General features: G+C 42.3%; 12 protein-coding genes and 1 non-coding gene across 18 annotated transcripts in view; 7 read left to right on the top strand and 6 right to left on the bottom strand.

Moving 5' to 3' along the window:
• si:rp71-1g18.1 (uncharacterized protein LOC559922 homolog) overlaps positions 1–2,859 on the top strand; it is a 3,790-nt gene extending 931 nt beyond the window's left edge. The window contains exons 3-4 of the mRNA XM_063886799.1: positions 74–170; positions 849–2,859. Coding sequence (XP_063742869.1) covers positions 74–170; positions 849–1,783 — 1,032 coding nt within the window. The 3' untranslated portion in view covers positions 1,784–2,859. The remainder of the gene's footprint in view (positions 1–73; positions 171–848) is intronic.
• Positions 2,860–5,127: 2,268 nt separating this feature from the next.
• On the top strand, positions 5,128–9,060 carry LOC134866328 (E3 ubiquitin/ISG15 ligase TRIM25-like). Its single transcript, XM_063886438.1, has 7 exons — positions 5,128–5,234; positions 5,376–5,642; positions 5,753–6,070; positions 7,279–7,362; positions 7,471–7,549; positions 7,632–7,721; positions 8,580–9,060. The coding sequence occupies exons 2-7, from the start codon at positions 5,385–5,387 to the stop codon at positions 8,678–8,680; spliced, it is 930 nt and encodes a 309-aa protein (XP_063742508.1). The 5' UTR covers positions 5,128–5,234; positions 5,376–5,384; the 3' UTR covers positions 8,681–9,060.
• Positions 9,061–10,972: 1,912 nt separating this feature from the next.
• On the bottom strand, positions 10,973–19,769 carry tox4a (TOX high mobility group box family member 4 a). The gene is made up of 9 exons (XM_063886437.1): positions 19,261–19,769; positions 19,103–19,168; positions 18,705–18,998; positions 18,371–18,616; positions 17,920–18,249; positions 17,577–17,657; positions 16,014–16,715; positions 14,460–14,602; positions 10,973–14,372 (listed from the first exon to the last, which is right to left on the bottom strand). Exons 1-9 carry the CDS (start codon positions 19,357–19,359, stop codon positions 14,321–14,323), a joined length of 2,013 nt encoding a protein of 670 aa, XP_063742507.1. The 5' UTR covers positions 19,360–19,769; the 3' UTR covers positions 10,973–14,320.
• LOC134866005 (piggyBac transposable element-derived protein 4-like) lies at positions 11,376–13,553 on the top strand. Its single transcript, XM_063885888.1, has one exon. It carries the CDS (start codon positions 11,790–11,792, stop codon positions 13,551–13,553), a length of 1,764 nt encoding a protein of 587 aa, XP_063741958.1. The 5' UTR covers positions 11,376–11,789.
• Positions 19,770–20,938: 1,169 nt separating the features above from the next.
• On the bottom strand, positions 20,939–45,840 carry chd8 (chromodomain helicase DNA binding protein 8). Of its 5 annotated transcripts, none has more exons than XM_063886155.1 (39): positions 45,759–45,840; positions 43,719–44,745; positions 43,295–43,585; positions 42,108–42,221; positions 41,215–41,717; positions 40,022–40,133; positions 38,583–38,789; positions 38,346–38,414; positions 38,214–38,269; positions 38,009–38,126; positions 37,839–37,922; positions 37,616–37,753; positions 37,333–37,454; positions 36,098–36,341; positions 35,592–35,768; positions 35,121–35,264; positions 34,930–35,028; positions 34,693–34,852; positions 33,724–33,934; positions 33,427–33,622; positions 33,084–33,254; positions 32,672–32,965; positions 31,906–32,123; positions 31,606–31,808; positions 30,520–30,676; positions 30,345–30,434; positions 29,938–30,041; positions 27,128–27,251; positions 26,654–26,729; positions 26,266–26,537; positions 25,770–26,023; positions 25,027–25,683; positions 24,835–24,941; positions 24,434–24,655; positions 24,052–24,147; positions 23,824–23,937; positions 22,877–22,978; positions 22,682–22,786; positions 20,939–22,070 (listed from the first exon to the last, which is right to left on the bottom strand). In XM_063886155.1, the coding sequence occupies exons 2-39, from the start codon at positions 44,643–44,645 to the stop codon at positions 21,705–21,707; spliced, it is 7,704 nt and encodes a 2,567-aa protein (XP_063742225.1). In that variant the 5' UTR covers positions 44,646–44,745; positions 45,759–45,840; the 3' UTR covers positions 20,939–21,704. The 5 variants fall into 5 exon arrangements, with proteins under 5 accessions (XP_063742225.1, XP_063742227.1, XP_063742226.1 ...); XM_063886157.1 differs by having other exon boundaries at positions 25,770–25,999; XM_063886156.1 differs by having other exon boundaries at positions 38,583–38,786.
• Positions 45,841–48,055: 2,215 nt separating this feature from the next.
• On the bottom strand, positions 48,056–51,946 carry cbln12 (cerebellin 12). Its single transcript, XM_063886917.1, has 4 exons — positions 51,742–51,946; positions 50,336–51,033; positions 48,857–48,976; positions 48,056–48,778 (listed from the first exon to the last, which is right to left on the bottom strand). Exons 2-4 carry the CDS (start codon positions 50,615–50,617, stop codon positions 48,581–48,583), a joined length of 600 nt encoding a protein of 199 aa, XP_063742987.1. The 5' UTR covers positions 50,618–51,033; positions 51,742–51,946; the 3' UTR covers positions 48,056–48,580.
• A 1,824-nt stretch (positions 51,947–53,770) lies between these two features.
• trim110 (tripartite motif containing 110) lies at positions 53,771–58,171 on the bottom strand. Its single transcript, XM_063886916.1, has 6 exons — positions 57,710–58,171; positions 56,631–57,135; positions 56,451–56,546; positions 56,131–56,364; positions 54,796–54,941; positions 53,771–53,972 (listed from the first exon to the last, which is right to left on the bottom strand). Exons 1-5 carry the CDS (start codon positions 57,742–57,744, stop codon positions 54,903–54,905), a joined length of 909 nt encoding a protein of 302 aa, XP_063742986.1. The 5' UTR covers positions 57,745–58,171; the 3' UTR covers positions 53,771–53,972; positions 54,796–54,902.
• A 1,863-nt stretch (positions 58,172–60,034) lies between these two features.
• sall2 (spalt-like transcription factor 2) lies at positions 60,035–69,355 on the top strand. The gene is made up of 4 exons (XM_063886751.1): positions 60,035–60,544; positions 62,205–62,351; positions 64,019–67,854; positions 67,998–69,355. Exons 2-4 carry the CDS (start codon positions 62,276–62,278, stop codon positions 68,307–68,309), a joined length of 4,224 nt encoding a protein of 1,407 aa, XP_063742821.1. The 5' UTR covers positions 60,035–60,544; positions 62,205–62,275; the 3' UTR covers positions 68,310–69,355.
• A 1,130-nt stretch (positions 69,356–70,485) lies between these two features.
• Positions 70,486–82,373, top strand: mmp14b (matrix metallopeptidase 14b (membrane-inserted)). Its single transcript, XM_063885868.1, has 10 exons — positions 70,486–71,096; positions 77,213–77,361; positions 77,474–77,596; positions 77,743–78,050; positions 78,520–78,681; positions 78,954–79,114; positions 79,196–79,334; positions 79,464–79,614; positions 80,553–80,668; positions 80,778–82,373. Exons 1-10 carry the CDS (start codon positions 70,998–71,000, stop codon positions 81,257–81,259), a joined length of 1,890 nt encoding a protein of 629 aa, XP_063741938.1. The 5' UTR covers positions 70,486–70,997; the 3' UTR covers positions 81,260–82,373.
• A 2,408-nt stretch (positions 82,374–84,781) lies between these two features.
• Positions 84,782–84,854, top strand: trnaq-uug (transfer RNA glutamine (anticodon UUG)). Its single transcript has one exon. It is a non-coding gene; the product is annotated as a tRNA-Gln (tRNA).
• Positions 84,855–89,444: 4,590 nt separating this feature from the next.
• acin1a (apoptotic chromatin condensation inducer 1a) lies at positions 89,445–103,734 on the bottom strand. Its single transcript, XM_063885958.1, has 18 exons — positions 103,571–103,734; positions 102,221–102,286; positions 101,920–102,031; positions 101,756–101,811; positions 98,707–101,403; positions 98,467–98,598; positions 98,152–98,237; positions 96,244–96,301; positions 94,265–94,304; positions 93,391–93,533; positions 92,793–92,936; positions 92,503–92,686; positions 92,212–92,357; positions 91,659–91,766; positions 91,462–91,569; positions 91,087–91,381; positions 90,857–90,957; positions 89,445–90,734 (listed from the first exon to the last, which is right to left on the bottom strand). Exons 1-18 carry the CDS (start codon positions 103,706–103,708, stop codon positions 90,399–90,401), a joined length of 4,950 nt encoding a protein of 1,649 aa, XP_063742028.1. The 5' UTR covers positions 103,709–103,734; the 3' UTR covers positions 89,445–90,398.
• Positions 103,735–103,947: 213 nt separating this feature from the next.
• Positions 103,948–106,309, top strand: c6h14orf119 (chromosome 6 C14orf119 homolog). The gene is made up of 2 exons (XM_063885957.1): positions 103,948–104,694; positions 105,371–106,309. The coding sequence occupies exons 1-2, from the start codon at positions 104,275–104,277 to the stop codon at positions 105,542–105,544; spliced, it is 594 nt and encodes a 197-aa protein (XP_063742027.1). The 5' UTR covers positions 103,948–104,274; the 3' UTR covers positions 105,545–106,309.
• Positions 106,307–123,416, bottom strand: si:ch211-14a17.10 (putative leucine-rich repeat-containing protein DDB_G0290503). 2 transcript variants are annotated; one of them, XM_063885954.1, is made up of 44 exons: positions 123,191–123,416; positions 122,900–122,949; positions 122,761–122,805; positions 122,645–122,669; positions 121,835–121,903; positions 121,664–121,753; positions 121,504–121,572; positions 121,306–121,398; positions 120,986–121,072; positions 120,676–120,774; positions 119,850–119,915; positions 119,669–119,758; positions 119,071–119,157; positions 118,887–118,976; positions 118,696–118,785; positions 117,350–117,436; positions 117,178–117,240; positions 117,039–117,101; positions 116,893–116,961; positions 116,538–116,621; positions 116,334–116,420; positions 114,828–114,911; positions 114,193–114,255; positions 114,008–114,097; positions 112,984–113,073; positions 112,807–112,896; positions 112,695–112,736; positions 112,553–112,615; positions 111,536–111,604; positions 111,330–111,413; positions 110,039–110,125; positions 109,884–109,967; positions 109,702–109,770; positions 109,508–109,597; positions 109,326–109,415; positions 109,159–109,248; positions 108,979–109,068; positions 108,813–108,893; positions 108,604–108,666; positions 107,672–107,737; positions 107,431–107,577; positions 107,276–107,317; positions 107,140–107,187; positions 106,307–106,991 (listed from the first exon to the last, which is right to left on the bottom strand). In XM_063885954.1, the coding sequence occupies exons 1-44, from the start codon at positions 123,264–123,266 to the stop codon at positions 106,438–106,440; spliced, it is 3,855 nt and encodes a 1,284-aa protein (XP_063742024.1). In that variant the 5' UTR covers positions 123,267–123,416; the 3' UTR covers positions 106,307–106,437. The 2 variants fall into 2 exon arrangements, with proteins under 2 accessions (XP_063742024.1, XP_063742026.1); XM_063885956.1 differs by lacking the exons at positions 122,645–122,669; positions 122,761–122,805; positions 122,900–122,949; positions 123,191–123,416 and having other exon boundaries at positions 121,306–121,373; positions 121,835–121,880.
• Between the last annotated feature and the right edge of the window lie 1,670 nt (positions 123,417–125,086).

The raw sequence follows: 125,086 nt of genomic DNA, 5'->3' as shown, positions 1-125,086 counted from the left end.
ACGCTCTTCATTGTTCCCGTAACATATACTGTAGCACAGACATACAAATCTGGTTTGTTTCTTCTTTAAACAGGTTGCGGCAGAGACTGTAGATATGGTGGAGGTGAGCAGTATCATTAAAGAAGAGTCTCCAACTGAGAGTGATCCACACACAGAAGTTGTTTTACAAGGTAAGGAATAGGGGTGGGGAATAGTTACCCTGTCATAAATCAGCAGGCTCCACCATGAACAGGATAAGCACTTAAGAAAAAGAAGGTATGGATGATTTAACATGATATTACACCATCCATACATACAAATGTAGTCTCTGCACATACACCTGAGTAACACAATGTCCGACTTTAAGGCTCTACCAGGAAAATTTGTCTTAGTATTTTACCACACAGCAGTAACTTCACACAACTCCTGTACAGCTTAAAAGTGAAACTATAAATTAAGGCAAATGTCTGAAAGGAAAATAGCAATTAGAATTACTAAATTACATTTGCCTCTCCTAATAATAAAACACCTTAACCATGTACCGCAGATTTTGGCATATCCAAACAAAAAAAAGTTTTGTCTGAAATCTCAACAGTGGATATCGTGGTAGCTATACCCTGGGGCACTACTTTTACTTTCTCCTCACCACTAGACCAGTGATTAAAAACTTCAGCCCTGCTTGTTACCATTTACCCATGGACCCCTTTACACTCATTTAATGGCAATTCAATATGTTGGTTTCATGTTTGATTAAGCACTCTGGTCACTCTACATTTACAACAAATGTATGCCGGTGAAGTGAAGCTAGATGAAATAGATGTGGTGGGAATGAACAATATAATTAAAAGGTGCATCTGAATCTTTTTCAGTCTCTGCAGCGACATGGAATGAGGAATCAAGACACGAGTCTCCTCACAGTTCTCCAGAAAAACTGATGCCCCTCATTATCCATCCAGATATCATTTCTCGGAAGAAGGTTACGTTTGTGTGCCCGTTGATTCTCAGGCCTGGTTCTCAGGCCCCCAAACCGGACAGTCCACAGAAGCCAATCAAAACAGAGCCTCAACAAGTCTGCGTCAGCACCGCCTTCAGCCTGGACTCGTCTGATGAAGCTGCGACTCCTGCTCAGGTCAGGGTTGGGCCAAAGTCAAGGAAGAACAACCTCCACATTAAACAGAAACTGTCTTCTCCAGACCAACAGCTGAAGCATAGCTGTGTAGTGCAACTGGTGGACGTGTTGAGGGTGCCAGCATCAGAGATGATGCTTCAGGATGCTGTGGCCAAAGGTAATGATAATAACCGTACAAGCGATTATCCTCTGCCCAAAGACCTCCGCCGCCACCAAGGTCTTCACACCGGCCGACGCCTCTGTTGCTTCAACCCCTGCGAAGACGGTGTCTGGCGGCTTCAGGAGGTGGTCGCCCACTCCCGCGATGGATACCCTTGCAGCAGCTGTGGGAAGACGTTCAAGCAAAGGAAGATTCTCAGGCGGCACGAGCGCTTTCACACCGGGGAGAAACCATATGCGTGCCAGAAGTGCTCAAAGTCGTTTGCACTGAGAAAGAGCCTGCGGCGCCACTTGAGGTTCCACACCGGGCAAAGGCCACACAACTGCATAAAGTGCTGCAAAAGCTTCCGTTTGCGAGAGAACCTGAAAGCACACCTGAGGTTTCACACTGGGGAGAAACCGTTTAACTGCGCCATTTGTGGTAAGAGGTTCAGGATCCTCAAGAATCTGGAGAAACACAAACGGGGCATTTGTGGAGTCTTTGTACCTTCATTCCGAAAAATTGCTGGCCTGTAGGAAATAGATGTCAGTGGCTGTTTGTGGGAGTTGCATCACTTTCTACCTCAGACAGAAACACTATCACCTTTCTAGATGTAAAGTTTAGACAAAGAAGTTAAGCTATGAGAAGATTTGAAACCATAATTCATTCCAGGTAGAATCGAACAACCAACATGAGGAGAGGGATTGTCATGGGGCTGTTTTATGTTTACCTTTACTACTGATGATATTTCTTACACTATTTGTGTGTGATTATACCTTGCCATATTTTTCCTCTTGTGATTTTTGGATCAATAGTGAGCTGAATGGTGAAAGTTGTTCTGCAACATGACACTTTTTTTTTGTTCAAACCCCTACCCTACTGGTGTACAGTAGTGAACGACAAAAAAATGGTTTGATCCTGTTTAAATGTTGTCTTGATTAACACATAATGTTCATCAATTTGAAAGATAACGTTTCAGAATTCAAGAACATGGTTTTTGCTCATTTGAGAACTTCCTGGAACTAAACACAGGATATTTGCTTCATCGGGAGAACAAGAAAAATTATTTGGTTGGCAAAAAAACATCCTCACCTGGTAACCTGTCTGTGCCATGATTCATATATAAAGTTTTGTCACTGGTGTTTGTTATTTGTTGTCTATACTTAAAAATATGTTTATACTATTATTTTTCAAACTTTAAACTCACGTCTTTTACCCCAAATGTTTAGCTTTGTATTTGTGTTATGTTTACTGAATGTATGTAGATGTCCTTAGCTTAATGTTCTAGATATCAAAGCCTATCCATGCTGACTTTATAAGAAATCTAGTTTTACTTTTGTCATTCCAAAGGGTTTTAATCTATGTTAAAACCCTTTGGAATGACAACAGTACTAGGACAAAGTGTACTTATAGCCAAACAAATGTGATCACATGTTCCCCTTTTTTATAAAGATGTTTAAGATTTGTTTTATTCCTCATTCGTGTCTGATTTTTTGAAGTTCTGATACTAAATAAAATTGTGTATCAATAAAATGCAATGGTGAATTTGTTGTCTGCCCCTTTGAGCAGCTCTCTCTTAAATCACCCAATATTAAAGGTTTATATGTTGTAACTAATGTATTCATTGATAGGTTAATTGACGAGTTACTAAAGCATTATAGTTCTGTTATGAAGCCCTTTTAAACTTATGGTAAAATGTCTTAAACACTAGACAATGTGTCATTTTTAGTGGTGGGAATTGTTAGTAATGTTATATTGTCAGAAGGAAAAGAGGAATACATAGGGAAGTCATGGTTTTATGAGGCACATTTCTAATATACAGTAAAATATCATGATTTGTGAGCAATTGTTTGCTTTTTTTATAACCTCAATCTGCAAAGAAACTAGAAATTAAGGCTTTAACTTAAACATAGTGGAGCAAAAGAAATAAACAATCTTCCAAAATGGAGAGGACACAAGTGTGAAAGGATAAAATACATTTTTAGTTGTCACCAGAATTACCACCATGCTTTGGGTGATGTAAACAGGAAGTAGTCAGTTAGCTCCGCGCTACGGGAAAATATTTACTACGGTGATTGATACAGAACATAAGTAATATAAAATACATGCAAAGTTATTCATGTGCTGCACTTTTTCAACCCAATATATACATTACCTGTTAATTTACACCATGAAAAGTAATGCTGTATTACCATGTACTTTTCTTTTTAAGTTGCAGCATACATGTTGTTTCGGTAAAGCTCTGACTCTGAGAAGATCATATTTGTAAGTGTTTCAGTTCATTTGGAATGTTGGACTAACCCACAGCACAGGAACCAATATGATGAATGACAGCTCTGTGTTATGTAACGTTAGTCGAGCCATGACGGTCTGGACTTTGAACACTTTTATTGAACTGTAATTCGTGTTTATAGTTAGTCAGAACACACTTAGTGGGAGAGGGACTATTCAATGACTTCAACAAACATTCTTAAACTAGCATTCTATAACACCTAGATTTGAGCAAGCTCTCTGATTGGTCAATAGGCGTGTTTGATTCCACGGTCAAACAATGATCAAATAGAAATTGCCTAATCATATTCATAAAGTATCCAGTGGCCTACCTAAACTACTTCCATGAGCCGACATCATGTGGTTTCCATCGCGACGTTTAGCGACACACAGCCACACATTTTTATACAGTCTCTCGTTGGAAATTGGTAGCTACAAAATGTGGATAAAAAAGAAATCATGTCCGTTAGCAGACATACAAACGAGTCATCGTTTTGCAGCTACTGGGATCCGTCTCTAGACAACAGAAAGAGGTGGAGCAACGCGCTTTTTGCCGGTCGGTGACGCGCCATGAAACAGCCACTGGAGGAAAGCTCTCCCTATAACGTAGTCCTTCCCGTAAACACCACAGCACCACCTGCAAAAGAAAGTCTGGCATGGAGTTCATGGAGAGCTATTTCAAGAATTGCACTTTTAGTGGCAGCTTGAACATCAACCTTCATTCTGAACCAAAATGTTTCAGCACCATGGACAGCCTGATTTGATTTGTTCCGCTAATCCCACGCAGTGATTACTCAGATATTTAAATAGCCTAATTCAAGAATTGTTTTCAATAAATTGGTTAATAATATATTATTTATTATAATTATATCAATAACTGTAAATAGCCTACTGTAAATAAATGTGAATAATATTTGACAACTGTGTTCTTTATTGGTCTCAGGAAGTGGAAAAATGTAGGCTAACATTAGGTCATGACTCATGACAATGTCAAGCAAGTTGGTTGGTTGCTAAATTGTTATTGCTAGCTATGCGAGTGGATTTGGAATCCAAGCCCCCAAAAGAGGATTCTGCCACCGGGTGATCAGCTATCGTTACCATGGGAACTACTTTCTAGGAACTACTTTCTGATGGAGATTAACTCAAGCAGAAAGTGTAGGTTTGGGAGCAAATTAGCCCACATTATGAAATTATTTTACGATATTGTTGATTACAATGATAGTTTGTGTAATAGAATTGCAATCATACACGAGAGGCCGTTCTTGAACGTCATTATTATAGCCGCAGTACTGTCGTACCAGTAATGACGTTCAAGAACGGCCTCTCGTGTATGATTGCTTAAACAAGTTACGTCAGCCTAGTAGAGTTCAGTTCATTTGCTGTGAATTATTTTAACAATAATCATCTTAATGAGTGGTTTAGCAATTGCTTAACCACTCAGTAGGGTTAATAACTCATTAACATCAAAATAACAAATAAAGTATTTTATTTGTTATTTTTGTTCACTATAATATTGACATTTTGGTGATGTTTTCTGTGTTCAACGTTGAAACTGATATTATTTATTAGAAGCAAAGTGACGCTTTCATTAGGCCACGCCCACCAGGAAGTACATTTATAAACATGCAGCAGTGCTTTCGCTTTAAGAAATGTTTGTACGGAAGGTTGCAGACAAGTTTTACTGAGGTTATTATTCACGTTTAACTTTAAAAACAGGTAGGAACTCTTTTGCTATTTAACTGCCAAGTTTTTTCGCTATGGTTCACTGGTTATTCAAAAACAAACAAGTTTTACAAGGCAGCAGCTGAGTGCTGGGCAAACTCTGCAGTTACTGGCATTCTCTCTTTGAACAAATAGGGATCAAGAATGGAAGACATGGAGCGAACAAAGCTTGAGGAGATGCTGATGTGCCCGGTATGTCAGGACACGTTTAAGGATCCCCGACAGCTGTCCTGTGGTCACACCATTTGTATGGTCTGTCTGGAAAACATGATGGATCACTCCTCAGATGGCCCTTTCCGCTGCCCAGACTGTAGGGAATCTTTTGGACCCATCATAGAGGTGCAGAAGAGCTACGCACTGGCCAATATTGTAGAACATTTCAAAGTGATCAAGAGGAGGAGGGTATGTGCTATAATCACTTTTTTCTCCTCATGCAATCTTTTTGGTCCTGACATTATTGAGAATAAACGTGAACACATTTCTCACTCACGTTTTCCCATCTTTGTAATCAGGAGGAGCAGGCAAAAAGTGTGTACTGTGACTGCTGCCCGGAGGAAAAAACCCTAGCCTTCAAAACGTGTGTGAAGTGTGAGGTGTCAATGTGCAAAGAACATGTGAAGGACCACCTGGAGCTCGCTGTGTTTACTGGACACCCTTTGGTTAGCCCTCTGGGGGACCTCCTGGAGAGGAAATGCCCGCATCACGAGGACAAGGTGCTGAGGTACTACTGCAACGCGTCCATGCGCTACATCTGCAACGTCTGCACACTGGAGAGCAAGCAGCACAACCTTGCAACCGAGGCCTCCTCTGTCCTACGGAGACAGCTGACTGTGAGCTTCAAAAAACACACTTTTACACAAGAAACATCTTGGCATCATTAAGTCATTAGGAAAACTGTTGGATTTACAAAGGAATTCTGTGGTGTCTACACTAGTTTGTTGACAATGTATTGTGGGAGTAGCACACGGGTCCTGTTAATGCATGCGGTGCAGAGAAACTGTATTTTCTGGTTCCTCAGAATCTCAAAGTCTGACTCTCACGTTATAAATTAATACTGTGCTGAACATCTTTTTGAAATCTATAGGACTTCCTAGTGAGGATCCCATAGTATCCAAAGATGCAAATATGTAGCTTGTAAATATTTTCCTCAATGAAACTTATTGTCACGAGGAGGGAAAGGATGCGGGACCCAAACGCAGTACAAAAACCGGGGATGCAGATATAAAACAAAAAGCGAGCTTTATTAAATTAGCTGGTACAAAACTAATAAAAACTGCAGGAGCAGGCAAGGCTGAATAAAAATAGAAAAGTAGCAAACAAAACATTAACACTTAGAAGACAGAGAAGGGCAGACGAGGGACATCCAGAACATGTAGTCGATAGATCAGGAACCATCCAAGGGAAAAAACAACTGAGAACTCACAGAGAACCCTAGGGGAAGCAAGACAAAATACACACAAGGTTAATCACAAGACACAGCTGGGGAGGATAGGTGGAACACAGGGGCAGCAGGTGAACACAATAACACAATCAGGCACAGGAGGGAAAACACAGGAAGTAAAACACCAGGTGAAAAGAGTGTCAAAATAAAACAGGAAACTAAACACAAAACTAAGATCGTGACACATATTGCTTTCATGAAAACATAGAAAAAGCAGGTACATTACATACTGTATACATAACTGTCAGATTACAGATTACATTAAGATGAATTATTTTCAACCACTTATTCCAAGACGCTACAGGCAAAAACATAATTTTCAAAAAAGATCATTTTAATAAATTATTTTCATAATATCTGTTTCAAACCAATGTGTTTTGTTAAGTCTGTAAATTAAGTTGTGTCTTTGCAGCTCCACAGTACTTTATTCAAATGGTATTTTGTAACACATGATATATCGTTTAACAAATATTGTGCTTCTGGTGATTTTAATATTTCACTTTGCGACTTCCGTGCCATTTAAATGAATTGTGCCGACCTAATTTAGACAATTGGATTTTCAGGGGTTTCAATTAGGACTGTGATTGTATTTAACAGGAGTACATGGAACAACGCTTCGAAACACTAAAGGCTCAAATTGCAGAATCCAGAGACAATGTGCAAAAAGAAATCCTACGTAAAGTAAGCTTTGTTTGCTTCTGAAGTTCTCAATATCTGTTATTTTTAAGTGTGTAAACTCTGTCTTCTACACTTTTCAGATGTAATATTTATTTCCCTCCTGACAAACAGAGAGTGATCCCCGCTGCCTCGCCACTCAACAGTGTCACAGTGGTGCTGCTCTTTCTGTGGTTCATCGTTCTGTATTACGGTAAGAGAAGCTAAACCTTAGTACTTTTTGACTTGTGTGTGTGAACGTATACCCACTAATGTCTGTCCTTGTTTCCCACCAGCCTACAACTACTCTGTGGAAAACCAGATGCTCACAGAAGCGCTGGATAAGCAGCAGAACCATGTGCATCACATTTACTCCACCATTGCAGGTAACAAGAGAGGCTGTCGCATGCAGATAGCAGTTTGTAGCTTAACATTACATTATATTTCACTTAGCTGATGCTTTTATCTTAAGTGAGTTACAATAAGTGCATTCAACCATATAGAAACAAATCAAAAGCAAGAATCCTGCAAGTACATGAGCTTTTAATAAGCCAAAACACTTTAAGTGCTACTGCATTAGCTTTAAAAAAAGAAAACGTTCTAAATGCTATGTACAGAAGTAACATTTATTTTTTAATGGCCTTCTACATTCTTATAATACATGCATGGTCGACACAGGTTGGTTTTTCAGTGGACTTTCTGCTGTCCTGATATCAATAATGAGCTTGTTCCACCATTTTGGAGCCAGGATAGCAGAGAGGTTTTTGGTTGAGGGGTGTCTGGTTCCCCTCAACTTCTTAGTTTTTCCTTATTAACAAAAAAGCACATTGTAGATTTAACCACTATAAACAAAATAATGTGTGGGAAATAAGTTGGACTTTTTCTTTGCCAAACACAGTTAGCTTCTGTAGTCTTGGCTAATTGCTAGGCTAGCTGTTTTCCTGTGCTTTCAGTCTTTATGCTAAGCTAACTGGCTGCTAGCTCTATCTTCATATTTACAGTATTGTACACTAAGAGTATATTTCCCAACATCTCTTAATATTCCTTTATTGGCCTGATAATAGTACATACAGTTATCTCCCCATTTTAATCCTAGTGAAAAACCTAATTGTGGAAAGGAAAAAACGAATAATTGTGTGACATTTTCTCTGAGTAACAAGTTGAAGCCACTTTCTGTCTGGTGCTGCTCCACCAATATGGACACCTCCTTAAGAAATCAGCTAACTTTGTTTTTCCCTTCATAGAACTCTTGGTTGAACATCCAATGAAAAGACACAAACCTCGGGAGGCAGAAGAAGCCACGGGAGACGATCTGTTAGAACACTGGAATGGAAATGTTAGCTGAAGACAATAGAATAGAACAATGTGTTCGTGTTGGAATACATTTACTATCCTGATGGAGGTGCTATAATCTGCCTATGTAGAAAGCCATTGTGTGCCTAAAAGAGAGATAATCAGCCAATGATTGTGTTAACATGCATTTTAATCCTGGTTTTAGTCATATACGTATGATATATGATATTGACATAATTATTCTCCTCACTGTTGTCATGATTGTAAAACTACGCCAGTTGAGACTGGTCTGGATCGTTTCTGTGAAGACGTGAGTTGCTTCAATATTTGAAGATGACCTTTTTGATTTCTGCTGCCTTTATTGTGCCTCATTTACCACTCTGGGTTTAGCTTTTTCAAATCAGAGCAACAATAAAATGAGCTTTTGCATCACTTTTTTAGAATTTCACTTTTAATATTAGCATGTACACCATCCATATAATGGACACACCTAGCAGTAGCAAGTAAAAGCACACAAGTATTCGCATCTAAATTTACTTAAAGTACCCAAAGTACTTTTCAGGCGTTACGGCCCATTTCAGAATCATATCAAATTACTGGTTTATGATAACTGGGTTTATCCCAACTGGTAAGTGTTGGGCTATTTTTCTATGTTTATTGCTGGGCATTTTAACCTTTAATTATATGTCATTGTATATTTATTAGTTGATTTGTAATTTGTATAAGTTTATAATATGAATCTGCAAACAAAAGTGGTCGGATAAATGTAGGGAAGTAAAAGGTACATAACGGCTTCCAAAAAGTAGTGGAGTATAATTATAAATGAGCATGTAATGAAAATACTCAGGTGAAGTACAAGTGGATCAAAATTCTACTCAAGTACAGGAATTATGGAATCTGTCTGCTGAGAACAGACATATAATCTTGTTTAAGAACAGGGCAGGTGTTCTACAGACGGTGCTAGTTCAAAAGAAAAAGGGGGTTGGCCCAAAAGTAGGCACCATTATGCTATTTATGGCATCCTGTGAAAATGAGCAGCACAATGTGAGGGACAGAGGACAGGTACAATAAAAATAGGGACGAGATCATTTACTGGATATATAAAGCTGGCACAGATGGCACAAGCTGCAGAGTGATTCAGGAACCAGTCATATAGTGATTGAAGAGCCAAAATAAATAACATTTTACCTTTATGAAATACTATAGAGTACAATAAACTGAATATTTATACAATTGAATAAGAGGCAGCGGCAAACAGAAAACTCATCCACTTGATTTAAAGTGAGAGATGCAGCGGGCCTTCAGCTCTTTTATACTTTAGTTCAGATATATGGTGTAAAAAAGCTAAATGCTTATTCTCCATGTTTAGTTTTGACAGAAAGCAGACCTGAACCTGACAAACTGAGGTTCTGAAGGGTTCAAAATGTAGCAGAAATCAGACAGGAATTTTATCCCTATAACGTGCTCTGTAAACCAGCCGTAGTATTTATTTTAAAATGATGTATTTAGCAGACAGGACGTCAGTGCAAAGACCTTAAAACTGGAGTGAGGTTATCCACATTCTTGGTGTTTGTCAGGACTAGATCTGCTGTTTTCTGAGAGACCTGTGAAGAGAGAATTACAGCCGCCATGTCGATAAATGAATGGACAAGCTTTTCCAAATCCCGCTGGGATATAGGTCCTTCAATCATTAATACTGTATGTTCTAAAGGTCATAATAGGCTGACATCTTTGGTCTCTTATTTGGTGGTTGAAATTAATGTCCTGTTTCAATGTGCATGATACATTGCGGAAGTGATGACAATAATCTTAATGGCAAAAGAAAAATATATTATTCATTCGTTTTAAAGCAAAGTGGAAAAGAGCATATTAGTGCATGTTGAAAATATGACAAAAAACAACATAGGACAGTATGTCAAAAAAATATCAGATAAAACAGCCCAGTTTAGCATGTTGAAAATATCCGATAATTGACATAATAGCGAATGTTGAAAATATCAGAAATACAACGTAGTATAGTTTGAGAAATGAGCAAAAACGACGAAGTATAGTATGTCCAAAATATCAGAAAAACTATAGCAGTCATAAATATTATAAAGCTGAACACATCTTAATCTATTTAAAATCTGCTGAACACCAGCAATTTTGAAGTACAGCATTAAACACAAACCTATAGTAACAGAAGTAAGAAGCGCTCAGCAAACTACAGAACAACAAAACACAATTAGCTTAAGGATGCTAAAACTAGCCACTAACGAGCTATTGATTTCCTTTGAGCAAAGTCCTGTTTTCGTTACTAAAGTTACACAGCTTTAAGAGACGATGTAAATAGAGAAAACACTGATTTGAGCAAACATGCTGATTTATTAAGAAAACATTTAAGTCGAGCACTTTTTTAACAACAGTGAAGAGAATGTTTTACAAAAAAAAGAAGGCAGTATCAAACCTAGAAAGGCCCCCGTTCTCAGTCCTAACCAAGGTATACACAGTGGAACACATTTTCACCTTAGTCTTAGTAAAGAAAGAATTGAAATTGTTAGTTTAGAGACATAGAACAACATTTTGAAACAGTGAGAACTGTACAATCAAGTCTTAAACTGCTGGAGAAAGGTTGAAATGGTCGTCCAATGTTAAATAACTATAAAATGATCGGTATGGGCTTCATATGAAGTAAAAAACTAAGAATACCAGACTAACTTTGATGATTTATAGTGATGATCTTTTCTTTAGCTGCCTTAAAGTCTCTCAACTTAACCCTTGTATTATGTTAAGGGTCAATTTGACCCATTTCAGTTTTTGTGTTGACCAAAGTACTGGTTATCCTTTCTTTTTCTTGATGAAATTTGGTGACTTTTCATCATCTAGGGTCATGAACTGGTGTGTAAAATCTGGACACTTTGATGTGTAGTGGAATGTCTGTGCAGAGTTTGTATACAAAGATGATGTTGCGGGTCATTTTGACCCAGACCCTTTAATATGGATAAATAGCTGTTCAGATCCAAAATAAACTTGTCTCTTTGATGTACTTTTTACTTTGATGTACAATTGTTTGTATATTGATTGCCTCTGAGACCCAGAGCCAGGTGTGTGAAGAGAGGGAACTTTCTCACACTTGTCCTTGTCACTGTTCTCATGTCATCTCTTTGACAAACTCACCAAAAATGAGCTCCAGAAGGACGGCAGCTGAGGAGGCTTTATCACAGATTTTGAACTGGGATAGTGATGTAGAGGAAGATATTTCAGAACCAGAGGATCTTTCAGAGACAGAGGACAATGTTATTGCTGATCCAGATTGTCAATTTTCCTACGATGAGGAGGATTCAGAGGACGAGTCTGCCGTTGTTCCTCCAACAGATGAAAACCAAAGAATGCAGCAATCATCATCCACAGAGGGGACATGGGCATCTAAGGACGGTAATATAAAATGGTCAACATCACCACACCCAAGCCGAGGCAGACTGTCATCTTCCAATGTGGTCAAAATGACTCCCGGTCCTACAAGATTTGCTGTCACACGAGTTGATGAGATTCAATCAGCATTTCAGCTCTTCATATCCTCACCAATAGAGAGGATTATACTGGAAATGACCAACTTGGAGGGGAGACGTGTGTTTCAAGAGAAATGGAAACCACTGGATCCGACTGACTTGCATGCTTACATTGGAGTTCTGTTATTAGCTGGAGTGTACAGGTCAAAGGGAGAAACAACTGCAAGTCTATGGAATGAAGAGAATGGAAGGCCAATCTTTCATGCAACAATGTCTCTGGAGACATTCCACATGATATCTCGTGTGATCGGCTTTGACAACCGCGACACCAGAGCTGGTCGACGTGAAAGAGACAAACTAGCTGCGATCAGAGATGTGTGGGATAAATGGGTTGAAATTTTACCTTTGTTGTACAATCCTGGTCCCCATGTTACTGTAGATGAGCGCCTTGTTCCATTCAGGGGGCGCTGTCCTTTCCGACAGTACATGCCCAACAAGCCCGCCAAGTATGGCATCAAAATATGGGCAGCCTGTGATGCAAAATCCAGCTATGCATGGAATATGCAAGTATACACTGGAAAGCTACCTGGAGGAACATCTGAGAAGAATCAGGGGATGCGTGTGGTGCTGGAAATGAGTGAAGGGCTGCAAGGTCATAACATCACATGTGACAACTTCTTTACATCCTACCGCCTTGGAGATGAACTTCAGAAGAGAAAGCTGACCATGTTGGGAACAGTCAGAAGAAATAAGCCAGAACTTCCCACTGAAATTCTGAAGATGCAGGGCAGACCTCTGCATTCCTCAATATTTGCTTTCACTGAGAAAGCAACAGTTGTTTCATACTGCCCAAAGAGAAACAAGAATGTTCTTGTAATGAGTACAATTGCATCCCTGAGCACAAGAGAAGACATGAAGCCACAAATGATCCTGGATTATAACTCCACCAAAGGAGGAGTTGACAATCTGGACAAAGTCACAGCAACATACAGCTGCCAGCGCAAGACAGCCCGTTGGCCTTTGGTGATTTTCTACAACATTGTGGACATGTCTGCTTACAATGCCTATGTCCTGTGGACTGCAATCAACCAGAAATGGAATGCCGGCAAATTGTACAGACGTCGGCTTTTCCTGGAAGAACTCGGCAAAGCACTTATCACTCCCAAGATCCAGACGCGAGCCAGGCCAGCTCGATCCCCAGCAGCTGCAGCTGTCATTGAAAAGGTCAAGCTCAGGTCACCCGACCAACCTGCAGCCTCACCCAACCCAACCTCACCCAACCAACATCCAGTGGACACAGGTGGAAAGAAAAGGAAAAGATGCCAGGTCTGTCCCTCCCGAGAGGACAGTAAAACAAGTACCTCTTGTGTGAAATGCAAGAATTACATCTGCAGGAAGCACACAGTAACATTCTGTCCATCATGTCGAGAACATTGAAAAGTTGAAGTTTGCTGGGATGAAGTTACAGTTGAAGTCAAAGTTAAAAAGAAATGTGTTCATGAAGAGGGAAAAACGTAGCCCTTGTGCTTTCTTTGGTCAAGGAAGGAGGAAGGGAGGAAGGAAAGAAGGTAGGAAGGAAAGAAGGGAGAAAGGAAGGAAGGAAGAGAAGAAGGAAGGAAGGAGGAAAGAATGAAGGAAGGAAGGAAGGAAGGAAGGGAGAAAAGAAGGGAATAGAGGAGGATGAACAGAGAGAAGGAAAACAGGATGAGAAGAAGGAAGGAGAGAGCATGGCAGGAGGAAAGAAGCAGGGAAGAATTATCATTTTGACCCGGGAGGAGGACAAGAGGATTAGACTAAATAGTTCTTAAATATAGTGTTGGAATTAGAAATGTATTGTATGTCACTTTTCTAAATGTTTGTGTAATCTAAAATAAAGTTGTTATTGGTTTAACCTGTTTTCTTGACTGTTTTGAGTGCATTTACACAGTATGGGTCAAAATGACCCGCAACATAATCAATGTAATTTTTTTTCAACATAATACAAGGGTTAAAGCTGTACAAATAATCAAGACATAACACTACATTTTTTTCCTGGCAAAATATTAATATCGAATCCTTGTTTAGTGCAATACTACTTGTAACTGTCAGACTTGTAGTACAAATCAGACAAATGTTTCTGGGCTGCATTAGTACTGCAATGGTCCTTCCACTGTTAACACTGTCTCCTGTTTCAAAAGGTTTTGGATGTATGCCGCAGCTGCTATCTATTTCACCATGGTCTGATTCCGGATCGAGCACCACGCCTTGAATATGTTCCTGGAAAACAGAAAATATACAGGTTATTCTCTGACACTGTATGTGCTGAAACCGAAATGAAAAGCATGTGTATAGACGAGTACACACCTGCAGTGAGTGGCCACACATTCGTTGCTGCAGTATTCTTTGTCCCAGTCGTCGCTCTCCACCGCGGGGTTCCTGCAGCCCGTCCTCACACACACACTCCCAATAGTCGCCGCATCGCCGGACCCATTCACCTCCATGTCCTCCTGAGAGAAAGAGGGAAATATTTAGGAGACTCAATAATATGGGAACCTTCATTTAGGCTATCTCAGTTGGTGAATTATCATCTAGAGCAGGGGTGTCCAAACTTTTTTCACCGAGGGCCACATACAGAAAAATATACGAAGAGCGGGGCCACTTACAGAGGTGAATATCGCCTCATAAATGAAGCTATAAGTTAGCAAAATCAATCAAATGTAGGTGAATAATGCGCAATACTTGAAAATGCTTTAAGAAAAAAAACAGCCCACATCCCGTCTCCCTTTAGGGTTTCATTTATTTTGTTAGCAGCTCATTCCTTACAACAGAAGCCTCAGATTGCTGATAATAAGAGTAAATATGAAGGTTCAATTTCAAGCTCGTTATAGAAATAAGTTATTGGGCTTTTTTTTTTATCAACTAAGATTTGTTAGAAAATGTTTTACATTTTAAATCTGAATTTATTTGAAAATTGGGCTCATCAATATATTTTAACATACCGGTATATATTTGAGAAGCACAATATGAAACAAGCAAAAGTTTAATTTGTGGGGCATATTCCATTATACTTTTAGAATTTGCAGAGGGCCGATTCAAAATGGCCGGCCCGCATTTGGCCCCCACGCCGTAGTTTGGACACCCTTAATCTAGAGTAAACTCCTCTACAGAGCCCTGTAAAAATAAATATGCCTTTGTTTCCAGCGTTCCTGATTCTTGTACGCATTTACTTATGAACATAAGTTGTATGTATTTATCCGGTCAATCTTTCTTGAGAATAATGTTGTCATAATTAAACAATTGAATCATAAACTTATAAAATAGATATATATGCTAGGTGATTCATGGGAAACACAGCTATGTAAATATGAACTCTTCTGGACTTTTTACATTTAGGTTAGCTTTTTGAATTTTATTGGGACAGTTCTCCCCAAAAATCAGTCATGCTATTTGTGAAGAAAAACATTTCGGCATTGATTTTAACTATTCAAATTACTAAAAACATTTGGATACTTTACTGTCTTCATAGTAAGAAGTTAAAGTGAATACCGGTAAGATAATTTAAACTGGGCTTTGAATGTGCAATAGTTTGGATTAAATTCTGTATTGCTTTATAATTTAATATTAAAACAGGTGGCTGTGAACAAAAAACAAGATTTCTGGGCGCTATGGGACAGTATGTAGAGGTATAAAACTTTGACCGGGTTGAAACTAAATAATAGCCAGCACTTCTTTTCTTTCTATTCATCTTTTTAGCACTTTATGCCGCAACAACCTGCCTGCTTCCATTTATTGAAATGATAAGATAGCTTCTAAGAACTGAAACAGCTTAAATTGCGAAACAGTCACTCAAATCAAAGAGTTACTTCAGGATAGATAAGCTGCCAGCCTCACACACAGAACCATGGCAACAGCATGTACCTCCTCTGAGTGCAGCACCTCTGTGACCTCGTCGTCGTCCGCACTGCCCGACGTGTCTGCAGAGTTCACCTGCAGCGACACGACGGGCGCCTGGGCGGATGCAGTGGGGTTGGATGACACGGCCATGGTGTTGGGGACCATAATGGGCAGGGTCTCTTTGCCCTGCAAGGACGAGGGCACTATTTTTATCTGGAGTGGGGGTGGAGATGTAGCCGCCACGCTCACAGGGAAACCCGCCGTGGAGTTCCCCCCCTGCGGCTTGGCCTGTAAAGGTGGAGGTGCGGGGGCCATCTGCTGGAGCCGTGGCGGCGGCGGCGCGTTCTGCATCTGCTGCAGCGGGGGCGGCTGACGGGAGGCCACCAGTGAGGGCTGCAGAGAGCGGACCCCACCGGACAGCATGGTCACCACATGCCCCCCCGCCTGCAGCATGTGCTTGGGGATGACAATCTTGGTGACAGTCTGGGTGTGCGGGAGTGCAGCTGCTGGAGCCGGGGATTTGTTCGCCCCCGTGCGGGAACGTGTGGCCCTCTCCGGGACGTCCAGGATGATGTTGGAGGCGCAGATGTTGGTGATGGTGTTCTCCTCCAGGCTGGTGGCAGTCGGGCGGATGGCCTGGTGACCGGCACAATGAAGGGCTGCAGGGGTCGGATGGGACACGGGTGGAGGAGGTAGAGGGGAGGTGTCCATCTCCTCAGGGGCGGGCTGTTGGGGAGAAAATTAATTCTGAGGACATGCTTCAAAGAAGGACATTTTATTTGAGGCATCCGTTTCGTGAACTTCTTCGAAGTCGTAGTTAGGGTTAAACTATGGAGCTCGTCACCAAGCGGTTTAAAGAGCTGTATGAACGTCTTTAAATGTAAGAACATTAATAAAATAAGAATAATTAAGGCCGCCGTATAGCTCAGTTGGTAGACCTGGCGGCCCATGTCCTTTGGCTTGGTCCCCATGGGGTGGACCCAGGTTTCAACACTGTCGGTAAAATAAAAAGGCAATGTTCTTTTTCAAATAATAATAATAATAATAATAATAACAATAATAATAATAACAATAATAATAGTTACGTAATTTGATTTGCTTCTTGTAGATTGTATTGACTCTGATTGTTTTTAAGTTACTTCCAAAGTTGACTTCCAGCTGTGCTGACAAACCAGATCATCTTGATGGATGGCGGGTAAAGAGATAAGAGTTTCCTCCCCCGGCTCCTTTCCATGATGGTCTAATGTGTACATGTGTTGTATGAATTATGTACCATGAGTGGAAAAAATAAATGAACAGAAAGTTTAAAAACCATATGAATTAAATCCGCATTTAAGGGGGTTTCCTCTTGTTGTTTTTTAGTGGCACTCCATCTTAGTGTTATTTGGATTGATGTTGTGATTTTATTCTCTTTTTTATTACCCACAACATCTATTGCATCCATCCTGGGAGAGGGATTTCTCTGTTGTGCTTTCTAACATGATTCCCCCATTAAGTGTGGGGCTTTCTGTACACACTGTAAGAGACACATGTGTAATTTGTCTTATTGGGCTACCTAAGTAAAATTTGAATTTGACATGGTCTTACCCGTGTGAGCTGGTTGGCTCTATACGCTGCCAGAGCTTTCAAATACTCCTTCTTGGCTGCTTCAGTCTTCCTCTTGTACACCTAGTGGAGAAAAGCACATCACATGTCACTTATTATCCACTTTTATTCACTTACATACATTCCATACTTCGGGCAATTTGGGTGAAGTGTCTTGCCCAGGGACACAACAACATGCTGAGTACAATGGGACTCAAACCGTCTCTCCCCTGATCCGGAGATCAGCGCACTATCCCACTGCACCACAGCCTCCCAAGTACCACCATTATAAATAATATTTCTCTCCAAGGACTTATCGTGTATATTTAAATATGTGTTCCTATACCTGTTTCTGTTCCTCAGCCAGGCTGTCCCACATGGAGGCCACGATCTTTGACACCTCCCCAAAGGATGCGTTGGGGTTCTGTCCTTTAATGGCTGCCTGCGTGTCTCTGAAGAACAGGGCGTACGCTGAAACAGGCTTCTGTGGTTCATTTGGGTCCTTCTTTTTCCGTCCTTTCTTAGCACCCACTGCCGCGGGCACTGGGGACATCGTGGCCGGCTTCCCCCCGCCCCTCCTGCCCACGGCTGGAGACACTGAAGAGGTAAGGGCAGGGTGGGAGGACATGTGGGCGAGGGAGGAGAGATACATGGGGGAGTCTACAAGCACACTCCTCTGAGGAAGGAAAGGGAAAATAGAAGAGAGGAGAGAGGAGGTGTTAGCTGTAGGATCTTAAACATAAAATCCAAAATGTGAACAAGAAGCAACCATTAACGTAGGCAGGGAAACGCCTCACCTTGAAGTCATCCATGTCCTCATCCTGCAGCGAGCCGGCCGGTGAGGGTGTGGCAGAGAGCGGCTGGTCCAGTGCGTCTGAATGATGCGGGATGCCATCCCCCCCGAGACCCAGTGCCAGCTCCGACGGGTTAATAGTGCTCAACTGGCTGCTTCCCAAAAGACCATGACTGATGTCACCAAGCTGAACGTCAATGGTCATGGGGGAGGAACTGCTGAAATGGGAGACGCCGGAACTCCCAAGTTCCTGCACGGGGATCAGAACACAAAAAGGTTTTAAAAATCTGCAACAACTTACAGTGTTGTGTCTGAGGGTCAACAGATGGAGCACTCACCAGCGCAGAGGAGCTCAGCAGGGCCCCCCCTCCACCCTGGCCCATTGCTGCAAGGTTCAGCTGCTCCAGGCCTTGAGACCCGGAGTTCACATAAGTGGAGGCGAAGGAAGGGTCATTGGCTGCCACCACCAGGTTGCTGACAAGGCTCCGGGATCCTGGAGGCCCTCCTGACGACCCATCTGTCATCTCATAGTGGGACACTCCATCACTGATGCTCAGACGGGGGTCTGGATCCAGGGAGATGGGGGGAATCTCAAACACTTCATCACCGAGACTGGGGGTGTGGAATGTTTGCTGTATGGGGGGAAAGAGACAGAGCCCATGAAAACACATGTAAAGATAAACCCAGTGGAGATGGTTACGCTGCACTAACATGACACCTGAATGAAATCACTCACCTCAGCAGACAAGAAAGGGTGGCCCGTTCCACTGATGGTGAGATAGGTGTCGCCGCCTTCTGGAAACTGAAAGAAACCGTTAGCATTAAACTTAAGGTACATATTAGTACTAGTTATAGCAGTCAATTTCAGATAAATACATGTGAACGTTGATTTACCTTGTTTTCTTCCGAGTATCCGCCATATGCTTGTGTGTCCAGAAACTCCGAATCATTTTGAGCACAACCATCCGAAAGAGAATAAAAATTCAGGTCCATTTTGAAAGGATTTACTTACATGTAAAATAAACGATCGCACGCGTTGTATACTTTGACAAAAGGAACTTCTTAAACCCTTCCTAATTCAAGTCTAATGTTCCAACATTCACTAAAACCGCTAGCTGGAGTTAGCGGCTAGCTAGCTAATCCCTCCCGGTTTGCATAACGTTACCGTGGAGGAGATGATGCTAAGCTACCTTAGCTTCGAAGCCCTTGGCAGAACTGGGATAATTGAGTATTTTGAAGCTATCAGAAGCCAAATAATCCATTGAGTACCAAAATTCTACCTTCTAGCTCCACGGGGAGCAAAGTTTAGAAGAAACCCAGTCTGTTTTATACAGTATGGGGGCCCAACACATTCCCATTCATATGCTGGTGTGATGCTACTACCATGTCCTAGTAGCTAGTGTTGAGTTCACGGTCTGTAGTAAATATTGCGATTGCCTCATGGAACTCGTGAAACACTAGCGTTATCCGTAAATTAATTGTTCGCTTTGTGTCGCTATGTGACTTGTTAAGGAAAGAAATGTATGAAAACAACTAGCATTATTAGTTGACAGTCTTAAACTGTTATTACAACCGTTTTTTTCATTTGAACGTTTTGTTAGCAAGTAGACCAAAAAATAGAGGTCTTATTTCAATTTTTAAATGAAGTACACAATGAAACTACGGAGCCCCTTAAGGTTCAAATCGCAGGGGGAAAAAAGTCATTATTTTCATTTAGATTGGAACATTTAGTTTTCTACATGTATGTTTAGCAGCATTGTTTGCATACAGCAGCCATGCTGTTAGATTTATTGGTTGGTTAATTTAGGCCTACATAAATCTATCATTATTTTTAATACAGTACGTGCAAGTTAACAAGCAAATCGTATTTTACTGGTATCTTTTTTAAAGATTTTATACTGCACATAAACACTAGTTAACATTTTGTTCATTAAAAGGCCATAAAAAACCTGTAAGGGCCTGTAAAATATGTAAATATACAATTAGAAAAAATGCCGTAAATAATATTTGTACCTGTAATTATGTTTTTATTTATTTATTTTCCTTACCCTCTGCAGCCACCTCCTGGTATGGTGAAAGATGCACAGGTTCTTATTGTTAACATGTAATATTGTGATCTACCAGTGAAATATTTCACTGAATCACTTGACTTCTCTTCAATTGAATGCTACAATCACATTAAGCTAGGTTTTTGTAAATGTGTTGACCTTTAAATAACTTCTATGACATGTATTAAATGTAATGCAAGCTAAGTAATGGATTGCAATTTCATTTTGAATATAGCGGAAGAACTCAACATCTCAGCCACCATGTTACAGAAAGATCACTGTAATAGAAGTAGAACATGTAAATGCAAGTCATCTTTAAGCAGTACTGTTCCTACTACCATCAGGTGTTTCATAGGTTTCAAAAATGTTTGGTTTGTGGACATAACTGGCATTAATAAATTGTAGTTCAAAATGAATGGAAATAACTTTGGCTCCTATGCATTATCATCTGCTGTGAAAAAGATACAACATATATTATATTGCTTCTGCTTGATGAAAGTCACAATAAAAACACACAAACCTGCTTTCACTGTAGATTGCTGTTATTCATTTCACAGATACACTCAGTTCATAAAACAAGAATAGTAACTCACTGCCGTCATCTGCCACAGTACACAACTGACCAGCTCTACATTGTACAATACACCCATCCTCCTAGCACTGCTTCAGTAACTAATACGCCACTTTCCCTCTCCCTCCCTCTCAGCCCCCCCCCCCCCCCCTCCCACAGAGTGAAAACAATAACAGTACACCCACGCACTGGATCCCCTTTTAGTTCACAGTCTTGTCTGGACAGTAGATATGACAAAACAAGATTGGTGGGTGGGGGGGGTTGTGGGATCTGGATCCGCGCTTCTGCTCAGCACACGTCCAGTTTCATGTAGCGCTTAGAGGACCAGCATTGAGGTTATTTGATAAGAAAAGGGTATCTGTACAGCAGGGGTCCCCTTTTGGTCATGGCTGGGAATGTCATGGGACAGGAAGAGGAGGAGAATGACGAGTCATGAAATAAGAAAGCTCAGCTTTTTGCCATTATGTCAGAGGTCAGAGAGGAGCGAAGAGAGAAAGATGGAACACAACTGTGATGAAGAAAAAAGAAAACAGATGGGTGCAAACCTGCTCCTTTCATGGAAAAAAATCTATATATAAAATAATGAATAAAAGTAGCAACGGAAAAAAACATTCATCTGTAATTTGATACATAATATGGTAAAAATAAACGACGAGGAATAACATGATTCATTGTTGAGCAGGGGACTACGTCCAATGTGTGCGGGAAGGGGGGTTCAGTCAATCCTCTGAGCTCGATGAGGAGTCAGAGTCCTTCTGTGCTATGATGACATCGTCCAATAGCGCCTCTTGATCCGAGCTGTCGTAGTCGCCTTGAGAAAGGCTGTCGCCGCCCTCCATTTTAACGTCAAAGTCCGGACTGGTGAGGAAGTGGTGGGAGGTCTCCAGGTCCTCCTCGTCCATCATGTAGGCTCCGTCTGACACTAGGGTCTCCTCTTCAACTCCGTCCAGGTTGGGGTCTTCGGCAGTGGGCTGTGGAGTGTGGTAATGATGGTGGTGATGGTGATGGTGGCGGCGGCGGCTTTTCTTCGGGATCTCAGAGTGCTCGCTCAGCAGTCGGTGGAAGAAGGTTTCGGGGAGGAAGCCCTGTGGGAAGAATAGATATCATCAGAAACACTGCAAAGTCTATAATGAAGAAACAGTTAAACACAGTAAATAATCATTGATAATGTGGATACAATAGATAAGTGGTTAAAGATGAAAATGTAATCTCTTTGGTGTAACGTAGAATTTAAAAGCGGCCTTTTGATGTTCATTTTCAGGTTCATATTTGTCCCTCTACTGGGACATGTCTCCATGCTTTAATGTTCAAAAAGCTCTTTATTTTTCTCATACTGCCTGAGCTGCAGCACCTTTTTTCACCCTCTGTGTGAAACCAGAGCCCAGTCTGCTCTGATTGGATTAGCTGGCCGGCTCTGATGTGATTGGTCAACTGCTTAGAAATGTCCTGGCCCTTAACCTATGTTAGCTCACGTACAATGTGTTTGAGTGCTAGCCAATAGGAGCGTGATTGACATAGCGATGTCAGTAAACAAAGCACTTTACTGAAAGTGTTTGGAGAGTGTGACCTGAACACATGTTAGTTAGTTCTGCATGGAAACATACTGGGTGTGCAGACATTTTCTTTTCATCACATTTTCGGTTGAGTGAATGTAAACACTGCAGAGCAAAATCTCCTTATAGCATTTAGTACGTACAGAGCTCCGAACGGTCTCAGACCAGTCGGATGATACAGCGTTGTCAGGGTTCTCCTCCAGGTATTCCTTCAGGTCTTGCAGCATCGGACAGAAAGCAGCTCCAACCTACAGAGGAAAAACACGTTCCGTCTGTTAGCAAGAGATAACTCACCGCTATCAAATCGGGACTATGAGACCAATCACTGAATGCCTCACCTTCTTTCCTGTCCGCATGTTAATGACTTTGACCTTCTCGCTGCCTGTCAGGGGTTTGTCCGCCCTCCTCCTCCTCTTCCTCTTGCTCCTATTTACAAGAAGCTGAGGAAACAGGACATTATGAAACAGCTGGAAAATATTTGAGACATTTTGTTTCCCAATCTGCCTGAGACCAGAGCAAAATGTATAAACACTTAATGAACAACTCATGAAAATAGGGAGGCTTGTTGTAATCGTTACATAATCCCCTGAACAACTTTAATAGAGCTTACTAGCATTATTTAGCAAAGTTTTTACATGCCACAATCAAGGGAATTTAAAGCCTAAGAGACAAAGTGGCAACAAAGAGAAAGTGTATATTTAATACCAGGGGAAAAAAACATGGAAAAGAAAACAATTGGCTTTCTTAATCTCACTGCTGTTGGACAGGTTCTTTTGTTTCAGCTCATTATTTTACTATATTTCTTACTAACGAAGCAAGATGGTAACAGAGAAATATATGCGAAAGAATTGCAGCACAGTTATCAAGTAGTAGTTATTGTACAGAATCCAAAGTGAGCATCAACTGCATCCCTGGATGCAACACCAAGGCTCCCCTCTGTCTCCTGACAGCAGTTTGAAAGCTGAATGAAAAACCGACAACAATGGCTTGTATTTTTTCGCTGCATTTAAAAAAACACAAATGTTTTCCCTCAGCCCACTCACAAGTCGGATCAGTGCAATTAATCGAAACAGTGATCCTGCAATCTATTTGAAGATTAATTGACATTCCTATACTGATGATAGCATTTGATGTGCAGCCTTTGAAACTAACATGGCTTTAGGGCTTGTTGCAAAGCCAAAATGGCTTCAGGCGTAAAAATGAGCAGAGATGGACTATAAAATCCTTATTCGGAACTATTTGTATGACAGCTCATCGCCAGCTTAAATTCATGCCCTAAATATACCTCCAACATGTCTCCCTCCACCTCATAATCTGGGTTCTCCTTCAACCAGGTGGGGGGGTCCCTGCGCCGAGGAGTACGCTCCAGTGGATCATTGAGTCCATCTGGGTCTGATAACTAAAAGAGAGACAGCCAAAACAAAGTGATCAAACTAAAATCCAGAGCAGTTTTTAGTTTTCCATCCGACTCTTGCTGGACTACAGAGGAGCTCACGCAGGTCGGAACACTTACGTCTTGGTCCTTGCGCTTCTTGCGGGCACTGCCCTCTCCCCCTGATCCGTTCGGCATCATGGCCTGCTTAGAGAAGGTCAGCTTCAGGCCCTCCTCCTGACAGGGGGCAGACAGAGAGATCTCAGAATTAGCCCTAAGGTCCATATCACCCTTCCACTGTAGCAGGGTTGCATGCTCATAGTCAAACGATTAAAGGGGCCCTATTATGCTCATTTTCAGAGGGAGACTCCCTCTGGATGGTACCTTGGATTTTTGTCCTTTGCAGACCATTTATATGAACACAAACCTACATAACACACTACTGGAAAGGGGGGAACACCCACAACTATAATAGGGCCTCTTTAAGACCTGATGACAGATCAGTGTGTTGTTGTTTTCTCACCTTAAGGAGCTTGACGGTGAACTCCCCATCTTCTCCCTCCTCCCCGGGGGCCCCTGGTGTGCCGCCGGGTTTACGGATCAACCTCGTGTACGCCATCTCGTCTCCTCCCAGCTCTGAGCTCGGGGCGAGCTGAGCCTCAGGCATGTAGCGCCGCCCTGTGGGCCACTGACCGCTCAGCGTCAGCGTACACAAACTGTCCAGGCGGTTGATCAACACGCGGTCCTGAAGCAAAGACAGAGCAACGTGTATCAGTCATCAACAATAAGTTAAGATTAGATTAGATGTTACTGATCCTGAATCAAGAAAATAGTTTATATACATGCAATGGTTCATCCTTCAAGAGAAATGCTTTAAGATTTGAAAGCAGTTAGACATACAATAGTAAACGGTCCATCAATTACCTTGGGCCAATCCACTCTGAGAGGATCGGGGGGAAGAAGGCCGTCCTGAGATGTGCTCATAGAGAGTAAACTGTTGTCCCCATCCACGTCACACATCTTCATGCGTGCTAAGAAGGTGAAAGGGGAAATGGTTTCATTGCTGCGTTTATTCTTGAAGCTTTTAACATTTTTCTTTAAAAACTACCAACTTACCTCTCTCCGCCTCTTCATCACTCTCTCCACTCTCATCGCTGCTGCCGGATCGCCCAGAAGACGACGAGCCTGAATCGGAGTCAGAATCTGAATCCGAGCCTCCCTCACCCTTCCTCCCTCCTGATTTCCCAACCCTCCCCTTACTCCTCTTGATGTTCCAGCCCAGCACTCGTTCCTTGCCATCATGGTGACTTATGGGCGTGCTCTGCAGGACGGCGCTGATTTCCCCTCCAAGCAGCCGGGACACCTCCTCAGCCGGCTCCTCTTTCAGGCCGGGCATGTCGTCCTCCTCCAGCTTTGGCAGAATGATGGGCATGATAGGCATAACGGGCTGAGGTGGAGGAGGAGCAGACTGCTGGTTCAGGACGAACTCATCCCGAGCCTGGGTGAAGGTGAACTGTGGGTCTGGGAAGATGGAGAGCTCGGTGCGGCTGACGCCGTGCAGGGAGGCGCCCAGCATCAGCTGATGGTCGTGTTCGGGAATATTCCACCAGGCGGGAAGCTCGGAGGTGGTCGGAGCCAGAGAAAGACGCTCCTCCAGCAGTGGGTGCGGCAGGACTCGCTCACGGAGGCGACGCAGCAGGCTAATGCGGTAAAGGGTACGGGAAGCACGCTCCTCAGTGATGGGGGCCACGGTCTGGGGATGCTCGACTACATCTGAAAAGTGTGAGAGAACACATCCTTACTATAATGGACTCTGCTTTTAACAATCATTTCAAAGTGTAGTCTTTAGTGGTAATTACCTTCCCGGCCTGTGCGCAGGTGGCAAACTCTCCGGCACATAGCGACAAAATTGCGGAAATATCGACTGAGGCTCTCGTCTGTTTTCTTGTCCAGACGGGCAAAGGTACGGAAGCGGTTCCAGTCAAACTCAGGATCTCCTGCCTCAGGAAGTCCTGGCTCCTTTTTGATCTTTTCCACACCGAAAGTGGAAACTACGCGGTAGAAGTCGCATTCTTCCCTACGCGTCCACCTGGGGGAAAGACAGACAGTGGAGCTAAGTGAAGGATGAGAAAGAAAATGTTGTATATTTGTATTGGGAAATCCCTAAAGACTGTGTCTCATTGTCTTTAATGAGACTAATGTGATGTACAACATTACTTTTATTCCTGCAATTTTCCATATAAAGGAATTAAATACATTCATTACAATTGTCACCCCAAGGACACAAACACTACAATAGGGTAACACTGTAGATATAACTTGCCACATAAAAACCATAATGCAGCACAGGCGTACCTCTGCTGGCGCTCCTGCCGTGCGATCTCCTTCAGCTTGCTGGCCTGTTCGCACCGCCTGCGCCTGCGGTCGCCCTTCGCCTCCGCCTCGATCTTCAGCTGCTCCTGCCTGTAGCTGCGTTGGTACGCCGTGATCAGCCGCCGCAAGCGCGCCGTCAGAGAAGAGCTGGAGGGCCAGTCGCACGCTCCGCTCTGGCTGGAAAAGCTCTCCGTGATCACTGGCCCCAACTTGTCTTCCACAGTAATCTCATCGTCCACGTTCATGGAGTCAGTCTGCAGTAGAGATGAGACTCAATTAATTGTTTATAGTGTTGCTCAGTTACAAAATATTCTTTGGGAATCAATCAACCAGTGCAGACATGTTTTAATATGACGGATCAGATTCATACCTCGTCGAAAAGATCTTTGGAGTGTCTTGAAGCAGGCTTGAACTCCGGGTCCTCTGAGTATTTATCAAAGTCAGCACTGCACAACACAAGCAAACAGAAATGGTTATTATTAAGAATGAAAAACGGTGACATTTGGTGTCCGGTAAAGAGACACCAAATGTAAAGATTTCAGGGACCTAACTTTAAGATTTCAACCTTTTCCCCCAGTTATAACAATAACAATGATGATAATATTATTCATAATAATAATAATAATAATAATAATAATAATAATATTAATAATAATAATAATAATGATGATAATATTATTCATAATAATAATAATAATATTAATAATAATATTATTCATAATATTAATAATAATATTAATAATAATAATAATAATAATAATAATAATAGGTCTCTAGAACAGACTTTAATGTATACATTGCTATAAATGTGTAAACAAATACATTTTCACTCAGCATTACTCACTCATCTCCCAGCTCGGCATCACCAGTGTGCTGCTCGGCATCGATGGCCTTGTCGTCGGGCCGGCCGGCTCTCTCCAGGAAGCAGAGGCAGGGATCAGCACGCATAGTGGTATACATCTCGTAACCTGGCAACAGAGACCAGTGTGTTAAATGAGAAAAGCAAAACAGTTGCTCGACACACCGTGAAACAACAAGTTTCAGAAGGGTGGCAAACGCAGCAGCTTGACAAACGTTACATAATAAACGGTGAACAAGAGCACTACGGAGCGAGAAACTGTTAAGTGTTATATCTCCACTCTGTTCTCATATATTCAGAAATCCTTCAGTAGCCCCACAGCAGGGAAATGCACAGTGTTACAGCAAAAGATGAATAGCATACAAAAAATAAATAAAAAGAGACATGAAAAGTAAAGCACATTAGTAACACAAATATAATTGCACAACCATGGCTGAAAATGAGTAGCTGTAATTTCAGTAAACTAAGTGACTTCGATGGCATTGAAGTATTTTGACCTTTAAAGAATATAGGTTGAACAATACCTTTGACCTGCACACATACAGTGGGGCAAAAAAGTATTTAGTCAGCCACCAATTGTGCAAGTTCTCCCATTTAAAAAGATGAGAGAGGCCTGTATTTTTTATCATAGGTATACCTCAACTATGAGAGACAGAATGAGAAAAAAAATCCAGAAAATCACATTGTAGGATTTTTAAAGAATTTATTTCAAATGATTGTGGAAAATAAGTATTTGGTCAATAACAAAAGTTCATCTCAATACTTTGTTATATACCCTTTGTTGGCAATGACAGAGGTCAAACGTTTTCTGTAAGTCTTCACAAGGTTTTCACACACTGTTGCTGGTATTTTGGCCCATTCCTCCATGCAGATCTCCTCTAAAGCAGTGATGTTTTGGGGCTGTCGCTGGGCAACACGGACTTTCAACTCCCTCCAAAGATTTTCTATGGGGTTGAGATCTGGAGACTGGCTAGGCCACTCCAGGACCTTGAAATGCTTCTTACGAAGCCACTCCTTCGTTGCCCTGGCGGTGTGTTTGGGATCATTGTCATGCTGAAAGACCCAGCCACGCTTCATCTTCAGTGCCCTTGCTGATGGAAGGAGGTTTTCACTCAAAATCTCACGATACATGGCCCCATTCATTCTTTCCTTTACACGGATCAGTCGTCCTGGTCCCTTTGCAGAAAAACAGCCCCAAAGCATGATGTTTCCACCCCCATGCTTCACAGTAGGTATGGTGTTCTTTGGATGCAACTCTGCATTCTTTCTCCTCCAAACACGACGAGTTGAGTTTTTACCAAAAAGTTCTATTTTGGTTTCATCTGACCATATGACATTCTCCCAATCCTCTTCTGGATCATCCAAATGCCCTCTAGCAAACTTCAGACGGGCCTGGACATGTACTGGCTTAAGCAGGGGGACACGTCTGGAACTGCAGGATTTAAGTCCCTGGCGGCGTAGTGTGTTACTGATGGTAGCCTCTGTTACTTTGGTCCCAGCTCTCTGCAGGTCATTCGCTAGGTCCCCCCGTGTGGTTCTGGGATTTTTGCTCACCGTTCTTGTGATCATTTTGACCCCACGGGGTGAGATCTTGCGTGGAGCCCCAGATGGAGGGAGATTAGCAGTGGTCTTGTATGTCTTCCATTTTCTAATAATTGCTCCCACAGTTGATTTCTTCACACCAAGCTGCTTACCTATTGCAGATTCAGTTTTCCCAGCCTGGTGCAGGTCTACAATTTTGTCTCTGGTCTCCTTTGACAGCTCTTTGGTCTTGGCCATAGTGGAGTTTGGAGTATGACTGTTTGAGGTTGTGGACAGGTGTCTTTTATACTGATAACGAGTTCAAAAAGGTGTCATTAATACAGGTAACGAGTGGAGGACAGAGGAGCCTCTTAAAGAAGAAGTTACAGGTCTGTGAGAGCCAGAAATCTTGCTTGTTTGTAGGTGACCAAATACTTATTTTACCGAGGAATTTAACAATGAATTCATTAAAAATCCTACAATGTGATTTTCTGGATTTTGTTTTCTCATTCTGTCTCTCATAGTTGAAGTGTACCTATGATGAAAATGACAGGCCTCTCTCATCTTTTTAAATGGGAGAACTTGCACAATTGGTGGCTGACTAAATACTTTTTTGCCCCACTGTACATGTGAATATATTTAACATTACGAAATGTGTATATGCCCACTTAATTCTTTCCTTTGTTGTAGACCGTTACTTACCTGTAGACTATTTTTATTTATGTTTGTATCCTTGTGTGAATATGTACTGTTTTTCTTCTGTTGCATAAGCTCCTGAATTTCCCCACGGGGATTAATAAAAAAGGTACATCTTATCTTAGGTTGGGACATTTATAAAAATAGTTATTTTCTACATTAAAGTGATTATTAAAAGCTTAAATAAGCACCTTTCACACCATTACGACAATAGATGAATGTTAGTGGCTTTCCTCCATATCAGCAATTATTAGATTAGACTTTATTCATCCCGAAGGAAATTCTTTCTGCCAGGTTGCTCCAAAATTACAAATTCCAGCTCCGATTGGCAGATATGGAAAATGTAATTGTTGCTGTTTGTAGGACTAGGTGCAAATTGACTTGGAAGTAAATATACAATTTTATAAAGCAACATCATTTGGATTATTAACAAGCACACATAAAAAGAAATATGGTTTTCTAAAAGCCGCCAGACTCCACTTTCTAAATTGAGTAATGTTACCTTGCTCAGAAATGTAAAACACACTTGGTTCAAACTCCACATTTCAGTGATTTCATGGTTAAGAGAGAAACCCTACCATGTTTGAACACGCCAGCAAGCAGTGAGCGATCTGCCTCAGTGTCCCACCATCCTGCGGGGAACTCCTGCTGCTCCATCTCAGGCATCCAGATGTCAACATCCCTGGAGGATAAGATAAAATGAATAACTGCATGGCATACTGTGTCCAGCAGTGGCTCAGTAAGTAGGGGCTTGGACTGGGAATCATAGGGTTGACGGTTCAAGTCCCAGAACAGACTTGAGAAAATGTGGTAAGTGGACTGCTACTTTGAGAAGGATGGGTTAAATGCAGAGGACCAATTTCTCTGTGTGTGCTCTGCTGTGTGCATGTATGTGACTAATAAAGAGGGCTTCATCCTCCGATTCTATCTATCTGTAATTGAGCCTGTGTGTTTTAGAGTAATGGACAAAGGGCATATTCAGTACCTGATGTCAGCCCCTTTCAGGACGGCGTCTGAATGTTCGCCAATCACCTCCTGCTTCAGGTAGTAGAGCATCCGCACCCTCAGCAGCACTCTGAGGTAGGAGAGGAGAGGTTTCAGTGTTTGGGACATGGATAAATATACACACAGTGACCTACAGCTGATTGGGCTTCACTCACTTGTTGCACTGGTGCTTGAGGTGCTTGCGGTAGCTGTCGTCCAGCAGCAGGGTGTCAGGGTTGAACTTGCGGATCCACTCCACCTTCTGAACATCAAACGTGCTCTGGGCCTTTACTCTCTTACCCTTCCTGCCTCTTGGAACAGGGATAGACAGGCCTAGGCAGAGAAAAATAAGATTACTATTGAACAGACCAGGTAAGCACAAGTACTGACTACATGAAAAAGGTTACGGTTTTCCTTCTCTAAACCAAGTCATTCATTCCCTTCTTGAGAAAGTTGACATATTAAATGTTATGCGAGTGTTAGTGTTGTCACGATACCAACATTTTCGTTTCTACACCAAGTCATTGAATTTCGATCCTTTTTCGTTACTTTTGTTAAAAAAGGGGAAACTGTGCTAAATGTCATTGTGCTTTATTTCAAACCTGGAGAAAAAAAATCTGTCAAACAAACTATGACCTATGATTAACTACATTATTCAAAAGCTTACATTAACTTTGGATAATAACACAAATAAATGGAGTGCTCTCTTTTCCCCTCCCTCTCCCGACAGCCAGTCGTATCCGTCTCATGCAGCTAAATGATCCAGTAATGAGTCACCCGACAGTGAAGAATAAACATAATTATAACTAGTTAAGCAAGCTCCAGACGTAGATAAGATAGTTACGTGTGTTAGGTCTTTAACTTGAAGTATGTGTTTTGCTCCGCGCACCGGTCCCGTCACAACGGGCGGCAGAGATGTAACTAAGATACTTCCAAACTTCGCTTCTAGCGTCTTTTTTTGTCAACAAGCTGAGGTGCATCGGCAATAGCACTCTCGTTTTGTCACATGATATGACAGCTCAGGGTTTCCCGCAGAAAATTAGTGTGGTATTGGTGGCGTCGCTGCCAGAGAGGCACAGGCACGTCTGCAGGGAGTGGAAGCAGAGAGCTTAACACACACAGGAAAAACGGCTCTTATTAAAACAATGTCATTCTTAAAGTACCGGTACTAATGAAATGGGGGAATCGTTGCGTTTTTAACGGCAGGGTATCGCGATACCTTTCTAGTACCGGTGCACCGTGCAACATTAGTGTGTGTGTACCAGAGTGGTTGAGAAGCGTCTGGGGTTCCCGCCCGTTCTCCGGCGGTGTGATGAGCTCCCAGATGAAACTCTTGATGTTCTCGTCTCCCCGATAGTGGAGCAGACAAAACACCAGGATGACACGGCAGATGGTCTCCACGTCGCGCTCACTCAGACGCCGCTTACATCTGGCGTGGGATAAGATGTCCCTCCATCGACCCCAGCTGGAGGAGAAGAAGAAAACAGGAAGCAGAGTAAGAAAAAAGGGGGACGAGACTGAAGAGAATACATTCGAGAAATTGAATCGCAAAGTGTACGGACCCGTAGACGAGCAGGTGTTTCTCCACCCGGAAACAGTCGGTGCGTCCGTAGCCATTTCCAGTGTGGCGGTCGGAGCGCCGGGAGGCACGTGACTGTCTGGAGTTGGCAGGTGGATACTCGTCGTCACTGTCGTCGGACAGGTCTCCACCTTCCCCTCGTAAACTGGAGAACTGGCGGGTCTGCTTGCGGACTCTTGGAGTGTCGATCACGAGGGTGTTCTGTTGGGGGAGAAGTGACTTTGATGGGTGACATCGCAATGAATAATCGGCTAATATAAGAGCTAGTGTTCCAGGAGGCTGTATTTACAGGAGGATTCTTTCTGGAGAACAGATTTAGAAACAGCACTTGATGTCACGTCCTGTAATTAAAACAGCCAGACAGGCATACCCGTGTTTTTGTCGTTTACAAAAAGTCTTTATTTTGTAATCGTTGTTTATAGGAAAATATGTAGACCTAAAGCTGAGGGAAATCCTTTAAGAGTTACGACGTAGGGTTATGTCACTTTTTGGCGTAATGCACCTATACATCTTCATGTTTTGATGATGTCTTTCTTTACTTGGCCTTCATTTTAATTGTTTTAGGAGCAATACACAAACAGATTATATTTGATCAGAATTTTTCCCCATTTATCTGGGACATTGAAGAGGACATTTTCAGGTTTTAGAAAAAGGTCCATAAACCGTAATAAAATGTTCCCAGACATTAGTTATATCTAGAGTATTTCACATGTTGTGGCAATCTGCATTTTAGGACACCTTGCTTTTACCTTTCTGTTCATGGTGTCCATGTCAATGTCGGCTCTCTTGGCCCACTTCTGCCAGAACTCGGGGTCGTCAAGGGCGATGTCGTTCCTGTTCTCAGAGGCCACGAAGCTAGCCTTGGAGAACGTGGAGCCCTTGCCCTCGCTTTCGATGGTGATGGTGGTGGCTCTTCGCTGCAGGATCTGATCGATGTCCTCCTCGCAGAAGCGACTGCCTTCGTCGTTTTCGTCCATGATGGCGGCGTAGGCTCCTTTCCTCAGCAGGTCCTCGATCTCCTTCTTGGAGAACTGCTGCACCGGCTAAAGGCAGCACAGAGAGCCACATTAAGAAAACAATTCAAAATAAACGAAACGCAACAGACTAACAGAAAAAGGACCTGGCAGCTAGAACAATGGCAGTCACATTTTTCCCCCTCACCCCGTTGTTGTTGCTCTCCTTGTTCCCACTCATGCTCTGCAGGACAGCACGGTCCAGCCCGAGCTTCAGACTAGCTTTATCCAACATCTCCCTTTCATAGGAGTTCCTAGTGATGAGACGGTACACCTTCACCGCCTTAGACTGGCCAATACGATGACACCGTGCTTGAGCCTGAAATAAAAAGTTAAGAGAGGTCAAAAGAGTGTCAGCTGCTGTTCCACATTTTTAAGCACAACATGGACAAATATAGCCATTAAGAACCAAAGAAATAAACGGAGAGACGTTTTGTTGTTGCAGTCCTATTGAACATCTTTAGGAAAGACGGAACAGGAAAATCTCGCACCTGCAGATCATTTTGAGGGTTCCAGTCAGAGTCGAATATCACACAGGTGTCAGCAGCAGTGAGGTTGATACCCAGGCCGCCGGCACGGGTACACAGCAGGAAGACAAAGCGGTCTGAGTCGGGCTTGCTGAAGCGGTCGATGGCAGCTTGTCGTAAGTTTCCACGCACTCTGCCATCGATTCGCTCGTAAAGGTATCTGTAAAACAATCGAGTGAACATTCCGTACATTAGCACATCTCATAATACTTTCAGGTCATGGCCATCTTTACGCTTGAAGATCTGCCTTGGCCCTCTTACCTCTTGTTGATGAGGTAGTCCTCCAGAATGTCTAAGCAGCGCACCATCTGGGAGAAGATGAGCACCTTGTGGCCGCCGGCCTTGAGGCGAGGCAGCAGCTTGTCCAGTAGCACCAGCTTGCCGGCCGAGCGAATCAGGGCCTGCAAATGGAAGTCGGGGGCCATGGGGTCGTACACCTCCCGCAACTCCGCCACGATCTTCTCCTCCGCGCCTGGACGGAGAGAGAGAGAGAGACAGAGGCACAGTAATATAATGTTATCCAACCACTAATATGCAGTTCATCCTGCTTAGTGTGCGAGAACATATTATTTAATATAAATCCAATGTGCAAAGTGCCACCAAATAAATACTACGGCTGCACAATTATTCTACAATTGTGTGAAAAAGTGCATTTAGATCTTAGTAAATACAATATTAGGTAATGGCAAAATGTGTTTTGTGTCTTGATGAATTTAAGATTTGAGTTCAAAGAAAATCCTTGGTTGGAAGAGATACTCTTAAAATAAAATAAATAGAATAAATAAATAGAATAAATAAATAAATACCTCAATCATAATTTTTACATATTTTTGAATGATAATGTCAAAAAATAAAATAAACATACTCCCTATAATATCGTTCATCACATCCAAATTGAACAAATCAGTGTAAATAATAGCACTTAATGATTATGTTTTCCCATAACGTGCAGCCCTATAAATGGAAACTAAAATTACCTGTTTTTCAAATAAAGAATTACTACCATGAAATGCCCTTCAAGTGATTTTGAATCATTCATTTTGTTTGCTTGTCGGATTCATAAACTGTCTGTACTAATATTGTCCCAGTAGAATAAATAAAAAGGAGTAAGGCAGAACATTGCAGAAATTATTTTAGCAAGTTATTTGTGACAATGAATAAAACATACATGCAGGTCGGAAGATGCGTAATATGAAGAGCTAATAATAAGTTCATATCCTGATGGCGTACCATTGATGAGGTAGGGGTGGTTGCAACACTTGCGGAGCTCCATCATGGTGTTGAGCAGGTTGGGGACGTTGCTGTTACTGGTCACACCTAAACTGAGGAAACTGAAGTTCCTCTCCAGGATGGCCCGGTAATACTTCTTCTGGACATCCGTCAGCTCAACCTGACAGAAAATACAGTCAAATAATGAAAGGGTTGCCTTATTTGTGTCCTGCGGTTTACATTGAATGAAACACCTACCTCAATGATGGTTTCCTGTTTGGGCGCCAAGTTCTTCTCAACGTCCTCTTTGAGCCTCCGTAACATCATGGGTTTCAAGATGGCCTGCAGCTTCTGAACCTGTGGGTCAAAGTTAAGAGTTTTCTTAGTGTCATGGACGAGTATGTGGGAATTTAAGAGTTTCAGTGCCGGAGTGAGAGTATATTTCACACCTGTTCTTCTGTTTTGAGGTCCCCAAAGTCTCTGAGGAATTCAGTCTCAGAGGAAAACTGAGCAGGCTCCAGGAAGTGAAGCAGGCTGAAGAGTTCCTCCACCGTGTTCTGGAGAGGAGTGCCGGTCAACAACACCTTGTGTTCCTGGGAGTAAAAACAGAGCACAGTTAGGAGATGGATAGAGAAAGGGTAGGGCAAAATAATAATCAGGCAGAGAGAAAGAGAAAAAAAACACTTTAAGAAAGGTAAGGAACAGGAGAGGGTGAGGGAAAAGTACAAAATGGAAAGGTCAAAGCTCAAATTAAGTCTTAAAATCATTTAAAACCCACCAACAACTGTCTTAATGTTATTAACTAAACTGCATTTCTAAAAGTTCAGAAGGTTTTTTTAAAGTGCAACATTGAATCATTCCCCCTGCATCCTGTTTTTTCTCTGCCAATTTGACCATGGTTTTGTTTGAAAATCACTCACCAGATCCAACATCTTCAAGCTGTCCAACAGCTTGCAGTTGCGATTCTTGAGTCGGTGAGCCTCATCGATGATCACGCAGCGCCAGGAGATCTCCCTCAGCTCGGGGCAGTCGGACAACACCATCTCAAACGTTGTGATGAGGGCGTCAAACTTGTACGCACCGGGGATCAAGTGATCCTGCAGAAAAAATGACAATTGTAAACCAGGGTGAAAATAGAAATTGCTAATTGCAGAGTTTCACAATTTACACATTTTTGGTTTATTTATTTTAAGCCTATTTTCTTGGAATTTCCCGTGTCTGAAAGCGTTGGATTGATCAATAATTTAAGGATATTTTTACAAGAACGTATATTTGAAAATGAAACAAATAGTTGTTTTGTTTGTTTATGTGGTTACATTTTCTAAATGGATAGGAGGATGTCTAGTGCTAAAGGGGAACCTAATAAACAGTAATCATCAACAATCTAATAATAATTAAATTAATAAAATAGTCAAAATAACTCCACCTTGTCATCCTTGAAGTACATCTCGTACTGCTGGATCATCTGTCGGCTGGCCAGGCTGCCGTGGTAGACGATGGCGTTCATGTCGGTCCATGTGCAGAACTCCCTCTCCCAGTTGGTGATGGTGGAGAGTGGAGCGATGATGAGGAAGGGGCCGGTGACTCCGGCATCGTACTCCTCTGACAGCAGCGCGATGGACTGGATGGTCTTCCCCAGACCCATCTCGTCTGCCAGGATACAGTTCTGCCTGAGAGACAAGACCCAGGGAGGGATTAGTGATGACTCAATAAGCATTATCGCAAACCTGTTTATAGATGACAACGCCTTCTTCTTGTTATGTAAGGGATAAAGTGCAGCAAGCCAGTCATTACAGCGATAGAAAATAATATAACTGCTTTATAAAAAGATCTGGTTGATCAAGGTTTTCTGGCTCTTAGATTATCTCCCTTGACGCGGATTTCGAACGTTATTATGTTTTACCTAGAAACTGTCAATAATTAACTGTCAGCTAGCGTTAACTTCAGTGAATTGTGTAGCCTTGCTACAACTTTACAGTTTCAATCGAGGTTTCAAACAGCTGTGTCGACTTGTTGTGTAGGACAACGCTTCCTCTTTTTTGAAAGTTGTGCAGCTCCTCCCCGGGGCTTTTCCTCACCCCGTGTCTGGCGCTCCCATTGGCTGTAGCTCGTCGGCGCACCCATTAGCAGGCACAATCCTTTTCACACTACAGGATTTGGACTCGCCGACAGGTCCAGATATTTAGCTTGCTAGATATCAGTATCAGTGTTTACTTCCTGTCTGTCTGCTTCTCTAACCTCTTTCATTCTCTAGCACAGTTTTCTTAATTGTGTAATTTTCTCCCTTTCTTCCAGTTTAGCCATCATGAATCCAAAAAGTCTTGCACTCAATAACTTATATTCAAAAAGTATTTAATGGGGATTTCTGATGGAGGCCTTTTTTTGGCCACAGCTTAAAGTGACAGGACTTCTTTCTGCGTATTGATATGACTGCACACAGTCCCTTGATCAGCGCGTCCTTAGCAATGGCCTGCTTTCGAAAAAGAGCGGACCACTGAAACTCCAAATTGAACAATTATAATCAAGCCGTTTTATTACCTCTAATAAAATACTTTTCTATGGTTGCAACTACTTTAATTTACGTGCTAATCCAATACGTGGCACCTAAATGCAACTTCCTCCAAGTGAGTGTAGTGTGTGTCTGCTGTGTGTGATAATTACCTGTTGTACCAGTTGAAGAGCAGCCAGTTAACTCCTTCTAGCTGGTACTCCCGGAGTATGTTGCCACTCTTGTACTCTCGGGTCTCCTCCAATTTTTTCCATGCACTGGGAGAAGGCCGTGGCTGAGGAGAGGAAGGAGAAAAAAAAGCATCAAACGAAGTATTCTGAATTCTGAATGCAAAATTGCTCGTGTAGGCATGTCAACGGAATTGAAGAGTATGCAGACGTAATGTGAGGAACCAAGGTATCGCTATCTCCACCCCCCCCCCCCCCGACTGCTCACCGTTCTTTTCAGGCGCGGTTGTCGGTTTAGAATTTTGCTGAATTCTTCGACCTTGCCCTCGTCCACGTCCTCCTTCAGCTCCCAAGTGGCGTCTTCATAAGGCAGAGAGCACCACTTCACCAAGTAGTAGATAACAGGCTAGAGGGAGCAGAAAGAATTTATCAACCATGATAAATATCATACTTCTTAAGCGTTCAGACACGAGCGATGCCTGATCTCTCACCTCGCCATTGTCCTTGTCCACACTGTGGGAGACGTCCAGGATCCTGTCCACCTCCACGTAGTCTGGGTTAAACGCCTCCTCCTCCTGAACAGAACCACAGGGTCAAGTTATATTTCAAGCAGTGGAAGTACGTCCTTAAAGAGAGCTTCCAGGATCTGCTCCCGCCTCACCTCCTGGAAGAGGTGCCTCATCTGTGCGTGCTTGGCCTTGAACCTCTTGATCTTCTGATGGATCCTCTTATCCTTCTCCAGCTGACCCAAACTGGCCCACTCACAGTGCATGTATGAACTGAGAACAAGAGAGTCAGGGTGCACTCATTTAGCTGTCTGCTCAAGAAAAAAACTAAATCGTATGGATTGAGATGTTGAAACGTACTAGTTCTTGTATTTCACAAAGAATTCCTCAACGTTGGTGTACTGGCCCGGACACACCTGGAAAACAAACAGATGTTGGGTTTTTATGATTCTTATGGGATTGGAATTAAATGAAATAACTCGATGCACATACTTCCTTCTTGGTTAGCCTCAAAGACAGAACTTTGTCTACAATAGCGGCATCTTCTTCACTTGGGTTTTCCTGTGAAAAAGAGAGAGAAATAAGCCTTTGCAGCTCATTTACATTCACTAAACACTACAGGAGAAAGTCAGAATATTGCCCCTTTAAAGATGTCAATTTAATATTCTAACACATCGTGTATAAACCATACACCCCACCCCACGGCAATCCTTTCCCTTGTACGCTCACCACAAAGAACTGCATGCTGGGCTGTCCGTCGGCGTCCAGCTCCAGTTCCTGTTTGAGCTGCGCCGCTGACCCGCCGCTGATGGAGGCCACAGCTGCCGCGGTCGTGGTAACGTCGACATCCTCCTGCTCGTCCTCATCGTCCGTTATCTTGATGTCCAGGTCCTCCGTGTACTTCTTCCTTTTCACCACGCGATTGGAGCGCCTCTTCTGGCCGGAATACAAAGGTGTAGTGAGCGGGTTTGTAAAAAGTCAAGCAGATGAAGATGTGGGCACACGCCACGTACATGATAGCGTCTGCGTGTCACATTTTTCACTCTTTAAATAAATGAAGCATTCTTCAGTGATGTTGCCCGATCATTTATAAGCTGAAAGGCCCCATTCATCTCATAATTGTTGCGACACACTCGTAAGAGTCCCCAAGATTTAAGTGTGTGTGTGTGTGTGTTTGTTTGAGTGTGACTGTACATTTTACAGCAAATTTCATCTCTGCAACAAACGCCTACAGCTGATCTGAAGTGTGCATCCATCTGTCGTCTCTGTCACTCTTCCACACACTACACTAGTATTTTCACAACCTCTAATCTAATGTTTGAACATGTGGATTATTTGCACAGTTTAAACGCTTTAGTTTTTTTTAAAGGACATCAGAGACAGGACGAAGACCAAATTAACTAATTCATTAATTAAGGAGAATTGTTACACTATATCTAATAACCATTTTTATCTAATAGTCTTTTTGCCAGCGCATAAAGCTCTTTTGTGAAGCTGGAAATGTTGAGTGCGGCATGCGTTAATTACCATTGGCAATATGAACTATACGGACAACAGTTAAAAATTGTCTGGCCCACTTGGATAATATTGGAGTGATTTAGGGGGTTACTGAGGATGCGGAATCCATTTCTGATATTTTCATGATCCAAAAAGGCAGTTTGAAGCTCAAAGAGTCCACATTTGTCCTCCCCGTGTGTCTATTTTGATGAATTTGGAAGTTTTAGAGAATGCTGGATCGTTTGTATTGGACGGATCTATTTGAATAATATGTTCACAGTCGAGGCAGTCGTTTTGATCTTGCGGTCACACCAAATGGTCGCCACATGACTCATGCCATGGCATCAGTTTGTGCAGAATCCAGTAGGCATCATGTTGACTAATTAATGCTTATTAATGCAATTTATGCCAATTTTGCAACTTGCTCAAAAAATGCAAGTTAGCATCTGGAAGTTTAACACTTGGGAAACCTACTTAACTTTGGGGCAATCAACATTTACAGGTTCACAGCGCTGTCAAGCTGACTATGATTTATACCTAAACAACATAGTTGCAATCCTTTATATATCTCTGCGATGTCTGACAGAGTAACGTTTGTCAAAGGTCAGTTAACTTTTCCCGACCCATACTCTGATCTCATTTTTTGCATGTGACCGTGAATGAGTTTATACCGTAATGAGGTCATCGTCCAGCGCAGCAGGTGAGGCAGGACTCAACTCCCCATCAGAGTGGTCTGAGGACCCATTCCTCTTCCTTTTCTTTGCTCCCACTAGAGTTATAGTGCTGTGGGAAGGGGGAGGGAGAGAGTACAGTCAAGGACAGAATGAGGTAATGAACATGTCTTCATGTCCAAAGCTACAAACATAACTCACATTCATGTTATCCTCTCTAGGGCTGCAACAACAAATCCATAAAATCGATTACTAAAATAGTTGGCAACAAATTCAGTTATCGATTTGTTGGGTCTATGTTGTTACTCTCTGTTTGCGGAGCTGGCAAAGATCACTTGAAAAAAGAAAACGTTAGAAAAATGGCGGAGGCGGAGAGAAGCACGGTCCGACCAGAGTATCTATATACGGCTCTGGGTCCAGCTAAAATCATCAACAGCGTGGGAGCACTTCACCTTAAACAACACTGGTTGTTTGCTCAATATTGCATGACAAGGGATAATGTGCAGCGAAGCCATCATTGAAAAAAAACCCGATCAAGATCCCTCTGCTTCGCGTCGGTCTCTGTAAAAATACTGTCGGTGTTTTTTTTCAACAATGACCGGCTCGCTGCACATTCTCCGGTCTATTACTCGACCAAACACTAAACAAACTAACGACTAACTTGACTTATTATAACTTATTTAAACTATGCCCATTTATTGATTCAGCTATTTCAAAGTGTTTGCAAATTTTCAGAAAGGTGGTTGGGTGGAGACACTGTGTGCTGTATTTATTTATAATAATAATAATAATAATAATAATAAGCGCTTTTACAGGTGCTCAAAGTCGCTTTACAAAAAGGTACACAAAAAGAAAGACAACAAATAAATAAAGTAAAAGTCACATTAAAATCGAGCAATGTAACAATCACACATTAAAGGCAGTTTGAAGAGGTGAGTTAAGGTAAGGAGTGAACTAGGACACATTGAATAGTTTTTAGCTAATCTGAACATCGCCTACATTTGGGTTGTCTTGTGTGTTGATTTTGTCAATTTAGAAATACAGTTTTCTGAATAAAATTACGGAAAACTTTTATTTGGTGCGTTTTTTTTTTAAAATCAGATTAATCGCAGAAATAATCGAAAGATTAATCGATTATCAAAATAATTGTTAGCTGCAGCCCTAATCCTCTCCCTCACAAACATATCACTTACTTTGTCTTAGTCTTGCTTTTGCTCTTGTTCCCAGACCCGGGTATGACTGTGCCTCCAGACGCTCCAGTTGCTCCCCCTGGCGTCTTCGCTTTGCCCTTCTTGTCCCCTCCTCCTGTGTTTTTGGGCGTCGCTCCTCCCGCTACAGGACTTTTCTTCTTGCTTCCTCCTCCGCTGCTCTTTTTCTTCGCAGTAGACACCACGGTGACGGTGCCCCCCAACTCTGGGGAGGTCTGCGTGGCTGGAAGCTCGTCCTGGTTCAGCACTCGGGGCAGGTTCTTCTCGCCGCGCGCCTTAGCCCGGGCTATAGCTTCAGCCACGATGCGGTTGGCTTTCTCCTGCTTGCACAGGATCTCCACTCGTCGCACAGAGGTGGGCTCTCCAGGAGCCTTCGTGATGCGGATGGCCTGGGACGGAGTGGTGGTCGTGGTGGAGGGGCCCGCTGCCGACGTGTTGATGACCTTCACCACGGAGACTGTGCCACCGAGCGAAGTTGCAGTGCTCGTCTGTGTGAAAGACAATGTTTTAGAGGGCAGAATTTTCATTCATTGTTTGGGCTTAGGAGGAAAAAAAAGAAGGCTGCACGTTGTTGGAACTGGGTTAAAATGTGCGATATTTAGGAGACTGACCATATTCGAAAGAAATCATTTAAAAATAGAAAGGATCATGGTGTGATTTCCTTAGAGGTTTTAAAATGTAGATTAATTGTGCAGCCTCAGTTATAAACATGTGTTTCTTATTCTCAGTTCTCTCTCGCTAAAGTGATCTTAAATCGGTGGGATTCTTGATGAAATTAAACACTATAAGCCCCAAAGACACCCTCAAGCATCCCGTCTTCATAAACAGTGTATAAGTATATCAAATGCAGGGAGGTCTATACATGTGTGAAAGTCTACCTGTGGCTGCAGAAGCATTTTGAGTGGCACTGCAACTCTCTGTCCTCCTTGGCCCTGCGTGATCTGCAGCACCTGCGGGCCGCCGGTGTTTCCCGTTCCTGAGACCAGCTGGTACTGTGACAGGGAAAGAAGAGAGAGGTCAAGACACAGACCCCTTTGAAAAAGTAGATTACAAAACTTACTGATATATATATATACACACACGTGTATATATATATAGATATGTATAGATGTCACAGTACAGAAGACACAGTAAATATCCTGGGAGAATTTGGCAAGATTGTAAAGAACATATTTGGGAAATCTGCCTGCATGTCTGCTTATAAATAGTCCGAAATCTTCATCTTTCTAAAAGCAGTATTAGTCCAGGATGTGTTGAGGCTGGACGGTTATTTAGTTGTGTAAAATGCCTATTCTAACAAGTTTCCTCATTTTCTAAACTTTGTGCTAAGATGGGCTACACATAGCATCAATTCAACACTACGTTAAAAGGGCCACATTCCAGATGTGTCCGTGTGATACAACTAAAAAATCGGTGAAAATTCCTACAGTTTTAACTTTATCTCAATTTTCTTCATAGAACTTACAAACAGATTTAGTGAAGTGAAGCATGTAAAACCATATTATTATAATACGGCTTATACATGCGTTACATTTACTGCCAATGCATTCTCGTAAGCAGAGCCAAAGTGGGAAAGTTTGACTTATGTGGCTACACAAAAGTAGCCATTGTTCCTTAGAGGTGTAACCGCACATGCAAATGTGGGTTTGGGTGAAACAGGCCGAAATAACTACACTCATGCACACTTTGTTGTTGTGGAAGCTGTGGGCATTCTGATGGGCAGCAGCATGTCACATTGGTTCAAGTTACATAAAACACCACTAGAAATAATTCTATATCAGCGCTTGAATCCATCCCATAGACCAGTGTTCCACTCTACCCCCCTGTAACTCTGTCTCTCCAAAAAAGGCCCAATGGCCAAAAACATATTTATTTTAACTCTGGCTGGATAGAAAATATCAACCCCCCTTTAAATTGCATCAATAGAAAATAACTAAAAGACAGCTCTGCCCACTATTGTAAAAGAGAGCATCAGAGCTCGGAGTGTTATGACATAAACAAGAGAACAAAAAACAACAACAAAAATAAGCAGGTAATTCCACGGTCTCTCACACTTCTCTCTCACCTTAACCCCTCCTTGCTGGTTGGGCTGCTGCTGCACCTGCAGCTGAATGGTAAGGACTTTGGGCTGGCCTCCAGCCTGGCCTGCAGCCCGAGCCTGGGTCAGGGCTGTTAGCTGGCTTCCCTGAAGCACCAGTTTGCCCCCGGGGAGCTGCCCCAGCACCAGTCTAGTTGGCAGCTGCTGCTGCCCCCCCTGGGTCTGAACCTGCTGGACCTGTGTGATCTGCTGCTGGCCATGACCTGCTCCCTGGGAGGGCTGCTGGAGAACCAGGGTGATCCGCTTTTGTTCACCACCCTAGAAACAGATACACTGGATGAGGCTCGGGGAAAGAAACTGGCATAAAAATCCAAGTGGAGAAACTTTAAACCATAAAACAAACCCAAGCATCGCCTGCTGTGGCCAGTGTAGAAGGAGAGGAGGTGCTTACCTGCGTTTGAGCCTGCAGCTGCACCTGGCCTTGGATCTGCGCAGGTTGGGCCTGGGTCTGTACTTGGACTTGAGTCTGGCCTTGAGCCATCTGAGCTTGAGAAGGGATCTGCACCTGAACTGTCTGGCCCTGCGTCTGCTGGGGCATGGAGGTCAGCAGCATCTGTTTCACTGGCCCGTTGGGAGACTGCAGCAGCCTCTGCACCCCCGCAGTGCCCACCTTGACTTGAGCTTGTCCCTGGCTCGTCTGATTCAAAACAGTCCCGCCCTGCAGTATGTTCATGCCAGGTTTAAGTTGAGTGCCGGACAATACACGGATGACCTTTCCACTGGTCTGCCCTGTGGCTCCTGATACAGTCTGCAGCACCTGGGCTTGACCCTGTGGCCCTTTGAGAATGACAATTTTTCCGCCTGCCTGCTGTGTGAGTGCAGCTAACTGCTGTGGAGTGAGCTGATGAGTTATCTGCGTGAGCTGCTGCGTGTTGGCAGTGGTGGTGATGACCGGGGAGCTGGAAACAGTCAGAGGTGAGCTCAGCAGGACCGTGCTACTGGTGGCCACGCTGGTGCTGCTGACAATTGGTATGGTGGACTGGGTCTGGATCTGAGGTACAGTTTCCACCATGGCAGGAGCAGGGATTATGGTGGAAGCTGCAGATATGGAAACAGTCTGAGCAGTCGCCACCGGCACTGGCTGCTGTGTGAGGATTTGAATGGGGGCAGGGTCCTGGATGGTGGGAGCTGCTACAGAAACACCGAGGCCCGCGTTGACAGTGAGCTCAGCCTCGGTCGGAGGGTCCACTTGGCCCAAAGCCAGCTTAAGGGCCTCCTCTACGGGGTCCGAAGAGCCCTGAGTGAATGAATCGTCCGGCAGGGCATCAAGGTTAAACAGCGGCGTGTCCTCAAAGAGGTCCATGATGGGGTCTGCCATGTTGCCCACTCCACACAGGGAGACGGGCAGAGCGTGAAAAGACTCCGAGGTGGAAGATCAATAGTCGCAGTCCAGTTCTTCTCAACTTTTAGGTAAACAGCTGGGAAAAGAGGAGAAAACGTAAATCACGGTGATGTTTTTTAAAGAAATAATGATTATACAACTCAAACCTGCAGAGAACAGTAGACATTTTGGTGGGACTCATTCAATGGATACTTAGTACATGTGTTAAAGTAAACAAAGATAACAAGCAGATGGAAACATTACTTGACAAAAGACTATCTTTTAACTTCTGGTTCTGAAAAGTGTTTTTAATGCACAAAAAGAAGGCATTGTATAATAAATAATACAATTTGAATATGAACACACTTGTTTTAAATTCCTAAGAGGTGCGCCTTCAGTTATCAAGTGAACTGTTAATTACAAACCTCACAAATACAACTTATTCATCTAACAATTATGACGTAAAACCTGTTTTTGACGACATATGACGCCTATAAAACCAATGCCTCCCTATGCTGTTTTTGAAAATAACACCAAACTCATGGTCAACTTGTGCATAAAACGCTATCAATGGGATATAAAGACGCTAAAACATGTTCAGGAAGTTTCACTGTAAATACAGAAGGCTAAACAATGTAGGGAATATTTGGGGAATGAAAATAGTTGGTAGTGAGGTGAGAAGAGGAGGGTACTGATGCTACAGCGACAGGATGCTTTCTCTAGTCGGATTGAAGCCTTTCTCACAAACCCGTCGGCTAGCATTAGCTTGTACCGCCACCAAGAAGTGGCTATTACAAAAGCGTGCGTGGCAACGAAAACGTTTCAAGGCTTTTAAACATGATGTATTGTATGTTTGGTACCCTCTCCTTGCTACTCTGTCATTTACTACCAACCATTCAGTCTACCGGACTCCTTCAATCTCATCAACAAACCGGACCAAACCAAAGCAACGTGCCACAATAACCATTGCCCGTCAACGTTCAGACACGGGTTAGGCCGCAATACTGTTTCGGTTGGTCTGAGTCTATTTTTCGGCAAAAATACATGACAATAACCATTATATCCACTGCCCCAACTCTCACAGTAATAAATTCGGGGTGCTAAATTTACCTTTGCATCGACACACATGGCTTTCTCCGTCTCACAACACTGTACGATTACAGGAAACGGCCAGGGAAGAGCAGGAACTAACATTCTTACCAGAGAAAGCGTAGAATACGTGCCCCTCGTATGCTTCTAGACGCTGATTGGTCCGTTTTCTCCGGAGCCGGCAGCATACGGCTATTTCATTGGAAGCAGAGGCCATCGGTCATCAGCGCGGCCACTTTTGGGCGGGATGAGAACCATAGTTAGGTTGAGAAAACAATAAATGCGGCCTAGCTGGGATCATTGACTAAGTGATCTTCAATGTTGCTGTTATGCTGATGTGGGAGCTCATGGTCGAAAGTGTTAACCATTTAGAGCTGACTGAAGAGAAATACACGGTATTTTATACATATTAAAAGGTTATTGGACTATTTAACCCAGCAGGCCGGTTTCTGAATGACACTGTTGTTTTTTTTCTGATGGTTTTATTACATTTGCTTCAGCTCAGGAATTATCTTCATAGCGGGATATCGCTTTGGACTATATACGAAAATATTCTTCCAGATATTGTGGCCATATTGACGGATTTATTTCTTTAAAATAACAATTTGAGGTATCAATAATAGCTTTCTGCTAGGTACCAATGTGAAGATTGGTGAGCCTCCATCATTGATTCAGGTCTGTATGATCAAGGTTTTGGCGCCCACTAGTGGTACAGACTGAAACATGATTATCAGGCTGTTTTAAAGAATGGTCAGATTATCCTAGAAGGCAAATGGGCCGACTCTATTAACCACCCAGCCCGCTCCTTTCTTCCTTTTGGAAGTTATGTATGGGCACAGCATATTGATTTAATCAGAAGAATATGCCCCATGTAGGCTAAGTAGGCTACACACTCGTACGTATATATGGTTAAAGTTCAAAACTTTAAATTGACACCTTGCTTAATTACAGGCCAACATGTGAAGGCACTCCTAAGGATACCAGACTCTTTATTTCTTACACTCCTTTTGTCTTCACAATGGCCCTAATTCTTTGTGGCATATATTAAATAAGGTGCTGGAAACTTTACTCATACATTTTGGTTAATACTGTATTCACATGATAGCAACACACATACCAAATGAGCAATTATTGGCTCCATAGGTCGGTAGATGCCCTTGAGGTACAGTGAACTCGTTGTCATGGTCAAGAATTTAAGATGCTTTGAGCGTTGAGACCCAGTATGTTTTACTGCTGGAAGTAGCCATTAGAAGATGACTACAGTGTGCTTATAAAAGGAGTTGCATGGTCCACAACAATGCTCAGGTGGCATTTAAACAAAGCTCAAGCTGTTTCTTCTGACATCAACAAGGCCTTTTCAACCAGAGAACTGCCTTTCACTGGATATTTTCTCTTTTGTGAAACATTTTCTGTAAACTACAGCTAGCCGTGGGTATAAATCCCAGTACATCAGCAGTTTCTGAAATACTCAAACAAGCTGTTCTGGCACCAATAGCTATGCATCACTTAAAGTCTTTTAACTTGCCTTTTTTCTTATTATTCTCATGCTTGGTTTGAACTATGTCGTCTACAACCTTAATGCATTAAGTTGCTGCCACATATTGTTGTATTAATGAGCAGTTGAAATAGTATAACTCATTAAGTTATAATATTTTAGTTGTAGCATTGATAAAAATTCATTATATTACCCCCCAAAAAAAAGTAGCACACAGGGGACCAACAACTTTCTCAGGTCTCTGAGCAAGTCATCAGTTTTGCGAGGTTGATAATTTGGCTTTTGATAAAACATTTTTCATTAAACTTAACACTGCAGTCCTTCTCAGCTTAAAACGAACAAATATGATCAAGGACACCTCACAAAAATGTAAAAAATAGCATGAGGCCTCATTCTTCGGAATTAGGAGCTAAGGTCAAGAGTGATTCTGCTATAGGGCCAACAGAGAAATGGAGAGAAATGGTCATGAACCAGGGAAGCGTAAGTGACTTAATGTGACCTCCCACCACACTTTATCCATGGCAGCCCTGTAGAGAAGAGCCTGCCTGATCGCCAAGGCCTCCATCTGTCTGCGGCCCTGCGAGGAGTATCCGCTATCCTCCACACTCACACTCTGCCCCATGCGGGTCTGCTCCATCCACGCCAACGCTGACTCTGCTGGTGAGAGCTATATTTACAAACAGCTGCCGTGGCACACAGTGGGTAGAGTACCATGAGATGAGGGAGGAATACTGACACACAATTCAATATTACAGTAACTCAATTATTTCTGTGTGTTCGTCTACAAATGTTTCGTCCAGAAAAAAAAAGCGACATACTGAGCCAATATTATAAGATTTTATTTCAATATTTTCTCTTCAAAAGAAATATAAATGAGCATGTTGCAGGAGACTAACAGGCATATAGAGGAGCATCAGTCAATCAACACAACAGAGCAAAGGGCACATTTGTTATCTAGACAGGATGCCATGTGGAGCACAGCAACGTTGCAATCACTTTTGAAATAAAATATAATTTTAACAGAGAAGCCCACTTTTCGCATGACTTTTTCATAATTTAATCACAATAGAGTATTTCTTATAACCAAACAAATATGTATACACAGAAACAGGAGGGCAAAATGAATCATGTTTTATCCTCTTATCCTTCTTTTCTTTTGGTCTCAAGTGAGAATTATCTTAATTTACCCAATCTTCTTCTTGTTTTTGCATAAAACACATCTTTCCGAGAGTTACAGATTAAAGCCTTCCATTTCTTCCATCTATTTTTCTTTTTTGTCTGCCTCCTTCTCAATACTGCGTTATCCAATTCCCTTTCTACCACCTTTCTAACACCTCAACCACCTTCCTCACAGGGGGAAGACCAGAAACCCGGAGAAAGTGGAGTACTTCCAGCCTCCCATCAGGTTGCCTCTCTCCAATCTTAGGTAAGCCTTGTCCCCCTTCTCCATTATCACCAGTCCGGCGTTTGTGGCGGCTTCTCTGGTCACGTCCTGGTCTCCGGCGAAAGCTGAAATCATAGGCCAGCCGTTCAACATCAAGCTGACCTAAGACAGAGAAAATAAAGGGATTATGGAGTGGTTCAATGCATGAAAACAAAAAATGTCGTAGTTGAGGTTTTATACCTGAATAGTTTGTCTATTGTAGGCCTTTACAACATGGAAGTTGAAGCTGTACACGCCCCTTCTTGGCGCCAGGAACACGCTGCTCTCCTGGTCAAAATGAGTGCCCACGTTCACCAAAATCTGATGCAACAGTAAGGGAGGGAGGAAAAAGGGGCAAGGCACTTGTGTCATTATTTTCACCCACACAGTTGGATGTCAGGCCACACCCAGATACTGAGTCATTTTATTTTACATTTCCATTGCAACAGAAAAGCTCAACATTTACATGAAAATGCAGGCAGATCTGCACTGTGAGTCGGAAAGTTCATTGTTTACCTCCATAGCATGTTTCCCTACACTCAGAAATCGTATGTGCACTATATTGGAATAACACTTTTGAGTGGAAATACTTGGATTTTGCAGAACAACATGAAAAAATGTTCCTTGCAGATGAACAAGTAATTGTTTAGGTCACAAAAAGGTATTTCCACTCCAAACATCCAAAGTTAGGTCCCAAGTCCTACATTTTTTTGAGTCATGAGGCACGTTTTGAAAACTCAATTAGTTTTTTGGCTCACCCATATTTTTTCAATGCAAAGGAACATTGGTTTATTTTTTCCAAGTGTCACTCAGTAATGTTACATTAGTTCTTTGTGAACTGCTGCAACTTGATTGGATGCTGTCCGATTGGCTTAAAGAAGAGGATTTAAAGGAAGGAACCCTTAATGGTCCAACAGAGGGGAAATTTATATTCTGCATTTGACCCATCCTAGTGTTCGGAGCAGTGGGCTGACATGTAAGGCGCCCGGGGAGCAGTGCAGGGAACGGTGCCTTGTTCAAGGACATCTCAGTAGCAATTGGTCTTTAGGGGATTGAAACCGGTGACCTTCTGGTTCCCAAGGCCAGACCCCACAGACTTCGCCACCCCTGCACTAAGTGTCGATTTACTGGGAATAATGACTTTAACGTTGAAGAGCATTTATTTTATCATAATTTCTTTACACCATATTTGTTTGTAATTGGTTATCACTTCCGGCAATTGTCTCACGGGTGGGGTTTATTGTATTTAATGCACCGGGATTTGTGGAAATACAGGGGGAGAGCTAGGTTCAGACAATTTCTGTTGACTGTATGGGTCCGCTTTAGTGATTGTTTGTTGGATGTTCTTCATTAATCATTGTTGAACTTGAAGTTAGTACACAATTCTTATTGGAACGAGTCAACCCAGTCTGAGCAACATCAATCATTGGAATTTTGTCATTAAACTAGGGAAATGTATTTGTTTTTAAATACCTTTTTGGACTTGGGGAAACAGGAGTCATTCAATAAAGTTTAATTCAAAGTTGAACTGCAGGTATTTTTGTCAAAGCAATCTGTGACTTGAGTCTAAGTCATGTGACTTGAGTCTACACCTCTGGGTGATTTGTCCTCTCATCGTCAATAGGCTTTGTTTGTCCTGAAAAATAACAAGTATACTGTCATTTGAATAGAAATACTCACATTATCAAAGTAGATGATCATGGTGCGGTTGCTCATGTCCGTTGGCTCGTGGTTGGTCTGGCGGCTGGCGGAGAAGGCCACCCTCCCGGAGCCGGAGCGCACCGACATGCCCAGGGCGTTCCCGGCAGGCTCGGATGAAGGAGTGGAGTCGCACACCACCAAGCACTTCCCCTCGAGGATGATCGGCTCTGTGTCATTCTGGCCCATGGACTCCATCGGCCCCCACAACAGGAGAACCCCCAACAGCATGGAGAGGTCAAAGGTGACCGACCTGCTGTGCATGACTGAACCTGGCGTGTTTACTCCCCTATCTCTGATTGATTCTACTGTAGGGATTTGTCACTTGAAATGAAAACAAAACATGCTACAGTGAAAGAAAAAAGTGTGTGGTAAAATGTTCCAAACTTTAACCTCTTATGTAATTTAGTCTGAAGTACATTAATATGCACCTACGCAGCAGTAGCAGCAGCGGATGTGTCTCAGAAACAATTAATATTCAGGAAAAATATTTAGAATTCCTCACTGGCCATAGCCGTCAATCATTCCCTTTCTGTGTTGTCTGTGGAGTTTATTTGTTTGCCCACCAGAAATCCCAATTGTGTTCAGTGTCCTATGTGCTGTGTCAGCAGGGGCCAGAATGACAATCACGGAAAAAATCTCCAATATTTTCAAGTTGATTTCTTTGGCAAAAAATAAACCTGAAAAGAAGGCAGAAGATATGTCACTGGGAAAAGGAAAAAAGTTTGAAAAACTGAGAAAAGATCTGGGGTCAGACTTTAACTGATGGAGATGAAGAGGAGTGAAGGGTGGTGGGGGATTAAAAGATGCTGATGATGAGAGGTGAGGCGAAAAAAAAAACAGATGAGGTAAGATTCTGGAGCGGTGACAAGGAAAGGATGTAGGACCCAGAAGGGAGTGCGAAATAGAGAGGGTGTGGGGGAACAACTCCACTGAGTGACCATCTGTCTTTTACACGTACCCCCCCGCCTCCATTCGACGCTGCTCAACACGAATTCCCTAACACAACATACACACTCTTGTTCTCACTTGTGCTTTTGTTTCACACTTACAGACACAAATATAGTAGCTATACATACAAAAAATGGCACTGTTTAGCATTTTTAGCAGCCGTTCTGTTGTTTAACTCGTAGAAATGTGACATTTAATACAGGATAAGTTCAAAACAGTACATTTTAAGACAATTTATCTTTGACTAAGACGTGTGAAAACATCTCCTTCTTAGCTTTAATGAAATTGTCATACACAAATACACACAGATTTTTGGATAGATAAGACTCACATTATTGCAATATTATAAACTATTCAACTTAAAACAAGTGTTCTAAAATGAACCTGAATTTTTTTTCATAGCACTATCCCTAAGTGAATAAAAAAGAGATGATCACCTGTTTCCTTTTGGATAATCTTGTATTCCATACCACGTGAAAAAATGTTGTTTTGTCCCAGCGCTATGTTGTCAAAAATCCACGTTCTCTCGCTCCTCTGACATATTACCTCTGTGCACGGCAGTCAGTGTGATTGTAACCAAGCCACAGTATGCTCTGATCTCTCTCTCTATCGCTCTATCCTTGTCTTTCTCTCAGCCAACCCCCCCCCTTTCCTTCTGCTTCTTTCTCACCCTCCTCTATGTTACATCCACCCACTCACCTTTACAGCGAAATAAAGAAAAATGGCAAAATAATTGGAAATGTGAGTCGCTTCAAACAGCCAAGTTAGCGAGTGAGTTGCAGTTGTTTTTCTTTTTCCTTTAACATCCAATCAAATCATTGATTCCTTCCTGTGTTTCAATAGGATTTGGAAGGCTTTAAGTGCTCTTTCTTTTCACCTGTGCGCCTTCATGGAAAATCTTTACACCTCAAATGCTTCATGTAGCTGGGAGAATCTTTTATGAGACTGTGTTAATAGAACATGTGAGGAAATTCTGTTTTCTTTTACATACAGACATACAACATATTGGTGTGATTGAGCTTTCATTCAAACTGAGGTTGATGCTTAAGAATGGATGGAATGAGTTTCAAATCATCTTATAACCTTCTTTACACAGTTATTTTATCTTTAAACCAGTCCAATCAGACCAGTCATCTGCAGTTTTGGTCTCTGTAGAATGAAAAGCATACACAAATTTTCCAATTGTGTTTCCAAAAACCTATTTTTGTCCTTTTCAAAGCAGCCTCTTCAGTTGCTTTCCTGCTACAATGCACTTATATCCACTCATTGAATGTTCCGTTCTCAGAAATCTCTGATATTTCTATGTCAATATCACCTGATATAGGAAATATGTTTCTTTCAATCTCAGGCTGATATGTGAGGGGAGAGAAATATCAGAGAGGCTCAAAGTTCCAGTTAGCTTCCAGAAATAAATCAGCAGCGCTTTGTCTTGGCATGGCTTTGTCTAAGTTAAACCAGCATGGTGCCAGGCAGCATGTTTTCTCCGTCCCCTTTTGCCTTTTCTCCACCTCAGACTTTGAGGATGGTGATTCGACTGTTGAGCTCAGCTTTGTAGAGTCCAAAGCCCAAGCACACAGGTTCAGTGAATGTGGTGGAGAAAGTGTGGAGGTGGGTCAGGTTGTTGGATGGTTCCACCTCGGAGAAGGTGATGGTGCCTGCTCCGTAGTCCACGGTGACAGCAACACGGTTGCCGGTCATTTGGTACACAAGGCGGGTCTTCCTGCGGTTGTGCCAGGCAGCCAACTTCCTGTCGTGCTGCTGCGTCAAACTCCATGATACCTAGACATTAAATAAAGGCCTTTTAATCCAGGAATATGTCATTTTGATTGAACAGCTGAAACAATGGATTTTGTCAGAAAATTAAGTACCAACAATGTTTATAATCGGTTAGGGTTAGGGTTTTATTCAGTGTCACCTTTAGAATTTAAGATGCATGATTGTGTGTAAACTGCATTATGTGCTATGTTTGGTCAATGTGGTCTCATGTGCCGGAGCCAAAGACACATTTCCAATTTTATGCAAACTTTGCGGGTACTAAAGTAATCTGAATCTTCAATGGGTGTTACTAAAGATTTAGGATTGTTGTTTCTGTCAAAGCACATTTAGGTGTAAGACTGTTTGTGAGACAACACAAGCAATTGGAATTGCAACCTGGGAAATTGTTATTGGAATTTTGTAATTATAAATGGTGAATGGACTGCATTTATAAAGCGGTTTCCGATCTTTGCAACCCTTAAAAGAATTTTGCATATGTCAAGGATACATTAACACTATGATTGTGTGGGCTGTGAATCACTTCCAATTCTAAACAACTACTCTACCTCAAAGCCATTCCAGATTATATTTTATAAACCAGTGTGCTCTAAACTGAACAAACTTTCTTGGGGTATGTGTACCTTGTTGTTTCCAAAGGCGTTACCCTCTTTCCCCTTCCGTCGAATACTTCTATAGCAGACGCCAATGTCCCAGAATCCCTCAGCTTCCAGCTCCCAGTAGTGAGTCCCAGAGGCAATGGTCTGGGCGGTGAGGACCTGCGGCCAGTGGTCGAAACGTTCAGGGTGAGCAGGGTGGGGTTGGCGGTTTCTAACCCGCGTCACAGATCGAAGGTCATCAGGGATGCTTAACAGGGGATGGGCCGTGTTAGTGTCCAGAGACAACGGACTGGTTACTGCATGAGAGGGGAATAAAATATGAAGCAAGGCATAGAGAAAGTTAGAGGCAGCTTTCAGTCTAAGCTACTCTAAACGTCTATTAGAGGTAGATTCATATAGAACGATTAAATATGAGGACCAATCGTCTAATCTAACTCTTTGTAAAAAGGCAATAACAACTCTTTCCAAAGATATTCAAGAGGCCTTTTCAAGCTTTTGGGGATTTCCCCTTTCCTGTAGTTGGTTTTATAGGTTTGTGTGCATGTAAATGGTCTGGAAAAGCTAAAATCCAAAAGTTGTCTCCAGAGGGAGTATTTCTTAACCTGAAAATGAGCGCAATACGGTATGTGTTCTTTAACCATTTGAATTGTTTCAAATCTATAAAACCATGGTAAAATGCATCACATCAAATGTCTTGTTGAGACACAAAATACAAATATCAACCTGAAAATGAGAATAACATTTCCTGTTTAAAAAAGGTAAGGGACCGTTCACAGATCAATTTTAAATAAAAAAATGTACAGAGTATTTATCAATTGAGATTATTTTGGTGTGAGTTGCAGAATGTTTGGGATATGGGCCGTAGAGATGTCTGCCTTCTCTTGAATATAATGAAACTAGAAGGCACATGTGAAGCTCGAGCAGCAAGGTACTACATTTTAAAAGCAGCACAGCAATGTCTCTTTCCTCATGACCTGTTCACTCAAGATAATCCACAGAACTTGTTGTTAGAATTTTATTATAGAATCTAGTTTCTTTTACTGTATCACCATATTATTCAAGATTTTGGAATCAACTGTCCTCTTAAATAAATGGGGTGTGTCACCCATCTGCACTCACAGAGCTCCCTTTTGAGTTCACTGAGGCAGCGGAGGGTGCCGGTGATGAAATCTCGGTACTTGCTCTCTATGTCCTCCAAGATGTGTTTCCTGTCCAGACTGACGGCCTCAGGGACATAAACTGGGCTGTCCAGGTCTGCTAGTAACCTAGGATACAAGAGATAACACATGCTGCAGTACAGGGACTATCTTGTTGATTACCATGTACAAAGATAAAAGGTTTTAATAGTCTAACACTAAGACACTTAGTGATTCCAACAGACAAAGACTGCCTTTACACTCAACAACTCAACTAATAACACGCTTTTATCTGGACTTACTTTGTGTCGTCTGATTGAAAGGCCTAGGAAAGAGTCAAGGACAGCCGAGAAAAACATGACAGTAAAGGATTCGTTTACAAAAGAAAAAACTATTCATCGTTTTTTTTAAAGGTGAATCTGCTTGGTAAGAACAGTTTAAAGGCTCTAAACATCTTTACGCCTTAGGCAGACAATTGGTGGGGGGTGACGACATCGGCAACATTTTGAACATAGGCTCAAGTCTAACAGGGGGCCCCAAATTTAGAACCGTTTTGGTTATTTCTTGTATTAGTTTAGTGTCTGTGCAGTCTGTTCTCTTTCCACTGGTTTGGGTTAAATTTAAACATTATGTCATTTAATAGAGCTGTAATCATGATTTAGCAACATGTGGAGAGCGGCTGTGGTTCAATCCCCTGAACTCAATATCAGCGTCTGTATAAATGTGTTTAAATGCTAACATGTGTTGTTGTAAAGCGTGTTGAATAGTCGCAAAAGCCAGAGAGGCGCTACATGCAGTCCATTCATTTACCAATTTGAAACCATGCCCATTCAGTCACGATGAAACGTTGACAGCAATGTTAATCCCTTCACCAGCCAGCGAGTTAAGAAATGCCACATAGGGAAGCATAGGATACACAGACAAGTAGTGTTTATTTAGACAAACCAGCTTAATCTTGATTGCCTGAAACAGATAGGTACCTGAAATCTTCAGATACTTAAATCTTGTTCTGTGCCCTACAGATTCTCCATCCTTGTGAAGATATGTGTTTTAAAAAGATAAGAACCAAAGACATGGTTTGAAAGAGCCTTTGAGCCATGCCACTAGCATTGCTAACGGTTAGCTAAAGGACAACCGATTGAGCTTGGTTGAGATATTCTCCTTAACACATCTCCTTGTTTCTAGGTTATTTGCATAACTGACAACACTGTATCATCATTATCCACAGTGGCTACCCTACTTATAATATATTACATCAGAATAAATGCATTTTTATGAATTAGCTGTCAACTAATCATGTTTGTACATCAGTTCTTACCCAGATAAGCAGGAAAGGGTCGGTCTCTGACAGCAGCGAGGCCAGGTAGTACTGGATGCTCAGCGCCTGGCTCATGTCGTCTCTCACTTTGGAGCAGTCTTCATGCACTCGCTCTATAACCTGCTGTCTCTCCCTCTTGGTGATCTCCCTCAGAGCGCCCACCAGCTTGGTCACCTGGATCTGAAGGTCTGAGCCCAGCCGCTCCACCTGGGAGATGTCCTCAATCAGGGAGTCCTGAAATGAGTCGTGAGAGATTGGTGCCAGATCAGTGATTGGTTATAATCCAAATATCTGATGCATTTGAAACTATTCATACTCACAGCCATGGTTGAATCAATACACTCATGCTCTTTGAGGATTCGCTGTCCATCTTTCATCTTCTCCTCTGCTTTGCTGAGCAGGGTCTGGAGAATAACCTGGGGAGTCACACTTATATGAGGAAACGCATGAACTGTGCACAGACAAATTTTACAAAACAAACACATTTTCTTCCAGCTGACCTTCAGATCCTCTTCCACCTGTCTCAGCGCCTTCACTTTGTGCTGAGCATGGCTCCCGTCCAGCAGACAGTCTCCACACACGTACTCCCTGTCATCGGCGCAGTAGTATCTCAGTATCTCTGCGTGTGTCTGGCACTTTCGCTGGGAGAGGTCCCCCAGCGGGTCCACCAGCAGGTGGGTGCTAAACGCCGGTCTCTCCAGATGGGGTTGGAGGTGTTGAGCACACAGTGACACCTCACACCTCAGGCAGGTCTTGACGGCCAACTGTGGCTTTCCTTCATCCGCTTCCTCTGTCGGACAGCAGTCACACAGCACTTCGCCGTGCTCCTCCTGACACTGGGGGCAGTTAAAGCGACCTTTGCCCTCGCCCTGCCCACTCCAGGCCTCACGGATGCAGGTGGGACAGAAGCTGTGACCGCAGGGAAGAGGGTGGGATTTGCTGAAGCAGTCTCGGCACACAGAGCAGGTCAGCTCTTCCTCCATGGACGCCATAGTGGGCGGATCACTGTGTATGGGTCACAAAAGGCTAGTAACTATACAGTTGGTACACAAGAAAGAAACCAGATACACACTGATTTGGATTGCAGTGAGTTATTGTATGTGCTGAGAAAATGTAACCAGGTTACATTTAAGCATGTGAATAGTAACGCACGGTTCTTGTTGAGCTGGTGGGAAGTTTCACTCCAACTGTGCATGCTGAACAGTAATCCTGTCTCCTGGGCTTTTGCCTACCGCGCTCTATGAATAGAATACTTAACCACTATTACTGGGAAAATGTTCGGAGGTTGGACCAAAATAACACTTCATATCTTAATGGGTGTAAGTGAGCGATAATGGTGTTTCAAATGAAGACTTGCTGGTGATCACATTGACGGTAAAGGGTTGCAACATTGACTCGAGACGAGCGCTAACTCCACTAAGCACAGTTACAGGGGATCAGGAGATCATCCTTGACAGATTGTTGGCCTGATTTACTCTCAGCATGTGCTCTTCTTTTGCATCTTTAACTTCGAACACACATATGCTTATCTGAACTGAATTTAATGAGAATAAACATTTTTTTAAATGGTGTCTCTTACCTGGTGGTGCCCTGGTGTTTGTAGACTGTGGCCATCGGTGAGGGTGAGTATTGCGTGTGGTCAGTATTGTTGACCAAGGAGGCTAATCCCAACAGATCCACCCCCCTTGGTGTCTGCTTCAGTGGTTTGAACTGACTCAGAGAGGTCACGTGACCCTGGAAGGTGGCGAAGGGAAAATGATTAGGCAACGGTGAAGTAAAGTTGGAGCTCTAGTCAATAGAAGAGTGTGTGTTTCATAATTCAATCACGGATGTAACAAAGGAATCCAATGGAGGCATTTCCGGAGGTGTGTGGGAGAGAAACTTGGATATTTTTGCCTTAAAAGACCATTTACATGCACAAAAACCTATCTAACACACTACAGGAAAAGGAGAACCCCAAAAGGCATCAATGGCAATCAATCAATGCAAAAAAAGCAAAACAAATCTAAATACTGACAATGTCTACCTAACCTAATATCTATCTAAGTACACTGTTTTGCCATCAGTTAAGCTGCCACATGTCAATAAGGTTGCCGACCCATCTGTTACATGCTTTTGGGATTTGTGATTTGAGGCCTGTGCAACCATAACTGCACCTGCACACACAAGAACACTAGTTTCACTTCCCTGAAAATGTAACTCTATTTACATGACCAAGCCATTTAACTTTCAATATTAAAATACGCTTGTTTCACATACACAAGGCCAGCATCTGTCCCATAGCCCTTAAAAACACTCCTGCATAAGTCTACTGCTCAACCAACACAATTTAAAATGTGTACAATTTGGAACTTTCCGATATAGTTGTGTTGCTGACATTACTGTGTCAGTTCACTGACTTTGGTGACTGTTCTCTACACCAAAACGAAAAGCATATGGCGTCTGGTGCAACATATTGCCTTAATGCACTGAGCGTTATTTGTGTTAATACAACAAGTGTTGGTGTCTATACTGTATGTGTTTGAAATACGTTGCATGCACTCCTTGGTGCCTTCATGTTCCAAAAAAGCACATCAAACATGCCCTCTTGATTCCCCCTTTGGTAGATAAAACATGATGTCATGCCCTTTACTCTTCTACAGGATAAAACTTGATGTTTGAAGAGTATGAATCATCTGTTTCTCAGAGCACATGCCTAACTGCTGGAATATCTGATTTACTTCACAAACCAGAGATGCATTTTTAAATCAGGGCCTATTCCACAAAGTAGGAAATATGAGTCAGCTGGAAAACGCAAACCATTTTGATAATGCTGAAAGGATTTCTCAATAATATGTACGTTATCTAGTTAAAAATGAGCAGCTCAACTTTATTGTAAAACAGGTTGTCTTTGAGAGACACCTAGTGGCTTTACTGATGTAAGACTACAGCACCTGTCAAACACGAGACAAGGTAGTTCAGGCAACACGTTCGATTGTAAATATAAAAGTAATCAAAAATAAATCTGCTGTTCTATTTTAAATACAGGGATCAGGGAAGGTTGTTAGTTCCTCAGACTATGGTTTGAATTGCATTCAATGAGATGCAACCATCTTAATAGTGTTATCAATGGAATGTGAAAAGAAATTACCTGATCCTGACATAAATCTGGATATTTTGTTCCATATTTAAGAATATATATTGTCATGCAAGTGCAAAGACTAGAATATAATGTTTGTATCTGGATACTTCAGAGATTAAATTTGTCAAGGTCATTCTTGAAGTCCTGAACAGATGATTTATCAAGCTAAACTCAACGATCAAAGATCAAATGTATTTGAATGAAGTCAATCAGCCCTGCAGTCATTCCCACTCCAATCTAATCCAATCCAATCTCAGAATAAATCAGACTACATTTAAAATCTACACTAAATCTAAAATAATCTCGCTGATCCAAATAGAAAGACTTACACACCGACATATCTATAGACACATCGAATGCTATGAAGGACTATAAACAAGATTCAGACTTATTATTGGCTTTTATAAAACCTATATATTTCCAGTGGACAGGTGTTGTCTCAAAATGATTTTGGCTGATACAGTAAACAAAGTGTGCTTCCTTATTATGAGTCAAAGACCCAAAATAGCTCTGTAAAGACTGTACTGAGAACTCAATGCAAATATGGGGATAACACGTGTAGTGCCAGGAAACCAACATTAAATAAACGAAATGTGATTTTTTTTTTAATTAAAAGTGGAAAAATATGAAATATGATTTGTTATGATAACCTGGTGGGGCGGGGGTACAATCATGTACACCTGTACCAATCTCCCGGTCAGCCTGATTGAGCCCAGCTGTGTGTGCCCGGGCCTGCACTCCTATGTGACATGCACACTGAGAGCCAATGTGGAGGTAACCGTGGTCACTGTTTCCCAGAGGACCGTCTGGCAGCGAGGGCCATTAATTATAAGAGACAGGCAGACAGACAGCTAGCCTGCTAAGCAGACAGACAGACAGACAGACAGTACCGCAGAGAGCGCAGACAGGCCTGACAGCAGCAGGCCCCGACAAATACAAAGAAAAGAGGAAGAGCAGCACGCACAGCCAAGAAAATAATCCTCCCCGTGCAGCGAGTAGCCCGCAGCTATCCGCACCGCCCCTGCTTCTCCTCCCGACACAGGACTATGAGTAAATACATTCACGCATAATAACCCTTTGTCATAAGAGAAAGAAACGCCATTTGCGACGGAGATAAATAATTGAAAAAAAATGCGGCTGTCCGACTGCGCATCCCTGAGAGTGAATAGGGAATTGCTGCGCCAGTGTCCCGGCTGAGAGACGAGAGCCGATCTTACCCTACCTAAGCTCCTGAGCTTTTCCCCCCCGTGTCATTACACAATATCGCTGCCAAAAATCATCGTTTCAAACATGGTAAGTTGTTTTTGTGTTATATTTAAAGCAGTTGTGTCGGCGACGAGCGGCCTGTGGGGGAAATGCACATCCGGGACTGTATTTTTTCGAGAAGTCATAATATTTTATGAATCATAACTTGTTATGATGTGGGAGCGCGCCTGGCGTGCAACAGGTCGCCGTACAGTAGCGGGGACGCGCATCTCTCCGGCGTATTTTCGCTTGTTTCCAAACATTGGTTTAAAAAACACGTCCGACCGTCGTATTGGCAAGATGGCACGAAAAATACGAATGCGTTGTTGGCACAATAGAGTTCTGGTTTAAAAAAAGCAACGAGATACTGTCTTTTTACTGTTTGATAACAACTATTGGAGTTATCACTTCTTTCTCTTTGACAAATTAGTATCGATTACACAATGACGAGCATGTTTATAGGCTAATTATTTTCCTTTTAATCATTTTATATTGCACGGAAATCACTGCTCGATTTACATAGAAAAAAGTCTCCATATGCTCACTACAGATTCAAACAGAAGTGCGGAAGTCAAATGTATCCTTTTTATAAATTACTCGCACTTAAACTGTGCAACAATGGAAGACCTTTTTTAAAATTTTGAATCATTTTGACACAAATGATTACTCGATTGGACTGTAATCGATTGAGGAACTATAACATTTGAACTATATGTCAAACCTTAGATGCTTTTTATTATTCTGTCCAAGCCTCAGAGAGACAGAGGAGAGGCTGGGGTGGGTGGTGTTTGGTGGGGGGGTGGGTTGTGTGTGTGTCTGGGTGGGGGGGGGGGGGGGGGTGTCACAGGGCACGGGTGAAAAATTATTTTCCTCCTCACTCTCTGCTTGTGTCTTTCTTTCACTACCTCTCCACGTGGTAAGCGGTCGGGATGAGGGTGAAAAGGGAGCATTGTGCCTCCAGTCAGTGGCCTTATGTGTTGGAGAGGCTCTAAGAGGGTGATGTTCACTCAGCTGTGCTCCCTCTACGCCATTGTTGCAAATTCCACCTCATTTCAGCCACCCTGTTTACTGAGCTCACACAGCAGCCTGTTTTAGAGGCGACCGGAGCACTAACACCTCACATATCACACAGCTTGAATAGACTAGAATATGGGCATGTGTGGCCTCTGATTAAATACATTTGGTATAATGTAAAAAAAAAAGAAGTAAAAAGCAGAATTAATTTAACCAAAGTGTCCTAATCCTACCCGTTTCCTTCTGTTGAACACAGGAAAACCAGATGTTAGAGGATCATATCAATAATTGGAAGCTCAGGAAAGGGTCTTTATGTATGTGGGTTTACCAAAGCAAGGCAGTGGACTCTTGGCTCCTCAAAAGAAGGGGTGTTCACTCGCCATTTGAATGCAAAGTAGTTGATGAACAAGTGGGCTGTGTGTGTGTGTGTGCGTGTGTGTGCGTGTGTGTGTGTGTGTGTAAGGAGGGCCAACGGTGAGTTTTGAGAAAAGGAAGACTTGTTGAGAGAAACTGTCACACATGCGTCTTTGGCACTTTAGTTCAGTTTTTCTTTCTCTGCACCACAATGCCACCAACATGGACAAGCTTTATTGAGATTAATCAATCTGGAGGGTCCATTGTCACATTTTTGGAGAAACTTTAGTTTTTCCTCTATTTTTTCCCTCTAAGTAATTTAGATACTTACTTTTTTCAGTGCACAGGGAGAAAGAATAAAAGTTGTGTGTTGGCCAATGCGCCCCTGCGTCGGTCCCATCCTGCAGAAGCATGTCCCGTCGGAAACAGAAACGACCTCAGCAGCTTATGAACCTGACCCTCGGTGCCTGTCGGATACTTGAGCATGGTGAGAAATAGACTATATATCAATAGATTACTCATTATTCAGTGGGATTGGTTTCACTTCAAATAATTGACTTTGCCTCAACATGCAGAGATTGTTCCAGTTGATTTTTCATTGGGATAGTTTATCTGATGTAATGCATACATTAAACTAAAAATGTAACTTTTAGTAAAACTCTTAAAAATTTAAATTTAATCTGTCAGACTTTTCAAAAGCACGTTACTGATTAGAAGGTAGTTATTTTATCTCCATTTCTAAAGGTTTTTTCCAGAAATATTGAACATTTACATCCATTTAATTAACATTTTGTCATACATGAACGCTAAGAAAAAGAAGCCTTGTTGGAAGAATTGGCCTACAGACAGTCTTTAATTCATTCTCAGTGGTTGCTGCCATTAGCTGCTTTCTTTTCCCTACTAAATACAAATGTCTTCAGTCCTCATCACTGCTACTGGTTCAAAGACGCAGACCACTCAGAATAGGGGGATATACAGTAAATCCCCAGAGAAATACTTTAAGAATGTGTAGTGAATGTGAATGTTACTAGAAGCAAGATACTGTGGTTGAAGCAAAAAGATGAGAAGGTCAACTTAAAGGAAACTTTGTGAGGCACTGTATAAGGTGCTCTTAACTGCGATAGCGTTAGACCCTATTGTCCCCTTTCAGCTTTGTTGCTGGGCATTGAAGCATGAACATACTCATGAAGGAGTGTGTGTGTGTGTGTGTGTGTGTGTGTGTGTGTGTGTGTGTATTTGTGTCTGTTAACTCCTGTTACAGGAGGAGGGCCCACAGTGTGTCATAAAATTGTAGATTCAAGCCAACAGCAGTATCTCTGTGTGTGTTAGCGTGTGCATGAACAACCCTCTGCATACAAAGTGTTCTTTCTATTGTGTCTGTTTGTTGTGCATTGACGGGTATTCTGTGTGTGAGTGCTTTACCATTAGTCTCTCGTGCTTTTTTTCGGCCAAGTTAGCTTGTTGATGGTCTGTGAGCCATCATGTCTGTTTTTGGTGTTTGTTTTCTTTCGAGTCACCTTTCTTCCTCTGCCTGGCCCTAAACCAAATCAGGAATGTGACCTGTGTTAAAGGTCAAGTCTGCCAGCCAATCAGGCACCCAGTACAGTGTCCAGTACCTACGCAGAGCCTAACCCTTTGCACCCCACTGAACCACTGGGGGTAGGGCTTTGAAGGAGATGAAAGATAGACAGCTTGAATGGAGGAGGGAAGAATGAGAAAGGGGCAGGGATGGGAGAGTGTATGGATGTGGCTGCTTTTTATTTGGGAGGGGGTAAGGTAAAGTCTATTGTCTTGTGCGTGTTGCCCTGGAAACAAGGTAGGCTCCTCTACGGGTGAGCAGTGTATTCTTGCAGATCAGTGGAATGTGGACTGTGTGTGTGTGTCTGTGGCAACAGTGGTCGGGAGGCTGCAGTCAGGTGATGAGGATAGACAAGACAAAGAGGAAAAGAAAACAGTAGTGGATTATAAACTAGTGTAAATTAATCCCAGAGGTTAAAAAGCAACTGAATAAGATAATATACTTTTCACCGCTGCTTTTTATATGTTGTGTCCTATATAATGAAAACGATTGTAGACCGTTATGTAAACCTTGATGATATTGTTTTCATTGGTGGTATGATTTACATTTAGTGTTTCTTCTTTCAATTTTCTTAGATGACAACTTGGCAGTGAAGTCAAACTCCTTTCCATTTATCCTGGATTCTCCCTTGTGCTCTCCATCGATCTCTCTTCAAAGCTCCCAGCTGCCCCTTGCTGTCCGTTCATCTTTCAAGGGCTCTCAGACCCCTTCTTTACCTACTGAGGGTCCACTGATATCCTGCTCACCCAGCCAGCCTACCCACCAGCCCCTCAAAGACCCAGGACCCTCCCTCTCTCCTGACTTCCCTTTCTCCTCTCTCTCTTCCCAAACTCAATATCCAATCGCGCTTCAACAGACTGGTTGCAACACTACGTCTTCTGCAAGTGCCCTCAGCCCCACCTCCCGAAGCACACACATGGCCTCTCCCAAGTTAGGGCTGTCAGCCACAACCACTACTTCTTCTTCCTCCTCATCATCATCTGCCTCTCTATGTCCACCACCACACCCTGGAAGCCCTAGCCGTGTACCTGAGGGGCCCCCAAGTCCTGTTACTCCAATTCCCAGCCCAGGAGTGACATCAGCCTCGGCTGCACCCTCTAGGGCCCAACTGAGCATCGCCCTGATACTGGAGGAGCTCCGGGTCCTTCAGCAAAGGCAGATCCATCAAATGCAGATAACAGAAGAGATCTGTAGACAGGTGCTACGCCTCGGTGGAGCCTCCTATACCATAGACACACCCTCCCAGCATCTTCTCCCCCCTCTGCCTCAGCTCTGTCTAGAAGGCAGCAAAAGGGCAGCCAGCCCAAATACCCAGCCAACCACACCTCAGCCTTCCACCTCTGTTGCTCCTCTCCTGGCATGTTTCTCCTCCCTGCTCCCTTCTCAGGCAGCCAACAAACCCACAAAGCCAAGCAGTTCCTTGTCTCAAATCCTGCAGCCCCACAAATCCCAGATGGAAGGGATGGGAGGGACTGGAGGGGCTCACGGTTATCTGAGGGGGAGTTCCCGATCCTCAGCACCCCCCACCTCTTCCTCTTCCGCAATGTCCATGGCTTCTTCCAGCTATCCGCTAGCCTTGTCATTAGCTCTCCCCACCCGCTATCTTCATGAGAAATCTCCAAATACCACTTCAGTGACCGGGCACAGTGGGCTGTCCTTCCTAAACTCATCCCTCCCCACATCAGTATCTATGGTCCAAAACTCCCAAAATGCCCTGCAATCTTTCTCCGCAGGGGCAGAATCTTCCTCTTCAAGCTCCACCTCCACAGGCCGCCTCCAACACGCCTGCCGCTTTTGTGGAAAAACATTCAGTAGTGACTCTTCCCTACAGATACATCTACGCTCGCACACAGGGGAACGACCCTACCAGTGTCCAGTGTGCCTCAGCCGCTTCACCACACGGGGCAACCTCAAAGTGCACTTCCTACGGCATCGTGAGCAAAACCCAGAGCTCTCACTTTCACTCCTGCCACCATCCTTGTTTGGAGTAGCGTTAGGGGCCACTGGCGGAGCAGAAATGGGACAGACCATGAGCAGTGGTAGCAGTACTGGTGGCATGAATATGATACAGAAGAAGCCAAAAAGCCGGCCTGAGGATGAAACGTGTGGAGATAATGTGGAGGTCAGTGGTACCAGCACGGGCTATTCTCTGGGAGCCTCTGGAGGATCTACTCCTTCTTCCCTACCCTTGCCCCCTAGTGTAGACCTGGCTTTGATTTCCCACTCTCTTCTGCAGCTTAATCGGGCTGCGGCTGTAGCAGCTGCAGCCTCTATTGCCTCTGGCTCATCTCACTCCTCAACTTCCTCCTCTTCTTTGGCTACTTCCCTCCTCTCCAACCCTTCCTTGTCATCGTCTTCCAGCATCACAGGGTTATTCAAGGGTGCCAAGCAGCAGCACTTTGATGAAAACACTCCCCCTCATGCCCCAATGCTTTCTCCTGCTGCATACTCCCAGCTAGCCCACCTGCCTAAGCTCCTTTTCCCATCTGTCTCCACTTCTTCCTCTACCCCTCCTGCACACTCATCCCTCTACAACCATGCAACCTTGGGCCTGCTGCGCAACCAACTCCCCTCTGCCCCAGGCTCCCACCAACTTGCTTCATCTACCCAGCTTTCTTTCCCTTTCTCATCATTTCCTAAAGTCCCAGATCAAACCACCAACACTCATTCCTCCCTGCCATCATCCACTCCTACATCAGAAACTTCAAAGCTGCAGAGGCTAGTGGAAAAGCTAGAGAAGGCCCCCCATTCCTCATCTGAATGGCTTTCTGCCTCTACTTCCTCTTCCATTCTTGAGATGTTATCTGGCAGTGCCACTACCTCTTCAAGTTCAGCCAACAGTCGTTTCACTAATGCAAACACTTCGACCACATACGTCATGGCGTCCCCCCCATCCTCAACACGTGCTTCCACTTCTGTTTCAAACTTCACCCATGAGATGGTTGCTGCCCTAGGCATGAGTGCCAATGGAGCGGGTGCCATGGCAGGGGGCTTGCTACCATCTCTAAGCATCACAGGTCCAGCTGGTAACCTGACAAGCAATCAGTGTGGGGTATGTCTACGGGTCCTGAGCTGTCCAAGAGCACTGCGTCTGCACCAGGCTACACACCTTGGAGAACGCCCTTTTCCATGTAAGATATGTGGCAGATCCTTCTCTACCAAAGGCAGCCTGCGGTCACATCTTGCCACCCATCACGCCCGACCACCGAATGCACGTGTCCAGAACTCTTGCCCACTGTGCCAGCGTAAGTTTACTAACGCTCTAGTGCTCCAGCACCACATCCGTATGCACCTTGGTGGACAGTTGCCAACAGATGGCACAGAGGATCCTGCACATGAGATGCCAGCAGAATCTATTGCAAAACCTGTGTCACAATCTCAATCCCAATTGACTGACACAAATACTCTCTCTAATAAAACACCTCCTTTAGCAGGCCTTTCTAGGAGCCCAGCCCCAAGCTCACAATTTCAATCTCCAGCAGTTGGCACGGTTCCTGTGTCTGGCAGTATGAAATCAGTTGAGTTTGGGAAGTCTGGGACCTCCAGTCCTGACCTTATTCCCCCCTCTGACCTTAGCCCTGACCCCTTCATGAATCCAACCACACAAACTCCCCCCCCAGGCAGTGTGGAACCCCCTGTCCTTTGTGTCAGTGCCCCGTCGCCAGCCTCGCAACAGACAGAACAAGCTTCCCAAGTTAGCAAAGATAACCAGGTTGAGCAAGCTACTAACAATGTCCAACATCCTAAACCCAGCCCCTCACCAATTTCCTCCACTGTTACCAAGACACCAGTTTCCTCTAACGCTATGGAAGTAGACTGTGGAGAAGATGAAGCAGCTACCTCCTTCGAAGCCCTCCGAGGCTCCAGATCCAATCTGGAGGACTTTAAAAGCAAACATGCCCTTGGTGACCCCTCTGCTTACACCTGTCCCAGTACCTCCTCTGATCCCAACCTGAGTCAAGATATAACTAATGTTATTGCAACACCAACCTTAGAATCAGAGTCTGTCTCCCCAAGGCCCCAATCACCAGAACCCATGGAAGAAGACAATGATGAGTCTTCTTCACCAGCTTCACCAAAGCAAGACAAAGCACCTGTGCCTGACGAGAACCCCAACATGACATCCACTTCGGAGACTGCTGACACTATTGGGGCTGATGTAAAGGGTGCATCTCAGAGCGCTACCACGTTTGTGAGGGAAACACGCCAGAGCTTTCATTTTGGTTCATACGAGCGGGAAGACCGGATAGAAGATGTTAAGATTGGGGGATTGGCTACAATTGAAACAATGGATGGTTCTGTCCCCATTAACCTTGCCCCTACCCTCCCATCTCCGATGTCTCGTCCCGAAAAGAAGACGTATTGCTGTGCTGAGTGTGGGAAAGAGTATGCCAGTCGCAGTGGACTGAAGGTGAAATACCAAAATGTTGATTATGAAATGTTGGCAGACAGTTTTAGTGCTTTTTGTCAAGAGATTGACACAATATTTGACGGACTAAGTAAAGAACTTCAGTACTAAACTACTTTGTTTAAATAATTACTTCATGTTCGCAGGGGCACATGAAGCATCATGGTGTTGCATCCAAAACAACACGTCCACCAGCCCGGAGTAGTCGTTCTTCAGCTGACCAACTTTCTTCTTCTACAATGATGACTTCCTTGAACATTCCAGCCACCAGGAGCTCAGCAGGCTTCTGGAACCAGTACCAAGCTTTCCTCAACACCAGTAACGAGACAACTGATGATCCAACAGATGGCAGCCAAGGAGAAGATCAGTCTGCACGGTCTTCAAAATCACCAATTCAATCTCAGATGGATTTGAAATCCACTGAGGAAGCTGGGGAAGATTCTAGTGAAGGGCCATAACTCAGTTCAGCGTGATGGCTGAATAATGTTTGGCTGTTTTCAAACAATGGTTACCTTTTGGTGAAACTGTATGAAAATTAGCATAGTACTCCTTCCATAACACATTTCGAGTAGCCTGTCAGGTTCATAGTCATAGTAATATGTTTGTATGTGAAAGTTGTGGTTTGACCAGCTTGGTCTTGTGTAAGAAAAACAAAAAAAGACAGCTTATGTATAAATAAAGATAAAAAATAATAAGAAGTAACAAAGTTCAGATTTTGCTGGATTTGATTAAAAAAAAGTGACACTTTCTTTTCCGGTTGAAGTTGATAATAATTTGTTGCACATTCTAACAAAAAAAGAAAGAAGAGCATCACTGTTGTATCAATGTTTAATATCAAAACCTGGGTCGAATAATTTTAGGGTGCTCTTTGTTTTACCTTCCCAGGCACATATAGATAGGGTTGAAAAAATAAATAACCTACACTAAAAGAACAGTTTCAAAATAATTTTGGGTCAGTATGTACACATTTCGGTACTTGTCTTGTTGTGCCATGTACCAAATCGGATCCAACTGGCACCAAAGGAGGCTCAAGCTAACCAAAATATGATTTCTTGCAAGTGCTTCTCGACCTAGGTCTGTTTTATATTATGCATTATCATAGCATTCTTTCCCTCAAGCACAGAAGGAACTAATATAAATAAGGAAATTAAGAAAGCAACGTTTTTTGCAAGAGCACAAAAGGCCAACACACTGAATGTGTTTCTGTGGCTAATATTACGTCTTTTGTCCCCCATCTTGTGGTTCAGATAAACTCCTCATGTCATTGTAATTTACAAGAAGCACAGCAGCAGTGTTTGTGAACCCAGTAAGGACATGGTCTTGTGTGTGACCTTTGAACTTTAGTTTGTGAATTCTATGATTGTTGTTTGGTCCAAAAAGTAATATCTGTAACACTTTTTCAGTTACTAAAACTTTGAGTTGCTGTATATCAAAATTCTATGTCTGTTTGTTGTAAGCTGTTTCAGTATCTCCATATTAAAAATATTTGGGAAAAAAAAAAATATCCTGCTGTAATTGGTGTACTGATTTAATTTCCACGTAATCATGCCTTGTTTGTCTACTCATGACAGCCATTAGTCACACGTCACTGATCTTATTTTCTCAACCAATACAATCAAAGCTACCCTCTCTTGTGTCACATCAACCAAGGGGAGTGAAGGAGGCCAGCTGTCTTTCCTTAGCAGTGGCCAACACAGCAGCTGAGCTACAGTATGAGCGCACATAAGGTTGGTAAAAGAAACATCTACTGTCTTAAACATTTGACTCTATACAAAATATGTCTCTGAATGCAAGTGCACACACATAGGCAACATGCCCACAGCAGCCTATGCCATGTGCAACCCATAGCTGCCATTAAAACGAACAAATGAGTGTTACCACATGCATTCCAAAGAACACACAGCCTGTTATCTGGGACCAAACCAAGATGTCGTTGCAAAGATACAGTTTTAATTTGTGTTTTCCTCCTAAATAAATCAAAAAGTATATAGAGGTCATTGTCATGAATAGATGTATAATAAGATCTTATATTTCATGTAAGTATTTAAATGTATGTGCAATGTGTGCATTAGAGGGCGCAATTCCCCTTTCAAGACAAATGTTTGCTGTTGGGCCTTTTTGAGGAGGACTCATTAAGAATCAGTGAGATACAGTATTCATCTGTTAAGTATAAAACATACTCCGATAAAAGCAGCTTTTAATGAATTTCCTAAGCTTAAAACCTTGACAGTTCAACACAATACAAATAATATCTTAACAATATAGTATTGTGCTGTAAAGTGCAAGGGCAACATTTTTTGAAGGTGGTACACAAACAAACCGATTCATTTTACGATTTTTTTCATGGGGTGAAATAACTGTATTGATACCCGAAAAAAGAACGCACATTCAAATGAACTATTTTCTGCTTCAAGTACTTTTTAGCTGCCTGCTTTGTCAATAACTTGCAAGAAAAAAACGGCTTCATGCATTCCTATGGAGCATTAAAGGCATTTAATCACAGCCTGAAGGGTAAAATCAAACCCTGCCAAGCCAAATGCGAAGGTCACTAAGTTGATTCCAGCCCTCTATGTCAGAGAGGGGCGGGCGGATTTGGGAGGGGGAGGTTTACAACCCTCTGCTTTCCAGCTAAAGTCTCCGGGGAGTATCGACTACCACGTCTGCAGCGGTGATAGAGGGGAAGAGGAGAGGTGATCAAAAATAAGCCGACTAGAGGATAGAGAAGACAGGACAGCGAGGAGTCAAGACTGCCTCACGAAAACAAATTCGGTTGCAACATCTGGAACAAAGCGCAAGCTCCATTTGGACATAAAACACGCACAGGCTGCAGCTCCCGAGCCCCTCCTTCAGACTTCCTGCTCCTGAAAACGTCTGATTATTTGGTAAAACTTTCTCAAAACGCGAGAAAAATGCACAGACTGGACAAATACCTCTCGTGGTTTAGGTAACTTAAGATACACTTTGTAGAGACGCACGTCTTCTGGAAAGACGTGTTGAGCTTTGCGCAAAGGCTATCTTGGTCGTGCCGTTTTTCATTTATGGGATACGTTTTTCACAATGTTTTGACAAATATCAAAGTGAAGATTGCGCAAACAGTTACAGGAAGATCTTTGCGTTTTTGAATTGTTTTTTTGGAGAGTCGAGTGATGGCACCAGAGCTCAAATCGCTTATCCGACTGCTGCTGCTTGCAGTAGCGTGGGAGCTGAGCGCGCAGGGAGCGACGGAGCGACAAGTCAATCCACAGGTGAGAAATACAGGCCATGGTGGACAATACATCCTTAATATCGAGAAGTAAAGCTATACAGAACAAAAGCTATTTAAATAAATCCATAATCAATTAATTAAGATGGATACATAAATCCATAATCGAGGAATGAAGCCATAAAAAGAAATCCACAGTTTGGAAATAACCTCAGCTGAATAGTCCATATTCAAGGAATACATTTAGATGAATAAATACTGAGTTTGGGAACAAAGTCAGATAAGTAAATCCAGTTACAAGGAGTAAAGTATGATACCTAAATACACAGTTCGGGAACAAAGTCATATGAATACATTCAGAATCAATGTATTAAGTCAGATAAATAATTACAGAGTTTGGGGATAAAGAAAAAAACGTGAATAGAGTTCTAAAACCAGGCACACAAAAAAACAGGTAAAACACAATAAATAAATCAATAGTTTCGGAAGAAACAGAATTTTTTTTAAAAGAAATTTTAAATGAGTGACTGAGAAATCTATCCAAATCACATATTCTCTGAATGGAAAAAAACTAATTTGATTTGATAAGCATGCACATAATATATGTACAATGGTTTGTTTATGACTAGCGTTAAGCCTTTGTTTAAACTCTGCATTTTATAGTCATTTCAACTGTTGCCTGTAGTTGGCGCAGGGATATGGCAAGGGCTGTGACCCTGGGTTAGAGGAAGCAGCCCATAATGATGATAGCGCTCGTGAAAACACTGAGGATTGCTGAGAGGGCAAAAGCAGGAGAGCTAGAGAAAAAAAGCAAATGAGAAGAAATGCATGAGTTTGTATTGTGGTCTGGGCAGAGACAGAGGCATTTTCTGTGTGGGAATGGAGGGGGGATTGATAGCTGGGTACAGTTATATCAGAGGGCCGGGGAGATGTAATTGTTGACATCTGTCCTGAGTTATGGCTCAGCGGACTGGGGGGAGGTGGGTTTCACATTCTGAGAGGTTCTGCAGCATCCCAGCCATGGGCAGCTGCGAAAAAACAACAGCTTGAGCTCTAGTTTTGAACATTAAAGACTTCAAAAAGCCCACTGAGCTGAAGTACCAGCTAAGTGCTGTAGATAAGAGACTTTTCCAGTTGTTCCTCTTCTTTTATAATCTGCCCTTTTTACTCTAATTCTGTCTGCAATATGTCGACCAGCCTCACATCCCAAAGCATGTGAACAGTAGGAAGTTCTGTTAAAGTTTCAGTAATGGACATTGTTATGTTACCCATTCACTCCTGCTTCCTTTTGTATCACCAGTAAGTGTGTGTATTTGAAAAGGGTGCATGCATAAGAGCAAAGAGGCCTGAACGTCTATCTTTTTTAAATGTTCTGTTTAGTTACAAAAACAATGTTGATGTTAAAGGGGTTGGTTCCATCAGTAATATTTCTAAACCCTGGACAATACAGGCCTTAATTTTCCAATAGGAATCAATCAAGTATTACACAGAAATGTACTTTTCTCTATACATCAAATTATATATATATAATATATATGATTGAGTTGTTTCTAAAGTAGCATAAATTAAGCTAGTGGCTATACCAGGGATGCAAATCGATTACTTAATGTGTTAACAATCAAAAGTTGATCAATTCTTTTTAAATTCTTTACAATAACTGCAACTAAACAATGCATTCACCTAAATGTGCTGGCCTCTCTTTGATGCTTGACAAGTTCTGAATATATTTTGCGGCAAGCCAAATCAATGGCAGACACAAATAAGATGAGGCTAGGCAGAACTAGCACTTCAAACTACTTATTTCAGCAAATAGAGCAGCCGGAAAAGTGAGAATAGAAGAAAATCACATTTGCTTATTTGCTTTGATCAAATTTGTATAGAAAATTGCAGTAAAGGGAATGGGCGGCTTGGCCGGAAGTGCCCTGGAAATTGTGTGGGTTCAATAGGTTTATGTTGATGTAGTGATACACCTTCAGTACATATGACATTTACTGTTTAAAACCACTGCTTATTTTGTCTTGATTGAAAAGGGGGATGTTTGTGAAATGTTGTCTCCACAAACCCACGAGCTACCCGTATCAGTTCCCAGTTCTGCTCTTCAGAAGGTTGTGTTTTAATCAACAGTCAGACTAATTCGGTGAACGGTTGCGTGTGGGTGGGATGAACAGTGGGGGTTTAAGGATGCAGAGGCCGTTTCCTGTGGTCTGTGGTACAGACAGGAAGTTGGAAATGGGCTTTTGTTTCGCTGCTTAAAACACTTTGGTGTGTCAGCAACCACCTGCCAGTGACACACACACACACACACACACACACACACACACACACACACACACACACACACACACACACACACACACACACACACACACACACACACACACACACACACACACACACACACACACACACACACACACACACACACAATACTACTACAACTACTACTTTAATATGTGCACATATTTTTCTCACGCACACAGGATGGCTATAAACTGAGGTCATTGGCTTCAGTGAAACATAATGAACATGAAATGAGATGATAAAGGCAAAGCAGGGAAGACAGTGAGAAGGCTGTTGGTGACTAGAAAGGAGGGCATTGTGGCAATGGGAGTGATGCAATCTGGGAAAAGGACAGTTGGAAAATGAAGCAATTTTCCAGTGGAGTACAGGATGTAAATCAAATCGACCAGCACACATCCTGTATGGATATTTGTCTCTTATTCTTTGTGCTGCAAAAGAAAATTGGCATTGATTCAAGAGAGATTGGTCAAACAAGTAACTTTATGCAGGAAGGATGGGTTTGTAGTTTTCAGACAAAGTCACATCCGATAAATCACCAGTGGGTGGCCTGACAGCAGCCTCAATGAGGTATAATGGGAGGTGTTACAAGAAATAAGGTAATACCCTTACTCATTTCCTGTTCATAAAGCAAGCAAGCAAGCAAGCAAGCAATGAGCCAAATTTCAGGGAGGCTAATTCCTGCCATTGAGATTTGCTTGGGATTACCCTATTGCTCAAATCACATTGGCTCAGATCAATAGTGTGCCACTCACTGGGTCTTATTGTAGTTGGCTAGAAAAAATGGTTGTTTTAATAGACAGCAGCTGGTTTATTTAACAGCCAAATGTGCTGAGTTGAGGAGCTCCTGGCTAGATGGGTCAGCAACATCATAAATATCTTCACTAAAAGTACAGCAATAGCCTCTGGCAAAATGTTCATTAGACATAAAGAATTTGAAAAGTTGGATTTTACAATGTTACCTTGAATAACCCTAGACACTAACTCACACAATAACAAGCCAATAACTAGCTGTTGTAAGTGTAGTGGGAGCACACATCTGATGAAATACTGTGAATGTGTAATGAAGAGCTGTGTGTGCTGGATACCCAAAATGCCTTAGTTGGACTCCCATCGCTGTCAACCAACATTTTTTTCCATTGGCGCTCACCAAACGGAACAACTGGCTTGCTTTTTCTCTCAAATGTAATCTCTTTTTTCTCCCTCTGTCACCTTGTACAAAATGAGGACCCTGCCACCCGACATACATAGCAACCGTTGTTTGATTCTTGCGATCTTCCATTAAACAATAAACTCACATCGCTGCATATGAGCGGTCAGCGCCCTTTACCTCAAAGTCCTGGATTCCTTCCTAAAGGTACCTTTGCTCTGTGCTTCTCTCTGTCTATGATTCTTTTTTTAAATCTGTGGATTAGCACACACTTTTGCTTATGCAGCAGTTTTTACGTGTTTTACATCAGTGATTCTCAGCCTGGTTTACTGTAGCAGTTGCCAGGGGGTAGATGTGGAAAGATTGTGGCGTAGTTGTAGTAGTAGTTAAACTTAAATTAATGGATTAACATTTCCTTAGCTTATTGGATAAATTGTTAAAATCCAAGAGTAATGGAATAACGATTAAAATAGTTAGCTAAAAGTAATGGAACAAGGGTTAAGATAGACAACAGCAATGGATAACGGTTTTAGTATGAATGTATACATCGTTATAGGTAGTCAATAAAAGTGGGATATGAGGATTTCGGACAAAGCTGAGGGGACAACTGACTGAAGAGGTTGGGAACCAGTGCTTTACATTAAAGGACTGTATTAGCTTAGGCTCTCACATCCTATGCCACAGTAAACAGTGACCATCTCCTCTTCCTGCTACTGCTTTAGTTAGTCAGGCCATTAGTGTGGTTAAAAATAGTAGGGTGTGACTTGACTAAGACTTTGTCAAGTCACCTGAGGGACCCATGAAAGAGGCGTGGGAGCATTAAAGTTAAAACAAGTGTTCAGTGTCTCTCAACAGCGGTCTTTTGACTGAGCTGAGGGCAATGTTAGGATTCTGTAGAAAAGAAAACAGTGGATTTGAAAAAGAGGAGCCTATGGTTTCAAGTGCAGTCCAATCATCCCCTTTCTTATATTCAGAGTGTAACACATTCTGAGATGCTAAAGTTGGCATTTGACTCTCCCGCTGCAGTGTATGTGCTGGAACTGTGGGAAACACTGAGTCTTTATGTGTCCAGTGGAGCTCCACGGGTGAGTCAGAACCAGAAAAGGGCTCATTCAGGGGTGAAGTCTAAATACTGAGACCTCCATGTCTCCAAAGGAGGGAGAGATTAGACCTTCAAGGGCCTCCAAAATGCCATTCAGCCATACACTCCTGCCCAAATTCATGTAAAGTCATGCGTGAGTAAAAACATACAGACCTGAGCAGCTATTCAGATAACATGTGTCAGCACTACTTGCACACATTGGCTCTGTACTGTACATTTTAGGTGGAAAAATGCTGAAACCAAGCAACGAAACAAGTTTTGACTTCATCGCATTTAGCAACGATTAGCAGATGGGCTATACAGCAATAATTAAGTTGCTCTGGGTGTGGTTGTTCATAAGTATTTACCCTCAAGTCTCTGGGTTTTCCATAAGAGAGGGATGTGGAAGAAGAGAAGAGAAGGGCTGGAGCAATGATTGCAGAGAAAGAGACATGGACGTGGGGGGAAGAGTTTGACTTTGAGGTTTGGATGCACCGAGGAAGAAATTCCCAGTTAAATTACTGACTGACGCTGCTGCTCCACTGGAGACATCGGCTGAGGTTGCCCAAGGCTTGAGTCTCACCCAGGGACACTCCCTAGCTTTCTCGTTTCAATGTACTCCACAGCAAAAAACACCCACTTTGCACATATGTTTTTTAATCAGGACTATGCAAAACAGATGACAATAAGTTACGTCCCATCAAGCCCTAGCGTGCAAGAAAAAAATCCAACACATCCTACAAGTGCATAACAAGCTCACAACATGGCTGTGTACCAGAATATCTAAGCAGTCTCGGTTTTCAGTTCGCTTACAATAGCGTCAGTGTTGTTGTTCGGCTCTAGCTTAAGAGGGAAAGAGTTAAGAAGAAGCTGAGTGGGAGAGGTGCGGAGCGAAGCCGCTGGCCCATGTCCAGACGTCAGACCAGCACCGCAGTGAAATGAGTTTCTAGGGGAAAGTAAGGTCAAGCTAACCTGAGATTGAAAGATCTTGAGGCCTGAAGAACTCAGTGACCATTATAATATGTTTTCGAAGGGACTCGTCTTTTATTCAAGTACAAACTCAACAACAGGGATGGGTGTTCCAATCTGCAGTGAAACGCAAACAAGTAGCTGACAGAATGATTGCAATGTCGACAGAAGTTAATTTTTAGCTCTCTGAGGGGGATTTCCTTGCTCAGTTTCTGTCTCGCACTGAACTGAACTCTATTAGTCAGAAGCCTGTTTTGGGCCTGAGCTTGGCTTTTTTTTTTCTTCGTGTTTACCTTAGTTTCAAATATGGTCTTCAGTGGAGAGCAGACTGCTGATGGTTGGAGAGCTTCTGTGTTTAGTCATTAAATGGAGACATGCCAGGTGCTTGAAATTATGTTGTTGACTGTCCAAATATCCACATTTCAAAACACACAATGTAATTCGAGACCGTATTTTTGCCATCGGTGTGGAATGTGTTGTTGCTGTGGTTGTATAAAAACATCCTAAACTTATAGTCCCTGTAACATGATACACTTCACACCAAGTAGTTCCTCATCTAGTACTCAGCTTTGTTAAACCACAAATGTGAGGTGAGACTTGTTTATGACGTTTATTTCTTATGACTCACACTGTTGTCTCCTTTTTGTTATGTGCTTTCAAGACATGGCTGCAGCAGTATGGTTACCTGCCCCCGGGGGACATGAGGGCCCACTCCCTCAGATCCCCTCACTCAGTCACATCGGCTATCAGCGCCATGCAGAAGTTCTACGGCCTTACCGTCACTGGCACCTTTGACCCCAACACCATTGAGTGAGCACAATCACACAGCTTTTTTCAAACAGGTTCACCTACGGGTCAATATTAAAAATAAAACGAGTCATTCTTACCGTGTGTTGAGTGAACTATGTTTTGTGTTTGGCAGAGCCATGAAGCGACCGCGCTGTGGAGTGCCAGATAAGTTTGGCGCTGAGTTGAAGAGCAACCTGAGGAAGAAGCGATACGCCATCCAGGGCCTGAAGTGGACCAAGAATGAAATCACTTTCTCGTAAGTCAGCAATGTGTGCTGCAGAAGCATGATGGATCAGTACCTCACGCTATGTTTCCGCAAAAGTCTTGCTTGATTTTGTCTTTGTCTAAATATGTTTCTATGTGTCTTACCTTTCTCACGCCCTTCCCCTCACAATCCCACAGTATTCAGAACTACACCCCTAAGGTGGGTGAGTACGAGACCTATGAAGCCATCAGGAAGGCCTTCAAGGTGTGGGAGAGCGTCAGCCCGCTACGTTTCAGAGAAATCCCCTACAGTTACATACGAGACAAGGTGGAAGACTTTGCCGACATCATGCTTTTCTTCGCCGAGGGTTTCCACGGTGACAGCAGCCCATTCGATGGGGAGGGAGGCTTCCTGGCACATGCCTATTTCCCCTCTAGTGGTATCGGTGGAGACACCCACTTTGACGCAGCCGAGCCATGGACAATCAAAAACAAGGATCTGTATGGTGAGGCCCTTTAAATATGTCGAAACTGACATTTTGATAAATTAGGGGGTTTTGATGTGATTATCCTAAAACTGATGACACAAATGTTGGGAGTTACTGTTTATTTTAGGAGTCAGGACTTTGCTGTTGTGGGCAAAACTCAAGCATCAACAGGTCCAGTCTTGCATCAGAACACTTGAGGGAGTTTATGCCCTGGGCTATGTTGATTCTGCAGTAATGGAGAAGTGACACACGACTTTGCACTGTCAGCTGTTTGAATGTGACACATATTCTCATGAAGCAGATGGTTTTATCTTTTGTAATGTTACAAGTAATTGTGTGCAACTGAGTCACTTCAAATTGAGGAAACGGCCATTTTGTCCATTTAATTCAGTTCTCATTGTCTCAAACTGCTTCAATTTCACAACTCCATTACTTAAATGATTTGAAAGTAATATTAAATGGTGATTTGGTGTTCCCAATGTTTCAGGTAACGATTTGTTCCTGGTTTCGGTCCATGAACTGGGACATGCTCTTGGTCTGGAGCACTCCAATGACCCTTCAGCTATCATGGCTCCATTCTACCAGTGGATGGAAACCGAGAACTTCATTCTTCCTGACGATGATCGCAGAGGCATACAGCAACTTTATGGTAGGTTTGAATCACTATCAAAAAAACATTCTAACTGTTTTCCTAACCCAAGTTATTCATGCACTGAAACCTTGAAAGGTAGAAGTAAATGTATCTTTCCAATGATGCATGTAATCTTTGGTTTTCTCTCTGTTGTCTGCTGCTACAATAATCTCTTTCTCATTGGTGGATCATTACATTGCAATTGGTCTAACAGGACAAACACTGGATGAGGTGTAAAGGTGAAAAATGAGGTCAAAGCAAATCTTATTCATACATTATTGTTCATATAGGGTCTGGATCAGGCCCTCAGCCCCCCCCTGTAACACCTCGTACACCGAACCACGACCCCGACCTCACATATTCACCAGACAAACCTCACTTTGGCCCCAACATCTGTGATGGACACTTCGACACAATCGCCATCCTCAGAGGAGAAATGTTTGTGTTCAAGGTAAGCACATACACCCTTTCTGGACTTGTGATAATGACAGTTAGTCTCGCAGGGGGTGAACAAATCTCTTTGCTCTTTCAGGACAAATGGTTCTGGAGAGTACGCAACAACCATGTTCTGGATGGATATCCCATGCCGATTGGTCACTTTTGGAGGGGACTGCCCACTCATGTGAATGCTGCTTTTGAAAGGGAAGATGGGAAGTTTGTTTTCTTTAAAGGTAAATCTTGGTTCAGTATAATAAAAAAACATTTAAACGATTTCCCTTTTTAAAAGCAATCCTAATCAAAAGGCATATCTTACAGTTATATTATGTGTGTGTGTTCTTTCTGTCTTCTTCTCTCTGCAGGGGACAGGTATTGGGTGTTTACTGAATCAATTCTAGATGATGGTTTCCCCAAGAATATAAAGGAAATGGGCACCGGACTTCCCAAAGATCGAATCGATGCTGGTCTCTTCTACACCCCCACTGGACAGACGTTTTACTTCAAAGCAAACAAGTTAGTCATCTGTGTGTGTGTGTGTGTGTGTGTGTGTGTGTGTGTGTGTGTGTGTGTGTGTGTGTGTGTGTGTGTGTGTGTGTGTGTGTGTGTGTGTGTGTGCGTGTCATATTCTGAAATGGAACTCTACTGGAGTTTATAAACTGCTGATTGTAACGAATATCCTTTTGTGTTACCACCGCCAAAAGACATGTTTGAATGTTGACCCCATAAATTTAAAATGCTTGACTTACCCTAAATTACAAACCTGCGTATCATTTAAACATTAAGCCTCCCCATATTTACATCATAGTCATTGTTATAAAGCAGCTTGGTAAAGTGTGGTAGTCAGTGTTTACAGTGCAAACAGACACCCACATAATCATTGAGATTGCACATGCTCTAAGACCAGGCAACTCTTTTATTCCTTGCCTTGGTGTTTCCAGGTTTAGTATGACTGTTGGAAGAGTTGACAACAATCCATCTCCCATATTTCTGCAGAAACAGCTATTTGCAGCTCATTTTGTGGTCTGGCTGGTTGTTTAGCTCAACAGAAACACACACACTTAACCATGTTTTCAAGCTTTAGGGTTCATTTACAAGTCAAGTCTAAAGTCATTCAAGCAAAGTCAATTCTATTTTTTGTCAGATCAAGTCAAATTTTAAGTCTTTCGGGGTATGTCCAGGTCAGGTCTTTAGTCACTCAAGCCAACTCCAAAACAAATCCCAAGTCACATGAACCAGGTCCAAATCAAGTTTCACTTGTGTCAGAACAAGTCTCAAGTAAAGTGCCAAATCCTTTCGGCCAAAGAGAAGAGCCTCCATTAACGCTAGAAATAATCAAGTCTTGAGGTATTCATGTCCAAGTCTCTAGTGAAGTCAATTGGGGCTCTGCATGAGACCATTAACTCACTCTAGCTGATCCTCTCCTAACTTTTACTCTCTTATTCCTTGTTTAGATATTACCGTTTCAACGAAGACATGCGAAGTGTTGATGATGGTTATCCAAAAGCTGTCAGTGTGTGGCAAGGAGTGCCTGACAATATCAAGGCAGCGTTCATGAGCAAAGACCAAGGTAAGGGTGGCCCCTATGATGTAACCATATTTTTTTCCCACATCTGTTCAAGTTGCTTTCCCTTTCGGTTAAGTTTTGTCTCTCACATTTCTTTCTTTCAACTCCTTAGCACACACCTACTTCTACAAAGCCAACAAGTATTGGAAGTTTAACAACCAGATAATGCGTGTGGAGCCCGGATATCCCAAGTCAGCCCTTCGTGACTGGATGGGCTGTGCCAACGAAGACCCCAAGACTGACGGAGGCAAAGGCGGTGGAGGACACGACAAGGACAAGGAAAGGGAGAAGGACAAGGAACGGGAGGATAAGGACAGAACTAGAGATAGAGAGAGGGAAAGAGAAAGGGAGAGGGAGAGGGAAAGGGAAAGGGAAAGAGAGAGGGACAGGGGGACAGAGGTGGATGAGGAGACGGAGGTGATCATTATTGAGAAAGAAGGGGTAGGTGGAGGCAGTGGAGCAGCAGCGGTAGTGTTGCCGTTGTTCTTGTTGGTGTGTGTGATCGCAACGCTGGCTGCCTTGGTGTTTTTCCGTCGGTATGGTACCCCACGCCGACTCCTCTACTGCCAACGATCTTTACTGGACAAGGTGTAGACGGAGTAGAAGGGGAAGGAGAGAGGAGGGAAAGAGAGGAAAGGAAGGAGAAAAAAAGTGGAAGGAAATGTTGAACGCAGATAACGAGAGCAGAAGAGAAAGAGATAACACTGGAGAAAGAGCAGAAGGATAAGCACAAGACTCGCATTTTAAAATATTCGTACCACTGCCAGTTTCCTTTTGCTCTATCTCTCAACCATTCCATCTTTCCAGTTTTTTTCCCTCCCTTCTGTCTCGGCCTCACTCCTCGTGGTTACTGACGCCAGCTCTTTGCTGTTTGTTTTAGCTTTTTTCAATGTCTTATTTTTAGTTTATGTCAGTGGTCAGTGTTTGCGTCCTTGTGAATTCCTGCTTCAAACCTGCATCTCCATGACGCCCATACTAGCATGTTCCTTCAAGTATCAAAGAGTGTTTTATCGCTCTTTCTTACCCCTTGTTGCACAAAGTCACATTAGCACACATACAGTATTTGGAAACCACAATGGCATAGTCATTGTTTTCCCTAATCTTCCATTAAAGTAACATGTCAGAGCCAGTACAGGCCATAAAAGGGAAACAAAACCAAAGCTTAAGTCCTTATGAAGCATGAGTTTCACTCATGAGAGTAAAGCAATAAATACGACTGTCTTTTCCTTTTTTATATCATTGTCTTTAGTGCTGATTATTATAAATGATGTTGTCATTATTATTATGATTAATACTATTATTATTGTTGTTGTCCTACTTGTAAAGAATGTGTTTTTGTACATTGTCATTAAAAAGTCCTGCTGGACAGTGACATACAGTTTTGAAAGTGGCCTTAATTTTATATGTGAATGGGGAAGGGGGTTATGTATTCTTGAAACTTGATTGTCTTTTTTTTTTTTTACCTTGAATCCATTTCAAATGAAAATAAATTGAAGATCTGAAAATGACTCCTTTTTGTCATTGTACTTGTTTACGGTTTCAAATCATGGTGCTACATTACTAATCAGGGGTTATACGTAGATTAACAACAATGATAATGATACTAGTCATACTGATGATGATTTAGTTTTCTCAATAACATTGTTTGTGTGCTCTTAACCACTTATATTTTCAAGCTTTTCTTACAAAATAAAGTAATTTCAAATGACTTTCTGTGCTTTGATTTTGACTTAGTAGTTAATTCACTTTTTGCTGTTTGCGCCAACATCCTGTCAACTGCTTTGAGCTGAACTAGAGCAACTCACTCCCTTTAATGCAGTCGTAGTTTCACTTTCTGCTGTCATATAATCCAGCTATCACCTGGACTTTATCTCGAATATTGCTCACATCAGTCATCCGTTTAGTCGTATCCAGTCTTCCTGGACCTCCAGGTTTCTTGCTCCCCGACTGCACCACTGTGCGTTACTGGGGCTCGGAAACTGGCAGTCCACAAACTGGATCGGAAAACGCGGACTGGATCCAAAGCTTAAGTAGAAACAGGGAGGAAGAAGATTGTGTAAAGCTGTTGCTGCACAGCAGGAAAACATATCTCAGCTATACAGTTTAAGAGTGTGTGTGTGTGTTTCTTGTGTTTCCATACTTATGAGGACCAACAATCCTTCACAAGAGTAGGAGGATGAGAAAACTGACGTATTCTTTTCTTCAATGCAGAGGTTTTGGATTTAGGGTTTGATAAGCAGGGAAGTGGTTAAACTTTTTTTGGTGATTTAACTGTGGTCGATGCAGGTCCTCACAAGTATAGCAATACAAAAATGCCCACATGCATGTTTTGCACAGCTATAAACGCCTTTATTTGTGTATTGTCCTCTGCCATATGTACACACCCATCCAGTATGAGCCAATAAAAGCTCAAACAGCAAACTTAGGCGTCTCTCTAGTCCTTAATGATCCCACTAATGAACAAACACCCATTTAACTCACTGTAAAGATGACTTAATGCAAGAGACGGAATAGAAGGGGGGGGGCTCTATGATATGTTATGATTACGGCAATGGGAGTTATACAATGAAAATGATGAGGTATTTTCCTATTGTGCCATAAAGATTTAGGGCGCCCATTTGTCTCTACTTAGCAGCAGTGTTTTGAAGAGCTTGGGCTGGGGAGAGAAGTCACGAGGCTTTTTTGTGGGTGGAGGACGGAGTGAGGAGGGTTAATTCACATTTGGATGCCAGAGATGGAGCAGAATTCCGTGAACAACATCTGGAATTCCAACTGCATCATGTTGGCCAGTAACACAGCGGGACAGGGCGTTGGGGGGATGGGAGGTGGTTTGGATCTGTTTAATTAGCCTTTTTTACTACATCAAAGTCACAATAAAAACATGTCAAGAAAAAATCTGGCGTTTCTGGAGTGGTCTTTGTCCTCAGATGGTTTGAGTATGCGTCGTTTTGCTTAAATTATCTCTGTGGCTTAGCCCTGGGTCACTGTTTGCTGTATTCTGTCCTTCCCAGCTGATTCTGCAGAGTGAAGAAAACATTCACCTCAGCATAATTCTTCCAAAAGTCCTCTCCTTTCTCTGCTCTGTGTGTAACTGGAGACTTTTCTTCACTGTCTGTGAAATGACTCACTCCTTTTTTCACAAAAGCCTGACAAAAGACCACACCACATTGCCTCTTCCAGCCTCCTCCACTCATCTGGCCCTCACATTTAACCCAGAAAAATGAAAAGGTAGTTTCTACTCATGGTTCTGATGCAACTGTCCACTTCCAACAAAAGCTGATTCACAAACAAAAGCACCTCCATGCCAAGGCCTTACCACACATCCACTAATATCATCTCTCTGTCGTCATTGGACTCCAGTCAGCGGACACCATTAACAAACTCCTTTTATGTTTCAATCTCTGCGCTGGACATTTCCTGTGTTTGTGTTTCAGTTGGCATGTGTAACGCGCTGGCTGATGAATGGAAACTTCCAAGTAGGGGAAGTCCTGCTTTTGGCTATTGTGTCTCATAATAGCTGAGCTGAACATCATACTGCAATTGCAGGACAAACCGCAGAGATGAGACTGAGTAATTTTCCCATTAAATATGACTGAATGATTAACTGAAAAAAGGCTAGTGTTGCACTCTGCCTGGCAACTAGGATGTGGGAAGGTAGAAGGGGGCATTTCTAGGGATCTGCTTAGCGTCTATATAGGTTACACATGGTTTTCATTAGCATCAGTTAAAGCTTTGCCACATCCTGCACCAAGCAATAATACAACAAACAGGAACAGGGGATTTCTCTCCTGAGTCCAAGTCTCTTACTGTTACACAAAATGAATGATAAGCTGATGTGGTTGGCTTTTGTTTTCACACATAGGAAAGAATGATGTTTTTTTTTGTTCATGTTTATCTGACCCTCTAACCATCCTTTGAGCGCCGGTCATTTACGGTGGTGGCAAATTCCATGGGGACCTTGGAACTGGAAAGTCACCAGATCAAGTCCCGGGAAGACCAAGTACTTCGGAGGTGTCCCTGAGCAAGGCACTGTTCCCTACACTGCTCCCCGGGCGCCGTACCTAATGGCAGCCAACTGCTCTTAAGACTAGGATGGGTCAAATGCATGGATCTGGAGCCTGGATAGCTCAGTCGGTAGAGCATCAGACTTTGAATCTGAGGGTCCTGGGTTCATGTCCCTGTTCAGACCTTAAATCTGGGGCATTGGTGGCGGAGTCCATAGGGACTTGGCTTGGGAATCGGATCAAGTGCTACGAGGTGTCCCTCAGCAACGCACCGTTCCCAACACTGCTCCCTGGGTGCTGTACATATGGCAGCCCAATGCTCCCAACATTAGGATGGGTCAAGCGCAGAATGTAAATTCCCCTCTTTGGGACGGTTAACGTATATTCTTCTTCAAAAGAGCATCTAACTGAAAACTTAGAAATTGCACTTTTATAAAGTTCAGAAACTTTCACAAAGAGGATTCTACACTTCCCATAAGGCAATGAGTTTTTTTCTGTCTTACTTTCTGTGCCTGTCTAATGTCAGTTATGTTCAGACTGACAACATGCAAGTTGAAACACAAGCTTTAGGTAAAAACATGTTCTGTTCTCAAAGCCCTTATCTTTATCTGTCTGTCGACCACCTTTGTGCTGATTTACTATCCAAACGACTCTAAAATGGATTGCCATGATGTTTTCTACAGACATTCACAACTCGAAGGCAATGTAACCTACTGACCTTAATGACCCCCTAACTCAACCATGACAATGACCTTTGTGGTTTTAACAGGTTTGACAAAAAATATTGGATGCATTGTCTTCTCATGAACTCATGTTCATTCAGGATGAAGTGAAAAACCGTGATGAGTTTTTGTCATACCGCCCAGCTCTAATTATACATACTTTTTTTTCTTTAATCACCGCCATAGAAAGTTCAGATGAACATTTGTGGTTTTAATAGCCAGCATAAACACTGCTGTGATATGCAGACCAAGTCAAATGAAGAGTAATGAAAGATGAACTTTTTCACAGCAGATAATCTGATGTGTCCCGAGCACAGGTGTTACCAGTAACACTAACGATCCCTTCATCAAAGTGAACCACAAATGGCCATCGTTAAGGTTATTGGTTACACCTGTGAATATTAAGGTCTGCTATCTTTCCATGTGCTTTGTTGTTCAATCATTGTTTTAAAATAGAGAAACGTTGACCTTGAAATGGACCCACACACTCTGCACGTTCTTAAAGCTTCTGCGATCACACACAAGGTTTATCTGTGGCTTGTTAAAGAGCGGGATCAATACCTAATGCTTTTTCCGTTATGTCTGCATCTTATTTTTCCATTTGCTGTAGTTCCACACAGAGCTTTGCATGGAAAATAACTTCTCTTTAGTTACACTTTTTCCTGTGAGCCTGAGATGTCCCAATCTCAGTTTTCTCTGTTTCATCGTATATTTTACCAACTGTTTGCTTAGTGATTTTTGTTTTCTTAGCCATGCAGTTTTGCCTGTGTTTGCCCCCCTTTGTTATAGCCTACGTGCCTGCCTTTGTTAGAGTTAACACAATGTCTGCATTTTGAATTGGGTGTGGTTCAGTGGGAGAAGTCTCTTATTGCATGTTGGAGGAGAGAGGTATTGTGTGGGAGAAAATAACACAGGTGCAAGGAAGTTCAACACTCGACATTTCAACTTCTTTAGGTTGCTTTTTTTCTATCTCTTTTCCACATTTTCTCATATGGCGTGGTTTCCCAAGGAGATGCTGATTCAGGCTCTCCAAGCCCAGCTACCCTCACGCTGACCCAGCCGTATCCGCAAGGAAACCCCCCCCTGCTCCGCTAAAGGCCTCAGGACACTGGGCACATCTCATCTCATCTGGCATCTAAATATATATATATACCACAAGAGAGAAACATTAAGCACCCCCCACACACTCATCTTCTGCAGTCTGTTAATGAAGTATCAAACAACCTCATGCTTGCTTTTTCTGTCTCTCTTCCAGCGCAACAAGTCACATCTGGTTTCCATAAGCACATATATGTCATCGCAAAGAAAAGGGGGGGGAAGAGGGGAGTACTAAAAGAGGAGGGGGAAGGGTGTGTATGTATCAAGAGAGGTTTGAACTTCAAGGAGTGGTAACATTGACTGTCACGATATCGCAGTCTTTCATCATCTTTCCGAACACGAGGCAGGCCAGTTTTAAGTCAGTCAGAGGACAAAAGAAAAGATAAGTATCCATGTGTGAGAGCAAGTGGGGGGACTCGCGGGTAAATAGGATTCAGACAGAAAGAAAAACCTCAGAGTCAGTAAGAGCAACGTCAGTGAGCCATGCAGAGATCAGAAAGGCCACATCAGAGGTTGCCTTTGAAAGTAGAGCTCTGTGGGCCTCTGTGTTCAGTTCCTCGCAATGCTGGACACAAAGACCTATGTGGTTACACCGAGGAGGGGAGGTGAAGAGGAGGCGGACTGCTTACAGAGCGAAAACATATTGCTTTTACTGCCCACCCGTCAGCACGAGACTGGCCGTGCTCAGCTGTTCATGGAGGCATTCACAAATGTCCTGAGCTCTGCACCACACACACCTGGTCTGCTGAGGTATCCCAGCTGGCACAAGCGTTACTATAAAACACCCACAAATGCGAAAACATTGTTTTTAGTCATACTTCATCTGCGCTATCTTTGTTGTCATGAGTTGACCAAATAGAATCCTGAGTGAAGTTGCAGTAGGCAGTTTTGCATGTTGAGTGGTAGAATAAGCAAAATCAAACTCCTTAAGAGCTACTCACCCACCGGAAAACCTGCTTTAAGCCTCCATAGGAAAGGTTAAAATTGACATTCATGCCCGGAACAAACGTGTCCACATTAGTCACGGGTTTTTAATTGGCGGATTAAAACCCGGGTGGACACGCACATTTTCGCCCCTTTTGCCGTGCGATGCTATAACTTTGCATCAGCTTTGAAGTGAATATCGAATGAAAATGCCAACAGGGATTCGAACAATTAATTTAACTTATTACAGTTATAGCTTATTGAAGGCGTAAAATAAGCATGCTCCTTCAAAACCGCCAAACTCCAAGTAAAATGAACCATAAATGTCTTTGTCAGCATTAGCATCTTTCCAAAAATCACAGGCTCTGGTTTAACAGTTTGATAGAATGAGTGAATAAATAACATATGGAAAAAGTAAGCACCATGGATACAAGCTAAGAGGTTTCAATTAAGTCTCTTCCTGTATGGCAAGGATAGGTCTTTCGAAAGCTGAGAAAAATATTAATTTAAGCACAAACAGATGGACAGGGTATGTTTGATTCTGAATCATTTGGTGTTTACAGTCAACAATGTAGTGTGCAATCTATCAAGACCATAACCGTGGATCTTATCCAGTTGCTGCCAGTCGCAAACTATAAGATTTAATTCATTTTGTTCATAAATATACTTGATATTAGCAAGCAACATCACTTCTGTCTTCTGCCCAAGATACACATACCAGTAATGCCAAGCAAAAAGGTTTCGGTACTAGATGGCAGTGGGCAAACACTGGTTCAGTGCATGTCTCTTCTTTTAAAAACACAAAGAATTGGTTAAAGTAGGCTGAAATAACCCTGTGTGTAGTTTTTCCTGTAGGTTTCAGCTTGTCTTCAGGTTTATCCCGGGAAATACTTTATAGTGTGTTTACCGACAACAGGAAGCAGTTTTGGTTGGAAGAATCTGTGATAAACCAACTTTGCTCTGAAGGATTAGCAAGATATATTGTACTGGAATTTGTCAGGTCAACAGTACTACGTCTGAAAAAATGCTTAACTAACTGCGTCTGCTGAATTTATAAAAATGTTTGCTAAAAAAACTTTATATAAGTTTAAGTTTCAGCTTGTTTCACTGGGAAGAACAAATCAGCAACAATTAAGGTGTGGCTGGGTTGTAGCAGAACTTTTAACCTACATTTCTGTCAATAACTTGCACCCTAACCGTAGTCCTGCTTTATAACCCCAACACACAGTCCTCAGACTCACCACAAACAATCTCCTCTGACTTTCAATTTGGCCAACACATCATCACTTTGCCCTAAACTTCAAACTCTTAACTCCCCAGCACACGCAGACACTGGTATCTGCCTTTCTCTGCATGATTGCTTGATAAAGCAGTCACTTGGAGATGAAAGACAGAATCTTTCTCCATGTTCTCATTCCAACTCCTCAGTTAGAAAATGTTCTTGTTGCCAGAGAGATGGCAGGGTGAAAGATTCACTTGTCCTCCCAGAGTCCAGACACACTGCGTTGCATCAGGGCAGAAAAATGTTCTGCTCAGCGACCATAGGGCTGTAATTACAGAGGAGCACTGCTGAGCTCTGCAGGATCAACGTCAAGACCGGAGAGATGGGACAAGGGAACATACAAGATACTTCTCTTCTTCCTCTATGGTGTTTACAGCAGAATGAAGGAAAGGTATCACACCTGACTTGGAGGAACCCACAGTGCTAATGCCCTAGACATGGCATTTAAGGAAAGGTTCTCCAATATAGAGATAGTGGAAGTTTTTGCTGTATCCTCACTAAAGCACAATTTACCTCATAGTCCTAGTTTATACTTGACTGCATAAAGTCATTCCGCTCTGGCCCCGGTCATGTGATGTGACTGACACCTTGTGGATTCTAAGTGTAACCGCAGTTCTAAATGTGCCTGAAGTAAAAAACCCACTAATTGGTTGGAAATTCGAATTTTGCAACCCAATGATCAAATTAATACATTTCAATACAAACCCGATTAGCAGGGAGAATTAAAAATAAAAAAACTTTCACAGTAATTTCAAATTTCAATTTTTATTATTTGTACATTCACCACTGATAGGCGTACTCCAAGAAGAAATTAAAAAAAACAAAACCTTTGTACTAACATGATAAAATAAAGATTAAAAAAACAATATTAAAACCATTGTTGAGAAAATTCATAATGTAACCTCCCCCCTCGGGCCTGTACTGACGCTAAACGGTGGAGGAAGAGGAGGAAGAAGAGAAGCGATGAGAAGTACATAATCATAACTTGTGTCAGGCGTGACGGACAGAGCATCGTCTCATCTCTTAACTAAACAGAGGGAGAGAGGAGCACTGCATTGCCTTAGTAGTAATTCCGCACCTGTCCAAAAATACCCCAGAGCTGCCTCATTTCAAAGACTTGATTTTGAGTTAATCTTATATGTCTGTACAGAATGCCAAACACACCAATTCCAATATTTTCAGATTTATGCAAGCCTCTGCACGGAGGACAGAGTTTTCTCTTTAGGCAGGGCTGGCAAGAAGAGCCTTGGACTACATGCAGCAACAAACCTCATCCAGATTTCTCTTAAAAACACTGAGGCGACGACAAGTGACTGCAAATCATAATTGGCACCTACAATTCGGTGGGGGGGGGATGGGGAACATAAGGAGGGAAATTATTAAAATGACCCAGCATGTCATACTGCGAAACCGTCAAGACAAAAAAACTTAAGAAGAAAAGAGGCAAACGTATAAAGAAAATATATCGAGTCTTGACAGAAGCGCCACGCATGGCACTCTGGGAAACAACACTGCAAAAAAACCATGGTCCCCTTATAAGCATGACTGCGTGTAGGTGTGGATGTGCTTTTAAAAAAGGAGACAATTTGAGAGAAGGTGGCGACATCAGTTGGTCCTCTGTTGGATCTTAGTTGTAACAAAGTACATGTAGTGAAAGGCAAATGGAAGAGGGTGTGGTCTCAGTCCCGTCAGTTGATTGGCCGTTAACGTCGCCTGTCTCGAGGGTCGCTACGGCTGCGGGAGCGTCGGCCCCCGCCGGCCCCGCGGCCTTCTGGCCTGCGGTAGCCATCCCTTCGTTTGTCGTTCTCCCTCTCCCTTTCCCTCTCCCTGTCCCTAACTCGGTCTCTGTCTCTCTCTCTGTCCCTGTCCTTCTCCTTCTCTTTCTCACCCTCGCTCCGCTCTGCGGTTTGGCCGCCTCCGGGTTTCACCCTCTCCTTGCGCTCCTCTTCCCTTTTTTTCAACTCCTCCTCCTCAAACTCCTTCCTCCGTTTCTCGCGTACCTTCATCCGCTCTGCTCTGGCAGCTTCCCGCTGAGCGATCTGCGGAGGGGAAGAGAACGCACGGATGAATAATCGATGTCTTTAAGTGAAGCCGTGATTAGATATCTCTGCCTTGTAATAAAGGTTGAGCATTAAAGTGTTTACACTGCTGTGTGCCTCACCATTTCGTCTGTAAGGGGAAGCCAGTATATGCAAGGAGCTGCTTTGGTTTTGCAGAAAAGATCATCCAGCAGCTTCGCCGGGGGGTCCTCAGCGGCTTTATCTGCAGACACAGAAACGTTAGAGCTTCAACTGCTTATCTATTAGCGATATATCTGAATCAAACGTTTGTTTTATAAAATAGTGACAAAGTCTATCTTTACATCATGTAATAAATAGTCTCGTCTCTCACCTTTCTTCTCAGCCTTCTTCTCCTTGCCCTCCCCCCTCTCTTTGCGGCGTTTCTCTTTGGAGTGGGACCTCTGGGGATCTCCCTCCTTCTCCTCGCCGGGTTTCCCGAAGTCTCGGACCTTGTCGCGGTCCCACTCCCGCTCCGCCCTGGCCTTCTCCCGGCGCTCCATCTCTCGCTCGCGCTCGGCCCACTGGTCTCGCTCGGGGAAGAGAGAGGGCAGGCCGGACGCTCGCCCGCGGCCGGCACCGGGCTCTTCTGCTCCGGGTCTGTCGGCCAAGCCTTTGTGGAAGTCCAGCTACAAAGCAGAGATAGAATCAGGCTACAGAGGGCTAACCATAACAGAGTAAGAAGAAACGAATATCAATGAGGGCTTACCTCCTCCTGCTGGCAGAATTCTACACTGAGGACTTTGGGGTTGCTCTGAGGCCATTTCACTCCATGGAGCGCAGCACGCGTAGCGACAGCCTCCTCTGAGCTGCAGTACTGAACACAGAAAAAGAGGGTAAGACACAGAGGAGAGCATCCGCGGGCTGAAGCAGTCCGACGCAGATCTACCGCTTGTAACAACTCACGGTGACGTAGCAGTGAGACTTGATTTTGTCGATCCAGAAGCCCTCCTCCACCAGGGTGCCGGTTCTGCTGAGCAGCTCCTTCAGCTGCCCCAGAGTGAACGGCCTCACCTGAACAAAATAACAGAGCACTTATCACAACATGTTTACTGTAAACAGCATAAAGATGAGCCTTAATAAAGTAAAAAAAACGGTACATGGAGATTCTGAGGTTTTAGGAATAGGCGCTGGATAGGTGATCCGGGAGGAAATCTGTCCTAAACTTCACTGTTCTTGAAGTGCATTTCAGGGACAATCAGAACATCATTTGAACTATTCTCAGCAAAAGAAATGACAAGAAATCCTCATGCCAGAGCCTCACATACATTTCCTATGCTTCACTGCCCCAGAAGTCTTTTATGCATTAGGTTGTGGCTTCACAGAAAGATAAATAACGTCTGTGTCTGATTAGGGTCTTCTGGTTGATACTTAAAAGGTATAATAGAATCTAGATCTTGAGGAAAAATAAGGTTGCTCCTATAAAAAAAAAAAAAAAGGAGGTCAATAAGTGTCTCACCAGGTTGCTGATGTGAACCATGCTGGAGACTTTGCCGCGGGGGGGTGAGGGCTGCCGGGCAGTGCGAACAGGGTCATCGATTGTGATGGAAACACCCGTTTTCTGCTGGCTGATGGAGCGACGGATGAGGATGTCGCCGGGGGTCACTGAAACCAAGAACATACAACCATCAACAAAATGTCACAGCCCGTACAGAAAAGTGAAACAGAAAAATACCACTGGATGTGAACGCAGCACGTAAGGAGTGTTGAGCTTTAATGCTAGATGAAGAGTTTATTAAGAATCAATTACCAGTGTTCATTTCTACGTCGCGGCTGGCATGTGATGGAGACTGGGCTTCCATCAGGCTCCTGTCCTTCTCTTCGTGCGCTCTTGTCCTCTCTTTGTCTCCCTGCACCTCCTCTTCCTCAGACTCCTCGTGCCTGCTCCTCTTCACCTCCTTCTGTCCATTCTCCTGGCTCTCCGGGTGCACCACCTGCAGAATGTTTATAATCAATAACAGCTATTGATGAGGGACTTCATGTTCAAACAGTGCTTTACATTTGACCCTAAAGACATCATGTACAGCGTTTCAGACCAACCTGTGTAACGGTGCGCCGGATCTGTAGGTCCTGGTCAGAGCGCTCCCTCTCTTCCTCCTCAGCCCCGGAGAGGACGGCTTCCTCTGGGTGCAGGTCCACTATGGCCTCCTGACCGAGGCACGGGCGAATGTCAGGGATCAGAGACTGAGAGGAAAGAACGAAGAGAAATCATAAGATGTACGGGCTGCCTATACTCAAAACAGACACAAGGAAAGTGCATTTAGCCATCTTGAAAAGCTTTACCTAGCAACCGCAATGTAATATCAACATTAAGTGGTGTCTACACCAAGAACTAAAGGGCTGACTGATTTGGAAACAAACTTTAAATGGTAAAAATGAAAAGAAAACGGTTAAAAAGTGGCCACTACTGCTGTGCGTCTTTCAGCACTATGAGAAAGAGTTATTGTTGATACAAAAGAAATTCAAAAACCCAAATCAGACTTCATGCTTTGAACAACAACACCTTTGTATTTCAAAGTAGTTTTTGTGTTCATCAAATCACCCTTAAAGTAAGTCATACCATATCATTACTACTTTTGTTTATGACGTGACAGGGTGGAGTTACTTTATAGTTATTGTTGTTGGTGCGCAGCAGTACCTTCAGTGACTCCGTGGTGATGCTGAAGGAAGGCTTCTTGGCGGTGACCGCGGTGCTGGAGCCCCACCTCCTCTTGCGACCGGCTGCAGCCCCAGAGTCCTGCTCTCCCTCTGCACTGCCGGGGCCCGGGGATGATTTACTGCCTGGTAAGACAAGAAAAAACATTTACTTGTCTGGCACATGTCGTTTACAGCCTAAGCTTGCATGACATCACACATCCATGGACACAAAACAGCCATGTAGCAGCGTTTGCTTTAAACTAGGGATGTTCAAGCGATCTATGTTATGTTCTAGATTTTTCATGTATAATTCCTTCACTTATATTGCCCTTTAACGTACTTTATACATAATAAAAAAGTGCTCAAAACTAACACTGATGACCAGTAAAAAAGAGGCATGTCAAAGTTATACTCAGGTAGCAAGGTGGTCGAATTATTCTGAATATGTGGCAGTAGTTGTGATGGTAACATTGTGAAATGGAGTAAGATGTAAACATTTTGATTATTTCTGATCAGTTTTTTAAGCGTCCTGGACAACAGATTCTCTCTAGCTCTTTATTTTACAGTTTTCTCACAATACCGTGTCGAGCCCAAATCAGCAGGAATACAGCTCGGTAACGTGAGCGGTTAGAACTGGAATTAGCAGTGCTACTGACTTGTATTAAGGTGCATTGAAGCACTAGTTAGTCAAATTGTGTAATGGACAAAGGTAAATTATAATGTTACCATGTTGTGTTCAAATGTAATGTTTTTGTCAAAATCTATTCCAATTTGACAGGATTTTTTAAAATGGCAACACGACCCGAACAATTCAAATGGAGTGCATGTTGAGTGTAATTGTTGGGAAAGAGAGCAGGGTGGGAGGGCGTACTTACTGCTGATAGAGATCTTACGGGTTGAGAAGGCCTTTGGCGTCTGTAACACAAGGAGATAAAAAAACAACCCCAAACATGGGCGAGGTGAGAAGCTGCCCCCGAGTGGTCAAGGACAGGTTGGAGGAAAGGTGGAACAATAACAGGAAGCTGGGGCTGAGAGTGGAGACAGAAACTGCTGTGCAATGTCTTTTTTAATTCTACCCTACTGAATGGCAGCACGCTGGGTTTTGTTAAGTGCATGCCATTCATAATCATTTAATAATCTATACGTAAAGATGATTGAATATAACTTGCTTTTGAGGACAAAACTGTCTTGATTATAAAGAAAAAGGAACTGGTTGAAATAATGCAGTTTATATTATTTCTAAAAAACCGTGTCTCATATGGTTTCAGTTATTTACTATGGTTAACAATTTGGATTAAACTGTAGTGTCTATAAATAATATCACACTCGTTCAATGTTGCTCCTCTCAGCAAAGACTACAAACTATGACTGGAAACTATGCATTACTCTTCAAAATAACTATGAAATATAACATTGAGTAAACGTCTACTTATTCCCTGGTACCACTGACACCTGATCCTTACTGGTTTGGATATGGCCCAATCACGACTGCATGTACTGTATCTAGGCAACAAGGGTCCAATCAAAGGTGGCTGAGATGTTTGGATGGAAATCTGAAAGCGTGCTCGCTGGCAGGATGGGATCAAGAGTTCTTTTGAGTGGGGGCTTTGAAATGCTTTTGGCCGGAGCAGTCATCCTCAGGTGTTAAGTCTTTCAGAGAAGGGGGAGCTCTTGGAACAACAAGGAGTCCACTGAGTTGAGGGCCAGATGTTGGAGGCCGTTAAAAGTCACTGTGCTCACAATTCCCAAATCTTGATGTTAGTGTTCAGTTCTTTGTGGCACTGTTCATGGCGCAGAGTATGAAAAGTCGTACGGTCGCGAAGTAGGTTGTTGTAGAAACAAACCCAAATCGATAAATCCTTCTTCAGTTCAAATAAAACCGTCTTATCTTATTAATTCCAGGCAAAGGCTTTGGTCTCTTTAAAAACACTTTTAGTATCCAAGAGAAGTCACAAATTCTGAATCCCATTCCAAGAGAGTAAACAAAATCCAAAATGTCCTCTGTCAAGCATGAGACGGTTCACCAAGGTTAAAAAATTTCCATGATGCCCCACGTTTGTCTGCGAAGGGGTTCAGGGTGTACCAAAGTGAGATGGTACAGAAACTACTGACAGTTTCACCGTCTTGCAGTGAGAACAAGTCCTTGTTTATCTCGTCTCAATGCTGATTTTAAGGGCACAAGCCCTGATAAGTGGATAAAAGTCAAAAGGAGGTGGGCAATGTTGACTAGCCAACCCCTTCTTTGCATGTTTTAGTCCATTCAATAGTTCTTGCCAGCCATATCCATGAAAATGAGGCAGCCTTTGTTGCCAGGGGTTTCCCTCTGAAGTGCAGCCTTGGGGGCTTATCTGTGGCCAACTCTGGATTCTTGGGGACAGTGGAACAGGTGCAGCAGTAGTAGTAGTAGTAGTAGTAGTAGTAGTAGTGGCAGAGGTAGTATGCAGGTACCAATAGGGGCAATGGAAGAGGCATGAGCACCTTTATAACAAAGCAATCATTTTGGGTTTAAACATCAGCCACAGTGAGAACATACCCTTGCTGTTTCAGTAAAAGTTTTTTTACATATAGCCATATCCACATTATAAAAATAAATTTCCTACGCACATTTTACCGCTCGTGATTAGGGCTCATAAAGTCATCTAGTGGAAATGAATATTAATTGTAAAAAAGATTTCTAACAAAAAAAATATAAAAATAGTCAAATGTTCTATACTGTATAATATATCCTGGTTAATTAAAACTCAACTATAAAAGATTCAACTATAAAACAAATGAAATGGGTCCTTCCACTTAATTCCTGAGCTACAGACAGCTTTGAGGTCCAGGACGATTCATGGTTCTTCAGGTGCCTTACCTCCTCGCTGGTCTCTGGAAGCTTCTCTGGCTCTGCCATGGCAGTCTCCTTCACATGCCTGCATAGTGTGAAGGACACGTCAAAGAAAGTTCACATTCATTTTAACAATACGATAGACATTTTTTTTGTTATAGAGGCTGAACAAAATAAATGGCATTTAGTAATAGTTTTATTAAGGCAAAGTTCAGATTCATGAAAAAAAATCAAATGATGAGATACCTTGTTACAAAATTTAAAATATTATATATTGACATAGTCTAAAAATTTTAAAGCACCGCTATTTTAGGTCATGAAACCCCGAACATACATATTAAATTCCTTTATAAGTTAAAAAAAAAAACGCAATAAAAAAAGGCTTACAAATTCGCATCATATGAATGAACTCCACTGAGACACACAGAAACAAGGTAAAGCTAACAGCCACTACGTCATTTCACTGTTATGTTATTTGTTGAATGGATCAGAGGACTGAGGCGGTGAATGCAAAGCACCGCAGACCCCGCGCAGACCGACCGACGGACACACAATACCTGACAAACGAGCGCGCGCCTCACGTTTTCATGTCATCCTCATGCGCGTTCGTGCGACCACGTCCAGTCATTTCGAGTTAAATTAACTTGGGAGCTAACTACACATTAAAGACACAAACTGCGCCGGGTTAAAACGAAGCGTATAAATGCGACCGTAGCTAATATGACTGCGTCGCACCGAGCCGCCTCCCCCCCCCCTTTACCTCCTACCTCCCTTCCACAGGAGACTACTCTTCTCTGCACGCATTCATGTCGGAAACTAAACCCTGCGACACACAAACCCCCCTCGTTTTCTGTTCAGCTGAGCAGCTGTATGGAGAACCAAAGGCCGGCATCTGTAGCTAAAGGAGCACAGCCATGTTGCAACGGATGAAAAAAAGATCGTCTATAAAAAAGAAAGGACCCGCATCTCCTCAGCCACACCGGCTACAAGGCAGTCTCATCGCTCGCCTGATGGGAAAGTCAATACGGTATTTTACGACACCGTTTTATCATCGACGTAATGTGTTCATAAAGCATACCGATTTTAAGGCTACAACGGAAGTGGGATTACGTGATCCGCTGTAATAAACGCTTACAAAGCAGCATTTGTAAACATACGAAAAATGGCCACATCACTTCTATTATAGATTAAACTTTTTTTTATAATATATAAATATATATACACACACATCTCCAGTCAAAGGATTTAAAAAAGTGTAATTAGGACATTAACAGCGTTGTTCAGACACGTCAGGCGTCGATTCCGTTGGCCGGGACTTATTTGCAGCACCTCAATATTAGTTCACCCATGATATTGTCTCATTTTGTCTGTAACAAAATATTGCGCTTACACTAGTCAATAATACAATTTCGATTAATTGTACAGCCATAATATAAAAGGCATGTTTTCACTTTTCTGTTGAGAAATTAATCCTAGTTACAAAACCACCAATGGCTGCAAGATAGAGTAGAATAAGACCTGTGTGGAGATCCTGTGTATACAATATCCATACAAACCTATATTCATTACTCCCCCCCCCCCCCCCCTCTGTGTCTTTGCTGAACTGCAATAATAATATTTTTTTTTAAAAGGTAGCAACCTGGCAGAGGAGCATTTTATTGACGAACACTGCTCTTTTGAACAACCAATAACAGTGACACAAATTCTCAAAGTTGGGGGGTATTTGATACATAAACCTACATTGTACCCAACTCTGACAGATCAAACTCAGAATTAAATTATCTTTGACAAAACCAAACCACTTTTCTTATAACCGTTTCACAAACAGAAGGTCATTTAAGCAGTTGCTAAACACAACAGATTAATTCACCTGTGTGTAAATCTGACACACACACAACGCATAGGATGAGTTTCACAAGACTTTTTAAAGCAAACCTTTGTTTATCCGTTTCCTTCTCTCCGTCGCTGTCCCTTTTCTTACTTTGGGGCTCCTCTCTAGTCGCTGCTTCAATCAAAGGTTTCTGGGGATTTAAAAAGGGGAGGAAACTGAATAAGAGGTGAAATAATATGATGTTTGTCGAGGTTGCTGGGTAACATAGCCAAAAGGAAGGAAAAAAAATCCAGAAATACATAGCTATACATTTGTTTGCAGCATTACCTGATTTAAAATAAGTCTATTACCCAGTGAAGAGGTCGACAGTTGAAACAGATGTAATAATAAGGGGGTGTTTTAGTCTAAGAGCAACTGACCGTGGTGGGGGTTTCTCTATCAGCAGCTCCTCCTTTGCTCTGGGAGACTTTTGGTGTTTCCTTAACGGCCTTAGCCTGAGCCTCCAGTGTGACCCTGTGCTCCGGTGAGGAATCTTTTTTGGGTTTCTCCTCCTGAAAGACACAAACGACATTCAGAGACGAATACCAATTTGACACAATTAAAAATGTCCAAAATGATAGGCCCTGACCAATCAGAGGGCTTCTTTTCAAACCACTTACCCTTTTGCCCTTCGAGGTGTCACGTGTTTTCTCTCGAGAGGATGTGGATGAGCTGGAGGAGCCGGATGATGAAGACTCAGAGTCGGACTCCGAGGAGGACGAGTCATTAGACGATGATCGTTGTCTGGCGTGTTTCTCGTCCTTCTTTGTCTCTCTTCCCCTCCGCTGGGCAGTGTCCTCTGTAGGACCCTTGCTTTTGTCCACTTTCTTAGCTGCAGATTCTGTCTCCATCTTCACTGAATCCACTTTTTCTTTTTCCCCCGGTACAAGACTTTTTGCATCTTCTTTTTTGGGAGTAGGGGTCTCCTTCTCTGGCGCCTTGGCAGCAACCTCTTGCTTTTTCTGTGGGTCTTCCTGTTCAGTCGAGGACTTGGGTGCTTCCTGCTGTGAAACGTCCGTTAGCGCGGAGATGGTTAAGGCCAAAGGCTGGGGGGTGTCGGAGAAGTTACGGGGCCGTTTGATGACCATGGAAGGCGAGGACGATTGGATTGGCGGCTCCCTTACGAAGCGGAACTTCTTGAATGTGGACTGAGGCGACAGAGGTGTCTGTGACACGCTGGATTGAGCCTCTTCCTTCTCGCCTTCCTCTGCCGATGACTTTGCGCCCGGTCCTGTGGAGAGGGGGGGAGGAGTGGGCAGGGAGGTGAGACCAATCTCGCGGCCGCGCTTGAACGGAGGGAGGTGACTTTCCCTCTCCTTTTCGGCCATTCTAGCCCTCTCTTTCTCCTGCTCCAAGGCCATCTCCTGCTCCTCCTTTTCTTTCTGCATGATTTTCTCCTTCTCTAGCGTCTCGTGTTCCAGAGCCCTCTCCTTCTCCTCCCTCTCGAGTTTGTCCTGCTCAAGAGCTTTCTCCCTCTCAAGCCGCTCCTTCTCTGCTCTTTCCTTCTCCACTCTTTCCTTCTCCGCTCTTTCCTTCTCCTTCCTCTCCTGCTCTAGAGCCTCCTCCCTGTCCAGCCTTTCTTTTTCAGCTCTCTCTTTCTCTTTCCTCTCCCGTTCCAGAGCTTCAAATCTCTCTTTCTCCTTCCTCTCCTGTTCCAGGGCTCTTTCCCTCTCTTTCCTTTCTTGCTCCAACACCTTCTCCCTCTCGATTCTCTCCTTTTCCTTCCTCTCGAGCTCTAACCTCTGTTGCTCTATGGCTCTCTCCCTCTCAAACCTTTCCTTCTCTATAGCTCTTTCTCTTTCTCTTCTCTCCTGCTCTAAAGCTTTCTCTCTCTCAAGTCTCTCCTGCTCCAGAGCTCTCTCCATTTCTAGTCTCTTTTGCTCTATGGCTCTCTCCCTCTCCAGTCTCTCTTGCTCTAAGGCTTTCTCCCTCTCCATCCTTTCCCTTTCCAGCCTCTCCTGCTCCAAAGCCATTTCTCTCTCGATCCTCTCCTTCCTCTCAGCCTCCAGAGCTAGTTCCCTCCGTAGCCTCTCTTGCTCCAGAGCCCTCTCTCTCTCCTTCCTTTCCTGCTCCAAAGCCCTGGCTCTTTCCTGCTCCATGGCCCTCTCCATTTCTTCCCTCTCTCGCTTCTCCCTCTCTTTCCTTTCTCTCTGCAGACGCTCTTGCTCTAGGGCCCTCTGTCTCTCCAGCTCAAGCTCGTGTGCTAAGGCACGCTCTTCCCTCTCTCTAGCCAAAGCGAGTTCCCTCTCCTGCCTCTCCCGCTCCAGAGCAAGCTCTCTCTCGCGCTGCAAAGCCTTTTCTCGTTCCTCTCTTTCTAAGGCCTGCTGACGTTCGATTCTCTCCCTCTCCATGGCTCTCTCCCTTTCCTCTCTCTCCAGTGCGAGGGCTCTTTCCCGCTCTTCCTCCATCGCTCGCTCTTTCCTCAGTCTCTCTTGCCTTTCCAGCTCAAGGGCCTTTTCTCTTTCTAGCTCGGAGTCCCTCTCTCTGTCCCTCTCTTCTGCTGCAGTGGCCTTGAGCACACTCACGGGTGCTTGGATATGGGCTGGATATGCTCCTGGGATGCCTGGAATTGTGGGGAAGGACATGTGCCCCGCCGCATTGGCTGTGTGGGTGATGGCAGAAACCAGACCCTCTAGAGGCCCTCTGCCGTCGCCTTCAACACCGGCGGCGCGGTGCCAACCTGCTCCAGAGAAAGCACCTTCTGACTCCATCTTGCGCGCCAAAAGGGTCAGCGGGCCTGGCTTACGCTCGGCACTCCTCTGCGGCTCCGGGCTGCTGCTGCGGCTGTCGCTGCTTGAGGAGCCAGAGCTGGAGGTACTGGACGAGCGCCCGGCTGCGGCTACATCTGGACTAGGAGGACTCTGTTTAGGGGTGTCGGGCAAGGGGAATGATAACTCTGGAGGTGGGGAGGGAGGGGGTGTTGGCTGGCGGAGTTGAGGGGACAGAAGGGAAGGCATGTGTTGCTGAGGGGGTTGACAGGGGGCTCCGGACCGCTCTCTTGACGTGGGAGCTCTGGCCGGCTCTCTGCTGCTTCTCCTGCGAGCACCTCCTTCCCAATCGTCGTCGTCGCCATCCTCGTCTCCGTCATCACTGTCATCGTCGTTGCTGTCGGCTGCGACTTGGTTGGAGGCGGACCCCCTTTCTGGTCGGTGCTCTGCGACAGGAACGCGCATGGCCACAGAGCCAGATGCAGGAGGACCAGACATGTGGGCCTCCTGGTTTCTGTTACCTTCCGCCTCGTTCGCTGCAGCAAACAATCCCTCTCCACCGGAGGGGCCAGGTGGCTTGTGCTGTTCAGCCAATGCTGGCGGGGCTTCCTGGTGAGGAAAGAACAGGGTTGAATGGATGGTATACTGCCTGCATTAAGGATCCGGTCTTTGACCCCTCAAAACACTTAACATAAACATTGCAACATTCACCCATTCATCTGGGCAGTTTGGGGGTAAGTATCTTGCCCAAGAACACAAACATGTGGACTGCAGGGGCTGGAGATTTAAACATTGACCTCCAATTGGTAGACAACCACTACACTCCCTGAGACTAACTTTGTCCTTGCAATTCTTAACAGCACGCACCTTTCAAATGTTCCAAATATTTAGAACTTAAAATAAAAGGATTAAAAGAATGTGACCCGAATGCAACAGGTAGGAAAAGAAAGTGCTGACTGACCTGGGCTGGAGGAGGGCATGATGTACTGTTGTTGACTTCTGTGTGGTCCTCTTGATCTGTTAAAAAAACAAAAACATATAATTACTCACAAACCTTATGCATCCTAGATGTAAATTGTTTCGGTACCGAACTTGGTTGCAATGGTGGATTCGTACAACACTTACCATTTGTGTCATATGCTTCACGGGCCTCTCTTTCAAGCCGCTGCCTCAGGAGCTCCTGTTGTTTAGCCAGATACTGCTTGATGAAGCTGTTCTGGCTCATTTCTTCTCCAATCTACAGAGAACATTAAAAATCATGTTGGGTGGAGGACTTCAAGGCCACTATCACGTACCTTTGTTTTTGTTTTTACATTTACAAGTATTCTAACAGCAGAATTTGTGATATACACTTAAGTGGCGACTGTATGTGAACAGGCTTGAGCTGTTGACACAAATATTAAAGCTGCTTTAAAAAGACACTTACCTGTGAGTTTGGCTGCAGTCCGATGTGAGCGGTGGAGGTCCTCTGCAGATTCTCCAGCATGAGGGCCTGTTAATGAGATGCAATACTTTTTATAAGTTGTGAATAACTATGGAGGTACTTCTCAGGGTTATTAAAGATGGCACTAGTACTTTTGAAATATACATGTGTGATGTATACATGTATATGTATCACCACATAGCTACTGTGTACTTTAATTAGTACTCTTTTTCATTATAATTGCCAATACTTCCATCTTTTGCAAACTTGTTTGACTCATTCTGTTCAGTATGCTATCATCATAGATGGGACATAGGCCTACTTATTTTACGCCACTGTCTCTAAATGATTTAAGATGTGGTGAATGCAGCTCTTGATATATGGCATAGAGAGAGAAGAGGAAGATATTCAACTAACTAACCTCCCTGGTCTGAAGCCAATAAGAAACATACAAGTCATAAGGGGTCAATTATACAAGACATGGGAGACTCAGACAGAGGAAGCAAAAAGCATACTCTTGTGAAGTGTAAGGATCAAACATCTTGGGCAGTGATAAGCATTAACACACACACACAACACATGTGACAGCTAATACAAACAATAATGATAACGTACATCGATTTGAGGTCAGTGGATGTTTATGGAGCTGGTAGGTCTAATGTATACACAATTGCTGCTTCCATGGCGCAATTCAGCGCATATATGGTAATTAACCGGGTTCCCCGCTTAAAAAGGTTAAGAATTCCCTGACTTGATTGGCGCAATGTAAATGTAAACAAACGCGCTGAAACAGGGCCTGTGCAGCTCATGGCTCTGGGATACATTTAAGGTGAAAACTAATGCACATTTTGGCGGAAACCAGCTGCATTTGTCGAATTTAAAACATATAAAATAACGCTCAATTTACATTCACAGTTAGCCCACGGTTCACTAATAAATAACATGTGTAACCTCCCGGCTAAACTAATATACAGCAACATAGCATGAGTAACGATACTGTAAACGGTAACATAGCTAAGCAGGCCACCGCTCAAGTCACAGCGTTAGCCAAAGGAGCTAACGAGCTAACAGGACAACATTAACCCGACAAACACTTTGAAATTAGCCCCCAAGTTGATTAAACTCCGGTCTTGCTAATGTTGGTGTAATTATATGCAGCGAAAAAACTTCTCAGCCACAGCGAAGTGCACATAGTCGCATTTCTCAGGTTGCTGTTCGTTAACCGCGGTAACTCTCCTGCGCTACTCGGCAGTACCGATACTCAGCAGTCGGCCCTCGAGAGAACATCAGCCCGTCTCATCGTTAACGGTGGCTCGTAGCAGCCGTGCTCTCGTTTTTCACCGCAGAACTTACCCCCTTCAGTCTTTTGATGAGTGCATTCTTCTGCCCGCTTTTAGAGAGCCCCCTCTCCTCAAGAGCAGCTTTTAAATCCGCAACTCGAAGGGACTGGAGCGGTCTACCGTCCAGCGTAACGTCTTCGAGGTCCGCCATTTTCCGTTCCTCTAGTCAGCGAGAGCAACGAGCAACGCCTTCCTCCACCCAGCGTCACCAGCGACGACTTCCCCCTAATCAAATATCAAATAAATAAATGAAACGTTATTTAAAGTTAAAGCCCAGAACACGCATAGTTAATTTCCACTCATTTTGAATGTATTTTATAAAGCATACACAAATATATAGGTTTAGTATTTTTATTTAGTCAATAACAAACTTTGCGCAAAACCTGCGCAAGCTTCATTTCCTGCACAGCAATGCTAATGAGCTCTCTTCCTGTGTGCATTTGTCACAAAGATTAGTAAGACTCGTTCATCGTCGCTAAACCTCAAATATGACGAAAATAAATTGAGTTGGAATCAGATGGATACCCGCAATCATTGATGTTAAGAGCATTCGCTGGGAAAGGCCTAAATCCAGACTTGAGCGGCATAAAAATATAAGGTTAGCTACATGTTAACGTTACCAAGACCAGTGGAGTCTCTCTGTGCAGCTGGGGTATAGCTGGTCAACTCAAAACAGAGGGTTTATTGCTCAGTCGGAATCAAACTCTCTTTCCAGACATGTCGTGGTTCAATCATGTCAGTCAAGGCTCAAATCAGCAACAGCAGCCCACTGACAGACTCTCAGGCACAGACATGCTGTGCAGTACCCTTCACTCTAGGCAGATCGAGGGATCACCGAACACGGCAACACAACACTGGACCAGCTGCTCCATTCCCAGCCTGGAGGACTTTCCATCAGCTCCACGGGGTGCAGTCAGCCCTCTCAGCCTTGAGAACCTGCTCTGCGCCTCTCACAGCGCAGGTAGGGTGAGAGAGCCTGAGCCCATCTCTTATGTGAGCCTCCAGGAGCAACGGTGCGTCCTGAGCTGGTTCCAGGGCTGGACCCCCGCTCAGAAGGAGCACTTCATGCAGGACCTCCTGGGGAAAGCTGTACCTGGGAAAGTGTGCACCCTCCTAGATTCACTCAGCACTCTTCAGGTCTGCACTGTTTAAAGTGTGTGATGTTATGTGTTTTTAACCAATGGTAGAAGAAACAGTTATCAGTTCCTTTACTTTAAATAGAAATACTATGGTCTTAAAATACTCCATTACAGTCCTCAATTGAAAATGTGCTGTTAGTAGAAGTACAAGTGCATTATGAGATCATAAGCATATTATGTGTTTCACGAGGTAGCTAATAGCTTTTATAGTTACATTTATGGAGTAAAATACAGAATGTTTGGTTCATAATTTTAGTATTGAAGTATTTGTAGAATACTTTTAAAATATTTTAAAAAGTACAAGTATGTCAAATAGTACTTAAATACAATTCCTACATGTTCTTTGTTATGTATGTAACATATCCACCTTTGGAGCCATCTGTCATACTGCTACCTCTTTTAAAACTGTTCAGCTCTACCAGTTTAAGGTGATATAAAGACTATCTGTCACATTTTTACTTGTTTGTACTCTTACAATCCTTGTAAGCATTTATTTTATTTTAAAATAGTGTTATAATTTATCAATGTTGTCCAGCTTTATTCCTCTTCCACTGTTTTTGGTATGCATGATCATAGACCAAAGCAAATTCCTTGTATATGTAATCTTACTTAATACAATAACCCTGATTCTGATTCTTATACAGCTGATTTTTTTTCTTTTGTTCACTTACAAGGTTAAGGACAGACTACCAAACATCTATGAGTGCCAGCTGCGCCTGTGGACCCAGTGGTTCGAGTCTTGGGGAGAAGAGGAGAGGAATCATTTCCTGCACATTCTGGAAGAGCGGGACCCAGTTTTTGTTGCTCACTTTTACAGGAGCGTAGCCGGTACAGCAGGAAGAGACTGAACGATGTGATGAAAAAGCTAACAAAATGTGTGGGGAACGTGTGTTATGTTAGGATAATTTTCTTACGAGAAATGTTTGTGTAACTTTGATGGGATATAGCGTTGAAGGCAAACCATTTCATTGTAAGAACAAAAGTTTTCTTTTAATTTAAGCTGTTATTATTTAGTTTCCTACATCAGTTTGGGCTACATCTCACGTTAAACCACTTTTTTCTTTTTATCAATTAAGTTCAAAACTTTTTTGCCTCACCCGATATCATAGGTGCAGTGAGGATGTATTTTTATAGGCCGGCCCAGAACTTAGCATTGGAAGGGCTCACTCTACAAAAAGTAATGGGACTTTTCCATTGGATTTTGAATATTGCAAAACAATTAAATCTTATGTTTATGAAACTTACACGTGTTGTTCAGCACAATGATCGCCACATATTAACACCACTTTTGTGATTTTTGAAGCGTAAATGCAATCCCCAGAAGTAAAAAGCTAACGTTAGGGCTATAAACAAAACGCATCACTGTCAGATGACTTCACCTCACACCACTAATCTTTGTTGTTCGGCATGATAACATTTATTGCTAATGCTAACTAATTTGCAGGTTTTAGGACCGATTCCTGCACCACTCTCTGGTGTTCACTTGGTTGAAATGTAGTTAAACTTACAAGCTTACTGTCCTTGTACAGGGCCTGCTGATTGAAAGACCTTGAATTTCATGGACAAGAAGACACATTCTTTTTGAATATAGAAAAATAAACAAAAATGCATTACTTTGTATTCAGTGTTTTATTCTTTGAAACATTCTGCAGCAGTTAGTATGTGCAGGGATTGTTTTACAGCCTACTGAAATACATAGCTGAGATTTGAAACGATGGACCGACACACCTTGCCCTGTTTTCTAATTGATCCAGTCTACTGATCCAGGAGAGAGGATCTCTATAGGTGTCTGACCTTCAACATCCTCAACACAAAAATTAATGAATGGATAGATTTTGTCAGTAAAGCTTTGACCCACAAACGAGTACATGTGAGATCTGGTGCCAGTGTCGTAAATCGAGATCTGGCCCTTTTTGTAGTCCAGCAGAATCCCCAATGTGACAGGTGGCGTCTGAACTGGAATAATAGCATTTGTTCTGTCGAATGCTTTAAGCTGACCCTGTTTGTTCAAGACTACAGTCCAGAAACCGTTTGCCGGTGTGAAGTGGATCGATCCCTTTCTTTGGGCAGATTCACTGGCCATACCGAGGTGATAACAAAGCTTCCCGGCTACAGACACCTCCCAGTAATGTCTGCCAGAAGAGAAGCCGGCCGTGCCCAGGACAGCGAGAACGGTATCAAATCTGCCCGGGTGGTCAGGGACATTTTGTTTTTGCTCAGTAGTGGACATCTGTGTGTTATCTGCAGACAGCTTTAATCGCGGGTTGGCTGTGTTTGGATCCAAGGTCACCTTGCCTGTAAAACGAAAAAAAAAAAAAAAAAGAAATTTGAAAGTGTTTAGTGTTTTAGTACTCAAGTGATCATTTAGAAATGTTTTAAAAAACAAATAATCCTCAGGCTGACAGCGTCAAAGAAATGAAATAAAGTCTTATGTGTGACTCACTGGAATGAATCGTCTTGTCTTCCACATCAGTCAGTTTGTTTTGAAGATCTGAGGAGAAGTAAACAGCACGTTTTTTTCCAAGAAGAGGTATTGTCATTGTGTTCTCTGCACTGTGTAGAAAATAACTAATAGTTACCATGTAAAACATCGTCAAGACGGTTCTTCTCATTTTGCAGATCTAGCATTGAGACAAAAACAGACAGCAACATTATATCAAGAATCAAAAGAGCAATATATAATTATCTCTACTCCCCTGAATGAATCCATTTAATTCCAGACGGTTAAACACACTATTGTAGGCGCCCCGCAGCTCGTTATTTTCCCTCCTCATTTCTTCTAAGTCCTGCTGCTGCTGTTTAAGGTTGGCATCCTGTTCATGCAACTGCTGCTGAAGACGATCTGCGTCCTCCTGGCTCTGTTGCAGTTGTCTTTGTAAATCTGTTTAATTACATATTCAGTTAGAAAAAGCTACTTCAAAACACTCGATTGCTAGCATAACACGAATAGAGTGAATTCATACTGAGGATCTCACCGTCACACTGGGTGTTGACATTATTAGAGCAGCACGTTTTCATTTCCTGGACCTCTTGCATTAAGTCTGATATGAAGGAGGTTGAAACACACATGTTTTAAACACCAAGTGTCAAGGATACATTTTAAAGGACTACAGCATAGGATTTTGAGAGATCAATGAGCAGTAATGTAACCTATTATATATATCTATGATTTCATTACTTTATAATCACCCGAAAGTTTGGATCTTTGTCTGTTGGCTTAGAATGAGCCCATCTTCACGTTGTGGGCAATTTTGCACTGCCATGTTTCTTCAGTAGCTATGAAAGCTCTGGAGAAGGCCTTTCCCTAATTTTACGTTACTTAAAGCCACCACAATTATCTGACATGCTTGTAAAGGAAGGGTTGAAGGGAAGGGTGTTCACTTGGTTGCAATCTGCTGCCTCACCTCTAGATGTCAATAGATTCCTAAATTAAAGGTATGTTTCGGGAAGTACATTTAAACACTTTCACTCCCAGAGACAGAGAATTAATTAAATCCACTACAATTTCTGCATGGTAAATATGAAGCTACAGCTGGAAGTTGCTTGGCGTAGCATAGAATAAAGACTAAAAACACGTAGCCTGCCTATTTAGAAAAGGAACTATATCCCCTTGTGCGGTTGTCAGGATTTGGAAAATTAGCTTTAAACATGTTTATTTTTGTTGTAATTTATGGCATTTTAAAATGCTGCTCTATTGGGGATTAACTGAATTTGGAGCCACACTTTAATTGCCATTTAAGGAACTTAAATAATTATAATAAGGAAGTTACATTTTAATTATTTATGCTAAGCTAACTGACGTAGCATAAACACATTAGAGGCAAAACACTCTTCTCATGTTACTCTCTAAAAATAAGCGTATTCCCCCAAGATGTCAAACAGTCCCTTTAAGACGTACAGAACATACCTTTATTGGTGACTTCAAGTTTTCTGTTCTCTCTTTGTTGTGTTTGTAGTTGTTGTTTCAATTCTAAGAAAGAAGACCAAAGTATGATTGTGCTGATGGCGGCGACCTTTGTATGCTAGTTTAAATATGACTTATAGCATGCACAGTTAGAGATAATGTGTTGTTTGTCAGCAGAGACACAATAGCCGCAGAGTAACAGATGGACAAACCAATTGCATTATTTTCAGCGGCTTTTGATGCCTTCTCCTGAGATATCTTCAGTTGTGACCTCAGATCAGTGATCTCCATAACTAGCAGAGACACAGGTACAGTGTTATTTGGCACATAAAGGTGAAAAAAATCCCCACAACATAAGAAAATAAGAAATGTTCACACCCAAGTTAAAATTCTTTGTATCTGCCCCCTGGAGTCGAAGTTCACTGTCTTGCAGTTGCCTCCTTGTCAGATCCAGTTTCTTTTGCAGCTCTGAAAATCATTATAGGACAATGAAATGCAAAAATGTAAATCTTGGTATGTACTACTTTGTGGCACATTACATCAGCACTGGTTCTTCACCTCTGATGTTATCAGAGCTTTTATCTTTAAGCTCTGATATATCTTCTTCCAGTGGTTTGATTTTCTTGTGAAGTTCTAGAATATCAGCCGCTAAAAAAAAAAGGAAACTTTTAGTACTCTGATGCTATTTGACAATTCTGTAACTCTGACCAAAACTGAACACATACTTAAATTAGCTATCCTTGTTTCACTTGAGTCCAGCACACGTGTTTTCTCTGCTATCTGGTTTCTGAGGTCCTCCAGTTGAGTCTCCAGATCTTCCAAGGAGAAACCGAATGGGTTTTTTATTTTATTTTATATCTCAAAATGTATCAGAAAGTAATCAGAGTAACTCACAGCCGCTCCCCACCTTTAATTGTCTTGGATGCTGCTTCTCTCTGACTCTTTTGCTGCTTCTCCAGTCTCGCTATTTCATCTTGTTGAGTCAAGATTTTAAACACTGACAAGAGAAAGGTTAGATAAAATCAGTGGTAACAACATCACAACTGACTTTAATGGAACAATAGTTATAGAAATGTTACTGCCATTTTGAGGATGACTCACTTAGTTTAGTATATTCGTTTTCTTCGTCTTGAATTCCATCAATCAAATATTTCAAATGATCTTGAAGTGCTGCAGGTAGGAACATATTATTTTATGTGAGAAGATGGTTTTGATTGTTTAGTTAAAGCATTTGGAGGTTATAAAATGTGATTGGTCAAGAGTCCTCAGTTTTTATCACTCACCTGTGATCTTTATGTAATCTGTATCATTCCTGGCCACAAACACCAATTTCTCAATCTCAGTTTGGATTGCAATAATCTGTAGAACTGTAAAAAGGGTAAATACTTGTTTTTCAGCATGTATAATCCCCCATCTTTCAGTATTATGTCTTACTCACATCGTTGCGGTTGAGCACTCAGTGCTTTCAACTCTTCGGTTTTTTTTGTCAGCTCGGTATTTTTCTCATCTATAATCTTTTGAAGTTCTGAATGACGACAAAAAAACAAATGTTTAACCCTGAATATATACTTTGTTTTTCATGCCTTAATAGGACTGGAACATCACATCAATGGTTTTATATTTCTCTGTCACCATACCATATTTATATAGTATGGTATATTATATAGAGTTTCTCTTTGATTAACTGGACTTATAACTTCACACTGTACATTTTACATTTATATTTAATGTAGTATTATATTCCTTGCACTCTTAATGTAAATAATATCTTGCTTTATATGGTGTTAACTAGAAATTGGCCCACTTCCCCTTTACTTCCCACCATGGTCAACAGCATATTTTTTACTCTCTAATTTTCTATTTCTATTTTGAGATGTTTATATCTTAGAAATGTTTATTTCTACTTTTTTAATTTCAAAGGATGTGCAATGCATTGTTTTGTTTTATGCTGCTGCAATGAAAACATTTCCCAATTTGGGATCAATAAAGTACATCTTATTTTATCTTATATTATATTTTGTGCCAAGATTTGTCATTTTTACAAAACGGAAGCAAAATATCTCAATACATCAGGGGAGCAGAAGGTCTACACATGTTGTGTAGACCTTCATGCAATGTGAGAGGAAATACTGAGATCTTTTACTAAAGTAAAAGTAGAAATATTAAATTGTGGGTTGCCATGTAGCTCAGTGGCCCATATTCCTTGACCGCTGCCTAGTAAGCCAGTTCGAATCCAGAACCAGCCGAACATTTCAGACAATGTCCTCGCCTCTGTTTCCCCCTTTCTAACCTTCAAAATCTCCAATGAAAAGCACTCTTTTTTTAAACACCTTTAAAAAAGAAATACTTAATTCTAAAAATACCCAGTTTCAAGAAAAAGTCCTTCTTTCAAATCTAAAGTATAAGTACATGCATCAACATGTACTTAAAGTACCAATATTAAAAGTATGTGTTATGCATTATGGCTAAATGAAAAATAATATATATTAACTTGGATGTCTTCACCTATAACATATGTCAGTGTTTGTTATTTAAATATAATTTGATTTATATTTAATATTATCTTATAATCTGAATCAAAAAAGTAACTAGTCACTAACACGTCAGATGTACTCGAGTAGAATACTTGACTAAATGTACACAATTACATTCCACCCCTGATTTCAGGTAACATAAGGATGTAGGTCGGCGATATCAAAGTGTTTGGTGACAATGAAACCCACACTGACCTTTGATCTTGGTTTCAGATTCGGTGTTTTGTAGTTGACGCTTTAGCTCCTCCAGTTGCACAGTTAATGTAGAAACCTGCAGAGCTGAAGGCATCGCATAAAAACAGTTCAACTTTTCCCATCTAAAAAACGTATTTAAAGATGTACTGTACATGGAGACCTATTGTGGTCGTTTTCTTGAAGAATTGCTCCATTGTTCAGCTCACCAAGTGAAGTAACAGTCTGAGATTTTGACTGCAGTTCCTTCATTTTGCCATCAAGGTTGTTTTGCAGATCTACAAACACATTTAAAACCTTTTAACAGACAGAGCATTTGATTGCCTAGATATTACTCTTTACACCAAAGCTCGCAAAGCAGAGAACTCCCAGCTTCCTATTTCCTTTTCTTAACTCTTATTGTTGGTATATTTTCATTAATAAAATACATTTTTTGAGGCTTCTGGCATTTGTGAAATAAATCAGCTTTGCATTTGACAAAAAGGGCCAGAAAAGGATCAGGTTACATGACTTTTATATTGTGAAACTTAGATTAGGGTTACTGTCCATTTTAAATTGGCCCTCAGCAGGTACTAAATGTACAATGGAATATGGCCCACACAAAAGTTTGGACCCCCCTGGATTAGAGCCTTATGTTAGGCTGCTAGCTTCTTGCACTTCCTCATGCTGTAACAACAATGTGCATGCAATATACAGTATACTGTAAGAGCCGTTTAGGCATATTATTTATGTTTGGGTTAGCCAGTTGCATATTCTTTTAAGTTAACTTTAATGAACTGAATAACTATGAATTATAATTCCCCCGTTTTTGTAACGTTTTGTTTTGTTTGTATGGACTGCTCTAGGTTTATGTTTTGTTGTTATTTATAGAAAGCAGACTGTAGTGTGCAGTCTCAGTATAAATGATGCTGCCAGTGTAACACAGCAGGAAATCTGTAAGGGGAAGTTGGAAAAAGTTTTTGACCACACACATCTGCACAACTTTCGTATTCATTTATTTAAATGCCGTGCAAACGTTGCAAGTCAGTAGTGGGCCGCCAACGGATTAGAAGAACTTTTCAATATTCCTTGAATATGTACTTTTTGTGCTTCTGTTCGGTCCACCATGTACAATTCCCCTCACTGGGACCAATAAAGGATTTCTGATTCTGATTTATTTCCTGAATGAAGGGAACATTTTGGCTAACAGAGAAGGTGGGCATCAGATCAACAGCAACTACACTCACCTTTAAGTTTGAGGTCATCAGTGGAACACTGCGCCTCTGTCTGGTTCAATTGGCTCTGCAGAGCTAGCAACAAAAGCATACATTCATCTTCAGCTGACTGTTTGTTTTTTCAGAAACCTACTAGTGCTACTACTGAACTTACCCCTGATCTTCTCCTCTTTCACCTTCAGCTTTTCCTTCAGCTCTAAGGAAATGAAAGTATGCTTCATCTACTTCTAGTACTCAATAAGATCACAGCGAATCAACATACTCACCAGTAAGTGCAGCAGAACTTTTTTGGCCTTCATTTTGCTTTTCTTTTTCTAGATTTCTGATTTTGTTGTGTAGACCAGTGATTGTCAGAACTGAGGAACACAGAAAGACCATATGATGTGGTGGTAAATTTCAGCAGATCTCCTCAGTAATGAACACCACGTTCCCTCTTTACTTACTCAATTTGGCATTCGCCTCATCCTTCTCAGTAAGCTCGTTGATGTATTTCTGCAGCTCCTCCTTCTTGGATGCAAGATCTTTTGTGAGCTCTGAGACAGATTTAAAGAAGTTAAAACGTGGTTATCATTATTACATATACTCTCACTTATGGTCATGAAGGATAAGTTATGACCAAAGAACCGGATCTCAAATCGAACGGCCAAAATGGGTTTCCTCTGGAGGGTGGCTGGCATCTCCTATAGGGATAAGGTGAGACGCTCATCCACGACGGTCTCGGAGTAGAGTCGCTGCTCGTTCACTAAATAAGTCAGTAGAGGAAGGTTCTCGCACTTGGTAAAGATGTCACCTAGCTGCCTCCCTAGGGACATGTTCCAGGCACTGGGAGGAGACAGAGGGGCAGACCCAGGACCAGGTGGGGGGATTATATATTGAAGCTGGCCTGGGACCACCTTTGAATCCCGCAGTCAGAGCTGGTAAATGTGGCCGGGAAAGGGAACTTTAGGCCCTCTACTCGAACTGCGACCCAACTCCGGATCAGCGGTTGACGATGTATGGATGAAGGAAAATTAATAACAATATTAAAGAAAACCTTAGTTTTGATTAAATTAGTATTCAAATAAAAACGTATCTTTTTTCTTTTGCATATGTTCGATTGACCATTTATATCGTTTGGATTTAAATTTAATATCCGCTGATTTGCAGACATCTCTTTCCCAATGCAAGTAAATGGGAAAACGTGTTTTGGGGTGAATGATGTCACAGACTGAGTTGTAGTACCGCCGTTTGGCCACCACGAAAATGTGCTTTAATGTCCGCCTAAGTTCCTGGGGCCCGAGTTCAACAACGGACAACAGAGGGGGAAAAGCTCTACTTAAACCTGCTGGTTCTAGTGAAGAGGTTCCTATGGCGCCTCTAGAGGGCAGTAGGCTATGATTGAGAGGCGCTCCCAAGACACACTTGGTACGCAGTGGATCTAAGGTTTCTTGCTTGGGGATTTTAAAAAGAATCACCAGAGATACTTACGGGTTTTCTGAGAGGTTTGTGACCCCTGGAGGTCTGAAAGCTGTCTCTGCAGATGCTCCACCCGACTCTGCAGCGTCATGATGAGCAGCACTGAAGCACAGCACAACAGAGAGGGTGAAAGAGCAGTTTACTACAAAATACGCTTTAAAACGATACCAGTTTTCTTAAAATCATTGAAAACTCACGCAGTTTGTCATCGCCGTTGTCCTCTATTTCACTCAAAAGGCCATCCACTCTGTCTTCCAACTCTGGAAAAAAGTAATCAGCCTTTAAAGGTTGTATTTCATTTAATCATTTTCACTTGTCTATCAGATAATCAGGGCTGGAAGAAGCATTCAGATCCTTTACCGTGGTAAAAGTAATACTACCACACTGTAAAAATACTCGTTTACCAGTAAAAGTCCTGCTTTTAAGATTAGAAATGTGACTTTAAAAAAAAAGTAAGTTTGCATATTCAGCTAAATGTAGTGAATGTACTAAAAGTAGAAGTAGCCAATGCAGAAAGATCTGAAATAAAAAATAAAAACACATTTAAAATCTTGGCTATTGACTAATCACCTATATAAACTGTTGGCTATATTATTACATAAAAAAATATCATATTATATAAACTCTAGGATTTGTAAAAGTAGTAACTTAAGTTGTAAGATAAACTAAAGTACACGATTTCCCTTGGAATTGTATTGAAGTATAAAGTAGCATAAAAAGAAAATACTCAAGTAAAGACCACCTTATCAGAGTACATTTACTTAGTTACTCTCCACCACCGTCATAAAGATTTCCTGTGAATTGTTGAATGGACATTTTAAATTAGGTTTACCAAGTACACGTCCAGTAGTGGTCTCATTGGGAGCTTTATTCTGAAGGACCCAAATCTCATGCTGCAGCTCGACGATCGATAAGACTGAAACAGACAAACATGCAGCACATTTTAATTTGAGTCTGTGAACAGCAACTACAGACTGGCTTCTATTTCTGTTCACACTCTTAGGGTCAGTACTGGATACAATAATTCCCTCCTGGCTGGCAGACAACTCACTGCTCCATAGCCTCTCTGTAAACTGGATTTAACATGCGACCTTGACATTTGTAATTTGTATATTTCTCATTTTTATTTTTAGTTCTAATTATTTGTTATTTTTCTTTTTGTATTTCTTTTTGCGCTGCTGCAATGAAAACATTTCCCAGTTTGGGATCAATAAAGTATTTCTGATTCTGGATCAAACAGTTGATGACCTTAATTGTACTGTTGATAAATGCATTTTAAAAACCATGACAGTATCACAACCTCCACTTGAAAAGAAGTGCTGTGCGATATAAAAAAAAATCAGATATCACAATTTTGACTATATCATTTTCTCAGAATTCAGAATCTTTTCTCAGATCTAAAAAAAAAAAGAGTCACATGTGACCCTAATCCTCTTCCGAATGAATGAAGCTCAGAGCAAGTCCTATCAGGAGGATTGTCTTGTATTCTCTCATTCTCATTTCCTCAGAAGGACCCTTCAGCAATCTGGATCTTCAATATTCCCTCCAGCTCCTCTCCACCATTAGCTTCTAGAAAACCCGGGAGGGGGGGAGCTCACCTTTCCTAGTCAGTTTCTCCTCCCACCTAAATCCATCAAATCACGATAGGGTCTAATCGCCAAAGATGATATAGCTTTCCTCTTGTACACATGGCAATAAATATGTTTATCGCACCAAACAAGAAGAAGTCTCTCCTGATGGAAATCTACTTCACTATTTTCACATGAGTAAATAAAAGTGTTTTGAGACCATTGATGAGTTAGTGTTAGATTAATTTAAGGGTATTTGGTAAGTGTTAGGATTTAACTGTAAAAATTACAGTTTGCATTGTAACTTTTATTTATGTATTTTTTACCCGTGGTATTCATGTTTTATTTTATTATCTTTGCTTTTTTATTGACTGTTTTTAAATGCCATTTTATAATGTGTTTCCACTGAAATATTTCTTAATTCTCTTAAAGTGTCTCATTTTTGTAAAGCACTTTGAATTGCCTTGTTTTTATAGGTGTTATATAAATAAATGTGAATTGCCTTAAGCATAAGGTAGTGAGGTTTTATGTTTACTTCATGAACCCTCTTCAATTGTAGAAGTGTTGACAATATATATATACTGTAACTACTTTATGCTGAATCTTTTGATAGCTTATCAGAGTTTCCCTTTTCACAGGTCTCCATTATGTCCTATGATTGCACTGTATATTGAAACTCTTTGTCAATAAATTATTATAATCTACTATAAATAATGAAATAGGAGTTGACACTGAAATCTGAATGTTTAATGTGACCTATTGGCGCTCACTTATTTGAGGATTTGCAATCTTTCTCTCTATTTCCGCCGTCTTGGAGTTCAGCTCTTCTTGCTTCTTTTTCAGCTGCCTCTGCAGCTCTGTGAGGACACAAGGAGACACGTTAAGGAGAGATTCAAAGTTAAATAAGAAAGTGTTGACAAACCTAGAAAAGAAATCTGAGGATTATACAAGTTTGTGGTGTGAAAAGTTCTCACCTGAGACTCTATTTGGATCTTTTGAGGTGGCGATCAGATACCTCAGATTCTGCAGATCATCACGCAGGTTTATCACGTTCAGAACTGACTCAGAGAAACAGAGTGCCACTCAAATGTGAATAACGCACACTGAAAAAATTCAAAGTTGACTTGAATTAAATGTATTATGTAAACAATAATATTAAGTTGAATCAATTCTTTTTTATTTCAACCTAATAATATTGCTTTCAACTAACCTAATACTATTATGTGGAACCTGTTTACATAATACATTTATTTAAGTCAAGGTTTGAAATTGCTTTGAGTACAATGTGCTGAAGCGGGGATTCCGATGCTGCATCGTAACGTTACTCACGGAGTGCTGCTTTGTGGTTTCCTGCTGTGTTCAATTCTGCAATCTTCTGCTCAAATTCTGTCTTTAACTCTGGTGAATACAATCACATAAACCAAATCAGAACAGACTCCTCAGAGTGTTTAGCCAAAGTCGTTTTTACAACTTACGCTCATATTGGACTTCAAAACTAGTGCATTCTTCAGTCTTATTTTGCAGTTTCCTCTGCAGATCTGTCACAGACAGACACAGTCAGGTCATTGAGATGCTCAAATGAAATGTTTTCAGAGCAGTTATAAAGGAACTTACCCTTTATTTCAGCCTGAGCTTTGGCTAACTCCCTTTCTTTGGCTTGAAGCAGAGTCTGAAGAGCTGATTTAAAACAGTGGAAAGTTAGAGATTTGACTGCTATCAAATATTTATACTTTTTTCTAGGTAGATTTTCGGCTTGACTTTTACAGTGGAAGTAGGACAGACTCACTGCCGGCTTGAATCGTCGATGTTGTCTGGTGTTGCGTATTATCATCCAGCTCTCTCACTTCTTCCATCATGATGAGGATTTTCAAGACTGGTCAAAGTAGAAGAAAAGACTTCAACGTTTATGCTCTGACTTACGGAGTTATCAATTTATGCTAGCTTAATGCATGTCATGCAGATCTGGAAAGGATCTTCATGACTAACTTGCATAGAGAGAGAGCAATTTGGTCAAATATATGTGGAAGAAAAGTGCTTCATAAAATCGTACTTCTCGTGTCTTAGCTCAGGACTGTCAACTGCCTGCAGGAACTCAAATCATGGATGACCACAAACCTACTCAAACTAAACAGCAATAAGACAGAGCTCATGGTAGTGGCCCCTGCACCACTGCTCAGGAAAGTTGGTGACCTGGCCCTGGTTGTGGATGGCTGCTCCATTTCCCCATCTCCTGAGGTGCACAACCTGGGCGTCATCCTGGACTCCACTCTCTCCTTCCGGTCCCACATCAACAACATCACCAAGTCTGCCTTCTACCACCTCAGAAACATCTCACCACTCCGGCCTTCACTCACGCAGTCAGTCACAGAGACACTCATCCATGCCTTCATCACCTCCGGTCTGAACTACTGCAACGGTGTCCTGTCTGGACTGGCCACCAAGGCCCTTAGCAGACTCCAGTACGTCCAGAACTCAGCTGCCAGGGTTCTAACCCACACAAAGCCCTGGCAGCATATCACTCCCATCCTCCAACAGCTCCACTGGTTGCCAGTCAAGTCACGCATAACCTACAAGATCCTCCTGCTCACCTACAAATCTCTCCATGGACTCTCACCACAATACCTCACAGATCTCCTCCACCCTTACACTCAGTCACGTTCCCTGCGGTCCTCTGACAAGGACCTGCTGGCCACTCCCCCGCCCCAGATTGCAAACTTTTGGGGACAGGGCCTTCTCTGCCAATGCTCCCACACTCTGGAACAGTCTACCACTCCACATCCGCTCTGCCCATGTTCAAAAAGCACCTCAAAACATTTCTCTGCACTAAGTCCTTTGATCCCTAACCCCCACTCCCCTTTTCTCCTCCCTATTTGTAAAGCGACCTTGGGTACCATAAAAGGCGCTATATAAGTTGAAGTCATTATTATTTATTATTCGGACTTTCGTAAGATTGATTTACCAAATAAGGCCTTGTTTTTTAATATAGAATTATTTCAAGTTTTTCAGAATTTAAGACTTTTTAAAGTTCCACAGTTGTGGAGATAACGCAACATTTAAAATATAAAAATGTTGGGCAATGCACTTTAAAGGTAAAACCATCAGCCTGCTTCTTTTTTCCTTTTTCATTCTTACTCAGCTGTGCCTGGGCATTATCTGCTTCCTCCAGGTGTTTATGTAGGTTTTCCTCCCGTTTCTTCTCCTCCTCCAAGCGATGTCTTACCACTAGGATGAAAAAACACAACCATTTATGACTGACTGACACATTAGACGAGTTAAAGACTAAAACTTAAGAGTAAAATCTTCAAACATTGAAGTTGAACTACCTTCAATTTGGGAATCGGTTCTGTTTTTAGTGTCCATCATTAACTGTCTTAAAAGCTGCACCTCGGCCTGTAGCGTCCAAATGTCCCTGGCTGTCGAAGAGAGAAATTACGTAAAAAATGAATGTTGTAGTAAACACAAAGATACGACGAGGAAAAAAGTGTGTTTTCGAGGTTGCTCACTTACTAAGTGCTGTGTTACTCTCCGCGCTATTCAACAGTAAAATCTTCCTTTTAAGGAGCTCAACTTTTTGCTTCCACTGCCTCTGGTAATCTGAAAAAAAGAATCAAAATTAAGTTGTACTTCACTGAAAAAATGTAATGTTCACTTTTTTATTAAATGTATTATGTCAACAGGTTCCTCATAATAGTATTAGGTAAGTTGAAAGCAATAATATTAAGTTGAATCTCTTGTTTTTTTTTCAATTCAAACTTAATATTATTGCTTTCAACTAACCTAATACAGTTATGTGTAATTTGTTTACATTACACATTTATTTAAGTCAAATTGTTTTCAGTGTAGAAGAAAGCATCAAGATAACACTGAAAAAAACTGAAACGTTGACTTTAAATAAATGAATTATGTCAACAAATGCCACATAACTGTATTAGTTTAGTTTAAATAAAAAATACTAGGTTCAACTTAATATTATGTCTCTCAGCTAACATAATACAGTTATGTGGCATTCGTTGACATTATTTATTTATTTAAAGTCAACGTTTCGGTTTTTTCAGTGTATAGGGGAGAAAACTAAACTCTGAGAACACACAAAATAAGGGCTCACCGGCGGCATTAGTCCTGGATACCTCACTGTGGAGGGTGATAAGCCTCTGCATCGCTGCGATCTTACTGTGAACAAAGACCAGCTCCAGCACTGGAACACAAACAGAGGACAAGTTTTATCCGGAAGCTTTTAAAATGTTATTACAAAGAAAATAAGGACCGATATGGAAAGTTTTACAAACTGGTTGAGTGGGCATCTCCTTTGCCTCGCAGCTCAATGATTTTCCAGTTCAGCTGTTCTTGTAGGGCTGATGAAGTGAAAGTGAGAGAAATCAGGAAGACAGACACATAAAAACTAGAGAAAGGCGTAATGTGACATCGTGTTAAATGGAGATTAGGTTAATTAATGTCCCCAGGATCCTATTTTTCCTAAACTCAAAATCCTCTCAATAGAACACATTATGGAGACAAAATATTATATTCTTATATTATTTATCCCCCTTAATGTGATTATTCTTTTTCCTTGTTTATTATATTATTTATGATTATTAAAAAAAAACGCTTTTGGATTTAAGGCATGATCTTTGTTTTGTATTATTTATAGATTTTTATCATTGAAATTCCATTCAAAACGGTCATATCCCATTATTCATTTGAAATTTTAACTGCGAAAATAACCATTACCAACTTGTGGATGAGCAAGCTGGGTACGTATGCCTCCATGATTAATTGCAGTTTACTATAAACTACTATATTTAGCTATGTAATTTAGCCATTTTGCTAAGCTGTTGTGAGTACCACACAAGAGAAAGAGTCTGTAAAGTCAACAAATAACAGATGGCTTAATGTGTACCTACGGTTTGCTGACATCAGCCACATTATGCTAATGTCAATGCACTAAGACCAAATGAGAAAAGCACATGAAAATGAAAAGTGCATTAAGCTAAGTAATTAGGTTCTTTATTCATAAACTCAACTTGCGTTTTGTAAAAGACGTAATGCCTAAATTAGGCATGGCAATTTTTTCGCGATTTAACGATGAATATATTTCAATCTTGATCAAATTACCCAGAATTCTGTTGTCATGCTGAAGAGTATTGTCTCTTTTTCTTGATTCTGCCTGTTCCAAATTCCAGATCTGATTTTGCAGTGAGATGATCTGAAGAACTGAACACACACACACACACACACACACACACACACAAGCACGCACACACACACACACACACGCACACACACACACACAGTCAAATCAGGAGCATTTACAAACATGGTCAGCTTACAAGGTAAACATCAAAATACATGAACGTCCTGAGACTTCATCACTGCTCACAGCTGTTCTACAAATGTATTGTTAACACAAAAAAACGGTGCTCACTAAGTGCTGAGTTTGCGTTGCTTTTTTTGATCTGCTGCGTCTTTACGGTCAGTTCATTGGTCTTCTCCTGCAGCTCTGCCTCCAGCCCTGCAAGTTCAAATATTTGAGTTCAAAGACTGATTGTGCCAACGACGCCATCTCTCAGAAGCTTTAAACAGAATGTGTATCACAAGTTTAAAAAAAAGTCAAGCTGCTGGGACCAATTTCTAATAATTCAATATAATAATGATGTTGGAGTTTATTTTATGGACAGAAAGGAGAGAATATGGTGCCAAATTGTTGAGACTTTGCGAGGAGATGTAAAGCAAAACAACACTAACCTCTGTAGTAGGCAGTTCCAGTAGCATTAGCAGCATGTTTAACTTTCTCCTGCAGTGTAACCACCTCCCTGTTGAGTGCAATGATTTTAAGGACTAAAAGAAAAACATGCACATTAGATTAACTCATTGCAATGTGCAAAAAGACATTAAGAAAAGTGCGTCGAAACAAAAAGCAGTTGGTTTAATCTAAAAACCTACTCAGAAATGTATCACTGTCAGATGTTTCCAGAAGCTGTTTCATTTGGTTGAGTAACTGGGTTTGATATGCTGCCCAGGAAAAAAATATACAGTTAGTTCTTGTCATTGCATGTGTTTCATCTGAACGTGTTTAGAGTAGGATTTACAATGAAAAGCTTACAGCCAGTTATAGCGGAGGCTGTGGAGCTGCATGTGGAAAGCTTCAGTTTCAGCAGTCGGGCCTCCCTCCTCAACCTGAAGGCTTCATTATCTGTCAGAAAGACAGGTTATATCGGAACAAAAGCCCCTAACTAGTGATGCGCCAAAGGTTCTTAAAGGTATTAATACTCACCTAGTTGGGTGTTACGGACAGTTGTCTGCTTAAGCTGAATGTCAAGCAGTGCCAGCTGTTCTTTCAAACCTGACCAAGGCATATTACACATTCAGGCACAGACAAAGGGGCCAAAAACAACCATACAAATGACTATACAGACAGGACATGTGTACAAATGAACACAAAGACTCACAAAAGGACTAAAGGGAGAAACACAATCAATACAAAGAGACAAAACAACCACAAAAAAAGACATCAAAAACACACAATGATTTTCAAAGACACTCAAAACCAAAACACTTTAAAAAAAGGAGCAACAAATCCATAAGACACATACAAGAGACATGGACAGAAAAGGTTTACAAATTAAAAAGTAAAGCAATAAAAGAAAAATGACAAAAAACAACTTAAACGAAAACGACAGCTGCAAAAAAGCTCCAAAGAGACTCGATGACGAAAAGAGGAAAAAAGAACAAAGGGACAAAAAAATGATTCCAGAGACACCAAATGGGTAAAAAAAACAACAGAATGAGCAGAAAGACATGCTAAACAGCTGCAAGGAGTTTAAAAAAAGAGTCACTCAAAAGGAGCAAACTACCACAAAGACTCACAAAAATGACAAGATAGAGGGACAATCATTTGAGAAAACAAAGTGCCACAAAACAACAATAAAGAAAATGACACAAAGACAAACAAAACAACAACAAAAAGAGGCTAAACAACTTTTGTCTCGTTATCCGCCCCTTGTGCAGTATAGTATTATGGTATGTCCTCTACGTCAGCCTTAACATTTGCGAGACTTGACTTCATGTATAAACAACTACTCACCAGTACAAGTTTTGATAGTAATTGACTGCGGAAACAAAAAAATATTGGATTGGTAATAAGTATTCGAGAAAGACCTCACTAAAAACCTTTTTTTGATAAACATATTCAATACATACCGTTACATTTATGTGCGAGGGATCGATTCCTTCTGGTAGGGTTATCTAAACAACACAGTAGCAGATTGAGCATTTTAGGAATTGCTCCACAAACGTGCTTTTTTCTATCACTCCATAAGTCACACTTTTCGGTACTCACTGGGATCTTTGAAAGGATGTTCTCCAAATCTGTACTATCTAACTGCTTCACTGTGAAAACAGAGACAATTCAACATTAATTGAATTCAATTGTAAAAGTTACTTTTTTTTTGAGCACCACTGATGGAGTACTGTTCCGTTTACAATCTATCTGTAATTGTCTTCAACCTGATTTTTTGTGATGTAGAAATGTTGTCTGGTCTGTATGTGACTTCTATTGCTTTGACTGTACAGAGAGTCCCTTAAGGCAAATATGTGATATAAGACTATAAATAAATTTGACTTGACTTACCGAGTCTGTTGTCCGAAGCTGGAAAGACACAGGAGAGAAGGAAGGGAATCAAAATGAAGCGAAGATCCGCAGCCATTGCACTATTTGTCTTTGCATGTTATTCTTCTTCTAATACCAGATGCTTTTTATAGACCATTGAAGGATCAATGTCCGGGGGGTTGGTGATTTCCCCGAAAAAGTAAGCACAAACAAATGACCCTCCTTATGGAAAGCCATATTTGGAAAGGCTTTAATATATTCCCAACTATAGATATTAAATACTCTAAAGCTTGTTACAAAATGTATGACAAAATGAAAACGACCAAGGCTGCTAAAAATAATAACTTTGGTTCATAGACTAATTCATGACCTAAATATTGCAGGAGTTACAGTATGTCTGAGTCATTTATTTATTTAATCTTCAGCAAACACAAACTTTAAACTGTTGAAACCTTGTGTGCCAAGAACAAAACTGAGTTCCTGGATGCTGTCGTATGTCTATATTTGATTTGGGTGACTTCCTATACATGTTTACATGTCCTGTGTTTCACTTCCCGGAAAGTGCATAATGATTGACTTAATGTTTCAATTTATTTTTCCTTTTATTTATTTCTATATTTTTACTCACCTGCCACTAGGTAGGTCACTGATTTTGTACAGTACTGAATTTGGATTTGCTATAAAGAGTTATAAAAAATATTTTTGGCACTACTGTCCAAAGGTGCTATACAAGAATGGGTTTTGCAGGAGAAAGGCAGAGCTTTATTCCTAGGGCTCTCTTAACCACCATATTTAGCTGACAATACAAAACAACAGGGAACAGAATACGAAGTATCCCTACAACACAATTCTGTTACACCTGAAAGGCTTGAAGAAACTTTTTCCAATTATTTTCCTCATTTTTTGCAAAGTATTTATGCCAGACAAGTCAATATTCCACATGTGCCAACACTTGGGAACAACATCTCTGGGCCATAATTAGTTAATTAGGGGGGGTGCACTGAACGAGCCAACGAGCTGAACCTGTTTTTTAATAGGTTCGATGAGAGGGCTCTGGACTACCCATCTCCCAGCTCCTCTACAACCATCCACCTCCAAACCTCCATGTCCCCCCTCCCCCATTGTTCCTTCCCGGCTACGCCTTACCTGTGTCCGTACTGAAGAAGGCGCGGCCCAGCACCTCCAACGACTACAGACCGGTGGCGCCGACGTCCCACCTGATGAAGTCCCTGGAGAGGCTGTTCCTGTCACTCCTTCGGCCCCTGGTCAGTTCATCGCTGGACCCTCTTCAGTTTGCCTACCAGCGGAAACTAGGAGTGAAGGACGCCATCATCTTCCTGCTCCACTGTGACCCTCCCCTGGTTTCCTGGATTACAGACTATTTGACAGGTCGACCACAGTATGTCAGACTGCAGGACTGTGTCTCTGACACTGTGGTCAGCAGCACAGCGACTCCACAGGGAACTGTTCTTTCCCCTTTTCTGTTCACCCTGTACACTTCAGACTTTCATTTCCTCTCTGAGTCCTGCCACCTGCAGAAGTTTTCAGACGACTCTGCAATTGTTGGCTGTGTCAGCGAGGAGAAGGAGGAGGAGTACAGGAGAGTCGTGGACTCCTTCGTCGAGTGGTGTGAGACTAACCATCTGCATCTCAATACCACCAAGATAAAGGAGCTGGTGGCGGATTTCCGCAGGAAGAAATCTGCCCCCACACCCATTTCCATCAACGGTGTGACTGTGGATGTTGTCCAGGATTACAAATGCCTTGGAGTACACCTGGACAATAAACTGGACTGGGCCAAGAACACTGAGGCTGTTTACAAGAAGGGCCAGAGTCGACTCTATTTCCTGAGGAAACTCCGATCATTCAACATATGTAACATCATGCTGGGAATGTTCTACCAGTCGGTGGTAGCCA

Source organism: Eleginops maclovinus, chromosome 6 (assembly GCF_036324505.1).
Source record: "Eleginops maclovinus isolate JMC-PN-2008 ecotype Puerto Natales chromosome 6, JC_Emac_rtc_rv5, whole genome shotgun sequence".
NCBI classification, from domain to species: domain Eukaryota; kingdom Metazoa; phylum Chordata; class Actinopteri; order Perciformes; family Eleginopidae; genus Eleginops; species Eleginops maclovinus.
The sequence above is the reverse complement of the archived record's forward strand: the minus strand, read 5'-3'. Positions and strand labels throughout refer to the sequence as shown.

What these genes read in the sequence shown, in the direction of transcription:
- LOC134866328 (XM_063886438.1), top strand. Translation starts at nt 5,385, where the DNA reads ATGGAAGACATGGAGCGAACAAAGCTTGAGGAGATGCTGATGTGCCCG. An exon ending in AAAAAGAAATCCTACGTAAA is followed by an intron (nt 7,363 to 7,470) that starts GTAAGCTTTGTT and finishes CCTGACAAACAG; the next exon opens with AGAGTGATCCCCGCTGCCTC. An exon ending in GTTCATCGTTCTGTATTACG is followed by an intron (nt 7,550 to 7,631) that starts GTAAGAGAAGCT and finishes GTTTCCCACCAG; the next exon opens with CCTACAACTACTCTGTGGAA.
- LOC134866005 (XM_063885888.1), top strand. Translation starts at nt 11,790, where the DNA reads ATGAGCTCCAGAAGGACGGCAGCTGAGGAGGCTTTATCACAGATTTTG.
- tox4a (XM_063886437.1), bottom strand. Translation starts at nt 19,359, where the DNA reads ATGGACCTGAATTTTTATTCTCTTTCGGATGGTTGTGCTCAAAATGAT. An exon ending in GATACTCGGAAGAAAACAAG is followed by an intron (nt 19,169 to 19,260) that starts GTAAATCAACGT and finishes GGTTTCTTTCAG; the next exon opens with TTTCCAGAAGGCGGCGACAC. An exon ending in TGCTGAGCTCCTCTGCGCTG is followed by an intron (nt 18,617 to 18,704) that starts GTGAGTGCTCCA and finishes ATCCCCGTGCAG; the next exon opens with GAACTTGGGAGTTCCGGCGT.
- chd8 (XM_063886155.1), bottom strand. Translation starts at nt 44,645, where the DNA reads ATGGCAGACCCCATCATGGACCTCTTTGAGGACACGCCGCTGTTTAAC. An exon ending in ACCCTCAAAATGATCTGCAG is followed by an intron (nt 33,255 to 33,426) that starts GTGCGAGATTTT and finishes TTTTTATTTCAG; the next exon opens with GCTCAAGCACGGTGTCATCG. An exon ending in AGGAGAGCAACAACAACGGG is followed by an intron (nt 32,966 to 33,083) that starts GTGAGGGGGAAA and finishes TGCTGCCTTTAG; the next exon opens with CCGGTGCAGCAGTTCTCCAA.
- cbln12 (XM_063886917.1), bottom strand. Translation starts at nt 50,617, where the DNA reads ATGCACAGCAGGTCGGTCACCTTTGACCTCTCCATGCTGTTGGGGGTT. An exon ending in TGATCATCTACTTTGATAAT is followed by an intron (nt 48,977 to 50,335) that starts GTGAGTATTTCT and finishes CTGTTGCATCAG; the next exon opens with ATTTTGGTGAACGTGGGCAC. An exon ending in ACAATAGACAAACTATTCAG is followed by an intron (nt 48,779 to 48,856) that starts GTATAAAACCTC and finishes TCTCTGTCTTAG; the next exon opens with GTCAGCTTGATGTTGAACGG.
- trim110 (XM_063886916.1), bottom strand. Translation starts at nt 57,744, where the DNA reads ATGGCCACAGTCTACAAACACCAGGGCACCACCAG. An exon ending in AAACACCAGGGCACCACCAG is followed by an intron (nt 57,136 to 57,709) that starts GTAAGAGACACC and finishes ACCCATACACAG; the next exon opens with TGATCCGCCCACTATGGCGT. An exon ending in AGGTGGAAGAGGATCTGAAG is followed by an intron (nt 56,547 to 56,630) that starts GTCAGCTGGAAG and finishes GTGACTCCCCAG; the next exon opens with GTTATTCTCCAGACCCTGCT.
- sall2 (XM_063886751.1), top strand. Translation starts at nt 62,276, where the DNA reads ATGTCCCGTCGGAAACAGAAACGACCTCAGCAGCTTATGAACCTGACC. An exon ending in CTGTCGGATACTTGAGCATG is followed by an intron (nt 62,352 to 64,018) that starts GTGAGAAATAGA and finishes CAATTTTCTTAG; the next exon opens with ATGACAACTTGGCAGTGAAG. An exon ending in CCAGTCGCAGTGGACTGAAG is followed by an intron (nt 67,855 to 67,997) that starts GTGAAATACCAA and finishes TCATGTTCGCAG; the next exon opens with GGGCACATGAAGCATCATGG.
- mmp14b (XM_063885868.1), top strand. Translation starts at nt 70,998, where the DNA reads ATGGCACCAGAGCTCAAATCGCTTATCCGACTGCTGCTGCTTGCAGTA. An exon ending in TTTTACTTCAAAGCAAACAA is followed by an intron (nt 79,615 to 80,552) that starts GTTAGTCATCTG and finishes TTCCTTGTTTAG; the next exon opens with ATATTACCGTTTCAACGAAG. An exon ending in GTTCATGAGCAAAGACCAAG is followed by an intron (nt 80,669 to 80,777) that starts GTAAGGGTGGCC and finishes TCAACTCCTTAG; the next exon opens with CACACACCTACTTCTACAAA.
- acin1a (XM_063885958.1), bottom strand. Translation starts at nt 103,708, where the DNA reads ATGGCGGACCTCGAAGACGTTACGCTGGACGGTAGACCGCTCCAGTCC. An exon ending in ACACCTCGAAGGGCAAAAGG is followed by an intron (nt 98,599 to 98,706) that starts GTAAGTGGTTTG and finishes TGTGTCTTTCAG; the next exon opens with GAGGAGAAACCCAAAAAAGA. An exon ending in TCCGGCGCACCGTTACACAG is followed by an intron (nt 92,687 to 92,792) that starts GTTGGTCTGAAA and finishes AACATTCTGCAG; the next exon opens with GTGGTGCACCCGGAGAGCCA.
- c6h14orf119 (XM_063885957.1), top strand. Translation starts at nt 104,275, where the DNA reads ATGTCGTGGTTCAATCATGTCAGTCAAGGCTCAAATCAGCAACAGCAG. An exon ending in ATTCACTCAGCACTCTTCAG is followed by an intron (nt 104,695 to 105,370) that starts GTCTGCACTGTT and finishes TTCACTTACAAG; the next exon opens with GTTAAGGACAGACTACCAAA.
- si:ch211-14a17.10 (XM_063885954.1), bottom strand. Translation starts at nt 123,266, where the DNA reads ATGGCTGCGGATCTTCGCTTCATTTTGATTCCCTTCCTTCTCTCCTGT. An exon ending in AGGAGATGCCCACTCAACCA is followed by an intron (nt 119,759 to 119,849) that starts GTTTGTAAAACT and finishes TTTGTGTTCCAG; the next exon opens with TGCTGGAGCTGGTCTTTGTT. An exon ending in GGAGAGTAACACAGCACTTA is followed by an intron (nt 118,977 to 119,070) that starts GTAAGTGAGCAA and finishes TCTCTTCGACAG; the next exon opens with CCAGGGACATTTGGACGCTA.